The 144,179-nt window shown below is 35.6% G+C and overlaps 1 protein-coding gene across 6 annotated transcripts; it reads right to left on the reverse strand.

Annotated features, from left to right (window-relative positions):
- Positions 1–3,038: 3,038 nt before the first annotated feature.
- On the reverse strand, positions 3,039–66,542 carry LOC149539468 (uncharacterized). 6 transcript variants are annotated; one of them, XR_016356238.1, is made up of 5 exons: positions 66,423–66,542; positions 66,136–66,322; positions 3,698–3,830; positions 3,478–3,584; positions 3,039–3,340 (listed from the first exon to the last, which is right to left on the reverse strand). XR_016356238.1 is itself a non-coding variant. In XM_089800708.1 (4 exons), the coding sequence occupies exons 2-4, from the start codon at positions 66,303–66,305 to the stop codon at positions 3,528–3,530; spliced, it is 360 nt and encodes a 119-aa protein (XP_089656834.1). In that variant the 5' UTR covers positions 66,306–66,322; positions 66,423–66,542; the 3' UTR covers positions 3,039–3,527. The 6 variants fall into 6 exon arrangements, 3 of the variants coding, with proteins under 3 accessions (XP_089656834.1, XP_089656836.1, XP_089656835.1); XR_016356240.1 differs by having other exon boundaries at positions 66,452–66,539; XR_016356239.1 differs by lacking the exon at positions 66,423–66,542 and having other exon boundaries at positions 66,136–66,413.
- Positions 66,543–144,179: the final 77,637 nt, after the last annotated feature.

A 144,179-nucleotide genomic window follows, 5' to 3' on the forward strand; every position in this document is an offset into this window, starting at 1 on the left:
GCACAAGCAAGTAGGGGAGAGTACAAATGAAAGCAAAGAAACTAAAGGGGAAAAAAAACACAGTTGTCAATAGGGTAAGGAAAACCAAACCGCGTGGAGGAGAGAGAATCTCCTCCACCTCATCGACCAACCACTGACGCCATCCACTAATCGCACAATGAGGTCAGGAAAATGAACATCTGCCAAATTTTCACTGCTATCCAATTTTCGTTGTATTTTTCATTTTCATTTTCATTTTTTAGTTTTCAATTTATGTTGATTCATTTTGAAAAAAAAAGAAATAGAATTATTTATAATTTTAAAATTTGAAATAATTTACAAAGAAAAGAAAAATTCAAAAATATATTATACATATTTATATATATTTTTTAAGTTTATTTCTATTTTTTAATTTAGTAATTATTAGGATACAAATGAAATGCATACCAAAAAATATATTGTTTTCATATTTCCAATAAATATGATAGGAAGATTTTATTTGTATCTAGATTTGAGTTTTAAATTTATAGTTTAATTTTATAATTTGAAATTTTTTACATAAAAAGATTTAAAATTTAAAAATGTTCGCCATATATGTAAATTAATTTCTACGTCTTTTCATTTTCATAATTATAACATTTATTTATTCATTTAAAATAAATAAATAAATTTATTCTAATGCCAACATAATACATAATATAAGCATCTATTTACCTATATGATAATATTGTATTCTAAGGTCATTATATTCTCACAACTCTTAGAGGTATCCATTATGTAAATCCTAACTATAACCATAATCTCAATCCTAACTATAACCATAATTCCAATTCTAACCTTAATCATTTTTTCAGACCCTTAACTCTAGCCTAAACACCAATCCAAACTTTAATCATATATTGTAACTATAATGTGACCTTAACTATGACTTAAACCTTGAATATAATGTGAATCCTAACTTGATTCGATTTTGTGTATGGATTGAAAATTGTATTCACTTTCTAAATATATAAATCCATCTATCTTAATAAATTAACCATTAACCTAACATCAATCTTTATTAAATCGTGAGTAGAAATTGAACCCTTGCCCTAAAAAAAATGAGTTTTCAATACCTTCCAAAATCTTCTTCAATAAATTAAACTTTAAACCTAACTCTAATACTTAGACAAAACCAAATTGAATCCTAATCTATTTAAAATCTAAATAAATTAACCTAATCCTACACCATATAATTAATTTTTTAAACAAATTGTACCATAGTCTTAATCATAAATGATATTAAAAATTTAAGATATATTTGAATCATAATCCTAACTCCAATCTTATCCAACTTGAAACCTAGCCTCAAACTTAACTCTAACTCTAATTAAATCTAATTAAATATAATGTCAAATTGAAAACTTAATCTAATTATAATTCTAAAATTAACTATAGTACTTGTTTTCTTTTCATTCAATTATACAAATCACTCCTATCAGCTAATCCTTCCACATACATAAACTCACAACTGCTAGTTACAGATATGCACTATTTAATTTAGTATATCAGTGCAAAGAAAGAAAGAATTATATGCATAACAGTGCTAATTCTGATCTATTACATTATCTATCCCAGCAATACTTTTAATCTACACTGACAGTTGAACACCATCTAACGTGTTCGGGAATCTCATTGTATTAAGTTTGTCAGATGAGTCGTTCATAATTGCTCCGTATTAATATTTCCTCTATCATGTTAGTCTGTTGTCTTTGAATGATAGTGAATACATCCAATATTAGCTTATGCCATTATTTTCTTAAAACATTAATTAATTAATTGAATGCAAAAGCAGGCTAACGGTAACAACACGATATGCTAAAAAGCATGGCAGAATGTGTATGGAATTCAGTAAATTCTTTTTTTGCTACAATATTCCGCATTAATAATCAATGGACTCCAGGAGAAGGGAAAATCTCAACAGAATTCATGAAAATATATGGTAAGAAGTTAATCAAATTACTGAGCGCATCAGTCAGAAAGACCTTAGTACAATTAAGAAGTGAGAAAATTCAAGTGGTAATCAATGATGGATAAGTTCAGAAACATTATTTGCTACACAATCTAAAGGGTTTCATGATGGTAGTGCTACATGGTTTATCTTTTTCTTTTATGTAAAGGGTTTCGGGACCCCTTCAAAACCTGTTTTCACCTTAATCGAAAACATTATTTGAACATGATGGTAGTGCTTCATGGTTTATCTATTTCTTTTATGTAAAGGGTTTCAGGGCCCCTTCGAAACCTGTTTTTACCTTAATCTAAAACATTATTTGCTACACAATCTTTTCTCTTTTCTAATTGACTCCGACTAGTCAGAAGTTTAGGGAGGCTGAATGACAGGATCAATTGAATAGCACTAAATCGTGAAATAGCTACTACACAAAAAGTGATCCATTTCGTCCACATATCGCCACCTTTACTATCAATCTAGGTTATAGTTCAGCAAGGTAAGAGCACTAGTTTACATATGTGAAAAATTAAAAATGTGCATTTCAAGATTGACATATCTACAAATAAATGGTGATCGTGATCTACCGATTGAAACAATAGCACGACAAGTTTGCTCTTGTTCAACTGGTAAAATTCAGGAAGCTCAACATTACCTTTCGCCATGCCTCAACATTAAATTTTGGTATTCATTGAGCACATAAGCTGTTTCTTAAAATCTAAAATCTTGCTATTGCAAAATCTAAATACAGCAAAAAATGCTCTCTGAATCCCAAGTTTTAGCCCTTATGTAGTTCCACTGACAAAATTCTTACCCCTGTTCAGATTTTGGTTCAATTATTTAATTTTATTGACTGAATTCTGACCTCTCTCTCTCTGTGATATACTACATGGAGAGATGTGCATCAACCTTGTTTTAATATCAATTCAAGAAGGCATCATTTAGAGACGCTAAAATACCAAGCCTATGTAATTGACTTGCTCTTCTATTTCACTTTCCATCCTGTCATAAACCAAAATTCCACTTACCCGGATATTGCAAAATACAAATCACATTCACGTAGAGAATTGAATGTTGTAAAAAAGCAAGCCTATGCCATATATATTTAGATTTTATTCTTTCATTCCATTTGTCTGACCTCTCTTCATAAAACAATCTGCCACTTCCACGTACATTGCCCAATTGCATGAGTATAATTAGACAAACAACGGAATCATTATACAAAACAATTAAGCCTTTTTTGAGTCAGTTTCAAATTCAAATTCGAATGCTTATGGCATGTACTTTCCATCGCATCTTCTTAGATACTTGTCAGCAACCATTTTGCCCTTTATTACAGATCCACACATGAAAATTGGAGTAGAGAGAGCCATTCTGCCACCAAAAGTACAGAGTATTTCAACTCTTCCAAATGCATTTGTGAACTTGGTTGTCAAAATGAACATTTATTCTACTTCTCTAGAGTGTTAACGGTAGTCTGAAAAACTTAGTTTCAAATGAAGCAGACTTACTTTCAACTCCATTAAAAGTGGCTGCAGGTAAAGCTTTTCAACTTTCTCAATCATGCAGGCTCATAAAGGCCCAGCAAATGGCCATCCAAGCAGCGTACAGCTGCAACCTGGAACAAAAATTGAGAGAAACCACGTTGTGAATAATCTTTTTTAACCTACCGTAACAACAAAATTACAACACATAATGATGCAATAACAATAGTTTCGATGGACTAACTACCTTTCCATGTATTTCATACTTGATGGATCCATCAAGCTCAGCTCCCATTGAAATTAATCTTGTTATTGTGCTATTTAAGTCAGGCACGGTGAATGAAAGGAAAGAAGCATTGCTTTTCTGAGCTGCCAAATCTCTGCATGAAAATTAAAGGTCAAGATTGAAAATGAAGGAAAGTACATTGTACACCCACAAATTTGCTACTCCATTGTATGAGAAACATAAAGAAGCGAGCACGATGCATTAGTTCATTAATTGTTGTTGTAGAAGAATTTAACTTCATTTCCATGTCAAAAGATAAAACCAAACCACTCTATGCAAGCCTGATATATACATATTTGCAAACCTAATGAGGGCAATTTTTGGCGACTCTGAATCATCTCAAGAAGCCGAGCCACCCATGGAGAACAAGTTTAGACATTAAGAAATTTCTTTATATCAAAATTGTGAGAGAAACATCAAGTAATGAGCATGATGCATTAGATTATCAATTGGAGTTATAAAAAATGAGCTTACGCAACCTTACAAAGGAAAGATTGGACACCAAGAAATGTCCTAGTCTGTCTTGCTGCCTTTATGTAAAAATTCCACAAACCATAATGTAAAGAGCATGATGCACTAGTTCATTAACTGGAGCTGAAAGATAAGAGTATATGCAATCTTACAAATTACTCAGTTCACATGGCAAAAGGTAAAGCTGAATCACCAATAGAAGAATAAATAGCGTCTAGTGTCTAATATGGACAATTTTTTGTAGACTCAAAATTACCTCAAGAGATGCACCACTTCCAATGGAAGATGAAGGTTAAAAAATAATTATAAAGAAACGAAAAGACATTTTTTTTTAAAACAAAAAAGGAAGAACAACCCCTAATGAAAGTTGTAAAAGGATTAAAATGTACAGAAAGCCTCTAAAAACATAACTGTATTTAGCAGGAAGACATGAAGCTCTTGTTACAGTTATAGATTTTTAAAAAGGGTTGCCCAGAGATCAAAACAACCCTTTCATTGAATAACAATACAATTGAGTTGTTTGAATATTTCAACAATAGGCTTGATTCATTAGCATCCACAAATGATGCTTCATGCAACTGATATTTATTGAGCACTTGAGACAGAGGTACGATAATGAATTTATAAGTATTGTTATACAGTAAACATTACGCCCAATCTTTTATTTGTGAAACTCCTATAAAGCCTTGGTACTTAACAAATGTACAACGACTTTTGATTACTATACATTGAGTTGCTTTAGAGTGTCGAAACTTTTCTCCCAAAATGATCTTGCCCACATGAATCATTATGTTATAGTATGTTGTTTTTGAGCTTATTTCCTTATAACTATATAATTAGTTTAATTTTTGCACATACCTCCTCTTACAGATTAGTACAGGAAGTGTATTACACATCCCTGCTTCCTCTGATTTTGCACCAAATTTTGATAAACTCAGATCTTAGATGTTAAGAATGAGAGTTTCTTGTACTAATCCCAATTTGAGAGGGAGATTTTGCAGAAAAATAAATTGTGGCGGGAAAAATGGCAAACATATCAAGAATAGAAATGAATCACTTCTCAGAGACAAACTCTGATCTGTGGGAAGTTCAAGATGGAGGATATTCTCATGGATAGGGATCTAAGGGCTGCAGAATCCAGGTCCAAACCTATAGCTACGTCACAAACAGACTAAGACAATGTGGATAGAAAAGTGAAAGTTCATCAGGCTTTGTTTGACTAACTTCGTATTGTTAAATGTACATTAATAAGTCAACATTGTGACGCTCTTGAAGAAATTGGGTGAGCTTTTATCAAGCTAAATTCCTAGTAAATAATTTTTCCTTAAAAAAAAAACAAGTCAAACACAAGATGGACGATGGTGGTTCTATGGCTCAGCACCTGAATGTTTTTACACGGTTGTTATCCAGCTACATTCAATTGGACAGAAGATAGAGGAGGATCATTGCATGACTTTGTTTTGTTCTTTCTCATATTCATGGGCTCAACTTGTCATGGAAATTTGGAGCCTACCACTAGGTTCCAAATGGATGAGAATTTTTTGAAGAGATGTGCAGTAAAGCTCCTGAATCTGATAAGAAGGCCCTATTTGCTTATGGGAGATAAACAGAGAAGGAAAAGCAGCAAGACAAGTCTAGATTCAAATCCTGTGGTAAGATCAAGAGAAAATTTTAAAACTATGGCAAGCTCAGGCATTGAAAAAGAGACTATGAGGAGAAAAAGGAAGAATTATGCTAATAAGTCTGAAAAGTCCTCTTAGAATGATGGGTGTCTTAGTCATGACCTTAGTAAACATGCATCAAAAAGTGTGTGGTCGATAAATTCTGGTGCTTCCTTCCACATAGCCATACATTGCAATTAGTTTTCAAAATATGAACATGATGGGTGAAGTGTAGCTCAGAAATGGCTCTCCTCTAAAGATTGTTGGTAATGAAAGAGTCCTGATTTGATTCCCTGATGGACAAACAAAGGGGATTATAGCACATATCTTAGTTTGGCATTAAACCTACTTTCTTAAGTAAACCTAACGTCTTGGGAGTGCAAGTGGTTTTTTCAAGTGGCAAGTGCAAGATAATGTGAGGGGCTGTGATGCTTGCTAGGGGTATTCATATGGACTCTCTGTTTCAGCTAGATAAATGCACAATTTAGCATGTAATAATTCTTCTGTTCCAACAAGAAGAGTTCTACAAAATCCATATCTTCACCACTGTAATTAATAGCAAAGATAAGTGTTGTGTCCAATTCTGTGTTAGATACTTGCCCAAAAATTAGATCAACAGAAATAAGGAATAACCAAAATTGATACAAGAGACACACAGAATTACCCTGGGAAACTTCTTCCATAATTGAAGGGAAAAACCCAGCCACACAACAAAAATATCACTTTATTGATAATGAAATGTTCAAGTGTACAATGTTTTTCGCTTGATGCGATAGATATAACAAGAGAGAGACCCTTCACATTACGACCAAAGGTCTCTTGAAATTTGCCACAACTCTTCATTTTCAAATATACAATTCTTCAAATTTTCGTGCCTCAATGCATGTCGTATGACAGGTCTTTCTATTTAATATTACAATTATTATCATTAATGTCCTCTTCAACTGAAGGTGACCATAACAATAATAACACCCATATTTCTAGAGATAAAGATCTCTATTGTAGCTACAATCTCCAACACTCCCTCTTAGAGAGAGATCTTTACCTAAATAGTCACACAAGGCTGCAACCAAAACATGTCAATGATAAATTTTAATCTCATAGATCCAAAACATAATTCATGGAATCACTCAACATGGAAAACCTACAAAAATCACATTCAACCTTCATCATGGACTCACTCAACGTGATGTTGTCATGGAATCTCTCAACATGACAAACCTACAAAAAAATCACATTCAACTTTTATCCCGATCTTACTCAACGTGATAGTGTCATGGAATCTCTCAACATGGCAAACCTGCCAGAATCACAATCAGCTTTCATCACGGACTCTCTCAACGTGTTGTTGTCATAGAATCTCTCAACATGGCAAACTTGCAAAAATCACAATCAACTTTCATCATGGACTCCTTGAACATGATGTTGTCATGGACTTTCTCAACATGACAAGTTAGCAAGGTTTACAACCAGCATTTTATAATGGATTCTCTCAACGTGATGTAGTCATGGACTTTCTCAACATGACTTCCAACTCCCATCATAGAATCTCCTAACACAATGACACCATGGACTCTCTCTACATCATACTCACTATGAATCTCTCATAAGAGAAATAGTTATCATGTTGTCCTTACAATGTTAAAATTTCACATAAATAAGAACTCATAAAATCACAGCTAAAAACTCTTTTCCAACAAGAGTCTCAAAATCTAACAAGAAAGGAAATCACAGCTGAAACTCTTTCCCAACAAGAGTCTCAAAAAATATTAACAACATATGTAAGAATGGGGGGTGACTTCCTTTCAAACAAGAACTACTTTGATCATGGAAGTATCCTCCCTAAGAAGCTGAATATCTTCCTCTTAGTATGTAATATCAAAGCAAAATCCCCATCTCATAATTTGTTGCATCCTTTTCTTGCAACCAAAAGAGATTAACCCATTATATAAAAATGTATATACTAGTTTATGATCAATATTCAAAACTTATCTCTTTTGCTAATCTTCCTCAAGAAGAATCTCATCACGCAAGATACACAGATCCACACAAAATAATGCAGACCAACACCTCCAATCATTTTCAAATATTAATACATTAGAAAAGACACCGTATGTCCAAAGAAAACACTACGCAGGAAGAGCAACTAAAGCACTGTACAACTAGAGGTACAAGCCATTACCATACACAAGGACACAAAGACACTGTACGAATTACCAGGACTTTCGTATGGCAGCAAGAGTAAAAGCAAGCTATATGTGCCTACACTATGACCGGACGGACATGACAAGACATACTGGATGGCTAGAGCAAAGGTTCCAAACTCACGCATAGCTTCCAAGAACCGTATAGACACTGTACGGACGGTAACAAAGCTTTGAATAAATTGTACAAAGTTGTGAGGTGCTATTCCAAAGAGAAGCAACTGCCCTAATTGTATTTCTCCACAGAAAAAGACAAGAGCAAACCAATATGCAGTCAGCAAGGAAGAGAGCCTGGAAGAAAAAATTGGAAGAAGACTTAGCCTCTAGCACGAAGATGAATCAAAATGTGAAGACCTGCCTTCAGGTGTTCATGTTGCAAGAAGCACAAGCACAAGCACAAACAAAAAGAAGGGCAAACAAGCAGCACAGCCAAGGGCTGCAGAGGTGCACCTCACACCACAAAATATTTCTTTTGAAGGCCTAAATGAAATCGACTACAAGAAATGGTGGCAGAATACTCCTACGGACCATCCAGTGAAGAATAGCATTAGAAAGGCACAGGTAGAGTGGGTGATACGAATGCCAATTTTTGCATTTGTGATTACGAGGTTTTTTTGTGCATTGTGGTAGAGACCTACAACCAGTTCTCCAAAACCAATTCATTCTCCTATCTTGGGCGAGACTTGGTTGTCTCCTTCAAGGCACTAGACTTCACGCGGGTATTCGGCATACCGGGCCATGCACAAGGATGCAGGAAAATTGATAACACACAGAAGAAGTTCAATCGAGAGGTGAAGGAGCAACTGATAGATCTTGTATGTGGTGAATTGTCACAGGCAGAAAAAGAAGCCCTGATGGACACTTCGAAGAGCAGAGGACTGAAGAAGTCTAACATCTAGGAAGGACATTGGCGTTGCCTCATGGACGTGGTAAAGAGTAGGCTCACGAGATTGAGTTGCGCATTGGATATCTCCTTTCTGCAGGTAGCAATGATGAATGGGATCTTGAACGAGAGAGTGTACGATTGGGCCACACTATCGCGGAAAGAATGTATGAGTTCATGACGCTTCAACACAAGACATTCTACATGCCCCACTACGCTATTGGGTTATTCCTGGATGGGACAGCGCGGATGATTCCTCTTGACAGGCTGGAGGTCAAGCCTAGCATACTCGCACTAGGTGGAGCCCCCATCATGCAGTGGAGAGACTTAGACACACCAGGTGGGCAGAAGCAACCCAGACAGGAGTTGGACGCAAGATCACAGCATGGGAATACTGATAGCAGTCAGCACGAGACATCATCTGACAATAGTCAGACTTACAGAGAGGAAGAGGATGAAGAGGATGACGAAAAGGTGGAAGTCATTACAGAAACACAGTTGCTATTCCCACAACCTGCACTCTCGGCGACAGCACATTTGGTCCCTATGGGTACACACAATGCACACATTCAAGGATTTGGACAGCTCAAACAAACAGTAGTGATAACCCCTGTCACAATAGCGGCTCAGCCGATTATAACGACCCAAACCATTCCGGAGGCCATGGCTATAGTTCAGACAGAGTTCCACACATCACCTCCTAGAGCCTTGCCAGATGAGGTGATGGAGTTACCAGCACAAGAGGTTTTGAGAGTTCGGGGAGACCGCAACTCAGACTGGAGGTAGTGGGATCTGATGTGGTGGTCACTATGGATAATACATTATTGGCTACTAAGGGTACTGTAGCACAGGACTTGACTGAGCAGGACTCGAGCACGTACTTGAGTAGGAGATTCAACATTAGGCCAGTAACACCGACATCTAGCACTATCTCACCTATGAAAGAAGTATCTCAAGTGATGGATCCTCCAGCCCCACCAGAGGAGAATCATCCTACCATTGCAGTTGAGCTCCTACCCGCACCTCCGACGGGAAGTACTGCAGAGAGGATGTTAGAAGCAGTAATACATCATCTGGCACCTCAATAACTATCGGGGAGGATGTCGAGACATACTTAGCAAACATGGTGACTTGAGGTTGCCAAGTAGTGATTTCAACACAGACACGTGCTTTGGAGGCAGTGGTGTGGAAGTTAGAGCAAGTTTTGTCATTCATGCGGATTGATTGTCCAGTGGCCTTTTCAGTATGTTTCGAGGCACGAGGATGGCCAAACACAGAGACCCGAGAGATGCGGCAGGAGTGGACTACTAAGGAGCTTGTAGTAGAGAGAAAAGTTGAGAACTTGAAGCGAGAGATAGTACAAGTGTATTGGGAAGCGTATTATGGTCTACGAAGGAGTGAGGCGGATCAGGTAGCAACAGCAAGGGCTCAAGAGGAGACAACTACCAGATTAGCCATAGTAGAAGCCGATTTGGCCATGCAGTAGTCAACTTGGGAGATAGAGCAAGAAGCACTCATTGCTAAGAGGGAATCAGAGAAGGTAACATTTGTATCTTAGTTGAGGGATGCAAAGAGGGAGTCGGATGCAAAGGAGGTGGAGCTCTGAAACATAGTTGAGATGATGAAGAGAGAATTAGAGCTTCAGATGCAGGCTAAGGTGGATTTGAACACTCGGATACAACAAGTGCACAAGTTGTGAGCACAGCTAAATGAGTTACGCGCACAAAGGACGGCTACCACACTAGCTCCACCAAGGATGCACCCTTCTTCTTCTTAGTTTTTGTCTTGATGTACTTAGTAGTTTAGTTGTCTCTATTTTTTCGTCTAGAGACAACTTTTCTTTTGGGGGGGATGATGTTGTTGGTAAAACTATACTACAACCAACGAGATTAGTTAGTGTCTAAAAGGTTGCATGACGGTTGAGTCACCCCTTCAGGAAATATATTTACATTGTCCAAATTGCACTATGAATCATCATTGTACTCATGATTGTATACTCTACTTATATGAATAAAGTACTATTGTGTTCTATGTTACATTCTAGTCTCTTAATGCAATAACTATCTATTTACCCTGTACGGTAAACACATTTAAAGTTTGATTTTAATGAACATTGTACATATGGAAAAGAAAGCCATTTTCAATTTCACTCAAGTTTTAATAAACTTTTGGGGGAGTTGGATTTAATTAATTCTAGTGATTGGTCACATAGATGTTTATTTGATTTCAAAATCTTTATATAATGTATCTCTCATAGGTGAGTACTCTAGAAGAATGAGTGTATTTCTTTATAGGTAAATCTGAAGTCTAATCGTTTTAAAGAGTTATAGGCTCTTATGGAAAATCAGACTAGAAGAAAGGTTAATTATGTGGAGAATTTATTGAGGTATAATGGAATCTTCCACACATTTCATTGCACACCTATTGGGCTGACAGAGATATTTTTGGCATGGATATAAGATCGAGTTTTGGATGCGATAAGGAGGACAGTTGGTTGAAATGATATGCAAGGAGAAAAAATGTTTTATAATGTTGTATTGAGTTGTAAGGTCTAGGTTGTATGTCTGAATGCATGTGCATTCCCCTTCATATGTACTATTACCTTTAACAGGGTACTTATTACTGCAGTAGACAAATGTTTTTGGGTACCATTCCCATCCGATCTTTTCCCTTAATAGGGATTTCTTTGAACAATTTATGGTGTTATGATGCTATACGTGTTGATCGTTCTGTTTAGTTTGTTTTCAGTTACTTTTGGATTTAAATTTTACTTTGGATTAAGAAATCAAAGAATACTGCACTGCTGCACCAATTCAACCCACCCCCACCTCCCGATGCTCCCTAATCCTAACAATTGTTATCAGAGCCTAGTTCCTTGGAAGAAGTTTGACAGCTTGAGAGGGATCTTGATGAAAACACCTAGCAGTATTGAGATTCAGCTTTCAAATACACTTGTAGATCTAGACAAATCTAATGCTCGCATCCTTGATCTGGAAGATAAGTTGAAAGAAGATCACAGATTTATTGACAGTGTGAAAGAGCAATTGAGGCAATCCAGAGACAAGAGAAAAGACCTTGTAGATCAGTTATCACACAAAGGAGTGACTCTGCACCTACCAAGACAAATGTAAAGAGTATTAGCAGCTGTGAAAGAGAGAGACGACCTAAAGAATGAGATAGAATTCATGGCAATCAAGATGACTGAAGAAATAGAAGCGAAGAAGACTTCTAAGAAATCTTTGAAGGACAAAATGGAAGAATGCTACAAGCTCAATAGTAAAGTTGGAATCTGGATAGTTGCAAGTTTATCTTGAGGAATCTAAACATAATGAGCAAGAATTGGACAGATTAAATGAGATATTGAGAAGAGACCTCTCATCAACTAGAAAGATTCAAGAAAAATTCAAATATAACTCTACGAAACTTAATGAGAAAATTGCAAGTCTAAGACACTTGGTGAAAAGCAAAGATTGGGATATGAAAAGGGTGAATGTTCTAAATCTGTTGAAGAAAAGGATATTCAGTTTGAGAAACCTAAGGAAGCACCTAAAAGGCAAACAAATAGACATGCATTCAGTGGAAGATGTTTCACATGCAACAAATTTGGTCATAGGGCAAGAGAATGCAGAAATAATACTTCTACTACACCATTTCCAGGATGTTGTTTCACATGTTGGCAGTATGGACAAAAATCTAATAAATGGAGATTTAATGCATCGACTTCTTACAGAGGTAATCCTACATGTTTCAAATGCAATAACTTTGGGAACATAACAAGAGATTGCAAATTGAGGACTAATTAGACAAATCATAGGTATGGTAATCCAAATGTTATTTGTTACAAATGCAACAATACGGATCATACTTGCAAAGAATTGCAAGTACAATGGTATGAGCAATAGGAGCAATTAGTCAGTTGAAAAGAAAAATCAGATCTTGCCTCAGTATGTGCAGTACAGATAACTTCCAAAAATGATAAGCTCGAAACACTCTTAACTGAGAAAGAAAGAGTAAAGGGAAGGATAAATTGTTGAGTAAGTCTTATTGTGCCACAACTTGATGTGTTGGCAGATAGCTTGAAAGAAGCAGAAAATATCTTTAATTCTCCTATAAAGACATATCTTGAGAATGATGAAAAGACAACCTATGCAATTTGTAGACAGGTTGAGGTAATAGGAGCTTGAAAACAGTCACTCAGATGTTTTCAGACTTATGTAAGTATATGTTGCATACTTCTGTATATATGCGGGAGATATAGAATTTTGGTTGAAAAATTTGGGTCAAACCCTCTAACCTTTGTCATTGGTGTAAAAGGGGGCAAAGTAGAGTGAAAAATTGGTGATGACAGGATTGATTAGCTTGTGGGGATAACACATCTCTGACAGAGAAGACTTTGGCAGTTTTTGTTTGACTTTGGACACTTGGTCATTTTTCACGAAGTGTTGCCATCAGTGCCCAAGTGGGAGATCGTTGGCAGGAGACATTGTACCACAGCTTGTATGTTGTCATTGATAGCAACATTACATGTTTCCTAAGGTCTCTTAGCTTAACTGATAGATGCTGAAGGTCTAAAGGCAAAACTCCTAAGTATGGCTGAACAGGAACAAAGAGCAGGCTTTAAAGAATGCTTCGATATGGACCGGTAGGACAAATATTGTGGTGCGATCTTAGGAGGAGCATGATAGAGACTTCTTGATCAGTATAGCTCTTGATGAATGGTGGAAGAGTTATGTCTGAGTATAGGTTTACCAGTAAACAGTGCAGAATAGTGATAATATTGTGGTGCAATCCTAGGAGGAGCATGATAGAGACTTACTTGATCAGTGTAGCTATTGATGAATGGTGGAAGAGTTATGTATGAGTATAGGAAATGGTGCAGAACAGTGATAATGGCAATTAGATCAATCGGTGATCCTAACAGGTCAATGATCAAAGATGTTTTTGTGATGGAGTAGATGTAATAAATGAGGCGTGTGATGATAAGAAAGCTTAGGAGAAAGATTTGTGCATTTTTTTGGGCTAGCGTTTTGTGTACCTTATGTTCTGTTTTTGGGCTGACCAGTGAAGATCAAGTTAGTGTACATAAAAACGATTTTTTGAGATGATCTAGGCATATGTGCATCAGTAATGATAATGTGGTGATAGATAATGATGCTGATTGTGCAAAGGTTCAATTGACAGAGTATGGGAAGACAATAAGGCTGAGATTTGTTATGATACCAGACTGGAACTGTACTTGCATGTTTGATGTTGTTCTTCAGTTTATTCCTCGATGATAAAACCTTGTTTGTACAAGGCAGTGTGCCTTCTGTAATGTACTTTGACAAGAGATCTCTAGGCTGTAAGCTTGTATGCAAGTGCATACCTTTTGTACTAAATCCTTTAACAGGGTGTTACTTTTAGCAAAGTAATTTTGTGGGCTCATCCCCGCCGTGTTTTTTCCCTTAACAACGTTTCCACAACAAAAATCATGGTGTCAATATGTTATGGTTATGTGCATTTTTTTCAAGTTGATTACTTTTCGTTACTATTGGACTATGGCTGCATAATCAGATAAAGACAGTTAAAAATTGTAGAACACTGATCCCCCTCCCTGATTCCAACAGCATATAACTCTCCCAAGTTCATCATGGAACAACATTCAACCAAATTGAATAGGGACTTCCCTCAGACAACTTCACCCAAGAATTGCACTCAACTTTGTCCAATGGGGTTTATATTGTTCTAAACTTACTTGATATTTGTACTCAACCTCTTTTCCAAGCTCTAATATTAGAATATGATCATTGAGCTTCAACCCAACTCATCATCATGAGAATGCCTTCGTCTTACAACTAGGCAGTGATCCTCATAAGAGAAGCCAAATGTAAGAATATTGCATAGGTAAAGTTAACCTTAGTTAAAGCTTTAGGCAGACTTATAATATAAGGTTCCAACACATTCTATAAAGCTTAAGAGTTTCAAACTAAATTGTTGGTCCTAGTATGACTACGTCAGCAGAACATATTTATCGTCAAGTACAATTGCTGTTTCATATATATATATATATATATATATATATGAAAGATAAAATCAATAACACTCATTATTGCTGATAAATGAAATATTAATATGATTCATAAATTGCAAAAAAATACACATTAATTCACAATACAATAGCTCAACAATGTATAATGTCACTAAAAAATGAGAATTATTTTCAATATTCAATCATTTCATATTGTTCTTCATCAAGAGAATCAAAACAACATTTAATTCAAGTACACTTGAATCATAATCAGCTGCAGTGCTGCCCCCACTGGCCATGTCATATCCAAAAGCCACCTCATCTACAAAGGCTGTAGCAAGCTCTGCAACAATGGCATCTAAGTTGGCACAAAGAGTTATATCCCAAGTCCTCTTCATCCCCTTGTTGTAATCAGATCCCTTATGTGACAAAAGATGCAAGTTGGAGTGCGTGAAGACCAAATTCTCAAGTTATTTTTTATACCCAATCAGTTGTGTTTAACCAAGTTGATAAAGGGGTATGTACTGTAATACTTGACTGAAGAGCTTGCAAGCTATTGAACCTATTGAATTTGCATGCGACATTTAAAAGTACAAATGACAAATCATGAATTATAATATATGGTAGTGAATATAAAATGATAAAATTGAAAATTAAAAACACTGTGTATCTAGGAATATGATAAAATTATTATAGGAATATGAAGTGACCAAACTCCAACACTGTGTATCTACGCTCAGGAGTAATTTTCTAAATGCAATCCCATAGCCAACAACCATCTTTTTATCCTGTATTGCGCCCTCTTAGACAAAGAAAGCCTCTCCCAACTATCATATTTCTATTACAGAAAATGTTAGGAGATGCAAGAGCATGGTCATCTTGTTCCAACGGCCAACAATAATGTTTTCCACCCTCATGAAAAATGCTTCTATGCAGTCATGCTTCTTGGCTTCTATTACAGTTCATAATTTTTCAACCATGGAGACCATGTAATAATGAATTTCATCCAAAAATGAGCAAACTACATCAGCATACCTAATAACACTAATTATGCCAAAGGCGTTCCCTTATATGAGATGTGCCAAGCTGATTTATCCAATCAACAGTTCTAATCATTTCATAGCCCCGGACGACCATCGGAGTCATTTAAACCATTAGATGGGATGGACAATTTCACTGCTACTTCTCCCCTTGCAAACATGTGAGATGTAAATCCACATCACTTCTCTCTATGCTTATCTGCTGGGCTTCTGAATGTTGATTGGTGTTGTCCTCATCATTAACGCTGCCAAAGATATAAAAGGCACAGAGGGCCAAAAGCACAGAGCTCACACACAGTGGCTGTATTGATTCTTCTCCACCTTTCTCTTCTGTACGTCCACTTAACCAACACCCTCAAAGCAGTGGCTGGATCAGAGTGGGGCCGTTTAACGGCCCTTCCCTATTTTGATGTATTTCTTTTAGTCTCTCCTACTATTTATTACAGGTTATTGTTTACATTTTCTGTTTCCGTTTGCAGAACAGTTGATGTGGATGGAGAGTTATATTCTTAATTCCACAATCATTGGATTACAGCGCTTAATACTTTGAAATTGATTTCACTCATAATCTTTTGAATTTCTCTGAAGCCCCTACTTCTGCCACTCTTTTTGGCTTTTGCTGCCCCACCCTAAAAATACCCCCATCACTTGACGAACTTTGCAGCCCCAGGGCTCTATCTAGCGATGTCTCGTATACACCTCTATATTTGAGTCATATTGTGATATTTAATGGCTAATAAAGTTTTGATCATCCTTAATAGATTTACCATAGTATCTCTATTTCCAGCTAAATATGTGTTGTGAATTTGTGCCATGCTGTCAAAGATGACAATGAGATAGAACGAAAATGGATAATGCCAGTTTTGAATTATATTCCACAATTGAATTTTTCTTATGCTTATCTAGCTAGAGAGTAATGACAATACCTCTTCTGCAATGGGCCCGGGCCAAGGCTTGTGATGGCAGAGAGGCCCAGATTGCCAGATATTTTCAACGTGACAACCTACCATAGCCTATACACTCAATGAGGAAATGTTGGCAACAGTATCCAGAAGACTTCCTCCCACTATTGTGCCTGAAAGAATAAGGGTGTGAAGGAAAATTGATTAGTGGGATAGAATGCTTGATAGCTTCCTTCGCAACTCCATGTTTGCGGACAAGTCCAGTAATTGCAGTCTTGGAAGGCTCAGTAAGGCAGAAGGGAAATAATTTCCGTCAAGTTGGAGGTGGGTGAGATTGGTGAGGTTGACAAGGGAAGGGAGAATTTCTCCAGACAGCTCACAGCCAAAACTTTGAAGGCAAGTGAGAGAATACATGGAGAGTGTTGCCCAACTCATCATTGTCCACTCTAACTACTTGAATCAATTTTGTTACATCCTAATTTTTGACCTAATTTGAAATATAGCCGTTGAGGTTCGCATGAAGTCAATTGGCAGTTTAATTTGTTATAGTCTGGCGAAATGGTGAGATAGTTAGTCGTTATGATTCAAGTGAAGATGACATGTTAGTTGATCGTTAATCACGAGTTCATAGAATTGAGATGAAGGTTAACTATTATGATTATTTATGATTAAATAATTTATAATTTAACTACGGAGAAATTCCTTGCAGGAAGCATGTCGAAGGGGTGGAAGCATTGTCGGAAAAGAATTAGGCAAGGCATCACCATCATTGGGCAAACGGGTAAAGGACCTAGCGATTTGAAATAGGATACATCTGTGAACCACATGAGTTATTTAAATAAATAATTGGGTATCTCAAAGAATTTTAATTTATCTTTCATCATATTATTTTAATAAATATTTAATTACGTGCATTTAAATATAAAAATGATTTGGCACCATTATCATTTAATAATTTAATAGTTGTACATTATAATAAGGTTTGAATTATAATAATTGAATTATTATAATTATAATCTTCCAATTCTTCTTCCTAACTTCTTATTTGCTTTTATTCTTTTCTCTCTTCATAGTCGATTTATTAATTGGGAATTCGAATGGTTTTTACATCTTTTATGTTTAGCCTTTTTAGCGGTAAAACGAAATTACCTTCACTCATGGTTCGGCTTTCTTTTCCTCCTTTTCTTTAAACGTTTTGTATAGCATTCAAATGAAATCTTGTAACTGTTGGGAAGCTAATGAGTCAAGTTAAAACTTTATATTAGAGTCTCACGAGTTTATGGGGCATTCACTCTTTCCTCTCTGAGTTTTGATGACTCTCGGCACAAGTCTTTGAAGGAGTAAACTGCGAAGTACATTCTGATTGCTATTCCCACGTCCTGAGAACCACGGCTCAAAGCAAGGCTCGGGTCATTTCTATTGATGAAGCATAATCCAGGAACAGTTACAAGTCACGTAAGGATACATTATTATATTTGATATACTTTCTTATGCTATGTTTGAATGCACACTGAAACCTGTATATTCTTATCATTCTGCCTTGCTGACTAAAAGTTTGACAATCCATTGGAATGTGGCTGAAGCAGAAGCAATTTCATTTAAATTTCATTCCAAGTTGTGGATGTGTTGTGTTATATTAAAATGCTGAAGTCGCCTTTATTATTATTCATTGCTGTGGGTGGCTCTCAAGAAACTGAGAATAGTTTCGTCTACGCTTTAATCCGACTGTGAATAATTTCAACTGAGTTTATTGCCTTTATTTTCAGACCGGATTTCAGGGAAGAATATATAGATTTTAGAATAAGGTTACTTAATCATGAAAACATATCAATCATGCGTAGATAAAAATTTCAACATATCACATAGAAATGGAATTGAAATCAAGAAACCAAACATTGGGGAATTCACCAGCAATGATGCATTTTCAGATTTTCTATCAGGGTTCATTTGTAAATTCATTTGGCAGTTGTATTAAACTTGATTGAATACACAACAATGCGCATGTTTTTATAAATTTTCCAAGCATATTCAGAGTACTATTAACATCGAGGAATTCATCAGTAGAGAAGCCATGAAATGGTGAAGAGGTGGAATTAATATGCAAGAACGCGGAAGAGAATTTAGTTATGATTAAATCAATTAATTAAACATTCAATTTTGAAATCCTTTAAAAACATTATTATGTAATCACAGATTGTGAAATGCTGGATGCATGTATAATTGACAGATTTGTCAACTCTAAGAATTCCGAATACTTGGGACTCACCCGGCTGTGTAGCCAAGAAGATGGGTGATGAGATGTGAGAAAGGAATCATCAATAATATGAATCAGTATCAGTTATGACATTTCAATATTTATCATTTAATATGAATTAATTAATAGCTCATGCATATTCTTGTTATTGTGATCTCTTGCTGCCAAGTTGTATGGTGAGTTAATTACCAGGAAGCCCAGTAGATGGCAAGATGACCTTTGCCTATTCTGGGTAGGGAGGGCCTTTCTCTTAGAGATCATGTGGGGATAAGTTGTGGTCTGAGGTTGGGTGGTTAAGCCCTTGGCAATGTTTCACCTCTCCCCAAGCTATCATTCATGCGTCAGACAGAGATAAGTAATGGAGACAATTGTTATCAAAAAACAGGTATTATCACTTTTATTTATGAGGAGGTAAGATTAAATTGAGTTATTTCGTTGTTACCGTTATTTTACACCTAGATGCAAGAAATAGATACGAAGATTGTTTTTTATGTATATGAATATCGAATATAAGTATATTTCTAATCTTGAGTTACTGTCACAGTTAAGCAATCTGAAGGAAAGGAACCTGAAGCCCTAAATTGATTGAGAGATGACTGGAATCCTAAGTGATACAGTGGGCTTAGAAGCCCTAATAGAATTCGTGGTAGCAGAAGCTCTAATTGAATCGGTGGTATCGAAAGCCCTAATTGAATCCGTGGTAGCAGAAACCCTAATTGAATCAGTGGTTTTGGAAGCCCTAATTGAATCAATGGTTTCGGAAGCCCTAATTGGATCAGTGGTATCAAAAGCCCTAACTGAATCCGTGGTATCGGAAGCCCTAAGTGATATAGCGATAACAGAAGCCCTAAATGAACCGATTGTAAATGATGCCCTAATTGATACAGTGGTATGTGATGCCCTAGTTTAAAATATAGTGGTATTTAATTGTAATTATCATTTGATTTTGAGATAGCAATTTTTTAGACGTTAGTTAGTCATCATGTGAAATTGTTATAGTGTATTTGTGGACTAACCCGAGTGGTTGCAGAAGCATCCCTAGTTTGATTTCGGTCTCAGTTTTCCGAGGTATGTGGTTTTCAATTTCTGTAGTAATTTCAATTGACGGTATTTCAAGTTTTTAGTTAAGAAATTTTGTCTAACTAATTTTAACAATAAATCTTATTCACATGAACATGCATAATATAACTGTCTCCCTATGAAACGAAGTAATAACTAAATTCTTTTAGTATGTTAGATGTTAATTTAGACCCGGGAAAACCGAATGTTACAAATTTCTCATGTTTCCCATCCACATCCACATGTCCACTGTTGTCAAATAGTAGCTCCCAAAGAGATCCAAGTAGTGCAAACTAGACATGTTCCCCACCTCTCTGGGAACATCTCCACTTAACCCAGCCTCTGATAAGTCCAAGTCGCGCCAATCTAGGACAGATAGAAACATAAGAGAAGTTATTGAAGTTGAAATCGAGGTGCTCCTAGCGTTCCAGAATGAACAATGAGGAAAGAACATCCCCAATTAAATTGTTGAGGGGCTTACGATCATAATAAGGGCCTGGGAAATGTGGAGATTGAGGAAAATGACATGATGCGTGTGAGGATGGCATTGAATTCCATTCCACAAACAACATTTTAAACCATGCCATGATTTTAATATTTGATTAGAGCGATCAAGAACAAATGCCTTGGAATGCAGAAGGGAATCTCTATCATGCCAGGGGGCAACACACAATACCATTAACATACAAGAGCAGAAGTAGGGTCTAATCACATACATCGAGCAAAGCATTCACGATATCATCTTCGAGTATTCCCTCTGCGAAAATCTTCATCGAAACAAGATCATCGGCACTAGGCAAAAGATATGTGATTGTGGGTATTCTACACAGACTAATATACCGTTCTAATGAACTCCAAGTCTAGAGCTTGTCCATGATCCTTCCACCGCATCGTTAACAACGATGTTTTTATCATAGCACTGCACCATGTTGTTTAGCTCAAGTAGCCAGGGGTTTTTCCAAATCTCTCACCAAAAATAGAGAATTGAAACACTAGAAAATTTGCAACTTCAAGGTTCGAAATGTCTTTTGTCACCAAAAACAGAGAATCAAACCACCAACAATTCTGCAAAAGGGTTTGAAATGCCCAACTCCTTGGCTCTATATGGGACCAAATCACCAGTGATTTTTCTCAAAGCTCGAAATGTCAGCCTCCTTGACTCTGTCGTCCCGATCCAAACATCGACGAATTTCACATGATAAATTAAAGCGCCTTGGGAAAGCTCTCCATACACTTTTGTCACCTCAGCATGTTGAGAGTGTTTGAGATCTCATCACAAGTATTACCAGAGAATTTGGGGAGTCTCAATCATTTAGAGCATATGGAATAAAGTGGTTTATAAGGGGAATCTTTACCATTGTCGTTTAGGGAACCGATTAATCATCAAACTCTGAATAACAAGGGTTAGTTAAGTCACAACCTCCTTACAGGTCCCATCATTTCCCAATTCCATGACAGGGATTTTCATGGGGTCTTTGGCACCAGAAGCCTTGTATTCTGCTAACCTTTCCAAACTCTTATTAGCATCAATCTCCTCTACAAAGTTCATAGAGTTGACATAAGTAAAAGAAACAAGATTATGGCAAATGTGAAAGAGCTTCACGTTATGATTATCTCTAATAATAGAGAGTCAATAACTCTTGTGAGAACAAGAGAAGAACAAAATAGGTATTTACATAAACTTAATACAGTTATCTTACATTACCTCTAAATACAGGTTGATCTAGAGATTTCCCCACAAATCATACAAATCAGATGAAAGTAATGGAGTACTATCTTGGTAGAAGAGATTATTATTGGTATCCGAGTTCATTTACAACAATAAAAAATCGCGACGAAAGCTGTCTCTGCAGATTAGTTCCTCTGACTTCAAGTACCACATTGAATGGATGACAAGAATTTTCTTCGTCCCCAACAACACAAGAAGAGTCAAAAAAGCTGCCGCCTGCTGCTTCATTAACATTAACAGTCTGCATATGCTTATCACAGGGCTCCCAGTTTGAGGTCATAATTCTCTTCTCCTCCTTATCTCTAACTGTACTGTCCAAACAGTACTTTTTTTCCACTTGCGTGTTTGGTGCAGAGAGATTTGATGAAGGCTATTTATTGCGTCTCATCTTCTTGCACAAGTGAGTATTTCAGTAGTTTTTTACATCATTGTATGTTCAGCCAATCCCCAAATCACCACTAAATTAACCCAAACCACTTTCCCCTTAATTTCCCAGCAGATTTATACGTTGGGGCAATTGGGCTGGGGCACCATCACATACTCGAGCCCTGGCTGGTTGTCCTGGTACTGTGCAGGAAACATAACAAGAATCTCTAAGGCACTCAACAGGGGAAACCATGAGGTACATCGGATAAGATCAACAAGCCTTTTGCCGATTTACAGCCTGCGAAGTGTATATATGCAGCACCAACTACCATTATAGTTAATATAATGATGACTTTATATTTAATATTTATAAATTTAAAGATATTATCATTGCTAGTTTAAGTTTTTGTATTTTTTTAATTAACATTAAAGATGATTTGCTATTTATTATTCTATAAAATGAAGATGTTATTTTTTATTTTTTATTTTAGAAATTTAAGATATTACCATTTTATTTTATTTGTAATTTTTAATTAGTACTTCAATTTTAATATTTTGAATTAATGCTAAAGTTTGTTTTTTTCTTTATTATTCTATAAATTTAAACATATCATCATTGTTAATTAAAAAACTTTATACAATATGTTACATATTAAATTTTTAAGGTTAAAGCTAAAGAAATTGATTGCAAAAATATGGTATATTCCAAGGTTTTTAAATTTACTATTTTCTTTTATAATAGATAATTGATATTAAGTTTATCAAATTTGCATAGTTCATGCTAATTTTTTAAATTTCTTTATAGATTAAATTGTGTAGAAGTTTTTGCATCAATGTTTACTATGTAAACCATCACCAAGATGAGATGGAGAAGCTAAACGAAAAAGGATGGTTCACGCAATGTGACCTGAAATGTCAATGCAGAAAACTTCTATAAGATGAGATAAAGAAGCTGCAGGGGAGAATGACAGTTCATGGAATGTGAACCAAAACATCAATACATGAAGTGTGACCCAAAACATCAATACAAAAAACTTCTACATAATTCGATCCAAAGAACAATTAAAATTAATCATTGATGTATTAGATTTGGAGGTCAAATTATCAATAAAGATTGATATGTTGATTCCACTAACTTGTCCAAAATCATCTCAAAGCAATGAAATTAGAGGGTTTCATGTTCATTTTCACATCTGCAAAAGTTTGTCTTTCTATGTCAAACCTTATACACCATTTGAAAATCCAAGTTTTGCCTGGATTGCCATTGAGAAGTAGAGTCCGTTCTAGACGAGATGGTGGTCGGGTGTAATCTATAGTGTTGGTATAGAAATCCCACCATTTGCATGAAAGGTCTTACAAGACATAATTGCTTGCCATGGCTTTATCATACTTCTTCATACTTACCAATATGATACTTCAAACCCAGGCGACTACTCAAACACAAGAAAAAGATCAGCACTGACACTGCCCTTGAAGAAAGACCTACATACATTTGACTTCAATGAAACCCTTGACATTTTCAATGTGCAAGATGATGTACCCTACTCACGACCCTAAATCCATGAGAACCCTCATCAAAGCACACATGAATGCAGAAAAAGGGGAACAAAAATTAGAATACCAATTGATCAAGATCAACCTTTGAAAAAAAAATCGCTAATTTGAGAAATCCTTACCTCCTGCCCCACTTCTTTGACAAATCAAATTTTCAACCTTCTACCTAGCCACCAACCAATTCAGTAATGATGCAATATCTATCTCGAAGAAATAATGCTCAAACTACTAACCATACCCATTGCAAGTTGTTTACAGTTTTCAAACCCTTTGACAACAAGACCATAATTATTGAGAAACTAAGAAAGCTGGAAGAAAATGGAGAGAAGGGAATGAATATAAAGTCGTGAAGGTGAGGTTAACTAACACTAATACTAAAATTTAACGGACTTGTTTTCACTCCCCTTTATTTCCTTTTTCTATTTTATAATATTTATATGACTTGAATCAGTAAATAATGGTGACACACCAGCAGATATTATAACTTAATATTATTGCAAGAATTCTAATGTTGCAACTTGCATGCAACCTAAAAGCGGCACCAACATCAATGCATCTTCTAAATCACACATTCCATTGGGACACTTAATTTAACAAATAAATAATTTAACAATTATCACAAATATTTTAGTTAAATAAGTTTTAACCAAATTATCCAATAATAATTTCAAGGTTAGAAAGACGGACATAGAAATGTATATTTGTATTCAACCACATCAATATCTTAGAAATAAATGATAAGAAATTTATATAGAGAGATATAAATATAGGGAGATTGATGTAGAAAAAGATATGGATAGAATGAAATATAGAGAGGAGCGCAAGGGAGATACAAGGGAGAAATAGGGTTGTATATTCAGAGTAGTAGAGGTGGAGTGGAGAGAGGGAGGGAGTGATACAGATATAGATATAGATATATGGAGAGAGGAGAAATAGGAGTGAGAGAGGGGAATAGAGTAGGAGAGATGAAGTGACATAAATAGATAGAGGTATAAAGAGATGGAGATGGATAGAGAGTGATAGAAAGAGATAGAGAGATGTAGATAGAACTAAAGAGACATGGCTAGAAAAGGCTAGAGAAATGTAGTTAGAGCTAGAGGGATAGACAAAGCTAGAGAGGGGTAAATAAAGTTATAGAGAGGTATATAGAGTTATAGATAGAGTTGGAGAGAGGTAGATAGAGTTATTCACAAAGAGTAATGCCATTGTTCTCTATCTACCCCTCTCCCATGTATATATTTTTTCATAATTGATCTTCAATATATATCTGGCACATCCATTGCAAACTAAGGTGTGATTGCTAGTGATAGGCTCAAAGAAACTCAAAACATATTCTACACAAGCCTACCCCTCATCATCTAGAAACAATGCTTTGATTTTTGGGATCTTTATATATTTGATTGCCTCCATATACTCCAAAAAAGTGTTGATGACCAAACACTCAATGTATCTTGCACCTTGACAAGTTTTCTCATAATAATTGTGTATGATACATATCAAATTTCAACAACCTAACATGATATAAAAAATAAAAAATTAAATCATTATAAGATAGATGAATGTTACACATCAAAATTTAAAAATGTACTTGAAATTTAAATTACCCGTAAAAGCTCCATGTTGGAGATCTTGAAGATGGCTTGTGACATATAATGATCTGTCACAAACATTTGAATCTTCTCAACCTCCATATTTTTTTTTTTGAGCTAATGATCTTTGTGCCAATGTTTTGCAATATAAAGTTGAAAAAGTGGACAACATATGGTATTCAAAAAAACTTGTCCACTTGTATCCTCCACCACTAAACCAATTGCCCTACAATTTTAGTGTTGACTATTGTGTATTGGACAACATTGTGGGGTTCAGTGTCTCAATGGATTGTATGAGGATATTGCCAATGAAAGTCGCATCCTGCACTTGTCCTTCACAATCCACGAACTTCAAAAACATGACCCATTTACAGGGCATTATAATTGAATTGATTAGTGGTCTATTTTCACATTCTTTGCATAAATCAAAAAATACTGGACACATTTGTTTTTGGCCACTTATCCTTGATTTATCTCAACGATGCCTCTACAGTAGCTATCTCCTTGGCCAATAAGGCTTTTTGCAACTCTTCGTATCCAGGACTGAAGCAATCAGCAAGTGCATTTGCAATTCCCATCACCATATATTGCTAATTATATGGTGATCTACAAAGGTTGAAAGGAAGTCCATTTCCATTAATGCAAGAAGCAATGCCCTCATCTACAACCTCCATCACCTCATTTTTAAAGTCCTTTCCCAATGGGCCTCTTTTGCACAAAAGAAATAGTGTATTCACTTCTCGAGAAGATGTGGCATGAAAAGCTCTCAGCCAATCAATTGCGATAAGCCACTAGGAGGCTTTTGCTATCCTTTATTGGAAAGTGTATGTTATCTCTCCTTTGATATATTACTTGTCAGTCTACATCCTTCTGTACTTTAACATATCCCCATTATATGTTGCTCTGGCAACCCCTTTCTATTTAGCCATATACAATAATTATTATTCCTAAGCCACAAATAGAATACAAATGAACCTTCACTTGACAATACAAACTGTTATACTCATTTCCACATTGGCTACAATTCCAATGATCACCACCACCACCAAGAAGTTGATCAATCATGGTTGCATGTCATCAGAGGTTGATCAATCATGGTTGCATGTCATCAGAGGTTGATCAATCATGGTTGCATGTCATCAGAGGCAACATTGGATTGAATGTATATGAACTCTTTAAACAGAGGGCTACTAAACTAAAAGCACCAGTCAGTTTTAATGATATTACCAAAAAAAAAAAACATCAGAAATTTACAGCCCTGAAAATTTTAGGAAAAAGGTATTATACATGATATATCATGTAATAAAGGTTTTTTTTAAAAATCATAAACTTTTAAAAAGAATCTTGAATTTTATTTTATTTTTAAATCTACATACTTGAAAACTCGCAATATTCACACTTTTGAGAGATAAATCTTCCATGTACAATTCTTTCTCTCCTATTGTTATAGGCTTATCACTCTCGTAGCCCTCACCTTCAAAGAAAAATGCAACTTTGAACAAACAACAATGACAACTTGAGAAGGACAATGTTGGGGATAATTCTGGTAAGACTGGTATTGAGAAGGACAATGTTGCTTTTAATAAGTTGGAAGACCTAGGCAAGAGCCTACAACACAACAGTAAATTGTGAGCCTCTCATCTAAGAGGTCTTGGGTCCGAGTCTACTCGAGCTTAATACATAAAAATTAATCTCACCAAGTTAAAATAAATAAATAACAAATAATCAAGGCTTTGACACATTACCTATCAAAAAAAGACGGAAGACAGGTTTCTGGCATTGGAAGGTACGGTTTCAAGTCTGGATTCTGCTCTAGAGGGCATCTCTGACCAAAGCTATAAAATTCTGAAGGCCTTGAATGAGCACATCCTTCTTGGGAAGTTGGCAAACCCTGATGACAACAAAACCATCATCCAGGTCACTGATGACAAGGATTCTCCTGCAGATACTTAGGCTGGTCCTAGCAGAAGAACTAGAGCCAGCTATAAGAGGGAGGACTCTACTGCTGCCTATGAGGTCAAGGAGATGAAGAAAGCGGCAGATGAGATGAACAAGCTGGAACAGGAGGCTGTTGAGTTACTCAAGAGTCTTGGGTAGCTATCTGTTGTTGTTCCCTTTGTTTTGTGTTCTTCTATTTTTGGGGTTTTTAGTTGTTTAGGGGGCCTGGCCCTTTCTATTGTTATCTCTCTTTCTGACTGGCTTTTGTTGTTTACTAGCTTCTTTTGTGTCTGAATTTGTTCTGTTTTCTGTGCTTTAATGCTTCCTATCTCTAGTTTAATTTTGGAAAAGGGTTTTAGGGACCCTTCAAAACCTGTTTTCAAGTAATCAAAAACAACGACAACTTGAAGGTAAAAATGTTGTTTTACTCACTTGTGTTTTTGAAATGAGAAAAAGAAATTAAGCACACTCACTATAAGGTGAAATTAAGTATTTGTGATACTTTCTATTTTGAAAAATGTTCAAAAAAGTGATTACTTTTGTTTTATGGCCAACTGGCCAGCAAGTGTTACATCCCTCTTTTGCAATGTTATTTCACTTTCCTAGACGCACAATGGTTTACCAATCCAGTGCTTATAATATTTTGAAACGCAATGATGAACAAGTGGTTCAATTATGACATACTGCATTAATTTGGAAGTGATGAATTTGACATTGGTCAAACAAACAAGATTGAGGATTTATATATGTTTTGATGAGTGTGACGTCCTAAATTGTAAGCACCTATAATTCAATGACCGATTTATTAGAATATTTTTAATATTTTTAGTATTTCACTATAAGTAGGTAGCTAGTTCTTGTTAATGGTCATTTAGGTAAGTCTATTTTAGAGTTCATTGTTAATGCAATACTTTTCTGTTTTTTCGTTCATTCATTTTTTAACAATTTCATGGTATCAAAGCAAGTCAATGGGGTTTCAAAAAATCTGTACCCTCTTTTGATCTCGAATTTCTTTCCAGAAATTAGTTTTTCTATTTTTTATGAAAATAAAAACATCTGTTGAGAGATCTTTTCCAAATTTTGCAGTTTGACTCAAACCCATCCAGGGTACACTGCCAACAGTAGACATCAGTATTTCTGGTTTCTCAGTCAGGATAAAACTTGTCTAGGGTTATTCAACAGTTTTTCAGTATTATTTTCAGTGATCCATTTTTGTTGGCAGTTAGTCGGGCACCCAATATCTGTAATTCATGTGTTTGCAAATATGTGAGGAAAAATTAAATATTTGTGTCCAGCGGCGCTAAAATCACAATGGCAAAACCCTAGATGCACATTAATAAAAATCAGGGTTCTAGTGCTACGATTTTCAGAGCTTATTGGACTAGTGACTAGTTTTTATTTTCCTAGTAGACCAAGCTTTTGGTGCCCACAGCAGACTAGTTTTGACTTGTGCCTTTTTTGTTTGCCTCCGTATGAGCACTCACAAAAAAATTTCTTATTGTTGAGTCAGTAATTAAAAAGTCAAATAGATTTTCCCCTCAGTGATTCACTTAGTTTTTGGCTGCAGCCATGTCAATCATTTTTTTTGGCAGTTTCTGTCATTTTTTGGGTAGTTTATTAGTCACATTCAGTCATGACATGGCCAGAAAAACTGTCATTTCTTTTTTTGTTATGTGGATAGCAATAAAGTCTCCAAACTTTTCGTCGTTTTCAGCAGATCGCCTTCCACCTCAACATGGGTCAAACATGGAAATTTTTTGGCATTTTCTAGCTTGCACCCAGTCTTGTTTTTTGACCTATGGCTTATTTTGGCAAATAGTGCTCACGTCCGCATTTTGTTTGGCCCAGCCACGTGACTTCCAAGCTCATTCAGTTTTTTCTTGACATTTTTTTTTTTGTTGCCCGCTTCCAGCTGCACACACCATAATCTAAGTTTCTGATTTCAGCAATAGGTTTTCTGCTATATTTCCCCGAGTTTCTGGGACAGGGATGGCAGGGGACGGTGGGACGGGTTTTGGGATGGCAAACTTTTTTGCCAGTTTTGGCGACGGGGGGGACAGCAAATGGGGACGGCTATATATATATATATATATAGGAAAAATCCGAAAATATAAAATATGTAAGGAAATTTGCATGTATACATTACATTCATATGAAGATATGGATAAACATGCCATTTAAACATCATAGAACCTTAATATACAACATTTTAATAATCAAACTCAATGCTGAATATGCAATAATGCGTTCATAAATTGGAATTATTGTCAATATGCATGTAATATTAAAGTAATAACATAAAAACTTGAAATATACCCAAGAAAATAATCTAGAATTCATTTTCAATAGCAACAAGAACTGAATAAACCACCTTTGTAATTGAAACGCACTACTATCATTTAATTCTGAAACTACACTTCCAATTCATTGTAAGTAGACTAATATTAATACAAAAAGGTTATCTATACAGTTATGATCATGATATAGGTTTGTTACAGTAAGATGGTATTTTGCTACAACTTCCAATATTCACCATATCTTCCACAAAGGACCCAAATCAACCCAAGACCAATGTAGCACTGATGTATTGCCAGAGAATGACATAAGGATGCTTGCTCTAGGTCTATAATGCACTTTTCAGACTTTTCTAGCACCTTGCAAACAGTCTTCTATATAATTCTGAGAGTGTAGCGTGACTATAACAGTAATATAGATTCCATGATTCTTAACATTATGTTGTCAAGTACTAATTAGAGGGCCCCAAATAGCAGGAATTAACTAACAAACAGTAATAAGCATGTTAGGGTGAACTTGGAAGGAGGGGTCCACTTTAAAATTAAAAAGAAAAATATTTTATAAATGTTGATGTTGTCTATAAAATCAGGGACACCCAGCCATCCCAGTGACTTCCAAGGTGTCCCCAACCGTTCCCGGAACGTACGGACGTCCCCAAAAAAGTTCCCCAAGTCCCAAAGTTTTTGGGACATTTCCTAAGAATTTTCAGACAAGGGGGATAGGAGGGACGTCCCATACCATCCCCCCATCCCCGAGACGTTCCTGTTTCCAAAACTTGGCCTTTTTGGGCAAGGACGCATCCCCGAGGAACATAGGTTTTCTGTAATATTTTAAATAAGGTTTTAAATAATAATTTTTTATTCCTAAATAATTATTTGATGGATTTATTAACTTTTTGGGAGAGTTTTATTAATTTTTCCTAAAAAAGTATTCGATGCGTTTACATAATTTTTTTCTTAATATTCAGTTTGGTTTTAATGTTTTCATCGAAAACGAAGTTCCGTAATCTCTCATCCATATCTCTAATTCTCTTTGATTTTGATCAATTTTTCACCTCAAAAATGAAGTTTGATTTTGTTTAGTTTTTCTCCTCAAAACCCATTTCAAATTTTCGTAATGCGCAAAGTTTGCGTGGGATGTTATTTCATGGTTTTCACCATTTTTCTCTGAAAAAACATCCTTTGTAATCTTCAAACCATTGTATCTTGCAGTCTATTTTGGGGAATACTACTCATCTCCAATGCTTGGAGGGTTTGCCCATTTTTCTCAAAATCGTGCCAGTTGTTCTCAGTGTATCTTTGTTTCGAAGGAATGAAAGTTCAATTATCCAACATCAAGTTGGGTGTTTTTGATCATTTTTGGTCACCCATTTTGCAAATTTTGGGAGGGTTAGTGTAAGAGCATATGGTAGGCTCTACTCTCTTGTTGTAAATCATTCGGAAAAAGGGAACCACCTCTGGGTTTTTTTTGGTTATACTTAGTCATTGACATTCTGCAAATCTAGGAAGGGTCTCAACAACCGCAGAATGTTTTGTCATATTTTTTACTACAAGACATGTATTTTTTGCAGGGTAGTTCATAGAATGACCAATAAGGGAGGTATTAGAATATTTTTAATATTTTTAGTATCTCTCTATATGTAGCTAGTTCTAGTTAATGGTCATTTCGGATTTCTTTTAGTTTTTGTCAATTAAGTCTATTTTTAGACTACGGTATAATTAGTGTATGTAAACTGTAATTAAGAATTCATTGTTAATGCAATACTATTATGTTTTTTCACTCATTCAGTTTTTAACAATTTCACAATTAGGACCCATTTAAGCATGTATGAGCTCCCACATTAATCTCTAGTATTCGAACTCCCTACCACCCACATTTTAGGTTTTCGTTCCATCTTCATGACTCCCAAACCAAATTGTGTCCTCTTTTGATGGGAAGAGGGCACCAAAATTGTCTCTTCCCTATATTTTTTCTCGAAATTAAAACTGGGGGTTATCTCATTGAATTAGCAAGATTTCAAAATTCTCATTGGCCTCCTTCGAGTTTCGAGCCTCGAAATGTTGAGAGATGTATAAAAGCAATGCATATCTCCTCATTTTGACATAAGATAAGCTGGAACCCAAAAGCTCTCCTATAATTTCGTATCTAAGCATTCTCAAGCAAGATTTCAAGCATTCTAAGGTGTTTACAAGACAATCATCCCCATAGATCAAGCTCATTTCCCCAGTGAAGGCCAAGAAAAAGAGTCCACCATCAAGAAAGATCATAGTGCAAGCATTCATCTACATGCATTCAAACATCCACATTCCTTCAACATTCAAGTCATCAACTCTTCCAATTATTCTTTTTTCTCCATCAACCATTGTGGCAAAATACATCCACTACACAAGATTTTGCTTTTCATGATTTCCTTTTGGGTTTTTATGTGAAGTCAAAGATATTGCATCAACATACTTGTGTTGGCAAGCGACCAAATATAAGGGCATGAATGTTGTGATTGATGGCAATATAATCATCTAGTAAGGTTGCTTGGAGTATTGATCAGTTTTGGTTTTGGTTAAGCAAGAAAAATGACTAAGTGTATCACAGGAAGACTGTTAACAGTCAGATTGTTTTAATTAGCAAGCTTAGCAGAGTAAGTATTATTGGCCACAAATTTGGATATGGTTAGAGTGATGTTTGAATATGATGCAAGTATTTTCGCCTATATAAGATATTAGTTGGCACATGTTTTGGATAAAGAATATGAAGACAAGTTTGTATTGCAAAGTACAAGGCAAGTAATAGAGATTGGACATTTTGGTCTAAGGAATCGAATTGCCTTGTCAATTCAATTACTTGGCGATGTAGGGATGACATCCTAGATGTTAACCCTCAGTTAGAAAGTTTTAATATTCAATTTTGCAGATGTGCCACACATTTTATCATAAAAGTTTTGAAGGTCGACTAAATAAAGTAATTGGAAAAGCATATAAAGGAATTAGTTGTCACGTGTGAAGTATGGTAATGGTATGCTTATGTTATGTGAGCTTTGTGGATGATGCTATGATGTTGTATTGATGATTAAATGCGATTGTTTTGTATAGTAAGAATCAAATGCGAGATATTCAAAGGACTAATCAGATATTGAGATATCAATACAATTGCTTTTAGTATTGTATCTATTACTCATTGTATTAATTGCATGATATTGTTGAGCAGTGAGCTCGAATTGTAATACAACTCCTAATAGGGTTGAGACCTCTAACAAGGTCCAGTCCTCTTACAAGGACTAATATACTAAATGTATGTAATGACTCCTAATAGGGTCAAGACTCCTAATAGAGAACTTTCAAATTAGTACATAGTTGTTGGTACCATCCCTGCCGAGGTTTTCCCTTGGCCAATCATGGTGTTATGAGTTTCTCATTGTTATGTGCTTTACTTTTCAGTTTACTTATTTGTGGATGCATATGGTTATGTTTTGAAGTATATAGTTGTTGTAAAAGTGTTGCAATTTGACAAATTTGTTCCCTTAATTTAACAAAATTATGTCGACCAAGTGGCTAGGTGAGAATGCTTGCAATCTAATCTGTTGTTGGAACATAGTGCAAGCGAATTGCCCTGTCCTTAACCAACTATTGAATGTAATGACAATGAACGTCCACATGTTTGGTTCTTTGATGGAAGACCGAGTTCTTGGGAAATTTGAGCACTCCCTGATTATCAAAGAGAAAGGGAGATAAATGCATATCTGCAAGCATCCAATGAACCCAAACTATCTCACAAGTTGCCTTAACAACTCCTCAAGACTCTGCTTCTGCAAAGGAAAGTGAAATTGCATGTTGCTTCTTGCTAGTTTAGGTTACTGCACCAAATCCCAAATTGAACACATATCTAGAAGTTGATGTCTTATCGTCAACCAAACTTGCCCAATTTGAATCTTTGAATCCACTAAGTCTGAATCATGACTCCTAGTGTAAAGTCCAAAATTAGAAGTGCCCTTCACATAGCGCAACACACACTTCGTTGCTACCCAATGATGAACCTTGGCGGCTATCATGAAGTGTGAAATCTAGCTCACTGCAAAACTGAGATCAGGTTTAGTGACAGTGAGATAGATGAGACTTCCCACTGGTTGTCTACAAGTGTGTTCATCACTAGGAGGAGAATCAGACTTGGTTGACAACTTCAGTCCCTCTCCATAGGTCTGGAAGAAGGCTTACAATCCTACATATGAAACCTGTCAAGCATGTTCACTTAGACTAAGAAATAAAGAACCTACCATCAACCTGCCAAACCTCAACAATTAAACAATAATAGAGAAGCCCCAAATCTGTCATATCAAAATCCTTAAAGAGATTTTGTTTGATTTCTACAATCGAATGTGTTGAACTACCAGTAATGATCAAGTCATCCACATAGACAACAAGAAAGAGAATATCATCACTAGAGCATTTGATATACAAATTACTATCGGAAGGGCAATGCTAAAAACCATGAGCAACCAATTACTGATCAATTTTGATGTACCACACTCGAGGGGCTTATTTTAGTCCATAGAGTGTTTTCTTTACTCTACAAACTTGGTGTTCTTTGCCAACAATCTTGAAACCAGGACATTGTGTCATATAGACTTCTTCCTACAACTCATCATTTAGAAAGGCACTTTTAGCATCCATCTGATGGACTTTCCATCCAAATTGAGCTAACATGGTGAAAAGATGACGAGTTGTACTCATCTTGGCAGTAGGAGTAAAAGTCTCCTCAAAATCAATGCCCTCCTACCGTGTGAATCTTCGAGCAACTAATCTGGCCTTACATTTATCTAAGGTACCATCTAAATGATACTTGACCTTATAGACCCATTTGCAGCCAATGGGTTTCTTTCCTGAAGGAAGATCAGAGAGAGCCTAGGTGTGATTCTTTAGAAGACTCTGGTATTTTGTGTCCATAGCTTATTTCCCACTCTAGAATTTCTTTTGCCTCTTTAAATGTCTACGGCTCATAAATACTATGAAGGTTGGCCATGAGAACAAAGTTAATTGTATTTGGTCACTTGCTTTTATTTCTAGAAGATCTACCCTCAATGAGCTCATTAAGACAAAGATCACTGATCATTTTAGCCCACCATTTAGGTCGTAGAGTAGATGTGTCAACATCAGGATGAGGAATAACTAGAGCTAGAGATGGAAGAGGATCTGCAACAAGTGGAGGATTAGCATTATCTATAGGAAAGTCAGGTAGTCCATCATAAAATTCAGATTTTGTATCATCCTTCACATCAGGTGTACCTAATGAAAGACAGAAACCCAAATCAAAGGCCTTCAAAGGCTAATCCTCAAAATTCTACTCAAACAAGGAAAAAGACATATCGACTAAAGATGGAACGATTAGTATGTACATCAATCAATCGGTAAGCAGCATTACGGTTGTCACTATATCATGTAAAAATGAGTTTCTGACTCTTGGAATCTAACTTGGAGCAGACAAAAGCAAGCCAAAAAACACAAAGCAAAATATTTGAGAGAGGCTGTGAAATGCAAGAGAGTGTTTGTCATGAGTTGCAAAAGAATGAAATGGTCAAGAAAAATGCATCTGCAAAACAGAAAACGATAATTGTAACAGTTATCTTGTCACTTATATGTATCTAATAAACAAGAGATTCATGCTAACCTTATTACTATTTTAGTCTAAGAAGGATGCTTGGGCATAAGAAGATTGATTGGAGACCAATCCTCATAGGTTTTCCCTCAAGCCCTCTTTGGTTGCAGGAATTGGGCAGGAATAGGAAAATCTAAATACCCACATTCGCCAATTTGATGTTTGTTTGCAAAATACAAAATTAGAATTAGAATTTGTCTATCCTAATTTGACCCCAAAATGAGCATAGAGGTATTCCTAAAAAAAGGTGGAATAAGAATAGCTTATTCTTATTCCACTTTTTAATAAACCCAATTTGATGGGTTGTCAGGTCCGTGACTTTGCCGCTCCATCACATTTTGCTACTCGAATGCATTTTTGGACCATTTCCTCCATTCATCAACTATTTCCTCCATTCATCCTATGAAACTAGGTCAACATTATTTAAACTTAAAGTTTAATATGTGATTTTTTTTTAAATGACAAAAATGACTAATATCAGATTTGATATCTTTTATAAACTTTCATAAAATTATCTTTACAAATAAATCTTGCGTTTAGTCTTAGAATTAAAACTGTGTTGAAAGATTATTTAAATATCATATTAATGACCTCGGATTATTTTTATTTTTATTTTATTTAATATATTTAAAAATAAAATGATTTTAATTTTGATCTTATACTCAAATTTATACTTAAATTTAACATTTAAATTTTTAGAAAATGCTATCAAATATTTATAATTTAAAAAATTAACTTTTGATTATTTTAAATAATAAAACATAAATATTTAAAAATCTCACATAGAATTTAAGTAATTATAAACAATATTGAATATGATTTTAAAACAATTTGCTTTAATTTAGAATTAAAATTATAATGTACAATACAATGTCCTTTGAATTTCAAAGAATTTCAAAGGTGGTGGTATACCTTTCACTAATAAAGTCAATTTAAAAAATAAAATACAAATTACTTAAAATAATTTGGCTTTTAAAAAAATAAAAATAAAACCGGTTTTTATAAATAAAAAATCTTGTTTATTTAAAATATTACCAACTAAAAAATAAATTAAATTATAAAAATAAAAATAAAAACTTATTCCAATTCCTATTTCAATTGTTGCAACCAATCACAGAATGCGGCATTCATCTATGCTGGAATAATCTCTCTTTTGGTATTCGTGCATTCTTAAAATAAGTTATGGAATATCATTTGAACCTGTTTGGTTGACTTGGAAAAGGAGTTGAAAGATGCATATTCTATATTTGGTTGCAACAATTGAAATAGGAACTGGAATGAGTTTTGTTTTGTACCTTTGTATATTATGTAAAGCAAGTCATAGTCACAGGGATACTATGATTTTCTGGGATACTTGTATGTATAAATCAGTTTGTAGTTTTAGGTTCTTCATTTTTCTTCTATCTAATGTAAATTGGAGGCACTGATTTTGGGGTTTTATCTTCCTCCCTAGAATAGTGGTCCTTTATTTCTTTTCTTCTTTCTCTTGATGGGGTCATGAACGGAGTTATTCGTCCTGGTTCTTTTCTCTGGGAGCTCCTTATGTTAGAATCAGTACATTTGTAAAAAAATAAAAAAATTGATATATATATATATATAATATATCAAGTAGCTTTGCCACCTTTTTTTTTATGTTTTGTTTTAAAATTTGAATAATAAATTATTCTTTTAGTATGGTAATATTTTAAATAAACAAGAATTTTTATTTATAAAAATTGGCTTTTTAATTAATTATTTAAAAGCCAAATTATTTTAATTAGCCTTTATTTTATTTTTTAAATTGACTTTATTAGTGAAAGGTATACCACAACCTTTGAAATTCTTCAAAATTCAAAGGACATATTATATTGTCAATTATAATTTTAATTCTAAATTAATCAAATTATTTTAATAAGATCAAAACTAAAATCATTTTATTTTTAAATATATTAAAGAAAAAAATACAAATAAGTCGAGATCATTAATATGATATTTAAATGATCTTTCAACATAGTTTTAATTATAAGACTAGACACAACATTTATTTGTAAAAATAATTTAATAAAAGTTTATAAAAGGTATCAAATCTGATAGTCTTTTTTCTCATTTAAAAAAAACACATATTAAACTTTAAATAATGTTGACCTAGTTTATATCTTATGATGAACGGAGAAAATAGTCCAAAAATGCATTTGAGTGGCAAAATACAATCGAACAGCGAAGTCACAGACCCGACAACCCATCAAATTGGGTTTATAACTGGAATAAGAATAAGCTATTCTTATTCCACCTTTTTCAGGAATACTGCTCTGCTCAATTTGGGGTCAAATTAGGATAGGCAAATTCTAATTCTAATTTTGTGTTTTGCAAACAAACATCAGATTGGCGAATGCGGGTATTTAGATTTTCCTATTCTTGCAACCAAATGGGGCCTTAGGGTGCTCGAGGTTGTTGATCCTCACCCTATTTTGGGAATAACCTATTGGCTGGAATTTACTCCAGCCTCTCCCTGAATACGTCTGTGATCTCCTTCTTAGATTCTAAAATTAGTATTAAGTTTAGTCTGTACATCTGATGGTATAAACATTCACTATTTTTAATAGGAGTTTCATATTGATTGACGCACCTGATATAGAATTGTATATTTATATTGCAATGGCTGATTCTTTGCCTTGATATTACTCTCAGCCTGCCTGATAACAGAATCCTGAGATATGCTTATTTATATAACTCTGTATTAATACAGAATAGTACTCCACTGTTTCTAGTTTCCAATGTTCTCTCTTAATTCCTTTCCTCAACTCTCTGTGGTTCTAAGTTACCAATTGATGATTTAGCATGGGTATTTGTTGTTTCTTCCAAGGTATGATATACATTTGGTATAATGTATTTGTCTGTATAAGTTGCATACCAACTGTAAATGTGTACTTATTATCAACGAGTCACATGGGTTACCAAGGATACACTTATATTCTTATTATGGCCTCTCATGTCTCTATGCTTTCTACTCAGCGCTGAATTTCTATCTCCAAATATATTTTATATATTTTTTTCATCTATTCTCCTATACTTTCTATCAAAGATGCAATTATCATTTATTTGTAAGGCTGGGCATGTTGGAGGAGCCTGACCTTGTGCCTTTTCATAACTGATCTCATCAGTTTAATTTTAACCATTAATTTATTTCAGGCATGACTTAATTATTCATTTTGCCCTGATAAACATTTCCAGGCTTGCTTAAAAGCTGTTGCTTCCCTCCCTTATTCACCATGGATAATATAGGTGATGGGACATGGTGCTGACTTGGCATATGATTGGGATATGCCTAGGAGTTCATCATGCCAGACTAATATATTAAATCAATGATTTCGGTCACCTTACAATAGGATTATGATCATTTCCAAATATTTCATCTGAAGATACCACTCCTGTCAATGATTATGAATAGGCATTCAGTAGGAATAAACAACTCCGTAGCCTTACTAGTCTTATGATGTTTGAAGGATCATGTTATTTTATGATATTATATCTTAATTATATTATTATCTATATTAAGATAATATTATATTAGAATAATGATAATCTTTGATCATCATTTATTATATCTTTATTAATTTAATACTCTAAATTATTATCATCTATTTATTTTGTCATTGTTATGTTCCATATATTTTATTATTATTTATTATTAAATCTTATGTCGGAATGGGAATATCACAAACTCATAACATGTCCACTTCTGACTTGATGCTTAGATCTGATTTGTATGCCTTGCATTGTTACATTTTATGCATTTAGTTTTGATTTTTAGTCTTATTTTTGCATTCTTTGGAAAAAAATACATAAAATTGCACATTGCTATACCTTATTTTATGATGCAGAGAAGTATAAGGGGAAACCAAACTTATATGGATTTATAAGGGAAATACAAGAATTACCCAATAGGCCTAATGACACCTAAATGGCATCAAGAAGTTAAAAACCAAACAATGACTTACCCAATGTCCCAGCTGACTTGAATAACTTATTTGTTCCTAATGTGAAGTGTTCCAACAGGTTTTAGGCTTCTAGGTAGGGTTTTTGTCCTTAAATTCCAAATTGCTCCTTGTAGGCCTAGTTTTGCTCAAATTAGGACAGCCCGGGACTATTTTTTCCTGTTTTCTCAAAACTTTTCCAAAGAACTTGAAAAATAAATTACATTTTCAGACACCCATTTCGCTTCTCTACAACATATAAAAAAATTGGATATAGTTGTTTTGGACCATGTCCATGCTGTACCAATATGGCCCTCTAAAACCTCAGTTTTACAAAGGAAGTACCCAAAATATATGTCCCCAAACCTTGTGGATTTTTACAATATTGTATTTTATTCCAAATCAAAGGATTCCACAATTTATTTCAACCCAATACATCAACTTATATTAAAACCAGCAAATCCTTCACCAAAATGCACCAAAATCAAGGCTTTTTCAATTCACAAACTTATCAATGCTTCCAAATTGAACTCAAGGTTCATACACCTTCCCTTCAATCATATAAAACCTTTCCAATTATCAAAACTATGGTCTTTTTCTATTTTAAGGAAGATCTTTCGCTGCTCTAGGCTAGCCACCAAACTCATGCCCTTTCCTTCACCAAACTTCTGGGATATCCCTAAAATCTTCAATATTCTTGCATATGTTATGTTAGAAAATTATAATACATGTTACAATGAGTCCATTTCCTGAGAATCAAATGGCCATTCAAGAAATGGACCAAGTTATTATGAATTCAATCAAAACTATGTTAAGGAAAACTCAAAACCCTTGCACCTTTCAACACAAAATGTTAAATCTGATTGAAAACCTGATCAAATAACCATATAATCATGTGAATAAGGTAATGAATCTTCTAAATCATCTATTATACCAGATCATTCAAAATACTCTTCAAAACATCCAACTGCAAGATTAAATCACTCTTTTATTACCAAAAAATGTTGATTTCACTATACATTCATGTAACTTAATGCTCCTCCTTCCATTCCAACTCCTTGAACAAGCTTAAATAAATGTATTTAATCCTCCCAAACCGAATCCAACTGATTGGAATTAATTTAAGTCCATAATATACTCAAAAACTAATTTCCCTCATAATTCCCACTAACCATTATAATTCAAATGTTTGAATTTATAACTTACAATTTATTGACTTCTTCTTACTTCTAACCCTCAAACCTTATTATTTTAATCCATATAATATTATTACATATTTATTGTCCTCCAAACCAAATTTGAGTCCATTGGGGTGCTATTGACACATTTTACAAAGATGTGATCCTAGATTCCTTGTTAGGACCCTTGTGACAATTAACTATAACATCATTATTTTTTGCCTTCAAATGTCATTATTGGCTTTAATAATTCCCAATTGACTTTATTTGCTCCATACTCTCCTCCATATTCCTTTAATGTTTTCATGGTATTGGTTTCTTGCTTGGGTGCTCCTGCACTATACTCCCCACCAAACAAAAGACTCTTGTCCCAAGAGTCTCTTACCTTCTTCCAACCAACTTGCTGCTGCACAAATGCTAAGGAACTCTAATTTCTAAAAGGAACAATGAAGTCTTTAAGTTTCACCTTGTGTCTTCCAGCACCTGCATAAAACTCACCACAAGAATTAGTATAAAAATCAATATCATTCAGCAAATTACTAGGATAGCACACTTGTATGCATTCTCCTTTTTGCATCTGATTTTTATGTTGCTCGTTTCTCTTCAACCCCTGAACCTTGTCACCAATTCCCTTTTCTACAATAGGGCAAATTATTGTCCCAACTTGCATATACTTTAAGTCCCAAATCTCTGATCTTTTAGGACTGTTATTAATACTATGTTGCTGCTCTGATTGACCTGTGTCCTTTGCCTTATCAACCTGCTCATTTACCTGCAACTCTTCTCCAAAACAAATAATGGACTTCACATTCAAATTCTCATCAACTAATGGATTTAATAGAAAATTTTCACACTCATGGTGCAGAAGATATGTATTTGAATTTTGTATCTCTATTGTGTATTGTTCTTCTTTTATGTTGCCGAGGTCTTCCTAGGATCAAATGTGCACAACTCATAGGAACAATATCACATAAGACCCTAGCACTGTATTCTCCAATAGAAAAGTGTACATATGCCTGTTCCTTAATGAGAATATTCTGACTTTGTTTAACCCAAGTAGCATATTAAGGACATCTATGAGGAAATTTTGGAATATTCAGCCTATTGATCATCTGATAGGAAACCAAGTTATTATGAGAACCTGTGTCTACAATTAACTTGCATACCTTGCCTTGACATAAACATTGAGTTCTGAAAATGGTTACCTTTTTCTCCACTTGCTGATGTAATGTGCTATCCTTACCATCAAGAAGTTTCCTTCCATGAGTGGACCTGCTATTAAGGGCTCTTTTTCCTCTTTCTTGTCTTCTTCTTGTGTTAAGCCAGCTCTCTTATCCTTGCCTTGATCTGATCCATTCCATTTGGAACGCCTAAATGACTGATGTCCTACTTCATTGCAATGAATACACCTACCATTTAAGATGCCACTTCCTCTTCCTCCTCCAAATCTTCCACCTCTATGGCCTCCTCTTTGGTCTGATGTGAAGTCCTTGCCCTTATCCTTGTCATTGCTGCTCTAGAAATCAGAATTTGTCCTTCCACCTCTTCCTCTCATTGTTCCACCTCCTCTACTATTGTTACCTTGTCTTTCATTCCTCCTTTTCAACTTTTCTTCTGCTCTAACAGCAAGTTGAAAGCATTCTCCAAGGGTCCTTGACATATTCAAACCTATCTCATCTTGAATCTTGTACCTTAGGCCACTCAAGTACCTGGCCACCTTTTCTTCTTCATCTTCCACCCCTCCTCTAATGCTTAGGATGTGAAATTGTTCAGCATAGGACATAGCATCCATGTCCCTTTGCTTCAAATTATTTCTCATCTTTATTTGGATTGCCAAATCTGATGGTAAAAATTGACTTTTCACCATGGTCTTCATCCTCTCCCAATTAGAGATTTTACTCAATCCTCTTGCTACCCTGTCATTCTGAATGCTGGTCCACCATGTGAGGGTTGTTCCCCTTAGCCTTGCTTTAGCCAACTTCACCTTTTTGTCTTCATCCACATCTTCTAAGTCAAAATAGTTCTCAAGTGCCTCTATCCATCCAAGCATTCTTCACTCTCCATTTTGCCTTGGTATAATGGTAAATCAACGCTGCTCTTCCCACCAGTACCTTGTACTGCCTTTATCAGCCTCATACACCTCCTCTCCTCAGGATCATCTTCTTCCCTATGTTCTTCATGTACCTGTCTTGCATGGTGTTCTTCTTCCTCATTATTTTCTTCATGAACCTCTTCTCTCCTTTTCCAATGCTTCTATCCTCTCCAACAATTGAAGTCTTTCCCTTCTCATCTGCCTTTCTTCCCTCTCCTTTGTTGTCTCTAATTCCCTCTTCTCTCTTTCCTTTTTTTCAAGTGTTGCCCTTAATTATTCTATTTCTCGTCATTTGATTCTTTGCTGCCATATCTTCAAACTTTTATGTTCTCCCTCCTTAAGGATCTACTTGCTGCTGCTCTAATACCACTTGATGCAGAGAAGTATGATGGTAAACCAAACTTATATTGATTTATAAGGGAAATACAAGAATTACCCAATAGGCCTAATGACACCTAAATGGCTTCAAGAGGTTAAAAACCAAACAATGACTTACCCAATGTCCCAACTGACTTGAATAACTTGTTTGTTCCTAATGTGAAGTGTTCCAACAGGTTTTAGGCTTCTAGGTAGGGTTTTCATCCTTAAACTCCAAATTGCTCAAATTAAGACAACCCAAGACTGTTTTTTCCTGTTTTCTCACAACTTTTCCCAACAACTTGAAAAGTAAATTACATTTTCAGACACTCATTTTGCTTCTCTACAACATATCAAAAAATTGGATAGGGTTGTTATGGACCATGTCCTTGTTGTACCAATATAACCCTCTTTTTTGGCATAAAAACCCCAGTTTTACATACAAAGTATGCAAAATATATGTTCCCAAACCTTGTGGATTTTTACGATATTGTATTTTATTCCAAATCAAAGGATTCCGCAATTTATTTCAACCCAATACATCAATTTGTATGAAACCCCAAATCCCTCGCCAAAATGCACCAAAATTGAGGGTTTTTCAATTCACCAACTTACCGATGCTCCCAAACTGAACTCAAGGTTCATACACCTTCCCTTCAATCATATAAAACCTCTTCAATAATCAAGACATGGTCTTTTTAAGGCGGATCTTTCGCTGCTCTAGGCTAGCCACCAAACTCATGCCTTTTCCTTCACCAAACTTCTTGGATATCCATGAAATCTTCAATATTCTTGCATATGTTATGTTAGAAAATTATAATACATGTTACAATGAGTCCATTTCCTACGAATCAGATGATCATTCAAGAAATGGACCAAGATATTATGAATTCAATCAAAACTATGTTAAGGAAAACTCAAAACCCTTGCACCTTTCGACACAAAATGCTAAATCTGATTGAAAACCTGATCAAATAACCATATAGTCACGTGAATAAGAAGGTAAAGAAACTTCTAAATCATCTATTATACCAAATACTCTTCAAAACATCCAACTACAAGATTAAATCACACTTTTATTGCCAAAATGTTGATTTCACTACACATTCATGTGGCTTAATGTTCCTCCTTCCATTCCAAGTCCTTGAACAGGCTTAAATAGATGTATTTAAACCTCCCAAACCAAATCCAACTGATTGGAATTAATTGAAGTCCATAATATACTCAAAAACTAATTTCCCTCCTAATTCCCACTAACCGTTATAATTCAAATTTTTGAATTTATAACTTACAATTTAGTGACTTCTTCTAACTTCTAACCCCTCAAACCTTATTATTTTAGTCCATTTGAGATTATTACATATTTATTGTCCTTCTAAACTTATTTGAGTCCATTGGGGTGCTATTGACCCATTTTACAAAGATGTGATCCTAGATTCCTTGTTAGGACCCTTATGACAATTAACTATTACATTATTATTTTTTGCCTTCAAATGTCATTATTGGCTTTAATAATTCCCAATTGACGTTATTTGCTCCATACTCTCCTCCATATTCCTTTAATGCTTTCATGGTATTGGTTTCTTGCCACACTATTTTATAGATCTAGTTCATTCTTGCATTGCATTTGCATGCTGAAAACAATAAAAACACATAATATTTATTTCCATGCATTGTTTTGCATGTTTAGAATAGTTCCTTTTGAGCTTTGTACATTAGTTTATTGCATTACAAAATGTCAGATTTCTTTTTACAAAGTTTTATTGTCTTTGATAAGCCCTTTTGTAGTGATGACTTTGATATGTTGGATGAATCCTTTGATGATTTCATCTCTCTTAAGTCTTCCTCTATGGCTCCCAAACCATCCTTATACCAATAGTTGCTTTATCTGAAACAACGATTTAAGATCTAGATTCTATAACAATCCCCTATAGGAACCTATCACTGATTCCTCTCCCAAAGTTACTCTCCCTCATGAGAACATGTTGAAACAAGAATATACTTTTAAAACTTTCCTCAAGATCTCCCTTTGTGGGATGAACCATTAGAGAATGGTGTTGATTATTAATGATGTTGATTATTCTCTTAAAGTTAATGTGTCTCCCCCATGAGAGTACATTGGTGAAGGTCGATGACTTTGTGGTGGAAAAGGGTGATATGATTGGTGATTACCTTAACGACACTCTTCCTTCTCTATCCATTTCAATAGTCTTCCATCTAGAGATGAGGCATTAATGAGTGCTATCTTTGCTGTTGGTTTCTCCAAATGGTTCTCAGGTTCACCTAAGAGTTAGCCTTCTTCCATCAACAACAACCTGAGATCAATGATCAACTGACAAGAATTACTCACGAATGTAAGCAATTCTTCTACCTTTAAGCTCTGGAAACCCAGAGGCTGGCCCTTTTGCAATATTCACAGGTCTAAAGAAAATGACAACAAATATTGCAAACTAGTAGATGTCTCTCAGCGAATTTGACAAATAACATACCCGAATTTACCTAAAATTGGCTCTATTCCAGGATTTTAGTCATTTAGATATCTGACAGTAAAATAACTTAATCCTACACCTAACAACAAGAAGAAAAAAGATTGTCTAATTTTAAAGATTTCTAAAGATACAATGCGTCATGCAAAGACCAGAGCCTAATCTTGGCTGTAGAGTCAACTATAAGACTGCAAATGAAATCCTACAAGAAAAACATATTTTAAACCAGTGAATTAACAGCATGTCAATGCCTAACATTAGCATGTCCTCTCATGCGATCATGAAATTCTTCTTACAGATCCACATAGTGTATTCTAAATCACTAATGTTTGAACAAAGCATTTGACCCTGTCATTGAAAGAGAGCTACAAATAAACAACACAGATTGCAATGAAATCTGCAGAGACAAACTCAAAAATCCTTAACATACTGAGTTCAGCTAATCTGGATAACACCATCCTGAAGACAATTTCATATCAGTACTGACATTTATGCACAAATTGATTCGCCCTTGCTCATAAAATGAAGCAATTACAGTACATGCATCTAGTCTGCAACCTAGACTAAACACCATTCTATTGAGAGAAAAGAACTCCAGACTTCATCACAATTTTATTACAATTCTTCATTTACAACAAATAAACCAGTCCTCTTGTTACTTTGTAACCCTTGGCATATGAGAGAGATTTCATCATCCCCTTTCACCCCTTCTTCAACTGCATCTAAAGTTGATTTTATTTTCCTATGAACAACAAATATCTCATAATGAGAAAGTAATTGCACGAGTATACCATTACCATTGGCAAAAACAATATCCCCTCCACTAATAGTTCACCACATGCTTTCAATTTACATTTTTACCCATGGAAACAATCTTTCATTAGTTGCCATGCAAAAATCAAACTTAGTTTCCACATTATCACACAGTCCCTCTTATTTCGTCAAAAATTTCCATCTAGAAAAAATAACACATTCGCTTCATACTCTTACTCCTTTGTACCAACTATTCATCCCATAGTGAAGTAATTTTACTGCTGCATTATTTTAACTGGTAAAATCACTTCCCTTATATCTGATTTCTCGCCCACCCCCCTTTTCTGGGAACTATATCCTCAATGATATGTGTTTTCACTTAAAAACACTTAATGAAGTGTGTTTCCTCCCAGTAAAAACAGATCTCATGCTCCATTTATTTAAACTTGTCCCTTTCTTCCCAGTGTGATAAATGGCCCACCTTCAAATAAAAACATTTAACAATATTTAGACAATCTTCTTGATTTTCCATATGATGTCTGCCAATTAATGTACATTTGACAACCCCATCATTGCATATTCATACAAGCCTCATATGCAAGAATTACAATCTCAAAGTCTACACTGCGTTTACGATATGGGCAATGAAACATCTGCATGAATGATGTGCATCTATATTGGTTCTTGCACCACTTTTTGTTTGCTTCATAGCTGTACTTTTAATTGCAGATTTAAAATATCTATAACATCTTTAGGAGCCATTATCCAGCCTCAGACTTCTAAAATCTTTTTTTTTTTTTTAATTCACTCAGCAACCACTGCAATCTCTCTGGCCACACTACAGGAGACAGCATTTTCTCTAAGAAAGTTCATCAAACACTTCACAGACCTTGTATGTACATGTTTCCACATTCTGTAAAGATGTCAATCAGGGTGTTGAAAAATTCTCGTGCCCTTCAACAAATCTATTTTTTAAACCTGGTTCCAACACTCCCCATGTTTGCAAATGCTAGCAAAGTTGTTAATTCTAACTTTATATTTGTCAATACATTTCCTTAGGACTTTCCAAGACTTTCCTACCAAATCCATTTTCTGTGACTCCTTGTGCTTTGATGGAAGTCAACACTTTGGTCACAGCTCCCATTCTGGCATGAAAAGGAAGGAAACCGGCAAAGCTTGGAAAATCCAACTTTACATCTGCCAATTGCAGTTGATTTGGAGATTTCTTAGCCTTTTCAACAAAACTATTTTGTAAACAACCTGCAATCATTGCAGACCATGAGAACACATTTCTCTGGGGCATAGAAGTTTACATGTCCTGTTTGTGCTTTCACACATCGCAAGCAAGTCTAACAGAGCATTTCCCATCATAATACTTCACAAAAATCCCTTTTGTTATACTTTGACGGATGCTTATACCCTGTATTGAATCTTCCATTACAGCACAAGCAGTGAGAATGCTGGCAAGATTTGTGAAAAACGGCTTCATACCTAACCTTTGCACATGCCTTAAAAAGTTTCTAAAACTTTTTCATCAAATCCATTGTCTGCCTATTCCCAGCCACAACATTCTCTAGGTCCACACCCCTTTGAGCTGTTCTCTCAAAACACATCATGCATGCGTGCAAAATCTGCCAAGGCATTTCAAAAAAAATCTGCCCTCCAAACTCATTGTTGGACGTCTATACACTACTCCACAACTCCTAGATCGTGCAGGCCAAGAAGATATGGGACAAGTTCTGGATTTTGGCGTAACACTTGGCGCTGCATTTGCATGACGAAATAAAAGGCCCTTTCAACAAATCCATGTGTTTGAAGATTTTGAGAGCTTTCTTCTATGCTCAAACAGTGCAACATCTGTTTACCGTAGTGGTAAAGAAATCAACGCATACAGACAATGGAATATAATAGCAGAATAGTATTCGCAATAGTAGATGATTGATGCTTTACAATGATCCCAGACGGGATATAAATACTACCGCCGAACCTTCCCGAAGGAGTCCGTTGGGCCCAACATTACATCCGCTACAAACTATTTACCCGTCGGCTACAGAAACACCGCCGGACCCATCTAGTCGGCTAACACCATCCCCCCCAAAAAGAAAAGTCGTCTCCTGATGACTGACAAAATATCTGAGACAAATTAACAAGCAAAATACATTAACAGAGTGACTACAACAAGAGAAATCTGCTTCTGACACATCACTGTCACCTTCATCCCGTGCCTGTAGCCTCTGCTAACACAACACTGCCTCCTTGATGAAGCTGACCTTAATAGCCACCTGTGCTGCTTTCTCTGCTTCCAACACTGGGTCCACTGAGCTAAGTGTCGCTGCACTACCTCCAACTGGATGATTAGCTCCTCCCGAGCTCTCTACGCATCCACCAAGACAGCCTCCCGGCCAACACCTACTCCCAGTGCCTCAGTACACAAACAGTCCATGCCTGCAGCAACTTCAACTCCTCTCAACTGATCAAACTCCCACGACTGATATCCGCAACGACTGGGGGTCCAGGGGGCAACACCCCCGGCGGGGTCGAGGGGCAGCGCCCCCGTGAGGTCCTAGGGCAGCGCCCCGGGTGGGCCAAGACCAAATTAGCACTTCGCAACCCACACAGAAATGCACGGAACACACCATTTCTATCATTTTCTGCCGACTCTACACTCTTTTTGGCAACCACTGATGCGTCCCCTTCCCTTTGGCACCATCTGTAACTCATTCTGAACAACTTGAATCTGTCGTTGTCTTTTTTTTTTTTTCTTTTTTTTTTTGTTTACCTGCTTCCTCTACAATCCACCACAAATCCCTCTGCACACAGAAATTCTTCTCCTTCCCTACACAGATTCCATCTTGGCTCCTGCAATTTTACTGTGCTGCCGCTAAACTCAAAAGTGCCCAAACTAAATATGCCATATTTTTCCCACTCCTCACAAAACCCTGAGCTTCTCCTTCTAGCAGAACAAGCACTCTTCTTTATGTCTCTGTTTCCCCGCAGAGAAATCTGGCTGGAGGAGGGAATGGAGTCTGGCGGAAATGTTTTTTACCTGCGGCCTTTCTGACGGAGGAACTTAGAAGTTTTATGCCCATGGACAGGCTGCCCGCGGGGCTTTTATTAACCCGCGGACAAGCTGTTGCCCGCAGGACTTTTCACCCGCGGACAGACTCTGCCCGCGGGGCTTTTTCCACCCGCAGACAGACTCTGCCCGCGGGGCCCTCTTTCCACCCGCGGACAAACTCTGCCCGCAAGGTCCTTTTTTTTTTTTTTTTTTGACAAAAATTAAATTAAATTAAAAGACGGCACCTCAATTTTGCCTCTAGGCATCACCATTCTACAACGACAACGACAAGGGAATCATCTGATCATTCTGTGACAGTGACGGCATCTTCCTAGCATGGTAGAATTCGTTGACTGCGTAAGGTACCTCTTGCCCGTCCAATGTTCCCAACTTTACCACTCGATTGTCGCCAACCTCCCAGATTTGATATGGTCCAAGCCATCTGGCCTTAAAATTTTTCACTTTGATTTCATTCCGACCGTCATACGCCTTACGTCTGTTCTGTGCCACCTTTGTCGCCCACTGTGCCTGCGGTCGTCGTGCAACTGGATTATTTCCTTGCTGTCAGTGCCCTTCCACTAATTTTATGTTGCGGTGTAACCTTTTCTTTCCGCGCGGTCCATTCACCATGTACCGGGCAGTGGGATCCTTCGTTTTTTTGTGTTCAGACTGTATGTTCTTCCCCTCAGCTTCAAACATGGCAGCTTTTCCTTCTTCCGCTTCCCTGCATTCCTCCGAACATTCATTTTCTTGTGTTTTGTCACGTTTGTCGACCGTTAACATATTGCAACTTGGAAACAGTTCGTAGTCTTCTATCTGCCAGTGGAACAGGCCATTCACCGAGTCCAGGTCGTCATCATTTGATCCTCCGTCAAGTCTTAATACTCCTCCTTCGTCTGGTTCCATTCTCCTCTTTCCTTCGTCGTCACTTTCGCCGTCACTTTCTGAATCTAACGATGCTGCCTCCTCACAGACTATTTGTATGCAGGTCAATTGTGAATCTTTTGCCTCTGCACTCCATTGATAGGGTATTTTGTTTCCAATCATGTTTTACTTTTGCTTGCACCAACCAATCCCGTCCCAGAATAGCATCATATCCTTTTCTTTTCGATGGAATGACCACAAAATCCAATAAAAATGGTTGCGTACCAATGGTTACCGGTTGCGCCCTCAAGATTCCCAACGGTTTGATTCTGTGCTGGTCTGCCGTGAGCAACTGGAATGTAGGTGGCCACAGCGTCGGCTTTCCCAACTTCTTCCAGGTATCCTCCGGTAAGACATTCACGCTGGACCCTCCGTCAACAATTGTCTCTGTCAAAACATTTCCCAAAATCCCCATCTCGACGACCGTCGAATGCCGTTCGGGGGTGAGTGCGAGCAACATCGGGTCTGTTGTCATCACTTCCCTACTATCCCTTCTTGTGTCCTCCATTGCTTTCGGAAACGATGTATGATTCAAAATGGCCGTCCGTAACTGGGGCATTGTGAGAAGGAGGTCACTTATCTTGACCGGTATCTCCGTTTGTAAGATCTATCGTACAATGTTTTGTTCTGCGAAGTTCTTTGCCAAGGTGCCGGTGATGTCCTTCAACTGAGATGTCCCTGCCGACGATGCCTTTCCAATTTCCGCCTGCATTTCCCCCAATTTTCTTTTTTCCTCCGCTTGCCTCCGTGTAATTGCCAGAACCTCCTCTACATCTGTGCCAATAGTGATCAAGTTTACTCTAGACTTTGGACACTTGGAATCTTTGTGATCGCCGGGTCCGCACCATCTACATAATAATTTTGGTGTGTTTGCCGTTGTACAATCCCGCGCAAAATGACCCCACAAATTACACGCTCGGCATTGAACCATCTACATAATAATTTTGGTGTGTTTGCCGTTGTACAATCCCGCGCAAAATGACCCCACAAATTACACGCTCGGCATTGAACGATTGTCCGTTCGTTTGCATCATACTGAGTTCGACTTCGGCTCCCATTATTATTATTATTGTTTGCATTGCTGTTATTTTGCCCTCTATTATTATTCCTGTACCCTCCGGATGTGGCACCGGCGGTATTTGTGTTTCCGCTACTACCCGACGAGGAAGCCTCCTGTGTGAGAAGCACCTGCAGAGATCCTCTTGTCTTCATGTTAAAGGGGCAGTCTTTTGTCGAATGGCCCATGATCTGACAAATGTCACAAAATTAGTTTTTTGGACACGATCCTTTAGTATGGCCGTCGGTCTTACACTCCGTACACCACAGTTCACTTCCTTTTGGCTCCTCCTGCGTATTTTTAAACTCCATCATGCAAACCATATCCTTCTGTAGGGCACGAACCTTCTTGCTGCTGCCTTTGTTGTCGCTGCTATCATCTCCGGCAGGTTCGTCGTCATCAAAATCAAATGAGCTAGTTTTCTTCTTCTTTGTCTTCTGTTCGCTTTCAAGATCCAGTGCTTTGTTATACGCGTCCACATATGACGATGGTGGCACAATTTTCATTTTCCTCCGCAATTTCGATCGTAGGCCGTCCATGAACCATCTTTTCTGCAATTCGTCCGCCGGCTTGCTTTCCATTTTGTTTATTAAGTCTTTTAATCTCCTGGCATAGACACGGACAGTTTCGTGCTTCCCATGTTCGGTATTGAAAATTTTTGCTACGATTTCATTATCATCCCGCAAGAGTTTAAACTCTGCCAAGAACTCCTTTTTAATGTTATCCCAGGTATTCAGCTTTTGTGGATCCGTATCCGAAAATCAGTCAATCGCCACACCCCGTAGGGTTGCCGAAAATTGCCTAACCCATTCGTTGGCATCTGTGATTCCATTTGCCCGCCAGATCGTCTCACATGTCTTACAATGTCAGATGGGGTCGGCTGTACCATCGCCCTCAAACTTCGGCAGCTTTTCTTTGGGTCCCGCCATTACAACACTGAAGGTCTGTACTGTCACACTGGAGGTCTGCACTCCCGCACCGGCGGTCTATACTCCCACACCGACGATCTGCACTCCCACACCGGAGATCTGAACTCCCACACCGGAGGTCTGCACTCCCACACCGGCAGTCTGCACTCCCACACCGGCGGACTGCTCTCCCATACCGGAGGTGTCGACAACTGCGAATTTTGGTGAAGAGGGGTCTTCTGAAGTTGTTTCCCGTGGAAGTCTATCCCGGACAAAGAGGTCACTCCACTCTCCTGCTCCCTCGGCACTGCAAGCCGTGCGAGTTGATGCTCTTCCGTCTGAATTTTCTTCCCTCGGTGAACACAAATTCAAGAACTCCTCCCATGCTTCTTCCACCAATTCCACCCGCTGCTGAGTCTCCTCCAACAAGTCCTCCACACTCATGTTTCCGTTGGCAAGCTTCTGGAACCTCCTTCGGCGGTCTGCCTGCTGTGCCAGAATTAAATGTTCTTGTGCAGTACGGATTCCATCTTTTCCCTTCGCCTTATTCCGATCCTTGTTAAGCCGATTTGGCATTAATCTTCATTCTTCCCACCTTCCAGATTCGTAAGGCAACGGCGCCAAATGTTTACCGTAGTGGTAAAGAAATCAACGCATACAGACAATGGAATATAATAGCAGAATAATATTCGCAATAGTAGATGATTGATGCTTTACAATGATCCCAGACGGGATATAAATACTACCGCCAAACCTTCCTAAAGGAGTCCATCGGCCCCAACATTACATCCGCTACAAACTATTTACCCGTCGGCTACAAAATACAAAACACCGACGACAGTCAATCCGTCGGCTACAGAAACACCGCCGGACCCATCCAGTCGGCTAACAACATCCACATTATTGCAATCATAAACTGCCACTTCCTCATTGCCAATGGAGCTGCCATGAAATCAAACAAGATAAAAGCCCTAATACCTTCATCGCTGCCAAATTGGGGCATGATCCCATTTCACTGTGAGCATGAGCTTGCCTCATAGTCCCGCTAAAGTGGGGGCTGCATATATAGACCTAAGAAGTTAGCACCATTAATTTGGAAGCTTTGGGACTTATTGGGCCCCATTTTAGTGGTTTCCTCGATTTTGGATACACTTATTCTTGATTTTCCCGCTTATCTTTCCATTTTTCCCCAAAACTATTCACTTTCGAACCCTGCAACTTTTACCTCAAAATTTACCCTTTCAAGCTAAGTCACAAGGTTAGGGTTTGAGTTTGAGTTCGACAGCTATGACATTTGGATGAAATTCAACTAGTCAAAAAAATAAAAAATAAAAATTGAAATTAAATTTGCCAATGTAATGTCCAAAAAAATTTAAATATATACTACTTATTATTATATGTTCATGAGTTTATCTATTATTATTATATATTTATGAATTTATTTATTATTATCATGTATATGCATTTGTTTATTATTGTTATGCTATTTATTATTAATGTTTTCTTTGATTAAAACATAATAATAAAAACATATAATATGTATTATTGTAATCTTATGAAATATTAAAATCTAATAATACAAATCATATTTTATTATTATAATAATGTTATCAAAAACTTCAAACCGTATCTCGTAATTGGACTTGGACTTGTATTTATAGTAAAAAATTCAAACCAATTCCACATGCAAACTATAGATATCAAAGTCCAAACCATAACGATTACAAGGCCATTTACGTTTTGTATGTTGTCGATCATCGACCATGCTGGAGCAAAACGTCAGTCGTTGATGCAGCAAAATGGAAACGTGTGAGCATGGAGACAATTGAAAATGGAGCATGGGGACAAAGTTGAAAACGGAGCATGGAGACAAAGTTGAAAACGGAGCATGGAGGTGCGACCTTCAACTAACAAAATTCGAGCACCAAACACTAGGAAATGGAGCACAATCATTTTTCCCTAGCCGAGCTTTAGAGGGTTGATTTTTAGGAGACGAAGGGCGTGATTTTACAAGCTTTTTCCCCAAAAAACCCTAAAAATTATTTCCGTATGAAGTTATGACGAATTCGAGCAATTTTTTTACAAATTTTATGAGTTTGCTGAATTTCAAACCTAGAGCCAAAAATTCGGCGATCCCTGTGACTTAGCTTTCAGGTATAGGTCGAACCTATTTTGACCTATACCTCGGGGGTTGTATTTTGGTGGGTTTGGGGCCCGATGCAAAGTGTTTTCATTTTCCCGCCTAGTAAGGTCAACCTTTGCAAATTTGGACTCCAAAATCACTATAAAAGGAGGCCTCTTCCCCTTATTTTCACTTCCACAATCTACAAGCTATCTCAATTCATCAATTGCAAGACATCCACTCTCAAGCATTCAAGTCCAAGATGCATTCAAGAGCTTTTTTTGGTGACTTCTAGCAAGCAAGGATTTGGCTCCAAGATTTGAAGGCTATCATCCATTCAAGATCTCCAAGTCCTTATCCATCCATTCAATGACTAATCTTCTATTGATTGTGTGAATTCCCTTCTCATGATGGATTAGTAGAGGAATTCCTGGCTAAGCAAGGAGATCCACATCCATTCTTCTTTCCTTTCCTCCTCCCCCCATCCTATCAAGCATACATACATCCATGATCTATGATTTGGCAATTGTAGATCCCTTGCATTTGTGAAGACATCCTGCAATTTGCAACACGACATTCAAGCAAGTATACATCTTTGTAGATATGGTAGACCCATATCCATACATTGTTACAAGATTCAAGAAGAGTTGGCAGATTAACGGATTTCCGGATGATTGATTGATTAACAGAGGAACAAATGTGTTCCTTATAAAGAATCACAAGGACGTTGTTTCTAAAAGAAACAATGTAGACTGAAGACGGAATTAGAAACAAAGCTAGAGACAGGATAGGAAACATTCCTATCTGGACTGAAGAAAAAAGAGACGGGATAGGAAACATTCCTATCTAGACTGAAAGACGGACTATAGACAAGTAGTTGACTATTATAGAAAGTATAAGATATTATCTTAATACCCTCCCTTAATGGTCAACGTATGGATGTCGGAACATTCTGTGATAAGTAAGACCCTCCCTGGATCTACAGAATGCTGAAACCAAGAAGCTTTGCCAGAAGAGTGCTATGACTCAAAATAAGTTGCAATTACAAAACTTCGTTTTTGTGGAAAAAACGGTAAAACCCAGAATCTCACACAACCTTGCGTATTACAGACAACTTGAAATGATTTTTGAGGAGAAAATCAAGAAACCCAGAATCTCACACAACCTTGCGTATTACAGACAACTTGAAATGATTTTTGAGGAGAAAATCAACAAACCCAGAATCTCACACAACCTTGCGTATTACAGACAACTTGAAATGATTTTTGAGGAGAAAATCAACAAACCCATAAAAACAGAAACAGATTCAGAAGGAGAAAAATGCAACTTCGCCTTGATCAGGACCCGGAGAAGTCGGACGCTGCGTAACACCCAGAACAAGTTGATCGGTGTTTCGATATTCGAAGATGACGATGATGCGCTACTTCCAGGTTCCATAATTGCGACTATTGAATTTGGAATTATGTTCGAGCAGAATATTTGTCAGAGATGCCATGGCATGTTTTCCAATGAAAACTGTGAAAATCTGTGAAGGCACCTTCTTCGAGGCAAAAATACGAAAGACCCAGAAGAATCAGAGAATGACTCAAAAGAGAGCTTGAAAAACCCAGAAGGAATCTGCTGTCTTTTTTTGGATCCGCTGGCTCGAAAATCGAGGCACAAAAATCGAGTCACCCAGAAAAAACGGACCGACAACCCAGTTGAGCTCTCGGAAAACCCACCAAGAATCTGCAAACAAAATATTTTTTCGACCCCAAAAATTAGGGTTTCGAAAAAAAAGGCCCTAGCTGAAAAAAGCTTGAAAAAACTTCAGATTTCTTGATAAAAAATGGCAGATTTTTCTTCAAGGATCGATGTGCATGGACGAATGGGGCTAGAGTGTGCTGAACAAACACAGCCAGACCCGAGTTCGGAAATTTCTCTAGGCCGAAAACCCTAAGCGGGTTTTAGAGAAATTCAACAAAAAAAATTTTGAAAAAATTTAAACAAATAATTTCAAGAAGAAATTATAAATTTTTTCGAAAAAATTTAAGTAATAGCTCTGATACCATGTTACAAGATTCAAGAAGAGTTGGCAGATTAACGGATTTCCGGATGATTGATTGATTAACAGAGGAACAAATGTGTTCCTTATAAAGAATTACAAGAACGTTGTTTCTAAAAGAAACAACGTAGACTGAAGACGGAATTAGAAACAAAGCTAGAGACAGGATAGGAAACATTCCTATCTGGACTGAAGAAAAAAGAGACGGGATAGGAAACATTCCTATCTAGACTGAAAGACGGACTATAGACAAGTAATTGACTATTATAGAAAGTATAAGATATTATCTTAATATACATGAGGGTTTGACAAGCAAGGTGAATATTTACATTTATCTTGTTTTACATGATTTACTTATTTCATTACAAGGTTAATTCCTATACAGCAGCTTGACCAAGGCAAGCCCCTTTCCCTCAACAATCTCCCATTTCTTGTGTACAAGTGCAGATTTGCGGAGCTACGGATTCGGATTTGCAGATTTGGAGATATAGCAACAGTCACAGCCTCAAGGCCTTCAATTTCAACCCTTGCGGCTATAGGTTGAACCTGTTTTGACCTTTTCTTGTTGACCTTAGATGTTGATTGCTAGCAAACACAGCCAAAACTGAGTAATGTTTATATCTAAACCAGTAGAATCAAAAGGAAGTACTTTTTGTGAAGGGTCATAAACTAGGATGACACATATCATGTGTTTGTTTAAAAGAATCCTTGGCCAAGGTGGCATGTTTCTTAGCAAGTGTTTGTCTATTTATAAGACCCGACTACACCTCTTAGTTAGTGAGGTCATACTAGATAGAAATTAACATAGTGTGTGACCGACTAGACTAGTGTAGGGCCTAAACAGCAGAACTTGGATGGTAGTAATTCATCGGATGTTACACCCTTGAGCAAGACAAGGTCATTCTCCAATTGGATTGGAGAATGTGCAGGGAACCATTTAGTTCATGGTTGTACTAAAGAACCTCAATGATGCTTCCCTCTTTGGCAAATGGTCAAATGTACTTGAAAACACCTCGAATTATTACAAATTTGTATCAAGTTTCTTAACTTTTCTTCAGTACTTGTTTTGCTTATCACTATTAGTAGCAACAGAGATATAAGCATGTTTAGTTTCTAATTTCTCAAGAGTTACTTGTTGCAATTATAAAATGTTGTATATTAAAGTTGAACAATTCTTGTACTTTACTTTCTTTCAATACAAAAGTTATTGCTATTTGCATAGTGTTTTCTTACAATTAATGGTGATTTTTTGTTTCTTACATAGTAGTTGCATCTTACAATAAGTCCTCTTTGTTTTGCTTGGGGCATATACCCTAGGCTAACTCAATCATCTTGGCCCTATATGGATGCAAGAGGTATCGAAAAACCTTATAATATAGGCTTCAAATTTAAGTTTCACTAATCATGTTTAAGCATTTATGGTTTAGGTTTCAGTGTTTAAGGTTTAGAACTAATGCAGGAGCATCCTGGGTGCAAGGACAATCTTGCATCACCCAAAAATATTATATGGTTTGTCTTTTCAATAAGGGCTATCTCAAAGTAGAGTTGCTATTTATGGTAGCTTACTAGTTCTAGTAAGTTGGTCATTACAGCTCAGAATGTTTTGATTTATTTCCTAGTGATTCGCTTTGGATATATTAATATAAATAATAAATTCATGTCTTTTGGGCTAACTAATGCACCGGGCACATTCATGCGGCTCATGAGTGAGGTATTAAAAGAGTTTCTTGGTAAGTTTGTCATTGTTTATTTGGATGACATTTTGATCTTTAGAAAGACATTGGCATAATGCATATTCATAAGGTGTTTGAGAGATTAAGGGAAGAGATATTGTTGATTAATCTAAAGAAGTATAGTTTTCTGGAGGAGTTAGTGTACCTAGGATTTATAGTTTTAGCAAAAGGTCTAAAAATGAACCCAGAGAAGGTGAAGGCTAATCTTGAATAGCTTACATCAGGAGTGCTACAGAGGTAAGATCTTTTCATAGTTTGGCTAACTTTTATAGAAAGTTTGTCAAAAAATTCAATAGCGTCTGTGGACCCTTGACTAAAACAATAAGAGGGGATAGGAGAGAGTCTAAGTGGACTACAAGTTCAGACAATTTTTTGAATTTTTGAAACAAAAAGTTACAAAACAACCTCTTTTAGCACTTCTAGATTTTAATAAGGTGTTTCAAATAGATTGTGATGCTAGTGGCAATGTAATTGGAGTTGTTTGAGCCAAGAAGGTAGACTTGTTGCTTATTTCAATATGAAGTTAAATGATGCCAAAAGAAAATGTTATGATCAGGAATTTTATGCTATAGTTCAAGCATTAAAGAAGTGGAGACATTATCTTTTGCCTAAGAAGTTTGTTCAAGCTTTGCAATATTTAAATAATCAAAGGTATTTGAAATGGGTTGAGTTTTTGCAAAGTTAAAAATTTATTTTGGAACACGGGAATGAGAAGTCTAACAAGGTTGTAGATGCTCTTGGTGGGAGATAGGTTTTGCTAACAAAGATGCAAATTGAGGTTGGTGGGTTGAGTTTGTATCTAAAGGATACTGACTTTGGTGAAGCTTGGAAGGCTCATAGAAAACCTGTTACTCTGAACAGAACTAAGTGGTTGGACTTCATAATCCAGGATGGTATGTTATTCAAGAGTAGTTAGTTGTGCATCCCAAGGAGTTCTATGAGGAAGAATCTCATCGAAGAGAAACACAATGTAGGGTTCGCTAGACATTTCGGTCGAGATAAAATCATTGCTCTGGTTAGTGAAAATTATTTTTGGCCATAGATATAGCAAGATGTTGAGAAATTTGTAAAGTTGTAGAATATGTCAAATGGCAAAGGGATCCAAGCAAAATACAGGGTTATATCAGCCACTACGTGTACCAAAGAAGCCATGGGAGGATATCAATATGGACATATAAGGAATATCTAGTCAAATGGAAAGGACAACCTATTGAAAATTCAACATGGCTTACAAGGGAGAAGGTTAACAGTCTTGGTTTTCCTCTTGTGACAAGGTTACTTCTCAGATTACCCCAAGTGTCTAACGCAAGAGCCTCCTAGGTGTAAGGGCAATCTTGTATCACCCCAAAAATATTATCTAGTTTGTCTTTTCAGTAAGGGTTATCTCAATGCAGAGTTTTTATTTATAGAAGCTTACTATTTTTAGTAAGTTGGTCTTTACAGCTCAGAATGTTATGATTTCTTCCTGGAGGTTCACTTTGGATATATCAACCGGCCAATAAAGTTTCATTACAAGATCAAGTCTAGTTTTTAAGATATTGCAAAAATTTGTATTGGCAAATGGTATAAAACTTTGAACTCAGTTTTGAAGGCTTTAGAGGCTCCAAAAAGGGGTCAAACCCCGACTTACTAGAGTTAGCACAAGTTAAGCATTGTAGAGTGATTTGTGGCATTTCAGAAATGGGGTCAAAATAGTGAATTGGAGCAAGTGGGGATGAGTTATGGCTTTTGAAAGTTGTGCTACCTAAAATCGAGGAAAATGAAATTCCTTCAAAATTTCTAAGTTTCAAAGGTCGTTGGGGCCTAGTCTAATGTAATAAAATAAAAATAATAGCATCTTAGGGTTGGTCGGCCTCAAAGCTTAGGATTAAAATTTCTAGAACCTTCTTAGGTGGTGGAAAATCGCCTATACAATGAAGGCCCATAGAGTTGTCTAGGACACTTCTAGGGGCATACATATGGTGGCTCTGGCTTACAAAATATTGTAAAAAATTGCCCATGTAGTTTTGCATGTTGTATTTTTTAATATTGTAATTTCATTTTATTGGAGATAATAAGAAGCCAATTTCCTGTTCTCACAATTTCTTGTTATTTCTCTATTCTGTTGTGTGTATTGTATTAATAAGGGGAGTATCCTTCGTCAAGAACTTTGGTTGCAAAAATACACTAGGAAACTCTAATTTAAGGCCAAGGGCCCAACTCCATACCCACTACTTCAATAACTATGCTAGTTTGTAATTATAGCTAATCTGAATTTGGGTTTAAATATGGAATTAAAACACCAATTTTCTAGTACGAGAAAATTTTGTGATGGGGTTTGGGTTCATTTGTGTTCATTAGTACAAAAACATGTAAAAATTATATATGTATACAACCTATAAGCCTGAATTAAGATTAGAATGTCACATAATGTCATAAAAACAACAAAAACACCATAAACTTGTATATAGCATCATGATCGTACCATCATGGCATCATATACTTTAACATTCAAGTTCAACATCAAAATATTAAAATGTCAAATGACAAATCATAACATCAAATTCAAGTATCATTGTTTGAGTTTTGAATTCAACTAATGGATTAATAATTTGTTATTCTTCTTCAGTGCCAATGGCATTAGTTGATTCACAAATGGAGCCAAGGCTTGTTGGATCAGTTGTACCAATAACATTATCAATGTCCAAGTCATCCAATGCATCAATTGCAAGCTGAAAATTAGAAGTATCCAAGTCCGTATGCTCTGCATTTATATCGCACATCTTCATCTCCCCTTCTTTGTATTCATTCTGATTGTGGGAAAGGAGACGCAAGTTGGAATGCAAATATACTAAGTTCTCCACTCTTTTTTATTGTAACCTATTCCAATTTACTGAGTGGATGAAAGCATATGTGCTCTGATTTCTTTTTTATGCAAATGAGCTAGCAAACTATAAGACAAAACACAGTAAGCAATTAAAATTAAATTATTACAATTATAAAATTACAACCAACTTAAGAAGACAAAGTATACTAAAATTATAAATAAAACTCACTTCTGATCTAATTTTGATTGCAAGGGACTGCAGCAGTCGGAATCATTGGTCATGGAGGTACTACCAACTATGAGCGTCCTTACTAAACCAATCACGAAGATCATCATTAATTAGGGTTCTCGTGTTCACAAACTCAATGAACTCAACTACAATCAAATCTCACAAATAATCATCTATAAAAAGTCTTTCAAATACTACCTTGTACCCATTAGACACTTCTAAAACTTTATGTGGTGACAGCCTTCCCGATATATCAAGATATTGGTTGCTATAATATTTTGGTGTCAATGCATAGGCAAACAAATGTAGAGGAGTCGTCATCTTGTTCCATCATTCTAGAACAATTGTGTGAAATTGTTTGAAGGTGTCCTCAATGTCTTTCTCTTTGTCATTTGTGATTTTCTTCATCTTCTCAACATTCAGTCAATGACATCAAACACCTCTTCAAGGCAACACCTATCCATGTCAATGTAGCGAAGCACTCTTGTAATGGGATCGATGAAGTGAATGAGATATTCCACATGTTCCCACCATGAGTCATCAAATATCCTTGCTTAATTTCCGTTGCCCTCTCAATGTTTATTTGCCTCCATATAGACCAATTATTGTTGATCACCATTTTGCAAAGTGCCCCTTTCACTTTCAAAGGTTGTCTCAAGATGATTAAGTTTGATGAAAAATGGGTCTCAACAACCTGTTCGAAATTAAAGCAAAAATATATAATTAAATAGAGACAAAATTTTAAAAAGAATACACATTACACACCCAAATTATGAAAATCAGAAAATGTGAAATGCTAATTATATTGTTTCTTAATTAAATTACTACTTCAAGTTAAAGTTCACTTACCTTCAATAGCTCCATACTTGAGAATAATCTAAAATTCCTTGAGTCATGTGGACGTTTGTGACCAACATCTGGTTGTCTTCAGCTTTTGCATACACCTCATTATTCGACCCAATTTTGTTCCCAATCTTTCTAGCATAAGATTTAGCAAGTGGACCGTACAAGGTGTTCAAAAGATATGTTAATGTCACTCTTCAACCAACAAACCATCTACTCTACAATTCTTTGCGATGTCTATTATGAATTGGACAACATTTCTAGGTCCCACTAACTCAATGTGAGAGATGAGAATATTAGCAACAAAATGCCCATCTTTACTTGCCCCTCACAATCCATGGATTTCAAAAATATTGCTCCTTAAGGGGACCCAAGTCTCAAGCCATGAATCCCTTATGAGATTCAATGTATCCTCAACCACTTTGACCTCTCTTTCCCACAAGGTGGTGCATATTTTCTCAAAATCGAGGCCCTCAAACCCTCTTGGAGCTTCATTGACACTTTTTAACATATTTTCTAGTATGGGGAGCAATGAACACTTAAAGGCAACCTCCATATATGCATCTTGCTATATCTTGGTCGGCAACGTCTTGATCCACATTGTGAAATGAAGTTTCTAAAGGTCCTTTTCTTTTGCGTAGAATAGGTGCTTGAGTTTCAATTCTAGGCACAATTGCAATAGTATAAAGAGGTGGTCTTCTATCACAATATTTGAAGATGCGGAATACATTTCCTTTGATTTTTTTAATGGGAAAATTGTATTTGTGTACTTCTTTCTCTATAATGTACCGAACAACACACCTCAACGGTATGGACACTTCTGCCAAACCACGCACACTTCCATCGTACCGCACACACACTTGCACACCCCATAATGCATGCCACCTGCACGCCTTTTGCGCACCACTCACAAGCCTACAAACTTTGCACGCCACGCACACACACCGCATGTACACTGCATGCACTCTACACACCCCACACACCACCTATGCACACTCGCACACTGCATGCGCAAGCTCGGCACATTGCACGCACTTTGTATGCCACTCTCATGCACTCTGCACACCGTACGTACTATGCATGCCATTCATACACACTTCATACACTAACGTAATCCACATGCCTCCCGTACTCACTTCACACACCGCAATAATATTACTGATGCAAGAGTGAATGGTTGTAAATCAAATATTGTACTTTTAGATTTGAGATATATTTATGATAAAAATCAACAATACAATTTTTTCTCCAAGGGAGACTTTACAGATTTGGCAACCAAGTACAAGGTGAAATATCTAAGATGATATTTCCATCGGCATACCAAGGCAGTTGTGAACCATCGAAACTACAATTACAAAATAGGAAAGGTCTTGCACCTCCAAAACTGCATACAAACTGAAGTCCAACATAATTGCAAATACAGAAGACAAATAAACTCCACGATTATTTCCTAAAATGACAACCACAACCTTATAAAGAGCTCTAAGTAGTTTCCCAAAGGGTTACAAGCAAACTAACACACTTCATTAATCTATTACTTAATTTTATAATTTAATTAATTAATTAAACTAATCTGTGTGATATTATTTAAATTTGGGATCACTTAATAAATCAATTTAATGAAATCACTTCCCATTTCTTGGGGACATCACATTCTCTTTTGCTTCTTCATGTTCCATGATATATTTTAATATTGTTTCATTTGGTATCAGTGCATCTTTTTTTGTAAGGCATTTCTCGACTCTTCTTCTAAACTGACATAAATGGCCTACACCTGATAGTATTAACTATTCCTTTCTACATCACAATCCCGACATTTCTAATGGAATCCACCACCTCCTAGAAGGGGTCTTATAATATCAACATAGTTGCACACAGGAGAATTAGAATTTGGATCTATTCTTTGTTGTTCATTATTGTCGACATAGGAAGAGGTAGATTTCGTTGTAGTTCCTATCGTAAAAACAATTATACAAATTCAAAATAAAAACTAGAGAATGGAAAAAGAAGTAGATAGATCTTATGGACAACTAAAGAGGAATAAAAATTTTAAATTAAAATTAAAACCTTAAGCAAAACAAAATCAAATGAAAAAAAATTACCCTTCCCCCATTAGAACCTTGCAAGGGAATGGGAATGAAGCACAAACACTTGATGAAGATTTACAAATCAATCTTCCAAATCCTTCTTGCTCAACAACCTCTTTGCTCTACCTCAAGAGATAAAAATCTATTTGCACACCAAATGAGTCATAAAACCCAAAACAAGTCAATTTAAATCACCTTTTTAGGCTTAGAGATTTCAAAATTATAAAATTTGCAAAAAAAAAATGTTCTAGCCATCACTTTTCTAGTCAGGTTTGAACTTGCTTTGACCAAATACAGGGTGGTCCACTCAAGTTCGAATCAAGTTTGAACTGAGTTTGACCAGCATCGAACTACATGTGATGGGCACGGATCCTAATTGGACCCACAAGTGTATTTGGGTCGGACCCAAACCAAGGCCCTAGGGAGGCGATCTAGACTACACAATATTTATGGTACCCCCACCTACTCCATCCAAAACTTTTTAAGAGTTTAGCCCTTGTTCATTTCCTATTGACCCCATGTTTGATATTATTCCCACATACCTAAACCTTCTAGAAACTATATTTATATATAATATTAGAAGTACCCCTTTTCATTTAAACTCACCCTTATTTGTTTATTTGTGAACCTAATCTAAGATTATGCCTTGACTTTCTAGGACTATATTATATATAAGATATCTGCAACCTTATTCATTTTCTTTTGTATCCTTAATTCTAGTTATGTCCCCATACCCATAGTACATGGTTTAATATATGAATACCCTTCTTCAATTACTATTGTTAAGATATCTGCAACCTTATTCATTTTCTTTTGTATCCTTGATTCTAGTTATGTCCCCATACCCATAGTACATGGTTTAATATATGAATACCCTTCTTCAATTACTATTGTGGCCTGATTCCATAAGATGTACCTATTCCAAAAATTTGAGTGATTTATTTCTACCCTTCTTCGTTCACCCTTGTACCCATGGTAGCATTCCAACTACATGATATTAGTATGATGTGAAAAAGAGTAAATATGGAAAACATGGCAAAAGTTCTAGAGCTAAAATATAAAACATTAGTTGTAAAATATTAGAGTAAAAGTTCTATTCACATAAGAAGGTTTATGAAGTTAGTCCTAGAATACTTAAACATTTTGTCATGAAATATGGCCTACCATTAAAGGAGCAGCGCTATGTATTTTAACTAAGCCTTATTAAAGGTATAATTTAAAAGAAAATCATCAATGCGGTTTAGAACTTAACATGTAAAAAGTTTGCTTAAAGTAAAACTTAGGGCAGATACCCATGCGGCTGCTATGCATATTTTGGCTAGCAACAGTCGCTGCTCAACATTTCTAGCAGCAATTGGTGGAGGCTGGTGGTTCCATGATTATTGATTTTTGCTGCTTATTTCTTAACGGACATCCAAAATAGAATGTTTAAATGAAATTCTAATAATAAATCTTATAGATAAATGTACTGAGAAAAAATAGGAGACAATAAAACAGAGGGAAAAAAACTGTGGAGTCATATGTTATTTTTCTCCATAAGCAGTGGCTGCTTATTCCAGCCCCCATTTTTCAAAGTTTATTTTCAAATTTTAAATGGTGACTGCTCCACAAAAGTAGGGATAGATTCCAAAATTATAGTTTCCCATGATTGAAAAAATGGCATGAAAACACTTAGGCTACTTAAATTTAAGCACAAATTGCACTTAAGCAGCCACATAAGACATGGGGTTGCAGAAAACTTAAAATGTCATATTGCTTAAGATTGTGCAATCCACTTTTCTCTGCATCTTATGGCCTCTAGGTGTAAAAATGAGCCAAAAGATAATAAATATATACTACGGATTTTTAAAAAATAATTTAGAAAAAGTCAATAAAATCTCAGGAAATGGAACGCGAAATGTTGCGGGTTTTGATTACTTAAAATTATTCAGGAGTTTTTAGATTTTGCTGACTGCATTTACGAACTGATATAAACACGCCCATAAACATTTACTAAATAATAGGTGATATAGAGACTTAAAAGGTTAAGGATTTACGGTTTCGGGTTTTAGGGCTATTGAAAATGTGTTTGAAACACAAGATTAAAACATGTAATTCATTCGATGCCTGACTAATAGCAGTTGGAAAAATAACAGAGATTGAATGAAAAAGAGTAATAATATAATACTACTTACTTTGGCGCTTGCATGAGGGCAATTGTGAGAGGACCTGATTGAAGCTCTGCCCATTTGAGAGTGCAGACATTGACAGTGAAGCCCAGACCATCTGAATAAAACCGTGCTGCCTTTGGAACATCCTTGTGAAGTTGAACAATCCAACGAAGTGTTGCTGCTGGCGTTGCCATTAAAAAGATAAAATCACCTGTGAATACATTGATACTTCGTTAGTTGCGGCACTCGGAAAACTGGTTATTTGAATTGAGCTAAAACTACGGGAAGGGAGCCATGGTGGAGTAGTGTACGTTAAAAATATTAGTGTCCAAAAGCTCACCAATTCCACGGTGGGTGAAGGGAAAAGAATCCGTTTAACGTTGAGGAGGTTAAGCATAAAATAGTACATTTTTACTCTTATAATGTGTATTAAGTAGTCCCCTTTTCTTGGACCAAAATTATGAACTTCAATTTTCTCAACATTGTCTTCATTAAAAAGTCTTCATTAGAAAGACTATAGCATGAACAAACTACCAAGACATTGACATAATTATTCTTGATGTCACAATGAGCATCATAATCCATATTGAAGTATCATTATGATTCAATTACTCTTCAAGTGCAAAGAACACACTCGCATTTTCTTTCCAAGTTTATTTTAGATATTTTTTGTTAGGAATTGAGGATATTGTCTTAAGTAGTTCCCTTTTTTTGGACCAAAATTATGAACTCCTTCAATTTCTTAACATTGTCCTCATTAAAAAGACTATAGCATGAACAAACTATCAAGACATTGACATATTTATTCATGATGTCACGACGAGCATCACAATCCAAAATGAAGTATCATTATAATTCAAATGCTCTTCAAGTGGAAAGAACACACACGCATTTTCTTCCCTAGTTTACTTTAGATATTTTTGGTCAAGAATTGAGGATATTGTTAGCATCTAGGAGTACTACGAAGATATTGTATTAATAACAGGTTTTGTCATTGATATCAACATGTATTCTTTAGTTCATGATAGACTTTGATTTTGTACATCATAGGCTACTTATCATTTAGTGTAGACTAAGGTTGATAGAGTTGGATATGTGAGCTTGCATTTGTGTAGAAGAATGAGTGTAGACGTCATGTCTATGTTCACTATACTTTATGTGATATTATAAATGAGTTATGATTTGTTTTGTGAAAACTTGTAGCAGACCAATGTTAGGATTAACCACAGACAGAAATAACAATTACATGCAAATATAACCAATATTAAAAAATAATAAATTGCACAGAAGAGAACCCAAGACATAAAGATTTAATGTGGTTCACTCAATCCCTGAGCTATGTCCACCAACAGCAAGTCCAATATTATTATTATCCAGTGATTACAATCTGCAATCCCTTACAGCTCAATATCACTGCAAGAATCTACAATCTCATCAATATTATGAAATCCCTAACCCTAAGCCATTTTATAGAATTTTTTGCCACTTACAAAATTAGGGCTAGAATAAGTCATCTAATAAAAAAATAGTAATCGACACCTTTATAATAATAAAGTCGTTTACTCAAGGCGTTGCCCCAAGACCCTACAAGGGGTGTTGCCCCTGAACCCCTACAGTGATAATCCGGGGGGAAACTGCACTGAATAAAATGAGAAAGAATAACCTCCAAGTTTGATTAGACTCCACATCACAACAATCTTCCACTTGGAGACTAATCAGACTCCACACTAATAACCTCCCACTTGGAGACTAGTCATAGCACCATTGAACCTGTAGCTCCCACTAGAATGTAAAACCACCTTTGACTCTGTTGTACTTTTATTTGTTCAGCCTAGAAGACCAACTGAAGATGAAGAGGAGTTTAGCTTCTCCCTTGTCACTACCTTTGTAAACATATATGTTGGATTATCGTCTGCATGTATATTTTCCAGCTATAACTGTCCATCATCCAAAACTGACCGAATGAAATTGTACCACAACTGTATGTGCTTTGTCTTTGAATGTAGAGCATAATTATTTGCAAGATGAATGGCACTATGGCTATCAATAAAACAAATAAGTATCCCTCGTTGGGTATCTCAATTCTTCCATGAAGAATTGAAGCCATATCATCTCCTTGGTTGCTTCTATAGGAATAACATACTCTACCTTAGTAGTGGATAAAGTATTAACCTTTTGCAACCAAGAAATCCAACTCATTGTTGTCCCGCCAATAGTAAATACACGACATGTACTACTCCATCTGATATCAATATCCCCTGCCAAATCTGAGTCAACATAGCCTTGTAAATCACTAGTAGAGCCCCCAAAAACACTTACCAGATGTTCCTCTCAAATATTTGAGAATCCATTTAACTGCATTCCAATGCTCAATTCTTGGATGACCCATATACTTGCTAAGAACTCCCACTGCATGTGTTATATCTGGTCTAGTACATATAGTGGCATACATAAGCTCCCTACAACTAAAGCATAAGGTACCTTGGAAATCTTAGCCTCCTCTTCTAGTGTCTTTGGATACATCTCATTGGTCAATTTTAAATGACTAGGTAAAGGTGTGTTGGCAGCTTTAGCAATCTCAATAGAGAAATGCTACAACACCTTCTCAATAAAATCAACTTGAGATAATGTCAATTTTCTATTCTTCCTATCTATGCAAATATTTATACTAGGGATTTGTTTTGCTACCCCCAAATCCTTCATAGAAAATGAATGTGCTAACTATTCTTTTAACCCGTTAATGTGATCCATGTTATACCCAACTACAAGCATATCATCAACATATAAACATAAAATAATGTAGTTGTCATCATCTATCCTCTTAAAACTAAACACAATAGTCAGAATGATACCGAATGTAACCATGCATATTCATAAAACTGTCAAATTAAGATACCATTACCAAGGTGCTTGCTTCAAGACATATAGACTTTTCTTCAATCTGCACATTAAATTCTCCTTATCTTTTACCTCAAATCCCTATGGTTGTGCCATATATATCTCTTCATCCAAATCACCATGAATAATGGTTGTTTTAACATCAAGATGCTTTGAATACAAATCTTTAGTAGCCACAATACTTAAAATAGTATGAATAGAAGTCATTTTTACAACAAAAGAAAATATCTCATCAAAATCAATGCCCTTTTCTATGCAAATCCTTTTACCACTAATATGATTTTAAATATTTTCTTACCTTCATCCTCTTCTTTCAACCTATAAACCCATTTATTCTATAAATCCCTTTTACCTGCAAGCAACTTACATAAATCCCAAGTCTGATTTTTCAACAAGGAGTACATTTCTCCAATCATTATAGAATCCTACTAAAGCTTTATATCCACATGCACAGCTTCATCATAACATTTAGTTTCACCAACATCTGTTAATAAAATAGAATACAAAGAGGAGAAAATCTTTCTAGAGTTTTACTTGGTCTTGTTGATCATCTAACATTCACTGGGGTGTGTGTTATTTGTTGTTGCGGAGCATGAGGGATAGTTGGAGCATCGTCTTTTGGAGTATCATCCAAGACTACATGAAAATTTTCTTTTTTCTCGTGCTATTGTAATAGATCTTTGTACAACACTTTCTTATTGAATATGACATCCCTACTTACAATTTTATGGTTTTCAAAATCCCAAAGCCTATAACCAAATTCATCAATGTCACATCCAATAAATATACACTTCTTTGACTTAGCTTCTAGCTTGGTTCTATTTTTAGAATCTTTATGTGCAAATACTTCACAACCTAAGGTTCTAAGAAAAGAGTAACTCACAAGGTTCTTACCAATCCATGCTTCCTCTGGAATACCACATCCCAAAGGAATGGAGGGACCTCTATTGATCAAATATACAATGGTATTGACAGCCTTTCCCACATATTTAAGAGCAACCTAACATGAAACCTCATGCTCCTTGTATGCTCCATTATTGTTCCGGTCATGCATTCAATCACTCCATTTTCTTGTGGAGTCCTTGGAATAGTTTTCTACCTATGAATACCATTAGTGGAACAATAATCTTCAAATTATTTTTTGCAATACTCACCACTATTATCAGATATGAGGCATTTTCTTACCAGTCTCATTCTCAACCAAACATTTCCATTTCTTAAAAGTTTGAAATACATCATATTTCTGTCTAAGGAAATAAATCCATACTTTTCTAGTTGCATAATCAATAAATGTAACATTATAATGAAAGTTGCTAAGATAAGATACCTGAGTTGGTCCCCATACATCTATATGCACAAGCTCTAATTTTTCATTTTTTTCCCCCTTCCCACTCTTCACAAAACTAACTTTTTTTGTTTTCCATACACACAACTTTCACATAAATCCATATTAACACATTTCAGACCTAGTAAAACTTCCTTTGAATGAAATAATTTCAGACCTCTTTCACTCATGTGCCTAAGACTATTGTGTCATAGTGTTGTATCAAATTCTACAGTAATTGTTTGTTCTCACTGCTTAACTACAACAATTGTTCCCAAACATTCATTTTTATCTAAAACAATTAAAGTAGAAGGAACAATATGACCTATTCAAATCAAAATATTGAAAAGCTTGAGATGTTAAAATATGGGTTATGCCAACACATTCAAATCAAAATATTGATAAATGAGTACATGTTATCACATCAATTACATAGAATAGAAAATCATTTGGATTTCACCACTCTGTAAAGAGATTACTAATTCAACATATGAAAAAATTAATAATTTAGTAACTCATTAATATATTTAATACATATAACTAAATGCATTTTTCATTATTTCTATGAAATTACCCAAGCTCAAAAACTCATTTCTACATAATGCAAAGTCAAATGTCTCTTTGGAGACTTCTCCATAGTTTCCCTTGTACAAAAATTCCCCTTACATCACAATGAGCTTGTATTTATAGATTCTCTTTGGTAAATAACTTGTAACCACATAGAATAATTACTTAGGTAACCACTTAGAATACTACTAAAAGAACAACATATAGTACCTAAGTGATTACTTCTAATAACTACCTTTTTTAAAACAAGTTACTATCTGCTTAAAATTTACAAACATAAAACCCAAAAGATAACTTTAATTACAATAAGTGACATAAGTCACTTGGACAAAAGGCAAATTTCAATCTTATATTATCAAAATAAAACCAAGACACTATTTTCACCAAGGTGAGCTCATTTTGTTTTCTTGATCTACAAGTCATTCAATCACCAATCATTAAGAATTTAGAAACATGTTCTTCAATTTCATATACAATTTATTGGGCATCATGTTATTTCATAACTGTAATGTTCCTTTGGATATGTGAAGACTTAAGAGTTGATGTTACCATGAATTTTGATGATATTCTTATGGGGGTGTATGTTAGCATTGTTGGAGACATAATTTAGTATTTATGTGTTGCATTCTTAAAAATGTTTGTCATTGATGTCAACATATGTGTTATTATGTGAATATCATCAAAGTTGTAGAGGAAGATTCATTTGGCATAGTCAACAGTCAAAGAGTTAGGTTATGTGTCGTCACAAGTATATTCAATGATATATAGAGATGATACAATTATGAGGGGGGACATAAATATGAAGATATGTCAAAGTTAGTTTTTGGAAAGTAGGTACTAGTAAATTGATTATATCTTACAACAGAGATGGAATTTGGTTAAGTGAGCTTAAAGGATGGTCAAAGACATGTCCAAGATGCTATGATCTAGATGGAAAAAATTGATGTTCATTCTGTGAGTTTTGGAAAAGACTGTTTAGAAGATGTTTCTTGTGAGCTGACTATTACAAATATCTTTGAAAAAAATGTATAACTATAATGTAACATAACGTATATTGTAATATCTTAATATTTTCCTATATAACTATTCTAAATTGGGAAATCCTTAAGGATAACTCAATAATTATTTTAGGACTTGGTAGAAAGATTGTTCCCTTGGTTGTAATCATCGGTGAGGTCATTTTTTTGTTATACAAACTTGTGAATGACAACCAATGTGGATGGTTATTGTTTATGCAAACTTGAATACAAATTTGGCTATGAGAAGAGTCTAGATTAATGTTGTGGATTTATTGTGCGCTTCAAAGGAACTATATTGGCAAAGGAGTTGATGTTTAGTCAGTTTAGATCTTGCATATGCTTATCTAGAGGATTTCTAGTGAAGATTGTTTTGAGGCTATTTAGACCATTAGTTCAATTGTCCTCCTTTCAACTCCTAATTTGGTTGGCATAACTCCTAACAGGGTTGGAATCTCATAGTAGGGATTCAAAGTTTCCTTATAGGGACTCTATGTATTGATTGCATTTCATTGACTCCTAACAGGGTCTACCGTTTCATAAGGAACTTTTGTAGTAGTACATCATCTAGTGGGCATCATTCCCACTAAGGTTTCCCCCCTAATCAAGGGTTTCCCTAGTTAACATAACTAGTGTTATTGTGCATAGTTATCTTTCTATGGTTATTTCATTTACTATTTACATGTTTTAGAATTAATAAAGAGATTGAGAGTTGTTTTAAATGCATAACTGATTCACCCGCTCATGCGCCCCCACCCCACCCCCTTCTCATCTATCTTGATGGACTTTACTTTCTAACAATTGGTATCAGAGCATTATATCTTTTTTTTGGACCAGATGTTTGATGCTTCTCCTATGGTCTCATTAAGGACTCTTGGTAGTGATATTTGATAGTGTCTTTGAACACTTGAGCTTGAACATATTGTTTTAGAAATGATTGAACTTAGAAAATTGACATAATGATACATTTTGTATTGATGTCAATGGGGGAGAGAGTAGTACATGAAAAACATTGATTAATGTCAATGGAGGAGAGAATATTGATGTTTGTGTATGGGGGAGATTGACACCTTCCTTGTGCATATTGGTTATTATATGTTTACATTCATGGGAACATGAATTGGGGAGTAAAGGCACATGAGGAAGAATTATATTTGGTATTCATGGTACTTAGATGCTTTTCATCTATGTTGTCATCAATGCCAAAGAGGAGGGATTGTTATCATGAATGTTGATGATATTCCTATGGGGGAGTATATTAGCATTGTTGAAGACATGATTTAGTACTTATGTGTTGCATTCATGATAGTGTTTGAGATTGATGTCAACATATGTGTGATCTGTGAAGATTATTAGAGTTGTAGAGGAAGATTCATTTGGCGTAGTCAATAGTCAATGAGTTGGGTTATGCATAGTCAAGTGTATACTCAATGATATATAGAGGTGCTACAATTGTGAACATGGATAGAAATATAAAGATATGCCAGAGCTATGCGATGTTTTCTAGAGGCAACTTTTAGAGACAATTTTTGGAAAATAGGTATTGGTAAACTGATTATCTTACACTAGAGATGAAATTTGGTTAAGCGAGCATAGAGGATAGTTAGAGACATGTTTACAATGTTATGTTCCAGATGGAAAAAATTGATGTTCATTTTATGAAGTTTGGTGAAGACTATTTAGGAGATGTTTCATGTGAGATGACTATTGCATATATCTTAGAAGAAAGAGTATATTATAATGTAATGTGTATTGTAACATCTTAATATCATTCTATTTTATTATTGTAAACTAGGAAATCCTTAAGGCCAACTCAATGCTTGTTTTAGGACTTGGTATAAATGAAATATTGTTTCCTTGGTTGTAATCATTAGTGAAATCATTTTTTCATTATGCAAACTTGTGAGTGAGACCCAGTGTGGATGGTCATTGTTAATGCAAACTTGAATGATAATTTGGCTATGAGCATAGTAGAGATTGATGTTGAGGATTTACTATGATCTTCGAAGGAACTATATCAGCAAAGGAGTTGTTATTTAGTCAATTCATATCTTGAATATGCTTATCTGAAAGATTGTCTAGTGAAGATTGTTTTGAGGCTGCTTGGATTTTACGTTTAAATGTCCTTTTTTCAACTCTTAACAAGGTTGGAACAATTCCTAACAGGGTTGGAATCTCCTAATAGGGATCCAAAGTCTCCTAATATGGACTCTATGTACTGATTATATTTCATTGACTCCTTTTAGGGTCTATCCTTTCACAAGGAACTTTTATATTAGGACATCATCTTGTGGGCATCATCCCCCTAAGGTTTTCCCTCTGATCAATGGTTTCCCTAGTCAACATAACTAGTGGTATTGTGCATGTTTATCTTTCTATGATTATTGCATTTACTATTTACATGTTTCAGAATTAATAAAGATATTGAGATTTATTTTAAGTATATAATTGATTCACCCCCTAGTTATGTTGGTAGACTTTACTTTCTAACAATTATATGATCAATTCGTGTGTACTAGTTATTCATCAACATAATGTACAATTTTGATAAATAAGTGCATTGAGTTGATTGTAATTGTAAATCACTTACATTATCTTCACAAAGTCAAACTCCTTATAATGGTAATTCTTTATTTACAATAATAAATCTGCACAAAGATATTCTTTACTCTTGTAAAATCTCCAAAAATACCTTGGAGACATCTTTAACTAATATCCTTTGATGTTTCTCATAGACTGATTTAAGAGTCACATTACTATAACAGAGCAGGGAGGATGATGACTGAGTTTTGCTGAACGCATATGATTGAAAGTCTATGAATCCATTAAAGAAAAAAAACTTGTTGCAAATCTTGTGATCATTCCTCACAAGATGGAATCTACCTCAGATATTGCGTCAATTAGTTCAAGTGCATTATTTATTTTTTATTCCATATATTTATGTACATGTATGCCATACCTTCTCCAACTATTATATTCGAAACAATGATCCTCCAACAATACTCATTGATGAACACCAATAATCTATTTTAAAAACTCCAAATTTGAATAAGTTAGGAAAATATGTGACCAAGGGTTATCAAATGGGCTTTATTTCTATTATGTTCTTGGAAAGTCTTCAAATCCTTTTTAACTAATCCATTGTGTACATATCTCATTTTTTTTACATCTCATGCAATAACATCATTTTGAAGTAGTTTGTCAAATAATTTAGATGCTCTATCAATGCATCCAAAAATTTCCATATATATCAACTAGAGCATTATATATATGATGGACAAAAATGCTCTAGCTGATATAGAAGGAAATTTGTGGAAGCATTGATAGAGCATCTGAATTGTTTGACAAAATATCTCAAAATGATGTTATTGTTGATCCCTAAGGAAAATTTGTTTATCAGTGTCAAACACATAGTCATTCACAAGGCAAGATTGGTTAGTTATCACTATGACCAAGGTATCCTATATAGGCCAAGCCATGTATTAAAAACTTGTATATATTTCAGTTGAGTGTCGAGCAGTAGTTACTACCAAGAAAGCCAGAGATCGTGGAGTACTCAAGTGATTACCAAGTTTTTTTAGAGAAAGTAATAAAAGCCAAATGTTATAGAAGTTGAGAAAAGCAATATATGTTGAGTATAATTAAGACCGAGAGACAACATAAAGAAATAGTTTGGGTAGAGCACCAATATGATATAAGTATTGAGTATGGTATAACATGTTTTACAAATTGAGGAGCTAATCAAGTAGCCTATTACATGTCCAATAACAAGTTATTAATCTCTATGTAAGGAAATCCACCAATAAGAAAATTTCAAAGACTAAGTGGAAAAATGAATGTATCTAGATCATTGATCGTGATGAAGGTTTACCCAAATAACTATTTAAGAAGGGTTTATGACCTAGTTTACGTGTGTGTGTTGGTTAATTTTTTTTTCTCCTATTAGATTTATAATTTGACTCTTTTTAATACCCAATGTTTTGGAGAGATAAAAGGATGTTACCAATAAATGGGTCAATATATATGTTTTATCACTGCCCTCTAAATTACAAGGTACAACTCACTTAAGATTTGCAATGATGTGCAATGAATATGTCTTTCTTAGATTAGAAGTTTTGATAGAATAAGCTCTTAACCTAAGAGCAGTAAAGGCTAACCAAATTGTTTGTAGGCACAAACAATTCAGGCAAAATGGATTTGGACAACCTATCACATCCAATAGAATGACTATAGTAGGTTAACTTGAGGGTTTCTTACTCTTACTTCTACTCTAAATGTAGATTAATTATCTAAATGCAAAAGAGGAAAGAAAGGAGAGGTGCACATGAGAGAAAATTGAATTGTTTTAACTATCAGTCTTGAATGAAATGAAATCCAACAAGTTACTAATAGATTTATTCAAATTTATCCTTTAATTCATAGTGAAACTATTTAACATGCCATGAAATAAATAGGAGGAGAAGCAACATTAAATGTGAAAAAGAAAATAGAATTACCTATACTATAAATACCATAGTAAAATGGAACCCACATGGTTATCACACTATCACATATAATTGTTCTTCAACTCTTAATGCAAAACTAATCTATGGGCAACAAAACATGAAAAGAAAATTAGGTAAATGGAATTATAGAGCCAATTCACCATCAAGTTTGCCAACCTTTGTACTATCAAAAGAGATTACATTTATAGTTTTATGTTATCTCTTAGTTTTGGAAGAGCAACAATCATTTATTAGAAAGAAAACAAGAACAAAACATGAAAATATCTAATTTGTAGCATGGTAGGAACACATGACATCTTCTCCATCAATGATTCTAACTCCATGGCACTTCTAAAAAGACATGATGCCTGTTCATCTTCAAGGAACCTCAGGAATCCTGCAGAAATCTTTGTTTTCTTTATATTTTTTTGTTTGGTGCCAAGTCTATACAATTCATATTCCAACAGTCACTGCAGTTTTGAATTCTCACCATTGATCTAATAATCAACGATCAATGTTTAAAACATAATAAACCATCTCATCTTTATCTTTTCATTCCTTCTATCTCTTTATTCATTCAATCATCAAATCCATTATCACAACATTGACCTTGAGTTAGCTCCACCCCATTGCAATATGAGATTAAAGGCTTTCGCAGCTTCACCGAATTAACTCGAGATTACCTCTAAGCACTCGCAAACCTACAATAAGAATTGATTCCTTAAGATTTGATGAATAAATGTATCTCTTCTCTTCATGTTGCATCTTCACAACTTAGAATTCTAATGGTTAGTGTTGACCTGCGATCATGTGATTTGCATTTCCTTCGCCACTTTGGAACTTAACGACTCTTAACTATGTGATTATCGGTGACAATGTGATAACTATCTAGATTAACTAATATTGTACCTCATAACTTCAAAATATTATATTTAACTTCCTTTAACTGTGTGTGAATGTGCAACTATCATTGATCTTAAGGATCAGATGGCTGAGATTCAGGAAACTTTAACTATCTGGTTGGCTCTGTAGCATGTGCCCACATGTTCCACGTGTTATGTTCTCATTTTCCTACATTGTCTAAAATTTGTGTATCTTTGGAAAGTAGGGAAACACTGAGCATAAATCAACTGATATCTAACAATAGCCATAAAAATTGAAAATCCTTATTATGTGTGTGATCTCACGATCTTATGATCTAATGATCATTTGGAGCATCACTTGAAATGAAAGAGATGGGACCTAGCTAACAGGTAAGCATTTGACTCTCAACTGGCCAATGTATGAATTCTTTTGTCAATTTGACTTTTCACCAACCCACGTAGTTTGTTATGGTTGCATCTAAACTGTCCATTCATTGAATCAATGACACAGATTTACTTATTTGATATTAAAGGTTTCTGAACATTATCAACAGTAAAAATTGCATTCTCTACATTCTGAGCTAGATCATCTGTAATGTCCTCCATGAAAAACTGTTAAACAACATGAACCCTTATCTTCAACATGATCAGGAACAAAGAAAGATGAATCAATAGAATATCCAAACCTTCTTCTCATTAGGGAAACACATAACAAACCCTTCAAAACCTAATCACCTAGCCTTGGACTGGTGCATTGCTCATATGATTTCCCACATCAGGTTAGCTCAAAGGAATGATGAGAAGAAAGGCCATCCTATGGGCAATCTAGACTCAAACTCGAGACATTGACACTCTGATATAACTCTAACTTAAAGTAAAAAGATAAGAACAAAAACTTGGGCAGTAGATGGCTCTGTCTAGGGATTTAAGCATGATAATGCTTGAAAGAATCCTAGCAATCTCTAGTTCCATGCAATCAAGGTGACAACTTGGAAACAAAAAGAACAAACTAAACTAGGAAAACAACAACAAACTACCTAGGAAAGCAAGCAACAAAGCTAAAGCAAATTGCATGAAAGGAAAACTTACCTATCTAGCTACTATGTAGGGGTTACCTGCTTTCAATTTTGCATTTGATACAACTTGAAAGGTTTCTATATGCCAACTTGAAAGAATTATTCTGATTCACTTGTATGATCTGAAATTGCACTTTCTACAAAGATTAAAACTTGGAGTGTATTCCCCTTGGTTCATGTCTCCTATACCATAGCAATACTAAATTACCTTCCATAAATTTCCTTGGCCTTGCTCTTTTATCAAGCAACTTCTTGACTCTTCCTTAGTGTTTGATAATTCTTTCAACCATTTCTTCCCTCTCTTCCTACAGCTTGATGAGATATAAGATTCTCTTTACTAATCCATCTTTGAAAACATCCTCTTGAATCACAGTCTTCAACTTACATGCAACAAGCTCTAAAGGCAATGGCAAATTAGCTTCCACTCCATAGACTAATTCAAAAGGTGAGATACCAATAGCTATTTTTGGTGTGGTTCTATCAGCCCATAAAGCATCATGTATCTTCTTATGCCAACTTTTTTTATTCTCTAAGACCAATTTCTTCAAAATATTAATCAGATTCTTATATCTAGACTCAGATTGCCCATTTCCCTGAGGAAAATAATCAAAGGAATGACCAACTTGAATACCATTATCATAGCAAAACTCAATAATTTTTTAATAAATCTAGGTTGCAGAAAGGAATGCCTAGCAAATTGTAGATGAGAAGAATTGGTCCTTGCAGAATTTTGGAGAAGTATGGACAAAATGCTTATAAGCTTGATTTAACAAAGGAGTTAGGGTTATCACCTATCTTTAATGTAAAAGACCTAATTTCCTACAAAGGACTTGAGATTCCAGTAGATACTTAGAAAGCAGATATGCATAAAGATGTTCCAAGAGATCACAATACTAGTACAACAAAAATTGTAGGCAAAAAATATACTAGATTCCAGAGTGAAGAAAATGACAAGGCATCAAGTATATATGGAATATATCATCCAATGGAAAGGGTTACCAATTGCAAAAGCTACATGGATCGAGGAAGAAGAATTCAAGAAATGAGGCATTAGCCTAACATTATTGATGACTAAGCTAGCTTAATCTCTTTTTTCCCAAAGGGGAGAATGGTGCAGAGCACCCTAGGGTTTTACTCCAAGCCCTAGTTCATTTTTTGCTCATGATTGAGTGGATCACATTGAATAATCCACTAGAGATCTCAAACTTTTGTTCATTCAACATCAGCAAGATCGCAACCACGTAGACAACATAATCTCATAATTATGTGAAGTGGTGAGATAATCAAAATGAAGGTTGGCACATGGTTGCAACTATCAATGACTAACCACGAAGTAGACTAGCAATGATGCAATTAAATGTAGTAGACCGTTTCACATCATTGTAATGAAGAAATTGATAGTTAGAGGATTAACCATGAAGGTGCGAGAGTGTTAAGAAGATAGCCAGGCACAACATCACAACTTGGAATGCAGTTAAGGAAGAAAGAAGTGTGAAGAGGTGAGAAATACTTGTTCACAATGTCATAGCTGGAAAAGTCAAAAAGAAAGAGAATACATAGAGAAAGAAGATGGAAACGTCAACCAAGAAATTGTTACAAAGTAGAAAGAAGCTATAGAGACATAAAAAGGTGGTTGAATGCCAAATCTTGATGATTTGTTGAACAAGCTGGCATGGAGATAAAAGATGAAGGTTCTTGGATGGCACGAGGAGAGGGGGAGAAGTTAGAGAGTTGGAGAATTAGCATTGTAGGAGCTAGCCGAGAGTTATTTTCCAGTAGATAGAGTTTACTTGAATTTAATGTGATTTTTTGAAATTCAATAAAAGATAGTTCAAGGGTGTTAATTTGTTTTAGTCTGTAATATATCTTTTATTGTTAGAGATTAGTAGAGTATAATTGTGTTGTGTAGGATTAGCTTAATAAATGGATTCTTCTTAATCTCTATGTTCACTCAAATGGACTTCTAGAGTCAAGAAGAATCCTCTGTACATGTGTTCTTTTCTTTTATGTATGTGTGTGTTGTGGAGCTAGCTCTGAATTGAAGCAAGGCCTAGGTGAGCAAGGCATGTCTCGGTTAGGAAACTTGTAGAGAGAGAAGAAGTGAGAGGAGAGTGCATGATTGATTTTTATCAACCATGAGAAGTGGTGGTTTGATAGTCTTTTTGGTGGGTAGGAAGCCTTGAGAAAGGGAAGAGATTAGTTCCTCTAGTACCAGGGTCAAGTAGTAATCCTAGGGGATCAATATCGAGTCTAAGGAGTTCTAGAAGAGAGTAGAAATTAGGGTAGAAGATTACCTCCCCATCAGTTATCCCCACTCACAGTTTGACCTTCACCTTGGATGATTTTTGCATTACCAAATCTTTGTGTTAAATGTGTTATGTGTATGTGAGTTTCATTCATACAACAATTAGAAATTAGAACTGATGTTATGTTGAAGAATATGATTGCATTGATATGAGGTTGTTCAAATGAGGGTTATGCGAATACATCAAATATGTGTTCTTGTTTGAAGTGTTAAAAGTTTTATAGATCCTAATTCACACCCCTGCCCCCTTAGTATCTGATGTAGGAGCATCCTAGGTGTAAGAGCAATCTAGCATCACCCCAAAAATATTTGTATTTCAGTCTTTTATATTTTAATAAGGGCTAGTAGACAAGGTGGTTACAATTAATGAGAACTTGCTATTTTTTGTAAGTTTTCCATATGAGCCTAGAATGTTCTCATTTTCTACAAGAAGGTTCATTTTAGAGTTGTAAGCCTACCATAAAAATATCATTGCTCAAGCATAAGTATTGAAGAAGTTATTACGGATTTTTGATCGAAAAATTTGCAAAAAAACTCTCCAGGCTCATTGTTGGAGGCCTTAGAGTGCCTGGATGAGGTTTGAAAACTTGACATAAGGGTGCTAGCATTGTTCTAAGCCTATAGATCAGGAGCTGGCATTTTCAAAAAGTGGTTATAATAGCCAATCAGAGCAATGATTCGTGAGTTATGGCCTTTCAAAGTTGGTCTACCTGAAATATCTAAAATAATTGTCAATGATGTATTTGGTCGACTCTATATGTATTGTTAGGGTTTGTCGGCCCTAGGTATTAGGTTTCAATGTCTAGAACCTTCCTAGGTGGCGTAAAATTGCCTATTTAAGAAAGGCCCAAACATTGTCTAGGACATTTCTGGGTGATAGTTCACAACTTGTCTTGCAGATTATTGAAATGAAGGTGCCCATGTGGGTTAGCATATTGTACTTGAGAATTCTGTAATTTTGTATTTATGATGCAAATAAGAAGTTCATATTTTGTTCTCCATTGGCTATCGTTTCTTTGTTTCTATTATGAGTTTATGGTTTTAAGGGGAACACCCTTCATCAAGTGGTATTAGAGCTAGAGTTCTTGAGTGTGTGGATAGATCACTGATTGTGAGGTAGTTCACACCAAGACCATGGTTTGGGTTGAGTGTGTAGATAGATCACTGATTGTGAGGCAGTTTGCACTAGGGTTTTTATAGAAGTGTGAAAATGCCTCCATGAAGAGAGTGTGGCAGAAGAGTTGTAGGTGTTAGACCTGAGGGTTTTCGAGCCCTCCAAAGGCAAATGCAAGTATTGGAAGAACAAATGTGAAGAGGAATAAATCTTCTTGTGAGAGATGAAAGCGAGGATGAGGATGAAGAAGAATCAAATGTTAGAGTAGAGGCAATTCTAAACCTAGAGGAGGAGAGGCTTTTTAGGGCAATCTTCAAGATTGGAAAAAGAGCTAAGTTTGAGGTTCCCACATTTTCAAGAAATCTTAACCTAGAAGATTTGATTGATTGGATCAATGAACTAGAGGAGTACTTAAGATATTGAGGATCTAGATAGGGTCAAGTTTGCAAAGGCAAAATTGAAGGGACATGCAAAGATTCGGTGGCAAGAGGTTCAGTTGGAGCGAAATAGAAAGAGAAAGGACAAAATCACTAGATGGGATCAGATGATAGCTAAAATAAAGTGACAATTCATTCATATGGATTATGTGCTTGATCTTTTGAAGAAGATGTAAGGAATGAAGCAAGCAGGAAAATCTGTTCAAGAGTATACTGAAGAGTTCTACTGAGTTCTCATTAGAACTGGCTATGTAGAAGCTGATAAGGAGAAAGTCACCCGTTATCTTAATGGGTTAAGGCCAAGCATTTAGGATGAGTTGAGTCTAGTTTGAATGAATAGTATTGAGGAGGCATACCAGTTTGCCCTAAGAGTTGAGGAGAAACTGAGCAAGAAGTTTGACAATAAGAATAGTGGAAGAGGTCATGGTGGAAGATCTGGCAGATGATCTTATGGAAGTCATGATGATGATCAGAAGAACAAGGATGAGGCTAGAAGAAGTAATCAGAACCAAAGGGGAAATAATTCTAATCATTTCCATGATTAGAAAAATAGAGATCAGAGAGGAAGAGGCAAAGGACAAGGATCTGGAAGAGGAGACTTACATGAGAATTTTTTTCACTATTAAGAAGAAGGGCATAGAGCATTTGAATGTACCCAGCACCAGGGAAGGATAGATCGAAGAACTGAAGGCCCAACTAGAGTTGCACATGTTGATGAAGATGCTAGGTCCTTACATTTTGAAGATGCTAAAAGAGGAGAAGTCCTAGTTAATAGAAGAGTCCCTCTGAGTGGTGATAATGAACCTTAACAAAGAAGGAGCTTGTTTCACACAAGGTGTAGATGTGAAGATAAGTGTTGTGATGTGATCATTGATGGTGGAAGTAGTAACAATCTAGTGTCAAAAATTATGGTCACCAAATTGAAGCTAAAAAGGTAGAAACAAACACGTCCATATTGTATTGCTTGGGTACAAGATGACCATAAAGTCATGGTGAATGAGCAGTGCTCAATGAAGTTCAAGATTGGAAGCTACCAGGATGAGGTACTATGTGATATCATACCTATGGACATATGTCATATGTTGTTGGGTAGGCCATGGCAGTTTGACATGCATGTTGTACATGATGGGTGAGCAAATACCTACACTCTAACTAAGGATGGAGTGAAACATGAGTTGAAGTCGTTGAAGGATAAATAAGGAAAGGTATGTAGTGCTACTAGAATATTTTTTTGTCAATGGAAAAGAGTTTATTAAAGGTATAAAGCATGAGAATATGTGTTTTTCTATAATTCCTAAAGATAGTAAAGAAGAAGTAGAGGAGGTACTTGCAGAAGTTGTAGATATGTTGAGAGAGTTTTTTGATATAGTATCAGATAATGTACCTGAAGGATTGCCCCCAGTAAGGAAGATTAGTCACTAGATGGATTTGGTTCCAGGGACCAATTTTCCAAACAAGGTAGTACATAGAATGACACCAACAAAAAGTGAAGAGTTGAATAGGCAAGTTCATGAGTTGCTGTAGAAGGGGTTGATTCGAGGGAGTATGAGTCCATGTGTTGTACTAGTAGTATTAGCACCAAAGAAGAATGGAGAATGGAGGATGTGCATAGGTTCTCACACTATCAACAAGATCACAATAAAGTATAGATTTCCATTTCCAAGGATGGATGATATTATGGACTGTTTTATTGGTGCTAAGTATTTCAAAAAGATAGATTTGAAGAGTGGGTACCATCAGATTCATATCAGAGAGGGTGGTGAGTGGAAGACTACTTTCAAGACAAGGGAAGGACTATATGAGTGGTTAGTCATGCCTTTTGGGCTAACCAATGCACCGAGCACTTTCATGAGGCTCATGAATGAGGTACTGAAGGAGTTTCTAGGAAAGTTTGTCATTGTTAGCCTAGATGATATATTGATCTTTAGTAAGACATTGGAGGACCATTTGATTCATATTCACAAGGTGTTTGATAAGTTAAGGGAAGAAAAGTTGTTGATAGACCTAAAGAAGTGCAGTTTTGTAAAAAAGGAGTTGGTGTACTTGGGATTTGTAGTCTTAGGAGAAGGTCTGAAAATGGACCCAGAGAAAGTGAAGGCTATCCTTGAATGGCCTACTCCAAGGAGTGCGACAGAGGTAAGATCTTTTCATGGACTGGCTACATTTTATAGAAAGTTCATAAGAAGTTTTAGCAGTATTTGTGGACCCTTGACTAAAATAATGAGAGGGGATACGAAAGAGTTTAAGTGGACTGCAGGAGCAGATAAGAGTTTTAATCTATTGAAATAGAAAGTTATTGAGCAACCTATTTTAGCACTTCTTGATTTTAATAAGGTGTTTCAAGTAGACTGTGATGCTAGTGGTACTACAATAGGAGTTGTTTTGAGCCAAGAAGGTAGACCTATTGCTTATTTTAGTGAGAAGTTAAATGATGCAAAAAGAGAATATTATGTTTATGATCAAGAATTTTATGCTATAGTTCAAGCATTGAAGAAGTGGAGACATTATCTTCTTCCTAAGGAGTTTGTTTTGTATACTGATCATCAAGCTTTTCAATATTTGAATAGTTAAATAAAATTGAACAAAAGGCACTTAAAGTGGGTTGAGTTTTTGTAGAGTTATACATTTATTTTGAAACACAAGGGTGGGAAGTCTAACAAAGTTGTAGATGCTCTTAGTAGAAGACAAATTTTGTTGACAGAAATGCAGATAGAGGTGGTTGGGTTCAAGGAACTCAGTACATTATATCCAGATGATCCTAATTTTGGTGAAGCGTGGAAGACTTGTACAGAACCTATTACACTCAACAGGACAAAGTGGTTGGATTTTATGATCCAGGATAATATGTTGTTCAAAGGAAGCTAGTTGTAATCTCCATAATTTCAATGAGAGAGAATCTCATCAAGGAGAAGCATAGTGGAGGATTGGCTGGACATTTTGGTAGAGATAAAATTATAGCTCTAGTTGCTAAAAATTATTACTGGTCACAGTTATAGCAAGATGTGATGAAATTTGTATAAAGTTGTAGAGTATGTCAGATGGAGAAAGGAGTGAAGTAGAATACAGGGTTGTATCAGCCATTACCTGTACCAAAGAAGCCGTGGGAGGATGTCAGCATGGATTTTGTTCTTGGATTACTGAGGACATAGCATGGGCATGATTTTATTTTTGTGGTGTTTGACAAGTTTCCAAAGATGGCACATTTTATTCCTTGCAAGAAGACTAGTGATGTTGTTCATGTAGCAGAGTTGTTTTTCAGAGAAGTGGTGAGATTACATGGTCTACCAAAGAGTATAGTTTCAAATAGAGATACCAAATTTGTTGAGTATTTATGGCATACATTATGGAAGAAGTTGAAGATAGATTTGAAGTTTAGTTCATCATATCATCCATAGATTGATGGATAGATAGAAGTTGTGAATCATAGTTTGGGAAACTTGCTCAGATGTTTGGTTGGAGAGAAGCCAAAAGGATGGAATCTAATTTTACCATAGGCAAAATTTGCATATAATAATTCTGTCAACAAGAGTACTGGTAAATCACCATTACATAGTGTATACGAAAGTAGTCCCAAAAATGTTTTTGAATTGAGGCAGTTAGATAAAGGAGAGATAAGTAGTGCTGAAGCAACAGATTTTGCTGAACATTTGAAGAACATCCATGAAGAGGTGTAGAAGCACATTATAAATATGAATATATAGTATAAGGCTAAGGAAATTTTTTAAGGAGGTATAAGGAATTTTGAGATTGGAGATGAAGTCATGGTTCAATCGAGGAAGGAGTGTTTTTTAGTGGGTACATATAATAAGCTAAAGTTGAAGAAGTTTGGCTTGTGCAAGATAGTGAAAAGGGATGATTCTAGAAATTCTTATGAAGTGGAGTTGCCTATTGAATTGACTATTTCACTCGTATTTAATATTTCAGATTTGATAGAGTAATATGAAGGAGGTGATGGAGATGAATTTGCATAAGCATAGTGGAGTATTCCAGCAACTAGTTTGGCTACAAAGGTGATTGAGGAGATACTAGACAGTCATGTTGGCAAAAGTACAAGGAGAAAAACTTATGAGGAATACCTGGTCAAATGGAAAGGGAGACTAGTAGAGGATTCATCATGGCTAGCAAAGGAGGAGGTTAACCGTCTTGGTTTTCCTCTAAACACTGGAGACATGATGGAGTCACTTCTCAAATTACCCCAGGTGCCTGATGTAGGAGCATCCTGGTGTAAGAACAATCTTGCATCACCCCATAAATATTTGTATTTCAATCTTTTCTATTTTAGTAAGGGCTAGTAGATAGGGTGGTTACTATTTATGGGAACTTGCTATTTTTAGCAAGTTTGTCATATGAGCCTGAAATGTTCTCATTTTCTATAGGAAGGTTCATTTGAGAGTTGTAAGCCTACCATAAAAATCTCATTTCTCAGGCATAAGTATTAGAGAAGTTATTGTGGATTTTTGATGGAAAAATTTGCAGAAAAATCTTTAGGCTCATTTTTGGAGGCCTAAGAGTGCTCGGATGAGGTCCAAAAACTTGACAAAAGTGCGCTAGTGCAATTTTGAGCTTGTAGATTAGGAGTTGGCATTTTCAAAAAGTGGTTATAATAGCCAATCAAAGCAATGGTTCATGAGTTATGGCCTTTCAAAGTAGGTCTACCCAAAATATCTAAAATAATTGTCAAAGATGTATTTGGCCCACTCTATATGTATTGTTAGGGTCTGTTGGCCCTAGGTATTAAGTTTCAATGTCTAGAACCTTCCTGGGCGGCATAAAATTGCCTATTTAAGAAAGACTCGAACATTGTCTAGGACAGTTCTGGGTGATAGTTCGCAACTTGTCTTGCAGATTATTGAAATGAAGGCGCCCATGTGGGTTAGCATATTGTACTTGAGAATTCTATAATTTTACATTTGTAGTGCAAATAAGAAGTCCATATTTTGTTCTCGCATTGGTTGTTGTTTCTTTATTTCGATTATAAGTTTATGGTTTTAAGGGGGGCACCCTTCATCAGTATCTTACTCTCCATATCAAATTTTCAACAATTGGTATCAGAGCTAGTTCTCTTTGTAGAAGTCTAACCACTTGGTAGTCAAGATATTGGAGATGGATGCCTATAAAATAGAAAATATCATTGAGAATCAAAATCTTGATGTTCATCTTGTATTTGAACAAGTCAAGACTATAAAGGAGACATTGGGGAAATCCTTGACGAGAAGGAAAGAGATAGAAATTCAACAGGGTGACACAGAATACAAGGAAGAAACCATTGAAGAAGTATTTGATGAAGGAAGTTCCAATGAATCTGATGTATCAATAATAGATTTGTTGGAAAGGAACAATATTTTGAATGAAGTTAGAGCACTGAAAAAGAGAACATGACATACAAGTAGTAAGATGATGTGAACATACTAAACAAAAGGAAAAAGCTGAAGAGGATAAAGTGAAAGCTAATGAAGAAAAAAGGAAAATGACTACAAGTCTTGATGAAATGATCAATGAGGTACAAAGGCTGACTTGCATTCAATTTGACATGATCAATCAGTTACTAAGTACAAATCATGAGATTGCTAGGAAGGAGCTGGAGATTGCAAATCTGAAATTAGAGAATGATAGACCGAAGAATGGGTTGAAAGCTAAAATGAACTTATTGAAAGGTTGAAGAAACCTAAAGAGGCTATGAAATTTCTCAATGAACATATGAATGCACCAAGGAGACCTCCTGACTCTTTAAGACTAGGCTATGCCAAGTTTCTATCAGGTGCAAAGTAGGGCGAGTTATGAAAGCAAGGAGAACAAAGTAATTTGATTGCAACACCAAAGAACAAGAAGCCTACATGCTATCATTGTACAAAACTAGGCCATACAACAGATTCCTGTTAAAGGAGAATTGGTAAGTCAACTCCTAAGGTAAAGAGCAATTAGACACCTAAAGGTCAAGGCAAAGTACAAAAGCAAGGTAATACCATAAATTGGGATTATAATACTTGGGTGAATTGTCAATATTGCGAAAAACATGGACATATTGTAGAAAAGTATGCTAGGATACATCTTAGAGGAAGATTTGGAAACTAGAGAAATTTTGGAGCAGTATGTTTCAATTGTCAAAAAGGTCGGTCACTTAAGCAAGGATTGTATGAACCAAGCATCTGTTAGGATAAACCACGGACAGAAATAAAAACTACATGCAAATATAACCAATAACAGAAAATAATAGAACACACAGAAATGAACACAAGGCACCAAGATTTAACGTGGTTCACCCAATCCCTGGGCTACGTCCACCAAACAGCAAGTCCGATCTTATTACAATCCAGTGATTACAACCTGATTACAATCCGTAATCCCTTACAGCTCAATACCGCCGCAAGAACCAATTTCGTATCACCACATATCAAAAATACCCAACCCTAAGCCCTTTTTATACAAGTATTAAACCGCTTTAGGGTTATAACATGTCGGCCATATGTCGGCCATAATATGTCGGCTACCATGTCGATGTCGGCTACTTCCCAAAAAAAAATTTTTCGGGGCGATGCCCCGAACCCCACTATTTATGAAGTATGTACAGTACTTTCCTAATCAGTCACCACAATCTAACAATCTCCCACTTGGGGACTGATCAGGCTCCACACTAAACAACAATCTCCCACTTGGAGACTGATCCTGTAGCAATACAACTACCGCATGGGGCTCCCACTGGATCAAACCACCCTGGACTCTGTTGTTCTTTTATTCACATTTAGTCTAAAAGACCAACTGAAGCTGAAGAGGAGTTCAGCTTCTCCCTTGTGACAACCTTTGTCAACATATCTGCTGGATTTTCATTGGTATGTATCTTCTCCAGCTTTAACTGTCCATCCTCCAAAACTGACCGAATGAAATGGTACCGCAACTGTATGTGTTTGGTCTTAGAATGCAGAGCTGAATTCTTAGCAAGATGAATGGCACTCTGACTATCTGTGAACAAAAAATTATCCTTCTGAGGATGTCCCAATTCTTCCAAGAAGAACTGAAGCCATATCATCTCTTTGGCGGCCTCTGTAGCAGCAACATACTCTGCCTCTGTAGTGGAGAGAGCATTAATCTTCTGTAGCCTAGAAACCCAGCTCACGGCTGCCCCACCAACAGTAAAGACATAACCTGTAGTACTCCGCCTGGTATCAATATCCCCAGCCAAATCTGAGTCAACATAGCCCTGTAAATCAGTAGTAGAGCCCCCAAAGTGTAAACACTTATTGGATGTTCCTCTCAAATATCTGAGAATCCACTTGACAGCATTCCAATGCTCAAAACCTGGATGACTCATATACCTGCTAACGACTCCCACTGCATGTGCAATATCTGGCCTAGTGCATACCATAGCATACATCAAACTTCCTACAGCTGAAGCATAGGGTACCTTGGACATCTTATCCTCCTCTTCCTGTGTCTTGGGACACATCTCCTTAGTCAATTTCAAATGACCAGGTAAAGGTGTGCTGACAGCTTTAGCATTCTCCATAGAGAAACGTTGCAACACCTTCTCAACATAATCAGCTTGAGATAGCGTCAATGTTCTGTTCTTCCTATCTCTGCAAATCTTCATACCAAGGATTTGTTTTGCTGCCCCCAAATCCTTCATAGCAAATGCATGTGCTAATTGGCGTTTCAGCCCCTTAATATGATCCATGTTAGACCCAGCTATAAGCATATCATCAACATATAAACATAAAATAATGTAGCTATCATCATCCAACCTCTTAAAATAAACACAGTAATCTGAATGACACCTATTATATCCATGCTCATGCATAAAACTGTCAAATTTCAGATACCATTGCCGAGGTGCTTGCTTCAGGCCATATAAACTTTTCTTCAATTTGCACACTAAGTTCTCCTTACCTTTGACCTCAAAACCCTGTGGCTGAGCCATATATATTTCTTCATCCAAATCACCATGAAGAAAGGTTGTTTTAACATCCATCTGCTCTAAATGCAAATCTTCAGTAGCCACAAGACTTAAAACAGTACGAATAGAAGTCATTTTAACAACAGGAGAAAATATTTCATCAAAATCAATTCCTTTTTTCTGTGCAAATCCTTTTACAACTAACCTGGCCTTAAATCTTTTCTTACCTCCTTCCTCTTCTTTCAACCTGTAAACCCATTTATTCTGTAAAACCTTTTTACCTGCAGGCAACTTGCACAAATCCCATGTCTTATTTTTCAGCAAAGAGTCCATTTCATCTTTCATTGCAGACTCCCACTGAATCTTAGTATCCACCTGCACAGCTTCATCATAACTTTCAGGTTCACCAGCATCAGTAAGTAAAATAGAATACAAAGAGGGAGAAAACCTTTGTGGAGGTCTAATTGGCCTTGTTGACCGTCTAACATTCACTGGTGTATGTGGTATTTGTTGTTGCGGTTGTTGCACATCATGAGGAATGGCTGGAACAGCAGCTTTTGGAGTATCATCCAGCACTACATAATCATCTTCTTTCTTCTCATGTTGCTGCAACAGATCTTTGTACAACACTTTTTCATTGAATATGACATCTCGGCTTCTTATAATTTTATGATTTTCAAAATCCCAAAGCCTATAACCAAATTCATTAATGCCATATCCAACAAAGACACATTTCTTTGATTTAGCTTCTAGCTTGGTTCTATTTTCAGAGTCTATATGAGCAAAAGCTTCACAACCGAAGGTCTTGAGAAAAGAATAACTCACCTTCTTGCCAGTCCATGCTTCCTCTGGAATACCACAGCCCAAAGGAGTAGAGGGACCTCTATTAATCAAATATACTGCAGTATTGACAGCCTCCGCCCACATGTGTAAGGGCAACCCAGCATGCAACCTCATGCTCCTTGCACGCTCCATTATAGTCCTGTTCATGCGTTCAGCCACTCCATTTTCCTGTGGAGTCCTTGGAACAGTTTTTTGTCTATGAATACCATTAGTGGAGCAATAATCTTCAAATTCATGACTGCAATACTCACCACCATTATCAGATCTGAGACATTTTATTTTCTTACCAGTCTCATTTTCAACCAAGCATTTCCATTTCTTAAAAGTTTGAAATACATCAGATTTCTGTTTAAGGAAATAAACCCATACTTTTCTAGTTGCGTCATCAATAAATGTAACATAATAATGAGAGCCACCAAGGGAAGATACCTGAGCCGGTCCCCATACATCTGTATGCACAAGTTCTAATTTCTCCTTTTTGTTTTCCTTCCCTGTCTTTACAAAACTCACTCTCTTTTGTTTTCCATACACACAACTTTCACAGAAATCCATATTCACACATTTTAGACCTGGTAAAACTTTTCTTGAATGAAGTACTTTCATACCTTTCTCACTCATGTGCCCAAGTCTATTGTGCCACAGCGCTGTATCAGAATCCACAGCAGCTATTTGTTCTCCCTGCTCATCTGCAGTAATTGTTCCTGAATATTCATTTTTCTCTGAAACAATCAAAGTAGAAGGAACAATATGACCTGTACAAAGATATAAGGTGCCTACTTTCACACCTTTTGCTACTACAAGGGAACCTTTTGAAACCTTCCAATTTTTATCATTAAAAGTAACTACACAACCCTCATCACCGAGTTGCCCTACTGAAATTAAATTTCTACTTAGTTTTGGAACATGTCTTACCTCATGTAGTAGCCAATGATTCCCATTCTGCAACTTAATCTTAATTTTTCCCTTTCCAACAATCTGACAGGGTTCATTATCCCCCAAATAAACAAGCCCAAAATCCCCTTGGACATAATCAATGAAATAACCTCTATGAGGTGTAGCATGAAAAGAAGCACCAGAATCTAAAACCCATGAATCATCAACACTCTCTAAAGACAGAAGCAAAGCATCCTCTTCGGATTTGTTACTTACCACATTTGCCTCTTTGTCTCCATCTGATTTATCTCCTTCATTTTTCTTTCGAGTCCAGCAATCTTTCTTTTTGTGCCCTGGTTTCCCACAGTACCAGCAATCATTTGGTCCTCTCGATTGAGACCTCCTCCCCTTTGACTTTCCTCTTGATTTCCCACGATTTCCAGAGTTACTTCCTCTTTCAGTCGTTCTGCCCCTGCTTTGCGCATTTAAAGCACTTCCTGATGTAGATCCACCTGAGGATTTTCTACGAGTTTCCTCACTTAAAATAACACCGATCACATCATCATATTTTAGGGTACTAGATCCAGGAACAGAATTACTCACCGCCATTACCAAGCCATTCCAGCTTTCAGGCAAAGAACACAAAATCAAGAGAGCCCTAATTTCTTCATCAAAATTGATACCCACAGAAGATAATTGACTAGTAATAGTATTAAACTCATTTAAATGATCTGCAACAGATCCACCTTCTGCCATTTTCATATTAAATAAACGCTTCATGAGAAATACCTTATTTGAAGCGGAGGGCTTTTCATACAGTGTCGCTAGGGTTTTCATCAAATCTTCTGTCGTCTTTGCTTTTGTAATATTAAATGCCACCGATGGTGCCAAGCATAACTGAATGCTTCCAAGTGCCTTTCTATCCAAAAGATCCCATTCAGCCTCTGACATAGTTCCCTGATTCTTGGCTTTTCCTTCCAACGGCTTCCACAAATCCTTCTGATATAAATAGTCTTCCATTTGCATCTTCCATAACTGGAAGTTCTGCCCATTAAACCTATCAACCCTCAGCTTACCATCATCTGCCATTGCTCCCACTCAACCGTGAGACTCCCACTTAACCGTGAGACTTTCCTGCAGAGGATAACTGAGAAACAACTAGGCTCTGATACCACTTGTTAGGATAAACCACGGACAGAAATAAAAACTACATGCAAATATAACCAATAACAGAAAATAATAGAACACACAGAAATGAACACAAGGCACCAAGATTTAACGTGGTTCACCCAATCCCTGGGCTACGTCCACCAAACAGCAAGTCCGATCTTATTACAATCCAGTGATTACAACCTGATTACAATCCGTAATCCCTTACAGCTCAATACCGCCGCAAGAACCAATTTCGTATCACCACATATCAAAAATACCCAACCCTAAGCCCTTTTTATACAAGTATTAAACCGCTTTAGGGTTATAACATGTCGGCCATATGTCGGCCATAATATGTCGGCTACCATGTCGATGTCGGCTACTTCCCAAAAAAATTTTTTTCGGGGCGATGCCCCGAACCCCACTATTTATGAAGTATGTACAGTACTTTCCTGATCAGTCACCACAATCTAACAGCATCAACACCCAATGTTGAAGAGAACAATGGAAAAGCTAAGGTCAATACTAAAGAAGTGAGAACCTAGATGAATCAAACCTAGAAAAAGAGAATTGATGGAGGAAGTAGTGCAAATGGTAAAGTTGTTATCACTAAATCCAATGGATTAGGTAATTCCCCCACCTCAAACTAAAATAAAAGCTATGTATGGAACGATGTTTCAAATTGATAAATCATACATTAGTTCCTAATATTATGTGCATGCAAGTCCAAATCAACATGATAATAGATGTACAAGGAAAAATCTAAGGTTTGAAAAAGAAAAATGGTAATTGATGTTGAGTTGAAAATCTTGTAATGACCGAGTACCAGTATTGGAGTCTACTCAAGATCGAGTAGTGGTATTGACTGAGCGAACTTGAAGGAAGTTTGTTTGATGAGTTTCACTGAGTTGGCCAAGACAATTGTTATGCACCTAATACATGTACGAAGCATATATGGAAACCTAATTTGACCATTTAAACTTATAAAGAGGATTTCTAAGCTCATTTTACTCACTAGGTTCTCAAGAATTTACAAGAGTGCCTTGAGAAGGTGATTGTAGAGTGAGTTTGTGCAAAGTTGTTAAAGATCTAGTGCATGTCATTGGCATCTCAAGTAAGTTGTGTGCAATCAAGTTGAAACTGAGTTGTGAAGTAGCTTGCAAATCAAACCCTATCTAAAGAAATGGCATCGACCACATTTGCAAGTGAGAATAAGGTTGCATTGAAGGTTAGTAATGCTTAATTAGTTTGAAATGAAGCATGCATCCCACCAAAATTCAAGGGATACCTCAATGTTGCATTAATTGGAGATTCTTTTGGAGCATTATCAACTATTCTACCAAGATTTATTATGGTTCATGATGTCAGATCGTGTTAAATGTGCAAGATTGGAGAGATTGGAGGCTTTCAGTTGAGAAATGTGTATGACAAATTGTGTGAAAATGACAGATTGAAGGATGAACACAAGGTGGTAGCCAAGAAAGGGTTAACTCTTGCCCTAATCTTCCCGAAGGTCTTCAAGGTAGAATGGATCAAAAGCATGTTAAGTCAAATCCATGACATGAAACTCTGGTTGTAGAATGGACCAGTGAAGATTACAAAGCCCATTATCCATCATGTCATAGGTTACCCTGTTCTAGATAGGGTAAAGATCATTCACTGCCAAGGAAGAGATGTGATTGAAAATATTACTCAGGATAAATGAAATGACAAAGGTATGTCAATCAAAACCATTGAGGATCTAAAGATAATTTTTTTGTTAGAGTCATAGCACACAAATTCCACCAGTCAAGCTAACTTAACAACATGTCATGTGTTGCTGTGAATATGGGATATAAGATTGTTAAGAAATATCATAGTTATGATCTAGCTAAGCTACAACTCACTCAATTAGCAGAGAACCTGGGGACATATGGAAGGCCAATAATGATTCTATAAGTTTGGTTCTCTCCTTGTTTGCATATTTTTTATGTACATAATTCATTTCCTACAATAGTAGATATGGTTTGGGATAAGAAGAAACCTAATACTGAGAAAATCAACGAGTTTATCAATTAAATGGGTGAGAATTTTGAGGCAATTATGGACGAGTATTTTGAAGATTTTAAGTGAGATGAAAAATAGGTTCAAGATCCCTAAGTTAGGAATAGACTAGTATTATGATGAAATATATTTCTTAGTGATAATTGATTATAACTATGTCCAAGTTGTCATACCAAGAGTTGCATGGTTAAGACCTCTTCATTATGAGGTGAACATTGATGAAGTGTTAGTAGCTATTACTGCTTTATTGACTAAGGAGGTTAACAAAGATGCTAAACCATTTGGCACTTATGAGACAATGAAGATAAAGATGTTGCAAAAAAAGGTTCCAAAGTTAGATAGGAAAAGAAAGAAAATGATGGAGAATTTGGAAGGCACATTTGGTGAAAACCTATTGATGATTTTTGAAGGTAAAGGAGAAGATTTTAGTAATGAAGATGAGGATGAAGGTAATGAAGATGGAGGAAAAGTAGGAAAAGGTAAAGAGTTAGTTTTTTCCTAGCCTAAGACAACCAAGGGTAAAATAATTGATGTGGTAGACCCCAAGGTAAAGAAAGATTTGAATAAGGTGGTTATTAATTCTACAACCGCAAAATCAAGGGTCAATAGAAAAAGGACCATGGAAGCTAGCATTGTAGCTATCAAGGCACTAAAGAAAGGGGTTGCAAAGATCACTAAGCCTGTACTAGTGGCAAGTGCAACAAAGAGAAAGTCCACTTCTAAGGAAGATGTGCTGAGTAAACTAGTGAAGAAACCAAGAAGAAGGTTCATGGTGAAGAAGGATGACGAAGAAGAATAAGTAGAGAGGACTGAGTTAGATGACTTGAGTTAGTTCAAGGTTGCAATACATAAGAAGCCTCAAAATATTGATGAGGTATGTGATATTCTTAGAAATACTAGAGGATTGTTAGGATTTCACTTTATTAAGTATGAACAATTGAGTAAAGAAGAGAAGGTTAAGATAGAAGAGGTTGTCATATATATGATAGTCAATTTTAAGCACACACCTATAGAGCTAGGAAAATTGATTCTTGAAGAGTTATATAATAATATTGATGCTAAATGGAAATGGGCACTAACTATTGAAGACAGATAAGGAAAGCTACATTGGCTTAGATTATGCTTAAACTGAATAAAAATTAGATTAGTTTGGCCTTGAGAGAATACACCAATAAATTTGTACCAAAGAAAAGAGCTTATTTGGTTTTGAAAAACAAGATATAAAATGTTGTTGAAGCTAGAAAAAATGTGTGGAAGAAGGTTTATGGCCTAATGCCTACTGATGAGAATGATAAGGAAGAGGAAGAGAAAGAGGCTGGAAAATGAGCTAGACACCACATAAGATCTTGATGAATAGGTAAATCTTGGTGATACCTTCAATAACCTAGTACAATTGACTGAATGGAAAACATAAACTGTAACCATTGACAATGAACCTAGCACGAGACCTATTAAGGGAGTTACAGATACAAAACAATAGATATTAAGCCAAGTTTAGACTGAATCTATGTAGTTTCCAATCCATGCAAATTTTTTGGACTCTAACCCTATACTAATGTAAATAAAAGATTATCCAAAGATTGAGACACATGTGGAAACTCAATTGGTTAAACTTGTATCTACCCCTTTTTCCATAACAAGCCAAGATGTCAGCGAGGGTATTGTGCAGATTAGTATTGACATGCAACATAGTGTGATAGTCAATATAGAAGTTCACACATAGACCAATGAAGCCATAGAGGAAAATGTTGTAGCAAATGTTGAAGGAAAATAGAAATATGAGGGTGAAAATATTTAAGTAGAGAAATCTACTATTGGTGAAGAAAGGCCACAAGCTTTAGGTTCTCACATTGAGGGAACAAAGGAGGTAGAACAATAGAGTTCTATAATTGAACTCAAACCTATAGATGAGAGGAAGTCAAGTGAAGTGTCTAAGAAGGCTGAGGTAACAAGAATTGTGGTTTAGAGACCGAATATTGAATTACAAACACAAATCTTGTAGGTGCCAATGCCAAGCTCCAACACTTATGATTCAAAAGGGAATGAAATAAAAAAGAAAAGAGTGCAATCCCCAATTGCATTTCAAGTTAAACCTATTACGCTTGATGAGGACATTATAATACCTAATTGGGATAAATCAAATTTGATAGAGGAGCAAATGAAGATACTAAGTGAATTATTTTCAAGAAAGGCTAAGCAAGCTTAGCTAAGAAGGGAATATCAAGAAAAGAAAGCACAAAAATAGGTACTTTAAGATATCAAAGACATATTTCTTGATTCATTTGTTGTTAATAATCTGGATGAAAATGCTTCCATTGTTGAGAAATAGATTAAGATTGTAGAGGAAATAAATGACCTAGCCATAAATAAAAATGAACGACTAATGCAATGGTCAGAAAGAAATTTTGAGAAGAAAGTTATAGAGAAGGTTGTAGCAAAAATTGATATTAGACAAGTAGAGCTATCAAACCTTGTAAATAATTTAGAAAACATTTCTCAAAATGTACACACATTGTTTAGGAAGTTGTGTGATGCTTCCACATTTACAAAATATATAAGGGGAAGAATGGATAAGCTAGAGCAAGATTTACAACATAGTGCCAATGCACTGATAATGGACAAAATTTCTAGTACAATACACTTATCCAAGCTAAATTTACAACAAGGGAGGCTCATTGAATTAACTATAGAATATAGCAGAATAAGAGCTAAATTAAATCAAGTCAAGCTATTAGGACACCTCATTTAGAGGTTATGGAGATACATTTATATAGTGCAAAAGAGTTTGTCCAAATAGATCTAAATCTATCAATCGCAGCTAGTTTGGTGGATCTAGCAACAACCTTGGAGATTGAGATTAAAGCTATTGAATCCATATGGATAAAATGGGATAGTACATTAGGTATGATTTTGCAAGTCCACAAACTATTTTTGGATAAGTATGATTTGACCCCTGCACCCCAGCAACCATGAATGAAAAAAACAAGGGGGAAATGTGAAGATGATCAAGGGGAGTTTTGAAGTTTTGAACATGTATATATTGAGAGTAGAGTTAGAATATGTGTACAAAGTTTACTGAGTCAAGGCATAGATTATATCCTAAGGAGGAGTACTTATGTTTTAGTTTTGTAATGAAAAGTTTTTGATCGTGACAAAGTGTTTTTGCCACTAATGTCAAAGGGGGAGATTGTTGATCCTTAAGGCAAAGTTATATATTAGTCTTAAACACTTCATCATTCACAAGGCAAGATTGGAAGGTCACTAATGTGAGCAAACCATCCTATATAGGTTGAGCCATGTATCAAAAAATTATATATATTTTAGTTAAGTATCAAGCAGTAGTTACTACTGAAAAAAGCTAGAGATCATCAAGTACCCAAGTGGTTGTCAAGTTTTTTAGGCTGAGTGTTATAGCAGTTAAGCAAAGCAGTATATGAAGAGTATAGTTAAGGCTGATGGACAACATGAAGAAATAGTTTGGGCTGAGTAGTAGTATGGTATAAGTGTCAAGTAAGATAGTTTTGTATAGTTGTTTGGAATGACACAAAATACTAGCAAACCATTTTTGTCAAGATGGAAGCATGTTTTATAGATTGAGGAGATAATCAAGGATCTTATTACACATCCAATAATGGATCATTAATCCCTATGTAAGGAAATCCACCAATCAAAAAAATGTAAAGACTAAGCAACAGAAGGAATAAATCTAGATCATTGAGCATGATCTAGAAGGTTCACCCAAACAACTATTTAAGAAGGGTTTATGACCTAGTTTGCATGTGTGAAGCATATGTGATTAAGATTTGGGTTTAATGCAAAGTAGAAGGTGAATCAGGAAGAAGCAGCCAAGCAGTGCAGTGAATTTTTTTGAGAAAATTTAAAGAATATTAATAACAAAAAGGTGATAATAAATTGCATAGAGGAGATCTGATATCAACATTGAAGTGCAAACTGAAGGATTAGGTATTGATACATTTTAACAAGTGTTTCAAGGTTTAAATCTCTTAATAGGGTGGCTTTAACATGCCTTTGCAAATCTCCTAACAAATTACTCACTTAGTTGTGATGTTTGAATCCTTTAATCAAGGCTGGACTTAATAGTCTTGTAAGCCTTTAACAAGGCAGACCCCTCATAGGGTAGATCATCAGAAGTGATCAAACCTTGTAGCCTTAAGAGGCACAACTTTATTGTTTTAGCAGTGAAGATTTTGTGGGTGTCATCCCCATCACAATTTTACCTTCACCTTGAAGGGTTTATGCATTGCCAAATCTTTATGTTAAATGTGTTATGTTTATGTGAGTTTCATTCGTACAGATAAAAGTTAGATCTAATGTTATGCTAAAGAATATGATTGCATTGATATGAGGTTAATGTTAAAATGAGGGTTTATGTGAAGATGTTTTCATGTTTTAAGTCTTATAAGTTTTATAGATCTTGATTCACCCCCCCTCTCAGTATCTTACTTTGTATATTATCTTTTCGACAATTATTGTGTGAGATGTAATAAATTTGAGATATGTACACAATGGATTAGTTGAATAGGATTTGAAGATATATGTGTGTATGTGTATATATATGTGTATGTATGTATATATATGTATGTATTTATATATATTTATATATATCTGTGTATGTGTAGATATGTTTGTGTGTGTGTGCGTGCACACACACACACACATATATGCATGTGTAGATATATATATATATATGTATGTATGTATGTATATGTATATAAATATTTATGTATGTATGTATATTTAGATAAATTTATGTAGATATATACACATACATACATACATACATACATACACACACACACACACACACACATATGTGTGTGTATGTGTGTATCTACACACACACATATCTACATATACACACATACATACATACATACATACACACACACACACATATACACATACACACACATATCTTCAAATCCTTTTTAACTAATCCATTATGTACATATGTCAAATTTATTACATCTCATGCAATAACGTCATTTTGAGTTATTTTTTCAAGCAATTCAAATGATCTATCGGTGCTTCCACAAATTTCCTCATATATCAACTAAAGCATTTTTCTCCATCATGTATGTGTGTGTGTGTGTGTACATACATACATATATTTATGTGTGTGTGTGTGTGTGTGTGTGTGTGTGTATACACACACACACATACATATATATACATATATACATACATATATACATTTACATATATATGTATATATATGTACACATGCACATGTGTGTGTGTGTGTGTGTGTGTGTGTGTGTGTGTGTGTGCGTGCGTGCACACATGCATGTCTACCTTGTTAAATTGGAAGCACTCCAATTTAATGAAGGTTTACACCTATTTCCTCTAGGGCCTTCATTTTCATCCATCTACCCACTTGGAATCTACTTCTTGCATCAAATCAATATTTTCTCATAATCTAGACCTGATTTCTGGATCTTGATACTTGTTTAAGAGTCCTGAGACAACCCTAGGGGTTCATGCACTTGATCATTAGGGGTAAATTGTGCCCTTGACCAATCAAGGGTGCAATTCACCTTTGATGGGAAAATCAAGGGTGCAATGAACCCCTGATGAAGTTCTATTTTGGCTCCCCTCTTCGGGTCTCATGTTCTGGGATGTTCAAGTGTTAACTTCTAGGTTGGTTGGCTTGCAGGAGTTAGTTAATTATAAGCTCTATATAAACCATTCCATTTGATCCATTTTTCATATCACAACATCTCATTCATAAGTGCTCAAGCATCCACAAGCTCTAGCTTTCAAGCATTCAAGTTTCAAGTCTTCAAGCATTCAAGAAATTAAAGGATCTTATCTTCAATATCTTTTAAAATCCATCCAAGATCTTTGTTTCATTTTCTACATCTATTCATCTTCATCTTCTTGGTCCAAATCCATTGGTGAAGAAAGCACATTGCATTCAATTTAAGAGATCCTACTTTTTTAAGGTGAATTTGTACATTTATCTTACATTTATACTATTTAAATTATTTGAATTCAAGGTTGATTTATAAACTTGGGTTTTATTGAGGAAAACCCCCCATTAACAATAAAAATCCTTTTTCCTTGCAATTTGTAGATATTGAATTGACAAACATGTAGATTAGAGTACCCTTTTTAGCTTTCTTTGAAACTACAAAATTAGATCAATGTCACACACCATCATTAGGGGCTCACTACACTCCTAAAGATTCTATTTTTCTCTTGAAGATCTAGTTTTCCCCTAACAGATCTCTGAAATATCTCTAGGTTTCATCTATTGCACAATTTCAGGCCTGCATCCAATGATATCCACTCATTTTGATTAGGACAATAGACAAAAAATCAATTTCAAAGGTGTATTATTTTTCCTCCTTTTCTATTTTATGTATATCCACATATATCTAGCTTTCATTAAATGCGCACACACATTGAGGGTTTTTAAGTAATTAGATATCTTTCCTCTATTCTTCCTAGATCTAGTTTGCATTAGTGCACCTTGTTCATTCGGTTAGCACTAATCTTTATAGACCTCTAGTTCTCTAGAATTGGGATTAAAAGAATTTTCTTCCTTATCTTCTCTCCTTCTATATTATATACTTTTATATTTGAGTAGGTTATGTGATGAACTTAGGCCAATGAGTTTGACTCAAAAACTACATATTTAAATCTTGATAGCAATATCACAATTTGACTTGCTGTGGAAATTATCTCCTACTTACATGGCATTTTCTAATGGCCTCCAACTAGGATTTTTGTGTGTGTATATATATATGTATGTATGTATGTATGCATGCATGGATGTATGTATGTATGTATGTATGTATTTATGTATGTATGTATGTATGTATGTATATGTATATGTGTGTGTGTGTGTGTGTGTGTGTGTGTGTGTGTGTATGCCACATTTTTGGATGGTTGGAGGCAATTGGCAAAGGCTATAAGTAAAAGATAATTTCTACAAGAAGTTAAATCGTAATATTGCTATCAGGATTTAACTGTGTAGTTTTTGAGTCAAAATCATTGATCCATGTTTCACAAGTTGTAATTCTACATGAATCCATCTCTCATGAGAATAAATGGAACATGTAGCACTCACTAGATCTAGGTGATGCTCATAAAGGTGAAGGACCAAGACTTCCCAAGAGGTCACTCATCCTAGTACTACAACTTGAGTGTGCTTAACTATAGAGTTTTCTCCATGGTTAAACCTGCTCCACTTGTGACCCAATTTACCTTCATCAAGTATTATGCTTTATGAACCATTCATCAGAAATCCCCTAAATCTCATCAATTGATAGGTAGGAGATAATTTGACTTGTTGTGGAAATGAATACCTACTTATTAATTGATGAGCTTAAGGGGATTTCTAATGAATTGTTTATAAGGCACAATACTTGGTGAAAGTTTTGAAAATGGGGCTCTAAGAAGAGAGGGTTTAACCATGGAGGAATCTTAGTAGTTTAGCGTGCTCAAGCTAGAGTAGTACTAGGATAAGTGACCTTTCAAGAAGTCTCGATGCTTCACCTCTTTGAGGATCACCTAGATCTAATGAATGCTAAGTGTTCCATTTATTCTCATGAGATATAGATTAATGTTGAACCACTACTCATGAAACATGGGTCAATGAGTTTGAATCAAAATACACATCCTGATAACAATATCACGAAGGCCGTAAGGTTTGAATTTACTCTTGTCAATTGCATTTTTATTTTGAATCTTTAAAATATTTTTAACATATCTATTTTTGTGCAATTTGAGTGATGTTGACGATCTCATATCACTTAATCAATAATAAAAAGACCGAGATTATATTTTATTCAAACAAGAAGAAATATAGATCATGACATCAAACAACCTTATCAAGATCCACTAAATGATATAATTGTTAAGATAAACCTAGAGGTAATCATCCCTTTATCAATAATAATTTAATTTTATATATGATTAATAGATAATCTGGCCAGACAATCTTCTACATCTTTCCACTCCTTGGGGATATGAGTGAAAGTAACTAAATTGAAAGAAACACAAAAAGTATGAATCTGGTTAACAACCAAAATTAACTACCAACATCTTCAGAATGTTTTTGAGTCAACATATGCATCACCACTTGGGTAAAAACACAAACTTGTATCACCCTTTTGTAAAAGAAAAGGCTAAAAAATTTATAATTGTTCACTTTTAATGATATAAAACTAGTATTATTATTTTGAATTTAAAATGAAGTAAACTAATGAAATGTGTAGAAATGGATGAAGTTTAGGATTATAATTTTTAATAATTATTTGGAATAACAATTGATATATTTTCCTAAATTTTATAGATAATTTTTTAGCTGCTAAAAATTAGGGGTGTAGTTCCCACCATAAAACTATATGGAAATAAAATTATTTCCCTTTGATCTCATACTATGTTATAAATAACATGTATAGCTAGAACAATAAAAAAAAAAATGTCTTTAGACCTATATTTTCTCTTTTATAATGATTGAAATTTTGACTCACCTGGAATGGATAGTTTTCATCTCCCACCACATTTTTCGAAACAAATCTATTCTAACTAGAAGAAAAATTATAAATTTTGGAAGAGGACTCTCTCCTATAGAATGTTATAAATTTTTTAATTTTTTTATTGATTTAATTATTTTTTCTTTCTTAAAATTGACATCTTTTTGAGTGTTAACATACGTGCTTGTAGAGTTTTTTAATTACAATATACTATATCTAATTAAAACAATATAAACTCTATATGAAAATATTCTTGACTTTGACCTCTACAAAATGGTGTTTATATGTTATTAAAAGAATATTGTAAAAAATAGTAAGAGATATTTAAATGCCACTTTTCTAAAATAATTTTATTTCTTTAGTAATTGGATACAAACTAGTATAAAACATGCATTTAATGGACATTTCCAATTGGAAAAGTGTGAGACCATATATAACTTAGCTAGAACGAATTTATCTAGATCATATGTTTGAACAAAATTGATTTTTAGATATAAATACTCAAATTTAGTCGTGCTAATAAGTCAGCCTAAAAGGTGACACAACTTTGTACTTTTACCCACTTACAAATTTGATTCACAAATGACTTTACTCTATCCAAGAGGACAAGCATGCTCCACAATGTAAAAAATAACAATAACCTCCATCAACTTTCTAATATTATGCTCTTTATAAACAAAAAATATAAACAAAATAATCCCCAAGCTATCTCTACCAACTCCTCCGATACAAGTAGAGCCTAGGTTTCATGACAAAGATCCATCTGTGTTGAATAATAAAATGTTGTATGGAGAAGGAATTCACTTCCCACTCCTATTCATGTTTGGAAGGAGGTGTTTGCATCTATTTATCATGATCTACTCTTGTGGAGGATTGATATGGAGATGATTATAGCTAATAAATATTGGAATTTTAATTGGGAAACTAAGGTAAATTAGGATCTATAAAAACTTTTAATCTTCAAAACAACTTTACGACATTCACCATATTGACCTTCTCATCTCTAGTTTATGCATAACATAACTTGTAAAATCAAATGCTATAATAAGTATATCTAACTATCAATCACATCCATGAAATATAAATACATAACACAAAAGATTTGGTAACCTAGAAACCCTCAAAGGTGAATGTAAAACTATGGCGGGGATGACACTCACAAATATTCACTACTGTAGTAACAAAGTTAGCTTGTTAGGGTTACAATTTTGATCACTTTTGATGATCTGCCCTATGAGGGGCCTGCCTTATTAAATACATTTAATACATTTAGGTCTTACCTTCTTAAAGGATTTTACACTTACAATAAAGTAAGGACTCTATGTGGAGATTTACAATGGTCTATTATAACCACTTTATCCTTGATTTAATGTATTAGAACTGACTCAGTACTTGATCCTTCAGTCTACACTATGATTTTTGATTATGGATCTCCTCCTTCCAATCTCTGATATGATCTCCAATTTGATATAGTTTTTCTCACTCCTTCACTACTTCATTAGGTCACTAACCTTTGTTCTTCACAACTTTCACATGCAACATCCAAAACTTAACTTCTTCACACAATACTTCACTTCCTTCACACACTTCACAATCTCTTCTGCAATAGTTCTCTCCACTTATGAAAATAAGGTTTCAATCTACCTATTTAAAGACTTCTATAGAATCTTCTAGATGCTTCTCTTTTTCCTCTTCATTTTCTTGGTTATTCTTTCCTAATAGGGATCGGTGATCCACGTCAAAACACGTAACAACCTATGCAACAAACTCTATGATCATTAAATATCATATCCATGTTGGCTTGAAATGGTTTAACTCAAAGTTTGTATCATTCCATACATTTATGTTCACTCTATGTTACTTGACACATACTAACTCTAATGCTTGGTCATAACTATTCTTCATTTTGTTGCTTGACCTTGATTGTACTCTACTCCTATATAACTAAACATCTATGTGCTCGATTTGCTCAACATTCACTAGGCTTGACTTGTACTGAAAATTCTCGACAACCAAAGACTTGCTTGACTCCTATAGAGCTCGACACATACATGATTATTTACAAGTCTTTACATGACTCAACCTATATAGAATAGCTTAGTCACCATGATGACCGATTGACTCTGCCTTATATATGACTAAATTTTTGACACTAATAGACAACAAGACTTAGAGATATCAAAAAACAACATCACTAGGATCCACAATCTCTAACAAGTTATATTTAGTGGTATATATTTTTCTCAAAGAATGGAAAATTTTCTACCACAACTAGTGAGACTTGAGCAAAAAATCATGACATTAGCTCACATCTCTTTAATGAATATTGAAAACAATTTGGAGACATTGGTTATGATTCTACATTTTGCATAGTGGACATAGTACAACTATAATATATAACTTAGATCAAAACTATGGATTCTCCGTGTTAGTTTTATGATTTTCATTGCTTGCAAAGATGCTAGAACATGACTTCACAGTTGCTGTTTGCATTTTCTTTGAAACTTTTGAAGATTTATTAATAAAAAAGTTTCACATCTTTAGAAATCATTGTAGTCCTTGCAATTGAATTTCTTTTTGAGACATTCTAACAAATTGTTTATCACCTTATTTGTGTTCTACATTTTGCATGTATGTCTAACAGAACCAAGTATAAACATCACACACTAAGGACCAAATCCTAAGATAAAAGTCTAAAATACTCAAAATTGAATTACTTTTTCCAAGCTTAATATTTTTCCTTAGTATGCAATGTTTAAGGATGGTTGTATTACAAATGAGTGCTTTAATAGATATTTATGAACATCACAGAGAAAAAATGACTAAGGGAAATGAGAATTTGGCTTTGCATTTGTCAATTTACATTTGGTTGAAATATTTTGAATTCTTTTCAACCCATCCCTTTTCTATAGATCTTACAATCATTGCCTTTAGAGAGTCTATGGCTCATTTCAGGTATTCTGACACATATTTCATACACTTTACTTGGATTACCACATTTTGGATGCATGTTCATTGTGATAATTCCCCCCAATAGGGGAAAATCCCCAACAATAGATGGGGGCTCCAATGACCCTAAAAGTACTGTGATAGATCCCCCCAAAAAATTAATTTATTAAGAGTCAATACCTACAAACTAAACATGCCAAAAAAATCATGATGAACAACCAATAACCATTTGCTAATAAATAAAAACTTGAAATGCCTAATATTTTTTTTACACAATACATCGCACAAAAAAGTGACATTTCTATCAAAAATAATAATATTGGAGCACATATTTACAAACAAATGATTGGTTCAATAATATAAAGTAATTATGTTAATATAAATTTAATATTACATTCATGTGCACACATGCATAGTTATTCTAGCACATTACATATTTGGTGAAATGCAAGCATGCACAACTATTCATACTTAGCCATATTTCAAACACTCTTGTCTACACATTGACCCAAAAGGTATGACATCTTCAAGCATTTAATTCAAGTTCATATAGTTCATGCATGAAAAACTAATGGTGTAACACTCACCAATTGAATTAAATTAAACATATGAAAACAAAAAATACAAAAGAACAAATAATACAAATTTAAAATCAAGAATCCATTGTACGAAGTAAACATTAAATACAATTCATTGTACGAAATGACATGTTGGTGTTTGAAAACTACCTAGCTGAAAAGGACCTAATACTAGGATGCAAAAGATGAAAACCTAGTCTAAGGGTTAGCTACTTCCTATATTCATTTGAAATCTGTTCAGATCTGGACCAACATTAACATAATCATAGGGATTCTCTATGCTTTAGGCTTTGCAAGGCCTAGGCGGGTCCACCTTAGGGATGAAATGACTAGATATTTGATACTTTATTCACAACTCACTCACTGATATTCTTTTCTTCAAATCTATCCCCTCTAGTAGAAATGGTCACAATTCTTCTTAGATTTGTAATAACTTCTTGATTACAACAGCTAACTTTAACACAGAAAAATATTATAAATAAGTGCTGACCAACAATTTGTTTCTTCATATAGAAAAGTGAAAGTTTATTTGATTTAAATTTGTGCTTTGTGCAACCATATGATCTTTAACGATTTGCATCTAAATTGATGATTAGTGCCCTATCCATTGGTATACATAGTCTACCTATCAAAACCTTGACCTAATTAATTGCCTTACAATGAATTTTATCAGCAGCTACCTCTGAATTTCATTCTTATGAATATCCCTCCCACACACCTAGAAACCCTATCAATTTAGTGAAAACATTTACTTAACTCCTTGAATTAAAAGAAATCAATGAAAAGACATACAACCCATCCAAGTTGTATTAAAATGAAAAAACCTTGTTCATTCAATCTCAAAGTTATAGACACATGGAAATGGAGTCAAAGTTCAAAGACAAATATATTACAAAACATTCCTTTTGTATTAATTTTCGTTGAAAACCATACATTACTAGGATAAAGCTCATGAATAACTCAAGATATGACAAACTTTCATTCAATGTTTACTTTTATTCTTAGACTTTCAAAATAAATACATCACAACATTTTTGACACAAAGACTAATTGGACTGATAGATAAATAGCATAACACTAAAAATTCTACATATTCTAGATCTCAACCCCACATCTTGGAAATGCTTTTATAGGAAGGACCGCAACAAGCTTCATATGGGAGGACACATGTCAAAATTCAATTGGAAAGAAAATAAAAAGATATTTTATATTCAATTACATTCAAACATTCTTTATATTTGGATCAAAACTTTGGATGCAGTTGTAAAATTGGCAAGTGGCACTTTCATAAGGTATCTTGAGCATCTTTTTGTTGGTCTTCAAGCTCTTGTCGCTTTCCTCTCTTGTCTCCTCTACCTCTAACTACACCCCTGATTTAACTAGTCACTGTCAACATATGGTATAACCTTTATATCAACAATGACTTCTTGGATGGTAATATCAATATCCACATCTAGGTGTCTAATTTGTCTATGCACTTATTCCACTTAGTGTCAGTTATTGCTTTTAACTCTCTAGTAACCTTACTCATGTCTGACTCAATTTAAACAAAAAGTCAATCATGTCATAGATAGTTGTTACATCTATTTCATTATTGCAATAGGCCACAAATTGTGGATGTCTAAAAATATCCTCAAAAGAGGAAGACCATTCCTGTCATTCCTTTATAACTCCATTAACATCTAGAATAGTAGGAATAAAATTTTGAGTCCCCATGGCAATTGTCTTCATCTTACCTTGGATTAATTGCATTTTTCTAGAGAAAAACCCATTCAATTCCTTCACTCAATAAATCATCTTTCTCGCATTGATAATCACAACCTTGGGCAATTCCTTCTTTTGGGGCAACAGGGGAACCAGATTATCAAAAAACTATGTATATGGCCCCCAAGTAGTAAAAAGAGGAGAGAGCAAGGCTAATGCTTCTCAATGTTGAAATTCAACTCCTTGCATAGAATTGTAGCTACTGTGCACATTTTGTGAAACAATTTGTAATGCACCTATTTTATGCATCATCAAGCTCTGAATTGTCTTTACTTCTACCTGCTTAGCACCATCCCATTCATCTATATCCATCTACTGACTCTCTCCCACATATTTTGTATCACCTTCTATTTGGGCTTCCTGATCTTTTACCTCTATGATGGGCCTTGCAACATTCCTAAGGCTTCTTGTCTCTTCTTCTAAGGCAACCACCCTGTATTCTAGGACATAAGTATTTTTTAGCTCTTCTTCATACTTCTTCCTAGCATCAATGGATATGATATATGTTTGATACAACTATTCTTCTAATGTATCCATTTTTCTCTTCCCCATTAATGATGTTGTATTCTATAGATTATGGATTTGGTCATTGGATACAATAGTGACATTCCAAAATATTACATTACCTTGGGGGGAATCCTTTATCTACATGAGGGTTGGCTTATTTCCCTCAAGAGCCATGCTCCACACTACCATAGTCTTGCTATGAATATTAAAACCAAAACCTTGCAGATCACTAGCAAGTTTGATCTCTTCAAAAGAGACTGACTTATCCTACCTTATGATATGATCTAATATGAAAATTGATGGAGTTAAGTTTATTATGACTGAAGATTTCATTTTTGCAGTCATTGGTATTCCCATCATGGGGAAGAAATTTTACAAAGATCAAAAAATCTCGAGCCAAGCGGTGGTAGAATTTACTAAGGATCAAGAGGAGAAGAAAGCTCTTGTGAAGAGAGGTAAGCATTATCTCCCAAGTTCAATAAAGTGGCTATGGAGGTTTGATTTAACGGCTATTTTCAAGTATATCACCCTTGGCACTAGATTCTATCGGCTATGCACTTATCATTTTGTGATTTTAAATCACTTCAGGTATGGGGCCAACATTTCTATCCCCTTTTATCGTTGCTCTTCAATGAATGAAAATATAAATGAATATTAGGAGAAGCACACTAGGAATCTAAAGCTCCATGAGGGGCTTTTACTTTTAATTTATGAGTTCTTCAAAGCTAGGATAATGGGAAAAAAACCTAAAAAGGATGGGAAGAAGGACATAGTGGACTCAAACGAGTTAGAAGATGACTATCTACCATTGGACATAGAAGATAGCCTAGACATGTACACTAAATCGGATAAGAATGATACTCTATAGAGAGGCTCTGGGAAACACAACATCATATAGGAAAATAAAAGAGATACTACTCCTCAACCCAAACATGACCTTGATTCCTCCTCTGATAGGGAGTATAATGAAGGAGTTGAAGGAATGAACATGGGGGAGGAGAGTGCTAAAGGTGTCGAGGAGATTAGAGAAGAGGAGGGTTTGGAGAGGAAAAAGGGAAAGAAAACCATCACTATAAAAATGTCAAAAAATAAAGAGGATTATGAGAATACTATTAGGGGTCAAAAAAGAAAATATCTGAAAGCCAAGAAGGAGAAAAAAAGGTTCAAGGGGGACGTGTTAGAAGGAAGTGAGAAGGATGATCAAAACCAAGGCCTTGAGGATTTTGGTACCAACTGATACAAGTGCTCGATTACTAGCAAAGACAAAAAGGTGGTATGGAGAAATTTTTTACACTACCTCGACCAAGATGGGGTTAAACATAGAATTAATTAGAACTCAAGTAAAAGAGGATGAAAAAGGAAAAATACTAATGGAGGAATTAATTGATTCGGCCTTGATTATTTTTAGTGACCATGCTAAGGAGCACCCGAATATGGATGTCATAAAAAATGCCAAGAACAGTGCTGTCAATATTTTCCATACTACAAAGTGGATCTTTCATGAACTCCAAGACCTAAAGTATAGGGTGTGCAACCTTGAAAGAGAAAACTATAGCTTGAAGAACAAAATTGTTGAGGAAGAAAAGAATAAGGATGATAGGGTGAAGGAAGTCATAAAGGGTTGAAATTATGGAAAGCTCCATGAGGATCATTGTACAACAAAGCTACAATATCCTTAAGGAAGCCAATGAAAACATCAAGATTCTTAACAACAATATGAAGGATCATAGAACCAGTAAGGAAGAGGATCCGATGTCCCACAACACTAAGGAAAAGACCCCTGAGGACTGCTCTAGGAAGTGCATAAGATCCAACATGAAGAAGAAGGAAACCCTAGATCCTAATAAAGAGAATTCAAAAATGAAGGAAGTGGTAGGCAGACTTTTGAAGCATGAAGTTAATGCATCAGATATGTTAAAAGAGATATCTTGAGCGCCCTGGCTTTTTTGGGATGGCTTGGCTTTTTGTCTTTACTCCCTAGCTTTTCACTGGTTCCTGTCCTTTTGTAGGGAGACATTTCTTTGGTATGCTTTTAGTTACTATTGCTACTTTAAGTGATCTTTTATGATCGTTCTTCTTTTTTGTATGGGTTTCAGGGCCCTATTAAATCCTATTTTCTTTAATCAAAAACATAAAAGATGAGCTTAGCACCCATCCAAGGACAAGAAACATCCCACTTCTTGTTATAAGCTCTTTGCTTCTTCTACTATGAGGATCTCATTGTAAGGATCATATTCCTACAACCTTTGGACCAACTCTATAGTCTTCTTAGGGCAATCTCCTAGTTGCAGTTGTAGGGTAAGCTCATTTTGCTTAACTTTATATAAGAATGACTTGAATTCATCTAATTTGATGAATTCATCATCCTTCATAAATTATTGAGTTTAAATGATTTGCTCATCTAACATTTGAATTTGCAATTTGATTTTATTTGAGATCTTTTCGTTCTCCCCTGCTTGCTTTAGTAAGAAATTATGTCTTATTGAGTCAAAATGTTTGGATCCCTTAGGCAAAATTTGTAGTGCCTTTCCTTTGACCTTGTCAGGGCTCTCAATCGTTTTCCATTTCTTTCTCCTATGTGCCCATGAGGAATTTTCTGGCTGGCCATCATTAACCTCAATGGTTATGACATCCTCCTTTTGAGAGATTTGAGGCTCTACCCTATCTATTATTTCAATAGGCACCTATGCCATTATCTAATCAAAATTATCTAGGCACATAATATATTTGTCTAGGTATGCTACCTCATGGTAGAAACCCTAAAATGATGGATTAGCTACCTTCATGTCTTCTTCAATTTTCATTATCTTACTCCACCTTTGGGTTCTATCCCTACAAATCTCTTTCTCCAAACTATTCATTATGCAGTCCTCTTCCTAATTTGGTTTGCTAATAGAGAGGGTATACTTTCTCATTTGTTTAAGAGCATGCCTCACCAAATCATTTGGATCATAGGTCCTAGTAGGGGCTGAGGGAAGCTTGAATTCTCCCATGCACTGATCTATCTCCTCTATAACATCTTTTCCTATTAAAAATTCACCTATGTTTGTGTTCCTTGCTACAAAAGAACCCCTCTTAATAGTAGGACCTAAATATTCTTTATTCATCATCAACATTTACCAAAAGCATTCTAGTTGGCCTATTTAGGGATATATTTTGGTAATACATGAGGTGGCTATGTGTTGAAACAATTGATTAATTGTGTATTGTCTTTGATGTTACAAAAAATGTCATATCATTACTAGTCAGTGTATGTTGAGCTCACTCAAGCATTGAAGATAGTTTTCTATGTCTACCGAGCATTCTAGAGTTTGCCTAGTTTAGAAGACACTATCTACTGAGTTCACTTAGGCACCAAAGAAAAGTTTGTAGAAGATAAGTGTTAACTGAGCTCACTTGGATGGAACTAGTGTTAATCGAGCTCACTCAGTTACCAAAGGAACTTACAGTGTTGACTGAGTTCACTTGGTTAACACAAAAAAATCATTCCTAAGTTAGTGTTTACTGACCAGGGTTAGCTAACGAAGGATTTTCTTATTTTGACATATTAAGTTCAAATTGACTTGTCTATTGGTTCTAGATGACCAAGGAGATGAATATTAATTATTCTAAGTTGTATTATAGCCTACTTGAAAATATGAAAGATATATATACAAGGTTAAGTTGAGATTTAGAAAGAGTGAATGCATGGAAGCTAATTGAAGATTTGATGATGCTAAGAGGAAGCAAATCAAAAGGATAAGCAAAATATCCTCGTCGAGATGAAAAAATATATTCAATCAAGAAGGATCAAGTACACAAGCCAGAATTGAGATCTGTAATCAACAATTCAGTTGCATCCAAATTAGGTTATGCCATTGTTACTCTCTAATCATTGCAATAGTGATTTAAATCTCTAATCAGAGTTGACTTAACAACTATTTGTAAATCCTCCAACAAGGTGGAATTTCTATTGAATTGTCCAAAGACCTCTAACAAGGCCACTCCTAATAAGGTCACACTTAATAGTGTGTTTTGTAACCTTTAACAAGGTTGGCTCCTAACAAGGCTCACTTCAGAAGAGTGAAAATTAGTAACTAGTTGGGTTCTTCTCAAATTGGGTTTCCATGTTAAATTTTGGTGTCAAATGTGTTCATGCTATTTCTCTTATGTGTTTGCACCTAAATTAAAGTATTAATAATCACAGATAATATCCTAAGATTTTCATTTTAAGTATTTGGTGAGTTATTTTAGTGTTTACTGAATTACAACATTTTTCTGCGTGTTTTTTGAGCATCAATAGAGTTCAATTTTTAGAGTTTATTTTGTGTTTTTTATTAGATAAACAAGTTTTACAGGGATCCTAAAACCCAAATAGTTAATACATAAAAGGTTGATAATAAGCGTGAAAGCCTAGCCAAAAAATTATAAGTTCATAGGCTGATAATAAGCATAAAGCCCAGCCAAAAGGAAGAGTTCTGAGAAAAGACCAGGAAAAAAGACAAGCAAAACCACGGCCTAAAGCCAGAACAAAAAGCCAAAAGACAATGAGAAACAAAAGAACAGGCGAGAGTTATTCCTCGTTCTTTCACTCCAGCTCTTGCATAACCTGAGTAGCCTTGAAGGCTAATTGATTCTCCTCCGCTTCTAGCTATTGCGCCATTTGGTTCCCTTGGTCCTGATCAGGAATGGTGATGTCCTTTGCAGAGTCATCCTCAGTTCTAGCTTCATCCCTATTTTTTCCTTCCTCATCATCCTGCATTTCTCTATCTTTGATCCAACCCATAAGAGAGATGATGTTGTTGTTAATGGAACTTAACAAAGAGAACATTTGATTCGCTAGGTTGTGATTGTAGTTCTCCAGGTTATGTATCCTTTTTTCTGCCAGACTGAGCCTGCCAGCCAAATCCATCCTCCTGTTAGCATCCATCCCTTTCCTTGTTGCCTCAGTATGTCTCACCTGATCTTTGACCTTCTCCAATTTGTGGAAAAGCCAATTGATTGATCTAAAATTTTCAATCATACTGTTACGAGCATTATTCAAGAGGTTCATCCCTGTCTCCTTGGCTCTGTCCAAAATAGCCACAATCGTCGAGTTAATGAGTTCTTCCAACCACTGTTCTTCTTGATTATCCATGAGGATTTGGGGATTCATGGCCTCCCTGAATGCCCATCTTCGAAGTCTTGACATTGAAGAACTAATCCAAGCTTTCCTCCTATCATTGGTCTGCATTTCCCCTTCCACATACCCAGCTTTCTCCTCTTTCTGGTCCTTAGGTTGGAGATGGACAGGAGAAAGGGGTAGCACAGACACCTCCTCAAACTTAGAGCGCGCTTCCTCCAAACTCTCCCTCTTGCGTTTCTTCCTTCCACTTTCCTCCTTAATTTCCTCTTGCGTCTCCTTTACCACCTCCTCAGACTCTGACTCCTCCTCATCATCACTATCTCCCTCCTCAGCCTTCTCAAGAGGCTTCTACTTGAGATCCCTAGGGCTTTTTTTGCTAGGGGTTATGGGAGAGGGAAATTTTTTAGCTTGGTAAGCCACTGCTTTCCCCAAAAAAGAGATCCCTCCTTTCTTAGAGCTGAGGCTCTGTATTTCATCCAAGTCAGAGGAGTAACTAGAACTACTAGACTCCACATTCTCTTCCTGAGGGGGAGTGATGCTTATAGTCTGAGCCTTGAAGTGCTCATGGATAAGCAAAAACAACCCCTCATGCAGAGCCGAGTTTGTAGTGGGCTTCTTTTTGAAGCTGTCCACCGCCTTGTTCATAGAGGTTAACAGATAAAGAGTTTATTTTGTGTTGACATCTAAGGGATCTAGGATTTATTTTGTAGTAATTGATTCACCCCTCCCCTCTTAGTTACTCCTCTTATATTTCTAACAATTGGTATTAGAGAATTTGGTGCTTGCAGAGAAGATTTCGAGGACCTAAGCTAAAGATCAAGATGTCTTACAAAAGAGAGATTCCCAAGTTGAACCGAGGCAATTTTGCAACATGGAAAGGACTTATGAGGTTACATCTGACAACCATTAGTGGTTCAAGCTATAAATATCTTGATACTACATACAAAACTCCCACTAGAACATTATTAGTTGAAGATATTGTTGAAAAGAAAAATCATAAGATTATGATGATTAACATTGCATTTGCTCTTAATTATGCTGAATTTAATGAAGTCAAAAGTTGTATTACAACGTATGATATGTGGATTAAATTGAAAGAAACCTATGAAGGAGATGATAATGTAAGAAAAGCTAAAGATAAAAGTCTCAGAGGACAATTTGATCAAATGAAGATGAGAGAAGATGAAAACATTGCAAAATATGTTGAAAGAATCAAAGCAAGTGTGAGCACAATCAAGGCATCTGGAGGAGCTATCGATGACAAAACAATTATGACCACAATACTCAGAACCCTTCTTCCTATCTATGTAATTAGAGTATCTGCTATTCAAGAAATGAGATGTGATCCAAATAGTAAAATAATTTTGGATGTTTTAGTTGGAAGATTAACAAATTTTGAATTAGATAACTATGATAACTATGTCCCTAGTTCCAAAGGTATTGAGGCTGCATTTGAAGCCAAGCTTTCACTCAAGAAAAAGGGTAATAAATCAAAGGCCAACCAATCTAAAAGTGATGAAGAAGAAGAAAGTTTAGACATTGATCTTGAAGTTGTTGAAGTCCTACTTGTAAGGAAATATTCAAAAGGCAGAGGCAAGTACAAAGGTAAGATTCCTCTAATTTGCTTTTCTTGTGAAGAAGTTGGTCACATTGCTGCAAGGTGTCCAAATAGGGAAAACAAGAATGAAAAGAAAAATAATAAGTACAAAGGCAAGAAGGAATTCAAAAATGAAAAGGACTTCAAGGACAAAGATAAGAAATCATTTTTTATGGCTAAAGATTATGATAACAGTGACGATGAAATAGTATATATTGCTGTAAAAGATGAGTCTGATGATGAAGGAGATAAGATGGAACTTATCTCTCATGTTAGCAAAAATGATACATGGATTATTAACAGTTGTTACTCACATCATATGATTGGAGACAAAACAAAGTTTGAACACATGGAATATTATGATGGTGGTAGTGTGAGATTTGGAAATAATGAACCTTGTTGCATAAAAGATAAAGGATGTATCTCTTTGACGGATGAACTTATATGTGATAATTCTTATTGGGTTTAAGGACTAAAGCACAATTTACTGAGTGTAGCATAGTTAAATAACATTGGATTCAAGGTAGAATTTATGAATGGGAAGAAAAAATTGTTGGATGGAAAAGGAAATCTGGTTGGATCTAGCAAACAAACAAAAGGTAACTTATTCTATCTTGATCTCAGTGGAAGTTCATGTTTCATTGCTCAAGTAGAAGAAAGTTGGTTTTGGCACCAAAGATTATGTCATGTGAACTTTGATAATCTAGTTAAAATAAGCAAAAACAAAAGAGTAAGAGGTATTCCTAGCTTGAAGAAACTTGATATGGGTCTCTGCAAAAATTGTCAAATTGGTAAGATGGGAAAGACTAGTTTCAAAAGCAAGAATTATCATTCTGAAGAAGTCTTAGAGCTTGTACATACAGACTTATGTGGACCTATTGGAATAGAGAGTTATAGTAGAGATAAGTTTTTCATTGTTTTTGTTGATGACTATTCTAGAATGATGACTATAATGTATCTAAAAGAAAAAAAATTGAAGCTTTTCAAAAGTTCAAGTGGTATCTAGCAAGAGTAGAAAAAGAAATTGGAAAGAAATTGAAATATTTAAGATTAGACAAAGGTGGTGAATTCATCTCTAATGAATTCAATGAATTTTACATTGCAAAAGGAATTAAAAGACAAGTATCAACCCTTGGTACACCTCAGCAGACTGGTATAGTTGAAAGAAGGAACATATCCATCATGGATTGTGCAAGAACATCGATGATAGAAAATAATATTGCAATCAAATATTGGAAGGGAGAAATTGACACTGCAGTACATACCTTGAATAGAGTATATTTAAAGAAAGACTCAAATCAAACTCCTTATGAACTATGGTATGGCTACAAACCTAATGTAAGTTACTTGAAAGTATTTGGCAGCAAATGTTATATCTTGAAAGAATCTAGTAAAGGTAAATTTGATGTCAAAGGTGATGAAGGCATATTTCTAGGATACTCTTGCACAAGTAAAGCATACAAATGTTTGAATTTGTCCACTCATAGAATCATAGAAAGTGCACATGTGAGAATTGATGAGTTTGTAGAAAAATGTCAAGAAAAAAGAAACAATTAGCCAGAGGATTACAAAAGATTTGTTTACTAAAAACCTAATGCCTTGCCAAATCTATCTGGAAGATAGGAGACTTGCTCCCTAAGTTCCCAAAATCTCCAACAACTACCAAGTTGTAGACAATGCAACTCAAGTCATAGTTTGAAGGACCCAAGTCACAGTCAAAGGCTACCAAGCTACTACAAGAGCAAACTAAGTCTGATGGACCTGAGTCACAGACAGTGGGGCCCGAGCTTAATACTAAAGTTCATGATGAAATTAGTGAAACACACTCCAAATCCAAAGAACCTATGTTAGCAAGATTTGTCAGAAGGCATCATGCACCTAATCAAATCATTGGAGATAAATCAAATGAAACAATGAGAAGAAACAAATTGAAAGGTACATGTTTACTTGTTGAATTTGAACCTAGAAATGTTAAAGATTCTTTGGATAATGAAAGTTGGATTGAAGTAATGAATGAAGAAATATAATAGATAGAGAAGAACAAAACCTAGACTCTTGTTCCTAGCCCCAAGGATAAAAATGTAATTGGCACAAAGTAGGGATTGAGAAATAAGCTAGATGAAGATGGAAAAGTTTCCAGAAAAAAAGCAAGGTTGGTATGTAAAGGCTATTCTCAAGAAGAACTTATTGATTGTGGTGAAACTTTTGCTCATGTTGCAAGATTAGAAGGTGTTAGAACTTTACTAGCATATGCAACACATAGGGGATTTGATGTTTATCAAATGGATGTAAAATATGCATTCTTGATGAGGAAGTCTACATCAAACAACCTAAAGGTTTTGTAGATCCTAGCAAAAGAGACATGGTCTACAAATTACACAAGGAATTATATGGTCTCAAGCAAGCTCCTAGAGCTTGGTATGAAAGACTTCATAACTACTTGGTAGAGATTGGTTTTCAAAGAACACATGATAACAAGAGTCTGTATATCAAAGAAGGACTAGATAAGAAGATTGTGTTGGTAGAAATATTCCTTAATGATACTTTATTTGCACGAAATGATGACTTGTGCAAGACATTTTTAGAAGAAATGAGTAAAGAATTTGAAATGTCTATGTTTGGAGAGATAAAATTCTTTGTCGGATTGTAGATCCAACAGAAGAAAGATGGTATCTTCATTACTCAATCTAAATATATCAAGGAAATACTAAAGAAATTTAGAATGTAAGACTCATGACCAGTTGGAACCCCTATGTCTTCTGGACATAAAATTTCCAAAAATGATGATTCCAAAGAGGTAGATTAGACCACATACAGATCAATGATTGGAAAATTGCAGTATGTAGTGCATACAAGGCCTGATATTGCATTAGTAGTTGGTATGGTGGAAATATTCTCAACAAATCCCAAAGAAAATCACATGATGGCAATTAAAAGAATCACGAGATATCTAAAAGGTACTAAAGAATATGGTTTATGGTACAAAATAGGAGGCAATTTAGTTTTAAAAGTATTCACAAATGCTGATTGGGCAGAAAGTATTGATGACGAAAAAGCACCAGTGATGGAGCATTCTTTCTTTGTAAAAGACTAGTGTCTTGGACAAGCAAGAAGCAAAATTGTATCTCGTAGTCCACAACAGAGGTAGAATATGTGACAAAAATAGTCAATTGTTCTAATATTGTTTGGTTCAAACAACTGTATGCAGGTATGAAGATAGGGATCAAGGATCCAATAGTCATATACTATGATAACACCAGTGCAATAAATATATTAAAGAATCCAATGATGCATACCAAAACAAAACATATTGCTATAAAATATCATTTCTTGAGAGAATTGGTACAAGATAAAGAAGTCAAATTGGAATATGTGAATACAAAAGAACAAATTATAGACATATTCACCAAGCCATTACCTAAGGATGCATTTTTGTATCTAAGAGGTAAACTAGGGGTCATTCCCCTATTTGAAGCTCACTAAATGAAGTTTAGTGATGCATCAACCAGAGCATGTTGAAGATCAATCAATTGGTGAAGTATTGACAAAGGGCATATTGCAAATGAATCCATACTTGAGGTACATTGATATTCACCAAACATTGTCTTTAGCATGAGATGTCAAAGAGGGAGAATTTTACTGTCATATCTCATAAAAATTTTGTAAACAGAAAGAGAAAGAGATGTATAAAGGAAGAATGAACTTATATCAAAGGTAGAATTGGCTATCAAAAGAAGCTGTAGCAGACAAAAGTTTTCAAACATAGGGAGAAATTAAAGGTAGAAAGAGTTCATAATGATAGAGGGAGTTCTCATGGATGAGAATCAGAATGAAACTAAGGATAATTCCTTACTTTATTCTTGCTCTACAAATTTCATTGTATTATGACATGTTGTGTTGCCATCAATGCAAAAGAGGGATATTGTTGAAACAATTGATTAATATTGTATTGTCTTTGATATTACAAAAAATGTCATATCATTACTAGTTAGTGTATGCCAAGCTCACTCAGGCATTGAAGATAGTTTTCTATGTCTACCAAGCATTCCAAAGTTTTCCTAGTTCAGAAGATGGTATCTACCGAGTTCACTCAGGCACCAAAGGAAAGTTTGTGGAAGATGAGTATTAACCGAGCTCACTCAGGTAATGAAGGAAATATTGGATGGAATCAGTGTTAACTGAGCTCACTTAATTACCAAAGGAACTTTGCGAGTATGCAATGTTGACCGAATTCACTTGGTTAACATAGGAAAATCATTCTCGAGTTAGTGTCTACCAAGTAGGGTTGGCTAACAAAGGATTTTCTTGTTTTGAAATATTAAGTTCAAATTGATTTGTCTATTAGTTCTAGCCAACTAAGGAGATGAATATTAATTATTCTAAGTTGTACTCTAGCCAACTTGATAATATGAAAGATATAAATATAAGGTCAAGTTGAGATTTAGAAAGAGTGAATTCATAGAAGATAAGTGAAGATTTGATGATGCTAAGAGGAAGTGAATCAAAAGGACAAGCATAATATCCTTGTAGAGCTAAAAAGATATATTTGATCAAGAAGGATCAAGTATACAAGCTAGTATTGAGATACGTAATTAACAATTTAGTTGCATCCAAATTAGTTCATGTATTTGTTACTCTCTAACTATTATAGTAGTGATCTAAATATCTTAATAGAGTTGGCTTAACGACTATTTGTAAATCCTCTAAAAAGGTGGCATTTCTATTGAATTATTAAAAGACCTCTAACAAGGCCACTCCTAGTAGGGTGATTAAATCCTCTAATAGGTTCACACCTAACAATGTGTTTTGTAACCTTTAATAGGTTGGCTCCTAACAGGGCTCACTTCAGAAGAGTGAAAATCAATAACTAGTTGCAATTGGTGTTTTTTCCCAAATTGGGCTTCCACATTAAATCTTGGTGTCAAATGTGTTTATGCTATTTCTCTTATGTATTTGCACCTAAATTAAAGTATTAATCACAGATAATATCTTAAGATTTTCATGTCAAGTATTTGCTGAGCTATTTTAGTGTATACTGAGTTACAAAATTTTTCTGTGTGTTTTTCAAGCATCAATAGAGTTTATTTTGTACTAACATCTAAGGGATTTGGGATTTATTTTATAGTAACTAATTCACCCCTCCCCTCTTAGTTACTCCTCTTATATTTCCAATACCTTGGACACCCAAAATCCCTTATAGTTGATTTTTTTCCAAAGAGAAACAAACTAGCCCAATCATGACTAAGTACCTTATCCCCATTTGGGCAAGTAGATGGTCTTATTAGCATTCTTACCCCTCTAGGTACTTTTTCAGTTATACCTACTAACATGTTTGTATAAGGAAAAACAAAGTCATTGTAAAAAGCAATAGAACTAGCATAGGGATAAAACCTTTGCCAAAAGTGAGTCCACATTTGCACAAGAAAGTTTTCTCCATTCTCTTCAGTGGATTCAATGAGCTCCGAACCAATATGCCCTATGTTCTTGTACATAATGATGTGCTTCATCAATGAGTAATGGAAGAATCTAAAGTTCCCAAGTTCTCCATTCTAAGCTGCAACAATTTCATCATGCATCATATTGATGATGTACTCCACAAAATCATACCCAACATTATGATTTGGATCCTGAATATCCAAAGCAATGATATATATGTAGCCTAGGGAATTATTTGTGCCATAAATTCCTATCACCTTATTTATCCCAAAAATGGTGTACATGAAATACTTGCAAAAGAATTCAAGTGGCATTAGGTCTCCTACCTTCTTTAGCATCTCACCATTCTCTAGCTTTGAGTTGGGAATGTGCCTCTTCATGACTCTTCCAGTAAAGAAATTTGTATAATTTTTGAAAGTTTCATTCATCTTCTTCTTTTCAATTGCCTTTTTTTATAGGTCCTCCTAGGTCAAAGACCTCAATGAAACTCTCCCTATCTAGTCTGCATAGGATACTCATATCCTTCCTATGGAAAGCTTTAATGTTGGATTGTAGGATTTGATTAAGGCCTTCATTAGATCAACATCCATTATTACTTTTGTCATTATCATGTTTTCGATGTTCCTAACCCATGGGTTGGAAAATGGTGACTTTGCAAACCTATTCTGATAGAAATACTAGAAAATCTCATTTTTATTTGTATTAAGCACAATGGCATCTCTAAAAAAAGGGTATGCATCTATAAAAACATGTGCATTCAAGGTTTGAACATGAGAAAATCATAGAAGGATGTTGGTGTAAATTAGTACTTTACTATTTACACTTACTTAAGTTTACTTAGGTTAATGCATTAGTTAATTACTTTGCATTATTTTTATTATGAGACACTTAGGATTTTGTGCCACCTTGTGATTTGTCATGTTGACAACACAGGAGTCTGCACCTTTATTTGAGCACATGGTGTCTACAACACTGTTTTGCGTGTCCTACCCTTGTAGGCTTATCCTCTCATCACCACACTCACTTCCGTGCTTAATGGAGGATAATCCATATCTGGTGGACATGTGCTTGGTTGTTTGACACTTCATGGTGCTAACTTCTATGCATTCTAGAAGTTATCCTGTAGCCTTTATAATCAGGCACTCCTAGTGTACTCAGAGCATTAAGCATCAAGCATTGAATACATTGTTATTCTGATCATACTCTCTCTTGGTCTTCATTTGTGCTTGTGTTTGAGTTCTTAGTTCTTGGGTGAATTTTGCCCTTAAGAAAATTCTTACATGGTATCAGAGCTTGGAGTCTTTCTCTTCACAAGTCATTCGAGACCTCTTGCTTCATCACCTCAGCCTGAATTCGGAGTGCTGCATAAATTGGGAGCGTCCAACATCAGATCTGACCTCTCCATTGCGTCCGGACTGCTGAACCGGTGAAAATCGACTATAAGCACACCTACCTTGGCCAATAGTCAATCGTGAGGCAAATTTTTTTTGCAAATCGAAACCTAGAGGCCTCGATTTGCAGTATGGGTATGGTTGTTATTTTCAAATTTTCTATTTGATCTGAATTTATTCTCTGTATTTTTTCGATTTGAATATTTTTGGATTTTTTTTTTTTTTTTTCGATTAGCATAGAGAAAAATATTTTGCCGAACCGGGCAGTGACACCTCGACTTGGCTCTGTATCGTTGGTGGATGCATTTTAATTATCGCAGGTTATGACATTGTATTAAATCTGTGGGTTAATATTATACGCCGACCGACCAAACCCTCAACTGCCAACATCAGGCTGCGCCCATTCATCGGCTCTTTTGTTTTGTATGTGGTGGGCTTTGTTTTTAAAGACCTGATAGCTCCTCTACACTGCGCATGTGGGATCTTTTTCCATTTCCCGGAGGCAACTGTATTTCCGTACTTTGCAGACTTCCCGATTTGCCAGATCTCTGACAACGACGGCCAGTCTACAATACCGCCCGTGAAATTCAATATCCTAGTTGCGGTTAAGCATTTTCGACGCCCTACGATCACTGTAACTCCCGGCCTGTCCGCTTTCTCGCGCAGCGTTCTGGTTTACCTAGTGACGGTGAAATCTTTTCTGGCGAAGCGTTTGTATTTCGGCATTCGACATCAGACTCCATTTCCAGTGGCTGCTATATTGATTCCGGCAGTGCATTGATATTCCAGCGCCAATAGTCAACTCACACCCATGGTTTTTAAAATCCACGTGGGTTTTCTTACATTCTCGTCGAGTGATTTCGGAACAGTGGTTTTCGGAAACAGCTTTTTGCTTTCCACAAGTTTTTCAAACTCCCGGCCTTCTATTTGCCACGTGGACCGCACACTCAGCAAGAGGCCACACAAACTGATAGTGCCAAATCATCATGTGGAAACCATATTTTTTGCACGTCAGCGGTACAAAAATTAACACGTGTCATTTTCGTACAACACGGATTTTTGACTCAGCATGCCACGTCACCTAGGGCACTGATTTTTGTTGACGTCATCTTTTTGCCTGGTTAAATTTGACGCCTATCTGGACATCAGTCTAGGGAATTTTACAACTGTGTTGATGGCCATTTGACCATCAACTTTAACTTTATAGTTTCTCCTCCAGACCCCTCTCCAGATTGCTTTTCAATTTGGCAGCTTGACTTTGCGAGCTCGTAACTTGGTCATCCGGACTCTGATTCAGGTGCAATTTTTTTTGAAATCAGGTAGAATTTCCTGAAGTTTCCATTGGTGGTGTTTTTTTTTGGTTTTGGTGCACAGATTTTGTAGAATTTGCATTTTTTGGTGACTATACCTGCATAATCTTGCCTTTTGCAACTTCAGAAGCTCCGTACGGGCACATCTGGTCACTTTTTCAGGTTTCATTTTTTTTGAAAGTGCATTTTTTTTCATCTACTTTCCAGATCTGAGGTCAGATTCTAGGTTTGTGTGGACAAATTTCTCACTTTCAGAATTAGGCCTTCTTTGGCATTGTAAAGCTTTGATTCTTTTTCAGAATTGTTGTAAATCTAAGCTACAGTGCTTGAGTGACAGATTTCAGCCTCATTAGGTAGTTGTAAAAGCCAAATCAGAAAGTCCACTTTGGTCATTTTGACAAGTGGCTCATTGTACACACAATACTTATAAAGTGCCAACAACATCTCTTTTGGGGGGGTCTTTTGATTGAGTGAATAGGGGGGGTGTGTACAGTGTTCTTGTGTCTCTATTTTGTGCTCTTTCATTTCTGCATCATGGGTTTTAAATGTCCCCCTCTAACTTCACGCAACTATTCTACTTGGAAAGATATTGCATGGAGTAGATTAATGGAAAAAGGATATAGTTTATATGTTGATGGTACAATCACTAAACCTACTGATGCTAAAGAACTCATTGATTGGACAAATCTAGATCGACAAGCTTTAGGTGTTATCAGGAGTTGTATACATAGCGATCTTCTCTTCCACATTAAAAATTGTTTAGAATCTAAAGAAGCTTGGGAAAAACTTGAACAGTTGTATGGTAAAGTGGATGAAGAAAAGGGATTTCAGATTGAAGATGATCTACTTCTCTTAGATCCTAAGAATTATGACACAATTCAGGATTATATCATCAAAGTCAATGAGTATAGGGCACTTCTTAAAGATTGTGGAAATCCCATGAAGGATGAAAGGTTGATACATCACATCCTGAAAAAGCTACCTCAAGAGTATGCCAACTTTGTTTCAAGTTTTAATACTCACAAGTTAACCATGGGATCTGCTTACCAGAAACCTTCCTTTGATGGATTTGCAGACATGTTGATTGTTGAACAATCTCACTTGGTGGATTTTGGTCTTCTCAAGTCATCCAAGACCAAAGCCTTGGTGGTTAATGATGCTCAGAAATCTAGTCTAGGGGGAAAAAGCAACAACAAGAAAAAGCAGTGGAAGCAGAAAACACAATCTGAGACACAACATGATTCCTCTCAACAAGGTGGTTCTTCTTCAAATAAGAAGGTAAGTAATGACAAGAAGGACAAACTCTTTTGTGCATACTGTAAAAAGCCAAATCATGATGAGCATCATTGCAAAACAAAAAGAATCGATGAGTTAGAAAATCTACTCAAGAAGAACATAATTCAAGTGCCAAGTACTTCCAAGGATTCTACTCCTAACTCTTCAAAGGGTAAAGGTCAAGCACTTATGGCAAACATAACTTCTTCTTCGGAATGGATACTTGACTCAGGTGCCTCCTACCACATGGGTTCTTCAAAGCAAGATTTTTCTTCATTGAAGCAGTCAAAGGTACCACACATCTTCGTGGGAGATGATGCAAAAATGGAAGTTGAAGGGAAAGGACATGTTGAAATGGAAGATGGGGAGTTCAAAGATGTTCTCTATGTTCCAAATCTAAGTTCCAATCTACTATCAGTTTACCAAATCACTCACCTTGGAGATGGTCATAAGGTTGAGTTCCTTCCCAATTCAGTGATGGTGCGCAGTCTAAAAGATGATTCATTGGTAGTAGTTGGGAAAGTCAATGATGACAAGAGGCTTTATTCCTTTTCCCATTTTGTGCCTAAGAGTTCTTCTCAAGCCTTGTTAACTCACTCTAATTCAAACAACAACTTATGGCATGAGCGGTTTGGTCACCTTGACTACCGCTCTCTTCAACAACTTTGCTCAAAACACATGGTTAAAGGTCTACCCAACATCAACTTTTCTAAGGGGGAGTGTTCATCTTGTTCAGTGGATATGCATCTCAAGGAGAAGTATGATAAAGGGAAGTCTTCTCGAGCTCCAGTTGTTCTTCAGCTAGTTCACATGGTATTAGCAGGACCGTTTGCAGTGACTTCAGTCAGCCAAGGCCGCTACATACTCGCATTTTTTGATGAATTTTCAAGATTCACTTGGGTCTTCTTCCTTCATCATAAGAATGAAGTGGTTCATAAGCTTCAAGACTTCAAGACTCATGTTGAACACAAGTCAAGGAAAGCCATCAAAGTATTAAGGGTGGACAATAAGAATAGATATGTTGATAGGAGACTTAAGAACTTTTGTAAAATTGAGGGAATTGATCTTCAGAACTCACCAGCATTCAGTCCGTACAAGATAGATGTTGCAACTATGAGGATTAGGACTCTCAAGACCATGGCAAGTTGCATGATTAAGGCCAAGTCTCTTGATCCTACACTAGAAGTTGAAGCCATTAGCAGTGCTACTCACATACTTAACTGATCTCCTCATCCAACCTTAGATGGCAAAACTCCTTTTGAGGCATGGTGCAGTAGAAAACCAGTTGTGAGTCACCTTAGAGTCTTTGGTTGTCCAGCATGGGCAAACCTTTCTTCCAGGAGCTGCAAGACACAAATAGGCCTTGTACCTTCATTGGTTATGAAGACAATGTGAAGGCTTACAGACTTATGGATCCAGAGACACATGGGATTTTTGTGGAGAAGGATGTTCACTTTGAGGAAAGTTCTCCGAGCTTGTCCTCTACTCCTCTCTGCACTTCATACACGGTGGAAACTGATAGTGACACCAGCGATAGTGCTTCAACAGGTTCTGATATGTGGGGTTCTTTTGACAGTTGTAGTGAGAGGTCACATCAGTCCAGTCCACGTGCTTATATTGCCACAGTGAAAGGTCCATCTCAGCATGGTACATCTCATCTTCCAGCTCTAGCTTCATTTGACTTGGGAGACAGACTTGAGGACACACATCTTCTCATTGATGATGATACTTCTACAGTTGTTGCGAGGGCTCACTCTGACCCTCCTGTCCATTCTCTACATGATCAATCTACACATGTTGGTGTGATTGTGGATCCTTATGAATAGCAATTAGTGGAGGCCTCTTTGTCAGTAGAGGAGACAGATGGTTTCATGGAACAAGTTCAGCAGACATCCTTGACAGATCTGCATTCATTCTTTTTAGCACAGTTGGATGGGGTGAACTTTAGCATCAGTACAGGGATACTTGAGCAGGCTTCCGGGCCACCACACATCTTCAGGACAGTACCTTGGGCATTGTTTCTTCCTAAGGGGAGGAACACCATTCTGCATTCTTGGACCTGCTTCTTCATCAGCGGAGCCTTCACCTGTTGGCATTCTTCTTTTGGGGGGGGAGCCTCTTCTGTCTCTCTTCCTTCTTTCATTCTCTTATGTATATATTGGATGTATGTCGTAATGGGGGGGTCTTGATTACTCCATCCATCGATGCATCCATCTTTATCTCTCTTTTTGGGGGAGGGTTTTTCCCATGAGGTTTTCCCTCTTTCCCCGCTTTATGGGAGATTTGCATTTCATTATGTACATGGGTACCTAACATGGCCTAGTAGCCGGGACCCATTATGCATCTTCATCCTAGCTTGTAAGCTTAAGCGCATTCCCCTAACTTGCACTTAAGGGGGGGTATTGGTGTAAATTAGTACTTTACTATTTGCACTTACTTAAGTTTACTGAAATGTCCCTTTTCTGATTTTTATATGATATTTCCAACCTTTAATCAGATCTTTAAGATCAAACAACTAATATCACAAAGATCCTCCAAATTTCTCAAGAAACCCCAAATCGGGTATGCCAGAAATGGTGCCAAAAGCTTCACAGCTTCACCTATTATTAATAAATCTGAAAATGGACATTTTTACAGAAATTTCAGCAGCATAACAGCCTACAAAATGACATTTTCAGATCTATATAGCCTTTACACAACAGCTCACAAATGTAGGACAAAAATTATGCTCATCGGGCTCCCGAAATTAACACAAAAATGCCCGAAAACATCACAAAAACACTAATAAACTCTCTCAGAAGTTTAATCACATCCCAATACATATATTCAGCTCTATTTTAATAGCTTAAAGTCTGAAATACAACAGCAACCAAAACTGATATGAAATGCTCAACTGAAAACACCAAACTCATGCAAAAAACACACCCAAAAACCCACAAATCTACATTGTTCAGCACAAAGGCAAACTCTGTATGAGCATGCACATAGAATGGCTTCAAACTCCCGTCCTTAGCCTTCCTGGAAACCTACAAACTCCCGTTCTTGGGTTTCCCTAGAAACCTGCAAACTCCCGTTCTTGGGTCTCCTTCTCCACAGGTTTGGCAGCCTCTGAAGAATAACAAAGAATGAGCAAAAATCAAGTTCTGTAATCTGCCCAAAATGCCTCCAAACCCCTTAAAAGAGGGCATAACTGTAACTCACGTCCAAGAGAGGTTAATGAAACATATTTTAATAATAATTTTCATTTATTAGTCCAACGGTTTCCAAAGATTAACCCCCTTTTTCTGAAACTTCACTTTCTTGGGCCTGCCTGCCTTAGCAAAGATTATTATTTTTTTATTTATTTGAAAAGGGGGCATGACAAGTCCTCCCCTCCCAAACATTGCTTGTCCTCAAGCAATGGATGAACAATAAACCAATCAATCCACCTGGATCCCAAATGTAGTCATGAACTATACTACTACCAATTAACACAAGCTCCTGCAATATCCTCTGCAATATGACGAAGAGGAATCTATAATCAAACTGACAATTATAGCTCAACCAAACTCCAAAATCACCACTACCACAATAAAAAACCCATGAGGCACAAACTCTTAGAACATCAGAACCCAAGTAAAGTGGACTACCAACATAGTAAATACCATCAATGCATTCCACTGGTCTATACGGAATGTACAATCCAACTTTGCAACGATGGTGAATGCTCCCGAATGAAACTATACAAAGTATGGAGAATCCACACACTATACAATGCTTGTAGTCAACACAACTCTGTAGATCACTGACCACTATCTCATAACCATAACTACCATGCACCCCAGATGGTGAAAAGCCATCACAAGATAAATAGCAAGAATTGGAACCCAAACCAAATTTTCTTGCCATCAACTCCTCAACACAAGGATCAAATGCTAACTGATGTACATACCCTGCAATATAATGTTGATTAAAAAAACCAACCTTAGTCAACAGCTCACCATGAACAAGTGATACAACCCACTGTAACTGATCACTAGCTAAGTCAGGAGATGTCATAGCCAAAGGAGTAGAATCAATAACAACACCCACTGAAGCATCATTCCCAAACTCCTGCTCTAAGTCACATATTATCAAGCTATCAACTGCAAAACCTATCACCATGTCATGCCCATCACAACTCTCATCTTGAGGCATCAAACTGTCCCATAACTGATGATAAGCACTAGGAACCAAAGTACATCTCTGTATCATCATCTCATCAACATGGTCATCAAAGGTAAATTGATGAGCGTCCTCATAGTGTAATGCCGATAGAATGCACCAATCTCAGTCAGTGGCTCAGACTGTAATCCAGATGAAACTAACTGCAATTGATCATTAACCATGTTGGAACTAACTACTACCTCTGAAGATATCACCAAGGGAGTAGTATTACTAGCAGGAACCATGCCAACTGCCAACTCACCAACATCACACATGATCTTTGATACATCTCTAGTCTCCATGCCTTCAGTACTAGAGGCCACCACCCTGTCAGGCATACAATAATCTGCTACAATACCCAACTCAACTAAACCTGACTCTAGTGGGAATGAACCTGATATGCCAATGTTAGTATCAAAGATGTATGCATCCCCATCTCCACTGTCTCTGAAAATATCCGCCATGGACATCCTCGGATCACCAAACACCATAGCTTGTGACTGTATAGAATCAGGTAAAGACTGTAGTCGCTCTAACTCCATGGTCACCTTAGCCAAATGAAACTGTGACTCCTTGAAAGCCAACCGTGTACTCTCAAGAATCTTAGAAGTCACCTCAAGCTGCTCAGTAAGCTCACTCACCTCATCTTCCTTGGCCAACAATGCATCATACGCTGTACTGCCCCACTCCATAAGATAATCTTTGTCAGCTAACAACTGCATATAATTCTGTCTCAAAATTTGAATAGCCTCCCATAAAGAGTGGATCTCTGTCAAGGAAAGACAACTGCCTTCTTGCTCATCACTAGTAGGAGAACCCCATCCATAAACTGCTAACAACTGACGAGCAACATCGAAATGCTAGCAAGTGATAGCAATGTCTCGGTCACTAACTCTCAACTAATTAGACACATGATGGCACTGGCTTGACTGTCTCCTACAAACCTCCTCTGATGCACTGTCTAAAGGAGTATCCTCAAAGTTACTAGTCTCTAGAGTATTACCATCCATATCCTGTGAATCAAATCTAAAGCTCATATCAACATACAGAGTATCAAAAACATTAGCATTGCTATCCAACTCCTCTATACCCAAGGAAACTAAGTCTTCAAAACTGCCCACTACATCCTCCTGGATGTCATCAATGCCAATATGATCCTGGGACTCATCTATACACACTGCCAAATATGAAATATCATCAACACATTCTAGCAAGTATGGTCGACTGGATATATGAACAAAGCCCAACATCGGTGTATAAAAACTAATACCAACATCGGATAAGATACTGGCACAAGAAAAGACAACACCATGTAATCTGCTAATCAAATCCATGATAGCACCCAAACAAACACTGCTACCAAAAAGTGTTAAAGATCTCCAGTCAACTAAATCCCAAACGCCAATATAACAATCTTGAGTCCATATCTGTAAACTAGAATCAACTAGTAACTCAAGCAAACTCCTCACCTGAGTAATATGACCAATACCAACTAACTCCACATATCTGTCATGATGAGATAATGAAGTCACAATACTATCTTTGTTCACCTTCAGCTGGCTGGACAAATCATGTGAAGTACTACCAGCCTCAACCTCATGTGATGAAGCATCTAACTGTGCCTGGTGCTCTTTCTCAGCAAATTCATGAATGATCAATATCTGCTCATCCCTACCAGGCATCTCACCATCCTGCACAATAACATCCTCATAATCATCATCTGAACCCACTACACTGTAGTCACTGCCTGTTGTAACTATACCATCCTGAATACCTGTGGCATCACCCTTTGACAACTTGTAAACAATTGTCTCAATTTGAGTATCAAGTTGACCGTTACTATCAATCTGTGTAATATCCTTTCCCACCACCTCCTATGGTAGAGTAGAATCTGAGACCTCTACTTGGCTATTAGCTAGTTTCTCAAACTCCTCATGCAAGTTCTTGGGAATTGTGTCATCTGTCCTGTGAAAAAATCTGCCAAATAGAAATCTAGTCAACTTATCCACCTTAGCTGGGTCAGATAACATGTCATTCATTATACGGTGGTGCTCAACCAACTGTTTAGACATGTCATGGCTTATTTTCATAAGTTTATCTTGAATGTCTAAATAACCATCCTTTCTACTATTTTGACTCTGGCTTTCAATTGTCCAAGATCGTGTCCTCTGAGACTCTGTACTATACTTGTCCATTCTGCAACTTCTACAAACCCTCAAGCTGGCAAAATCATGGCTCTAATACCACTGAAATGTCCCTTTTCTGATTTTTATATGATATTTCCAACCTTTAATCAGATCTTTAAGATCAAACAACTAATATCACAAAGATCCTCCAAATTTCTCAAGAAACCCCAAATCGGGTATGCCAGAAATGGTGCCAAAAGCTTCACAGCTTCACCTATTATTAATAAATCTGAAAATGGACATTTTTAAAGAAATTTCAGCAGCATAACAGCCTACAAAATGAAATTTTCAGATCTATATAGCCTTTACACAACAGCTCACAAATGTAGGACAAAAACTATGCTCATCGAGCTCCCAAAATTAACACAAAAATGCCCGGAAACACCACAAAAACACTAATAAACTCTCTCAAAAGTTTAATCACGTCCCAATATATACATTCAGCTCTATTTTAATAGCTTAAAGTCTGAAATACAACAGAAACCAAAACTGATATGAAATGCTCAACTGAAAACACCAAACTCATGCAAAAAACACACCCAAAAACCCACAAATCTACACTGTTCAGCACAAAGGCAAACTCTGTATGAGCATGCACATGGAATGGCTTCAAAATCCCATCCTTAGCCTTCCTAGAAACCTGCAAACTCCCATTCTTGGGTTTCCCTGGAAACCTGCAAACTCCCGTTCTTGGGTCTCCTTCTCCACAGGTTTGGCAGCCTCTGAAGAATAACAAAGAATGAGCAAAAATCAAGTTCTGTAATTTGCCCAAAATGCCTCCAAACCCCTTAAAAGAGGGCATAACAGTAACTCACGTCCAAGAGAGGTTAATGAAACATATTTTAATAATAATTTTCATTTATTAGTCCAACGGTTTCCAGAGATTAACCCCCTTTTTCTGAAACTTCACTTTCTTGGGCCTGCCTGCCTTAGCAAAGATTATTATTTTTTTATTTATTTGAAAAGGGGACATGACATTTACTTAGGTTAATGCATTAGTTAATTACTTTGCATTATTTTTATTATTTTTATTATGAGACACTTAGGATTTTGTGCCACCTTGTGATTTGTCATGTTGACAACACAGGAGTCTGCACCTTTATTTGAGCACATGGTGTCTACAACACTGTTTTGCGTGTCCCACCCTTGTAGGCTTATCCTCTCATCACCGCACTCACTTTCGTGCTTAATGGAGGATAATCCATATCTGGTGGACATGTGCTTGGTTGTTTGACACTTCATGGTGCTAACTTCTATGCATTCTAGAAGCTCTCCTGTAGCCTTTATAATTAGGCACTCCTAGTGTACTCAGAGCATTAAGCATTAAGCATTATGCATTAAGCATCAAGCATTGAATACATTGTTATTCTGATCATACTCTCTCTTGGTCTTCATTTGTGCTTGTGTTTGAGTTCTTAGTTCTTGGGTGAATTTTGCCCTTAAGCAAATTCTTACAAAGGAAATACACCCATTCCTTTGCATATAGAGTTGCCAACTTTGGTTTTGCTTGTTCAGTAGTTTGTGGAGACTCCTCTACATCAATTTGGCCTATAATATTTCCTTCTTCCTATGCCATGATTTTTGCAATCTGATTCCTTTAAAGAAACTTAGTCAATATCAATTTCTAAAATCTCTAGAAATATCTACAAGCTCTGGAAATCTCTTAGCTCTCAAACTTCTATCTCTGGATTATGAAAAATGCTATAGCTTAGAATACCATTATATCTTGACTTATTAGAGGGTAGCAAAAAATTATTAATGTGTCTTTATGTCAATGTGCATGAAAAATCTCAATTTCTATAAAAGTGCCAAAATCTATTTGTACTGTTAGTTTTTCTTAACCTTTTATGCACTTTTGACAGGACATCACTTTTAGATCATGATGAGGCTCTTTAACAGTCATTTTTTGCATTAACTTATCCATGCAACCCAATGAATCTATTCAGTTTCCATTTCATGGTCACTTTCCACTTTAATATCTAACATTGATGACTGGACAACTCCATCCCCTTACCTGCTTCGTCGCTTCATGGTCTAATCAATGTTTTTGGTTGTTAACCACTCGACTGAGTGCCTTAAAATTTTGATCCCTTTTACAACTTTAATTGTGTAGTCGCTCTATCTTATCAACACTTACACTTATTGTTAGCAAGCTTGCAAATACCCCTAGTAGTCACTAAGTCATGGCTTTGCACACCTTTCATTCTTTTAGGTTTTCATTGTTGCAACTATGTGATCAAAACACTATATGCAATTTAATCTTAAGACTTCATCAGGTCACATCTTAGCTCATCCGATGACAATTTTTCTTCACGACTATGCGAGCAAAGGCTCTTTATGCTCTTTTAATCTAGTCACTACTCCATAGATTATCCTTATAGGAATCTTCTTAACATCGCGACTGAGTGACCTCACATATTCTACTTTCAATTTGACTATGTCCCAGGGTCACGATTTGATCAGGTCTTATGATTGCTAACTACACAACCATGTAAACAATTACCTTTTAGCTAGTTTCATAATCGTGTGACTTAATTAAGTTCCTCTTAATATTGTGACAATGAGAACACATATATTTTTACTCTAATTTGACTTTGTTTGCTGACTCAATTACTTTATCTTCTTTGATAGCATGACTAAGTGAACAAACATTTCATGTATTTTATAGTAATGATCACCGGCTCATAACCTATCCTTTTTATTGCTTAGCTAACATCATGACTATGTGATTTAACATTTTCTTAACCTTTTCACCTGGTTGTGATCTGAGAACTAGATACTCAACTTAACCACGTCACCAAGTAGATAAACAACTTTTGGCTTCATAACTACCTTTTGCCAGGTTGCATTTCATTATGCATAACATGACTTAATTGCTTCAACCATGCGACTGAGGATAATTTCAAATATTTTAACTTGGTCGCTCCTTCTCAATCAAATCTATCATCTGGTCATCTTGGCAACCATGTGACTAAAGATTCTTTATGGGCTTTTAACCATTTTTATGTAGTCGTATTCATCTTTTAATCTTTGACTGTGTAAACATTGCATTTTGCCTAGTTGTTGTGAAGTTTCATCTTATGTTTATCATTCAAGCGATTGCACGACTGAGGCTTCACTGACTGTTTCACTCAATCATGGTATAAAATGAGCTTAAGCACTTAACCTTCATGACTCAGTGATCAAATGAATTTGAACTACTTCACTGAGTCACACCATTTGATGCTATAGTTTGATGAGGAGCTTTGACCATGTGACTAACTTGGTCGCCTAGTCATACGCTTGAAAATCTTATGAGATAACATCAAGATGCCAAAATGTTAAAGAAATATATGATCCTTTGAAGAAAATTTAAATTTGAAAAACCTCAAAAAGGGCATGAACTTAAATCAATTTTATGAAGTTGCAAGGAAAACCCTAAGGACCAGGAATAGGCAATTTTATTAGGTTTAGGGTTTTTTCCAGAGGATTGATAACACATCATAACAAAACCCTAGCTACACATCACAATTCAAGACATTTTCACATTGAATTTTTTAAAAATCAGGCAAAGTGAAAGAGGGCTAACATGACCTATTATTTCTCACCATAATTTGAATTTAAAATTGACTAGCCACTTCTTCAATGACTAATCTCCTATAAGAAATATATAATGCTACATTAAATTGTTTGAAAGTTCTTTGTATGATTGTTGTTAGATTGTTCTTTTCAATTCACAAATTATCTTCTCTTGTTTATGTTGGTAGGCAATCTGATATTTGTCTTGTTTGTTCCATGTTTTGGATTATGGTGAAAATAGGTTTTGAGGGGACTCAAAACCTCATACAAAAAAAAGATATCCAAAAAGGAGTCCACCATGTTTTATAAGGACCTATAACCTACAGTACTAGCAAAAAGCCCAAATCTAGGTTTTATAAGGACCTGGAACCTAAATAGTAGAAAACATACATAATAAAGTTAAAAAAGGAAAAATGGAAGAAACAACTAGCAAATAGAGCTAGGACAAAAAACCTGACCCAACAACCAAAACCTACAACAAAAAAGAACGAATTTACTCCAACTCCTTTGTAGCCTTAGTCAAGTCTTTAGTAGTATCAACAACCTCTTGAAGGAGACCTTCAACAATTGAGATGGCAACAACTTCAATGGTCATTTTTGTACTGATCCTAGTCCTTCTAATTGGTCCACCATTCATATGGGTAGGCATAGGGGAAATGATTTCCTCATTTCTCTTTCTTCTATTGCTAGCCACCGTTGCACACAAACTGGAAGTAATCATGCCCATATGGTGGTCGTTATCCTTGACAAATTGCCTTAGCTCTGCTTCATAGGTTATCCAAATTTCAAGAATATTCTTGACTTTTTTCTCTAGCTTGGTCCTTTTGGTTTTTTAATTATCTAAACTCTCCCATAGATCTTTACAATTTTCTTTAGGGCCATGATTTCATTGTAGAGCCAATTATCTACTTAAAGAGTCACACTTGCCTTCAATTTGGCTTTGTTAAGAAACACATGCCTCTCATTGATATTCATCTCTTATTAACCTCATCAATAATGTTATCCTTGGGATGATCAGTATAATTGTGGACATCTTTAGGCATTAAGTCTTTTTGCCTGACCAAAGCCTTTTCTTTAGTATCATTCTTCTGGGTAGTATCATCAATTTTTGGCTCTTGAGTAATAAGGATTGTATTCTTATCTTTATCATCCTTATTAGTTTCTATGGAATGCCCCTTCTCCTTATCATTCTCCACTTTTGAAGTGTCCTTATCATCTCTCAAAATATCTTCAAGTCCGATCCCTGGTTTGTCCTTGATTTTACCTTCACCCTTAGTGTTTTTTCTTTTCTTTTTCTTAGCACGTTACTTCTCACCTTCCAAGTCTCTATTTGACTCAGTTGTTAGAAATTTTTACAATAATTGAGAGGATGGGGGGGGGGGGGGTGGTGGTGGGGGTGGGGGGGAGTGGTGGTTGAATAGTTACTCAAGGTCTATATGTACCACTTAACTATTAAACATTAAACACATTAATGTTCAGTTGATCCTGCTTAACTTGTTATTGCTCAATTTGTACTGTAAAACTATCATAAAATTAACTTGTATTGCATAATGAAAACAATCATCTCATGTAAAACATTCATAAGATATTCATCATAGTTTGACACTAGGATTTTATGTGGAAACCCAATTTGGAAAAAACCACCAGCAAAATGTCACTCTTTTTCACTCTTTCAAAGTGAGCTTTGTTAGGAGCCAACCCTGCTAAAGGTTTACAATACACACTATTAATTTTGACCTAGTTAGAAGGTTTAATCACCTTGTTATGAGTGGCCTTGAAAGAGGAATTTGATCATTCCATTTAAAATGTCACCTAGTTAAAGGATTTAAACAAACTATTAAGTCTTCCAATGACTATTAGGTCAACCTCTGTTAAAATGATTTCAATACAAATTGTTCACAATGATAAGAAAGAAAATAATAAGTTTTGATCTATGTGATTACAACTCACTTTTTTTGGTTTAAATCTCTATTAAGTCCTTATGTTGGTTTACTGATAAGCTTTTTATTTCCATCTCTGATCATGATATGCTTGGACACACTTCAAGAAATTAGTCTACTCTCATCAACACTTAAGTCTTCTACTCAAAATCACTTGTCACTAACAAGATCACATCTGCAAGCTTTCTCCTTTAGCTTGAATTCACACTATTGTGTGCTTTTGATCAACCTTGCTCTATATATGAACTCACTCATACACACTGGCTGGGATGGACTAGGCTTGACTAGAAATGACACCAAAAGTTCAGTATCCCTTTAAATAGGAAATTTGTGCTTTACTATTTTCTACATCCACCATAGATCTTATGGTTTATGATTAACTTCAACTTGATTCAATGTATCTATACAACTTCTTGATTATCATCTAGAAACTTCTCAAGAATCCTTCTATTAGGTCTTTACCTAATCACCATCTTGAATTTAATGATCCAACTTATTAATCTAATCTTCAACACATTTTACATCTCCCAAGAAATCAACTATGTCATCTTGATCTTATGATTCCTTTGAATTTGATCTTTTACCATCACTTGACAATCCCTAAATTCTAACACTCACTCATTGTTTAAGCTTTCTGGCTTGGCATCAACTAACTTTCTCGGTCGATGGTAATGCTTGGTCAACACTAGATTTTCTCGGCACTAACTATGGTTTGATTGACGCTAGCATTACTCAATGCTCCTTAGTAATTTACTCTTTTTCTTAGCTTGGCTTAGCTTTCGTGACATAAGAAATTACTTTTCTTTATCAAAGTCTATCGAATCAAATATCCATTGTAATTTCCTTTTCATAACTTCAACCTTTCCTCTAGGTTCTATAGTTATGAGTAAATCTCAAATCCTCTTCATCAATCAAATATATATGACATTTATATTAGGTAGCAATTTGTCTTATCCATATATTTGACATCAATGGAAAAACAACAATTGTTCCAATTGTAAGTTTCCAACAATCTTCCTCTTTGTCATTGATGGGAACATCTCAAATATCTAAAGTACTAATAATAAATTAGTTACCATATAATAAAAAATATTTCACTTCCATGAGTGACTACTATCCTTAGTTTGATTCCGATTCTCATCCATTTAAACTGTCAAACTCACTCTATTAGTTTTCTTTCTTTCATGATTCTCTCCCTCTAAAGTTTATCTTTCTTTTCTTTATCTTTCTATTCTTATTAATCTTGAGAATTCTTAATCTTTTCTCCTTATAGTAATCTCTCCCTCTTTGACAAGAATGTCAAAGGCATGTAGCTGTCTCAGCTTTAAATTCTTCATACATTTGAATTATATATATTTTGCATGTTTGGTTGATACTTGTCATCTGACTATGACTAATCCTTGTCTGTTATACTGAATTATTCTACCTTAGGCATGTCCCAAAGTAGAGGTGTATTGCACCACTGTGTAAAATATATTGTATAACACATGTGATGCAATGCACTTTGGCTTCTTAAGTAGCCTTAGTTATGGGAATGACCCCTAATTTACCTCTAAGATATTCATGAGCATCTTTGGGTAATGGTTTTTTAAAATGTCAAATTTTTTTTCCTTTGTATTCACATATTCTAGCTTCACTTCTTTGTCTTGAACTAGTTCTCTCATGAAGTGATACTTGATAGCAACATGCTTTGTCTTAGTGTGCATCACTGGATTCTTTGAAATGTTAATAGCACTTGTATTATTACAATAGATAACTACTGGATCTGTAATCTCTTCTTTCATGCCATTCAACAATTGATTAATCCACATTATATTTGAACAGTTCACTATAGTTGCCACATACTTAGATTTAGTTGTTGATTGGGAAATACATTTTTTTTCTTTCTTGTCCATGACACCAATCTCTTTCCTAGAAAGAATGCATCTCCACTAGTGCTTTTCCTGTCATCAATATTTCTTGCCCAATTTGCGTCAATGAAAACCCTCAATTCAAATCTATCACTTCTATTGTAGTATAACCCATAATATTTTGTACCTTTTAGATATCTCATTATCCTTTTTACAACCATCATGTGATTCTCTTTAGGATTTTTTGAAAATCTAGCAACAATCCCAATTGCTAATGCAATATCTAGTCTACCGTGAACTACATATTACAATTTTCCTCTCATGGATATGTATAGGGTTTGGTTGACATTAGTAGAATCACCAGTCTTAGATAGCTTATGTTTTGTAGACATAGGTGTACTCACTGGTCTTGAATCTTCCATAGAAAAAGTTTTCAATATTTCTTTGATGTATTTGGTTTGTAAAATGAAAATACAAACTTCAGTTGGCACACTTGTAAAACAACAAAGAATTTGATCTCACCAAACATAGACATTTCAAATTCCTATTTCATTTCATTAGCAAATAATTTACATAACACTTATCTTCCTCTAAATATGATATCATCAACAAATATCTCAAATAACAATACTTCATTATTCTTTCCATTTTTCAAGTATAGATTGATGTTATCATTTGTTCTCTCAAAACCAATTTTCACTAAATAGTTATGTAACCTTTCATACCATGCTCTTGGTGCTTTCTTTAATCCATAAAGAGCTTTGTTCAATTTACATACCATGTTCCTCTTGTCTGGATCTACAAATCCTTTGGTTGTTCAATGTATACTTATTCCTCTAGTATACCATTTAGAAATGTAGATTTGACATCCATCTGATATACCTTGAAGTTTTTGTAAGTTGAGTATGCAAGTGGAGTTCTGACTCCTTCAAGTTTGTCCATAGGAGCAAAATTTTCTCCATAGTAGACTCCTTCTTCTTGTGCATAACCTTTGCATGCTAGTCTTTCTTTATTTCTTTTTACTTCCCCATTTTCATTGAGCTTGTTCTTGAAAACCCACTTTCTCCTAATGAAATTCTTGTCTTTAGGTCTTAGCACTAAGGTCCAAGTATTGTTCTTCTCAATCTGATCAATTTCTTCATTCATAACATGTATCCAATCTTCATTATCCAAAGCATCTTTTATTGATTTAAGCTTGAACTCACATAATAAACATGTGTCACCTTTGATTTTTCTCCTTGTCATAACACTTGATTCAACATCTCCAATTATTTGATTAGGTTTATGATGTCTTCTCACATATTTTGCTAATATAGGTAGCTTTCTTCTTGGCTCTTCTTTAGGTTCATTTGGAAAAATAATCTTAGGTTCATTTCCTCTTCTTTGTTGTAATTCAGGTGCAAGTTCTGAATGCTTGACATTCATTGCCTGATGGTCAACATTGTCTATTTGTAACTTGACATCTACAATCTGTTGCTTAACACCCAATCTCTGCTAGTCGACAATTGTATTTCCACTCCATCATTTCATGTCTGATGGGAACTTGCATCTTGATTTGTCTATTTATTTTGAGTGTTGGGAGAATCATCATCTATATAGATGAATGTACTATAGTCTTCAAGTTCTTCATTACATGAAGCATCAACTTTTTCTACAAACTCATCAATTCTCACATTTGCACTTTTTACAAATTTGTTAGTGTTAGAATTTAAACACTTATAAGATTTTCTTTTTGTGGAATAACCTAGGAATATGCCTTCATCATTTTATGCATCAAGTTTTCTATCTCTATTATCTTTTAATATATAGTTCATCTACTTCCAAAAGTTTTGAAATATTTAACATTAGGAGCATAATCATACCATAGTTCATAAGGTGTAGCATTTGTACTTTTCTTGATTTGAACTTTATTTAGGGTATAGAAAACAATACTAACTACTTCTTCCTAATATTTCTATGATACACCTTTCTCAATCATTAGTGTTCTAGCACAATCCACAATTAATCTGTTCCTTCTTTCAGCTATCCCATTCTAAGGAGGGGTCCTTGGTGTTGACATATGTCTTTTTTATCATTATAGATTGTGTTGAATTCATGTAAAATGAATTCACTACCTCTATCAGATCTCAAACACTTCAGACTCTTCCCTATTTCTTTTTAAACTTTGACTAAATACCATTTGAATAACTGAAAGACATCAAATTTAATTTTAAGAAACATTACAGTCATCATTCTAGAGTAGTCATCCACAAATAGAATGAAATATTGATCTCCATAGTAACTTTTAACACTAATGGGTCCACATAGGTTAGTATGAACCAATTCCAAAATATCACTGGTAGTATATGCTTTACTCTTAAAACTAGACTTGGTCATCTTTCCTAATTGACACCATTTACACATAGCATTGTTAGGCTTCTTTAGTTTAGGAAATCCTCTTACTTTCCTCATCTTACTTATATTCACCAAATTATCAAAGTTCACATGACATAATCTTTTATGCCATAACAAAACATCTTGTTGTGCAAACACACATATCTCTTCTGATAGGTCTAGATAGAATAAGTTACCTCTTGTCTACTCACTAGTTCCAATTAGCTTACCATCACCATCATGTATCTTGGCCTTCCTATTGTGAAATTCAACTCTGTAACCTAATTTTTTCAGCTATGAAACACTCAAAAAATTGTATTTAAGTCTTTCAACCTAGTAAATATTTTCACATGTTATCTTATCAGTCAGTTGAATAGTGCCTTTACCTTTTATAACACATGGGATATCATTACCAAATTTAACATATCCACCATTGTATGGACCAATATCTTCAAAATTTTCTTTAACACCAGTCATATGATTGGAACATCCACTATCAATTATCCATCTATTACTTTTGTTCACATAAGAAATTAATGTAATTTTCTCATCTTCATCATACTCTTTTTTCATAGCAACATTGACAACTTCATCATCATTACTCTCAGATTCATTACTAGTCCTTTCTTTAGCAATATAACAAGATTTCTTACCTTTGTCATCTCTTCTTCCTTTTTACTTGCTTTCCTTTTTTTTTCATCCTCATCTTCTTTGTCAGGACATTTAGCAACAATATGACCAACTTTGTTGCATGAAAAACAAATGATAGGTAATTTACCTTTGAATTTACCTCTTCCTCTTCCAAACCTTTTTGCAATGAGGGCTTCAAGTTCATCAATCTCATCATTAGAACTATCACTTTCACTCTTCACATGTTTTCCTTTCTTCTTAGTAAGAATCATTTGTGACTTGAAAGTAGATTCAAAGGTAGTAGGTGTGTGGTTATCAAAATTAGACATCTCACAAGCACTAAGTCTACCAACTACACCTTTAAGGTCAAATTTTTACCTGGTGTACATCTCAGTTCTTGAATTGCAAAGACTAATGGCATAGATAGGGAGTAGAGTCCTCAATACCTTTCTTATCACTATTTCATCTTCATTTCTTCCATTTTCTTCTCAAATAGCATTAACAACCTCTTTAACTCTTGTGCAATATTGTACTATGTTCTCACCTTCCATCATTCTCATATCATCACATTTACCTCTCAATTTTTTTGCTTTAGCTCTTACTACATTGTCATCACCTCCATATATGGTCTTTAGTTTGTCCCACATCTTCTTTGTAGTATTATAGTCTTTTAGGTCATCAAACTCAGCATAGCTTAGGGCTGAGGAAATCTCCAACATTTCTTGGTTGTGATCTAACTTATTGCTCAATTCTTCAGCAATCAGAGGAGTAATTGTTACCCCTACATATTCATTGCTTAGAAAATAGATAGCAACATCACTGATAATGCATATGTATAGCTTCATCACAGTCTGCCATGCAGGAAAGTTCTCCTTATTCAACTTGGGTAGATCTCTCTTATTCATCATGATCGTTATCTTTAGGTACCTTCAAAATTTTCTCATACCAATTGTTAGAAATATTTAGAATAACTTAGGCAGGGAGGGGGGTTGAATCAGTTACTCAAGGTCTTTATGTACCACTTGAACTATTAAACATTAAACACATCAATGTTCGGTTGATCCTGCTTAACTTGTTGTTGCGCGGTCTGTACTGTAAAACTGTCATAAACTTAACTTGCATTACATAATAAAAGACATCATCACATGTAAAACATTCATAAGACATTCATCATAGTTTGACACTAGAATTTTATGTGGAAGCCAAATTTGGGAAAAACCACTAGCAACATGTCACTCTTTTTCACTCTTTCGAAGTGAGCTCTACTAGGAGCCAATCTTGTTAAAGGTTTACAATACACATTGTTAAATGTGACCTAGTTAGATGATTTAATCACCTTGTTAGGAGTGGCCTTGTAAGAGGACTTTGATCATTCCCTTTAGCATGTCACCTATTAAATAGACTGTTAAGTCTTCCAATAACTATTTGGTCAACCTTTGTTAAAATGATTTCAATACAAACTATTTACAATGATAAAAAATAAAATAGTAGGTTTTGATTTGTGTGATTACAACTCACTTTTTCTAGTTTAGATCTCTATTAAGTTCTTATGCTGGTTCACTAATAAGCCTTTCATTGTCATCTCTGATCTTGATCTACTTGGACACCCTTCAAGCAATCGATCTACTCTTCTCATCAACACTTAAGCCTTCTACTCAAAATCACTTGTCAATAACAACATCACATCTGCAAGCTTTCTCCTTTAGCTTCACATTCACACTCTTGTGTGCTTTTGATCAATCTTGCTCTATATATGAACTCAATCATACACACTAGCTGGGTTCGGCTAGGCTTGACTGGACACAACCCCAAAAGTTTGGTTCAGTATCCCTTTAAATAGGAAATTTGTGCTTTACCATTTTCTACATCCACTATAGATCTTAGGGTTTACGATAAACTTCAACTTGATTCAATGTATTTATATAACTTCTTGATAATCCTTTAGAAAATTCTCTAGAATCCTTTTATTAGGTCTTTACCTAATCACCATCTTGAATTTAATGATCCAAGTCATTAACCTAATCTTCAAAATGTTTTACATCTCC

This window comes from Cupressus sempervirens, chromosome 9, assembly GCF_028749045.1.
Source record: "Cupressus sempervirens isolate cs-2001-9-10 chromosome 9, ASM2874904v1, whole genome shotgun sequence".
Taxonomy (NCBI): Eukaryota; Viridiplantae; Streptophyta; class Pinopsida; order Cupressales; family Cupressaceae; genus Cupressus; species Cupressus sempervirens.

What these genes read in the sequence shown, in the direction of transcription:
- LOC149539468 (XM_089800708.1), bottom strand. Translation starts at nt 66,305, where the DNA reads ATGGCAACGCCAGCAGCAACACTTCGTTGGATTGTTCAACTTCACAAG. An exon ending in GCCCTCATGCAAGCGCCAAA is followed by an intron (nt 3,831 to 66,135) that starts GTAAGTAGTATT and finishes ATTTTCATGCAG; the next exon opens with AGATTTGGCAGCTCAGAAAA. An exon ending in AGTATGAAATACATGGAAAG is followed by an intron (nt 3,585 to 3,697) that starts GTAGTTAGTCCA and finishes TTTTTGTTCCAG; the next exon opens with GTTGCAGCTGTACGCTGCTT.